The sequence below is a fragment of the Zonotrichia leucophrys genome, chromosome 9, assembly GCF_028769735.1.
Source record: "Zonotrichia leucophrys gambelii isolate GWCS_2022_RI chromosome 9, RI_Zleu_2.0, whole genome shotgun sequence".
Classification (NCBI taxonomy): domain Eukaryota; kingdom Metazoa; phylum Chordata; class Aves; order Passeriformes; family Passerellidae; genus Zonotrichia; species Zonotrichia leucophrys.
Window position 1 is genome coordinate 14649196 of NC_088179.1, and position 105648 is coordinate 14754843.

Here is a 105648-nt window from a genome sequence, read left to right on the forward strand (position 1 = left end):
GTGGGACTTGATCTTTTGGGAGCCTGCCTGCCAGGATGGAGCTTGTTTAGCTGTGTGTATCTACAGCAGACTTAGGTGGGGACAGATCTTCTGCAGTGAGTCAGGCAGTTGTGGCCTCTGGCAGAAACTCACCCAGTAATTGCTCCGATTGCAGCCCAGGAACCAGAAGGTCTGCTCTGCTCCTCGGCAAGGCAGGCTGCACCCTGGGTGGAGCAGGAAGGGGCAGGGGCAAGGCACACTGGCCCTGGCAGGGGAGTGGGAGCTGCAGGAATGGGGAAGGGATGGGACACGGAGCCAAGGTGTTCCCAGGAGAGGTGCTCTGCCTTCAGAGCAGGGAGAGTTCTGCTGACCCATGTGTGACTCCATCTCACTCTCAGGCCCTTCAGGGAGTGTACTGTGCTTCTACTGTGACAGCACAACCTTTCTTGCAGGCGAAGTAGAGAATGGTTCCTGTTGGGCATGGGGTCTTACAACCTGCTCTGATACCTCCCCAAGGCTCTATCCCCCCACTTCTACCTGCCCTGGAAACCTTTTTCTGTTCATCAGGGTTTTGAGTTCATCCCTTTCATATTTTTAAGTACTTGTGATGAGGGGCAAACTGTATTTAAAAATTTTTCTTAAGCTCGGTCAAGGAGCTGGCCTCCTCTAGTCCCTCACTCTCCAAGGGCTGTTTGCTTTTGTGATTACAAACAATAGCAACAAAGCTAATTAGGCCTTGTAAAGCTGGCAGAGCAAAACAGCCAGGCATGTGGCTGGCTGAGTGAGCTTGCAGTGCCTGGAGCAGGCTGGTTGCCTGGCATAGTTTGGGCTCTATGGTCATTCTTATTCCAACCTGTCAATTAGTCAAGGATTTCCATTGAGATTAATTTTTTCCCATGTTTTCATGTTCTCTCCCTCTCCAAGGACTCTTGCAACTTCTACTCTGAGGTTTCCTGGGCAGAAGAAAAGAGGAAAGCAATTCCAGCTCTAAAATGGTCAGTAAGACTTCTCAGCAGCACTGCAGGAGATGCAGCTCTGTGTGTGAGGCTGGCACAGAGGCAGGAGCCAGAGGCTACCTTGTTTGTTTGTTTGCTGTATTTTAACTGGACAAAATTCACAGCCAAACTTTCATTTCCTCTCCCTTTCTGCCATGATCGTGCAATTCTACTTGGCCACGTTTCCTACAACCCTTTGGCCATCTCTGCTGTAGTTTGCATAGGAAAGGAGTTGCATGGGTTGAAAGCTGGGGGAGTTTCTCAGTGGATTTCAGTCTTTGCACGTGACTGACATTCCTGCTGCTAAAGCCATCTTGCAAAGAAATGATGGCATTTGTGTCTGCAGACAATGGGAACTTTGACTGCTTTTTGGCACCTTCTTCCATATTTTATCATATTCACATAGTGCCAGAGCTCTGTACACTATGCAGAGAACTTCACTGTCAGTGGGAATTACATGCTCATTTATATTGCTTAGATATTTTGAAGGAGTAAGAGACCTCAGGATGTTTTTGGAATAGCATCAGCCTATTGGATTTCTTGGCTTCTCCAACTGAATAATTTTAAGAAATCATCCATGCCCAATGCCTTTTTCAGATTCAGTTTCTGATTTGCACATGAGCTTCTTGTAATAAATTTGGCTTTGTTTTATGTATTGCTCTGAACACATAACTAAAGAGTATTAAAGCACTGAAAACTGACAATTAGGATCACAGAAATAGCAAAGTGACCTAGTGACAGCTGTTGACAGCTGTTTGTGAAACACTTATACAAGCTCAGAATGTTTTTAATGTAAGGCAGAAGCAGAAATTATGGCATTACTGAGGGAAAGAAGTTAATGAAGGACTTCTTGAGAGAAAAGCCCAGAAATGTCACTAACCTGAAGCTGCTCAAAAGCAACAGATTTACAAATCTAGAGGAGTAACCAGACTGACAGTGCTTGAGCCTTTGTCCTGAGCATAGAGACATTTGGAGTAACTTTGGGGCAGCCAGTGAAGTGACAGTGATGTGAAATTGTCTCATTCTTTTCACAAAGGATAGCTAAAAGCTGCCAATGGTAGCAGCATCTTCCAGGGTCTTACACCTAAGTCTACCTGAAAAGTTACTTTGTGCTCAGCTCTTTGCACAGTGCCAGCGCTGCAGTCAAATCCCAGAACAGCCTGGCTTGGAAGGGACCTTTCCTCGTCACCTTGTCCATGCCCCTGCAATGGGTGGAGACATTTCAATAAATCCTGCAATGTCACACCTCACCAGTGGCCAAAGCCTGGCAGCTAGCGTGTATCCCATCAGGATTACTAGCCCACAATGTTGTTTGCCCATCACCTTAGCAGCCACCAGCTGGCAGAGGAGATGGCTGGTGTCACACGGAGCAGAGGAGCCACAGGCTCACACAGCCATGTGTTTCAGCCAGGGCTTTGCATCCAACTGGGCTGAGCTTTCCAAACTGGCCTTTGGGTTGCAACACTAACACTATTGCAAGGGTGTCCTCCCCGTCCCCCTTCATTACACTCTTCATTCCTCCACTCCCACTGCCTCTTCAATTTGCCTTGTAGCTGTTTCCCTGCTTCTAGAAGTCCAGCCTGTGACAAGGAGCTTGTTCTTCTATAGCATATTGCTTTTGACCCTTTCTGCAGCTCCTGAAGTCCTGTGCTCAGGCATCTGCATCACTGAGCAGAAAGGGAAAAACACTCCTTTGTTGAGCCTCATGTGCTTGATTGGAAAACATTCCAACTCCTACAGCTTTTCCAGAAAAGCCCTGCCTGGATTCCTAGCATACTGCATCAGGGACTTGGAGTTCCTAGGGTCTCCATTTCCTGCAGGGACCTGCTGTGGATACCAGGAGCCCCTTGAGCCATGGAGCCTGTGGGTGCTCCTGCTGTGCTGCCACAGGGGCCACAAGGAGCCTTCAGCTGGTGGGTCCTGCCTGGGCTGGGGGCCAAGCCCTGGGCAACACCTGGATAACACATCTGCTGGGTTTGCCTTGAGGCACAGAAGCCACCCTCCACTCCAATCTGGTTCATCAGCCAGGCCCAGGAGCAGGTTTTATGTCAGAAACATGAATTGTGATGTTTCCCATATTGTTTGCCTTGCTCTAGAATGATTCTGCTTCCATTGTGTCCTGGTTCACTGTAGTTGCACAGGCTGTCCCTCCTGCTAGGAGAAGGACTGTTTGGAAAAGTGTTTTCATCACCAGGCAGGTCCATCTGACCATCCCAGGCTGTTGCTGGCTGGTACAGCCAGGCTGGGTGGCACATTCTGGGACATTGCACAAGTCCACATTCTTACGATGGTGTTTTTGTACTTCACCTACCCCATCATAAAATTCCACACCTGCCTTTTGTCCAGGAAGGTGAAGGATGTGACTGACATAAAAAACTGCATTTTCACATCAGGGTAGAGGATCCCCACGACTGAGGAGTACAAAGACAGCCTTTGTCAATGTCCTATAGCTTGCAGATGAGTTTTATTGGAGAAAAAAAAAAGGAGGAAGTGAGGGAAGAACAACATGAACTAGCTAGTGCCAAGCTTTCTTACTTCCTAAGCTCCTAGAAAAGTCCCAGCTATGTGAAAGCTGCTCAGTGCTGCACCAGTGTTCTCCCCTGCCACGGATTCACCTCCCACTGCAGCCAAGGGCTTTGACTTTTAGTTTCGAGCCACCCAGCAAGGTTCAGCAGGTGGGAGGTGTGGGATGCTGCTGTTCCCAGCCCAGCACTCCTGGCTGCCCTTGGAGCCAGCTGCCCCAGCAGGACAGCAGCCGTGGAGACTGAAAACAAACTCGGCCAAGGGGAAAAAAAAGCAAGAAATAGCATTCTTATTACAAGGTAAACAGCATTAACTCCGTCTTGGGGGAGTAGGAACATCACGGCGGTGATCGGCTTTTCTGCCCACCAGCCGGGGAGGGGCGGTGGAACGCGCTCCACCCTCCCTTGTGCAACACTCCCCAGGCAGCAGCAGTAAATAATCATTTACCTGTGTCTGCTCCTCTTTCGCGGCTTTTGTCGCCTAGTGCAGCTCCCTGTGGAGGGGTGGCTGCCCTGAGGTGTGCATGGCACAGCCCGAGCCCGGGGCTGGCAGGGCTGTGTCCCACCAGCCCGAGCTGGGAGCCCCGGGCCAGCCCTGCGAGCAAGGCTGCCAGCTGCGCTAAGGGGGATGGGAGAGTGTGGGCTGCTTTTGTTGTTTTTTCAGGGAAAAGAGCTCAACGGTTCCTTTTAATTATTGTTTTCCCAGACCCACAATAACATTTCTCCACACTGCGTTCTCTAGAAAAGTTCTGGTAAAAACACATTGGCCAAAACACATCAGTCAGAGAGCCAGGTCTGCTTGTTTACTTGACTCCTGGATTTCAACACAGGTGCTCTGAAGTCTTCTCTGAACCTTTCCTGACTTTGGGTCCTCAGAAACTCAGGACAGAAAGGGGAAGCCAGCCCCTTCCTATGTGCTTTCCCCTCCAATGAGTAAAAATTCCTCAGAACTGACCCAGACCTACGGGTAGTCGCTTTTGTTGAGATTTACTGGTCACTGTCATATTGTAGCATGACAAGAGCATCCTTTGGGAAGTATGCGTGGGACGGATGCTCTGGGAGCATGAGCAGCAATGTGCCCATGCCCAGGCAGCCCTGTGCACAGAGCAGGGGACATAAGGAGGAATGAAACCCTGGGCTGCTGCCTTCCTTCAGGGAGGGATGTGGCCCTGGCCCAGCGAGCAGAGACTGCACAAGAGGGAGTCTAATTTACAGTGCCCTGTAATTTGCTGATGCTGTAATATGTTTAGCTTGGGGAGAAGGCTGTGTTGATGTTACTGTGTTCACTCACATTGGAGCTGTGGTGTGTTCCATCCACATGGAAAACAATTCCACAAAGGGCTGGGGCTGGGCCATCCCTGTGAAAATAACGGGCAATAGCTCAGCTGGGGCTGAGCTGCTGGGGCTTTCCTGGGTGGGAGCAGCCCCCTGAACCCTCCAGACCCAGGTGGGATGTGACAGCCCCGCGCCTGCTGCAGTGACACTCACTCTTCCTTAAGAGCTACTGCCAAGGTTAATTAGACTTCAGGTGTCAACACAGCACCAGGCAGGATCTCCCTAATGCTTTTGAACTGGCCCCCAATCACTGGCTGCAGAGTCAAAACATAGCTCCATCCCCCTATCTATGACTTTTCCTCTAGCTGGTGCTTTTTTTGAGTCCAGGCAATGAAGGTGAGAATTTTGTTGTCAGTACCAACAGTGATAGCAAAAACAATAAAAATTATCTCAACACACAGACTGGGGTGCCAGGGTGATACTAGACAGACAGACAGCAAATAATTACTGCTCTGATCAAGTCCTGCTTTGGGATACAACATTGTCTTGGCTCAAACACGCCTCTCTCTTTGCCTGGTAGATTTGTTAGCAGTAATTGCTTACACCTGTGCAGGGCTTGAGCTCATGGGACTGCTCCAGGCTGTCTGCTCATCTTTCAGGGTAACACTGCAGGACTGAGCCCTGCAGATATAGGAAACACTTGTTTGAAATTCAAGCTAACTCCAGAGCAAGTACTTCTCTCTGCAAGGCTTACATGGCTCTTTACACCTAAATTCTTCATCATCCTCAGAGCACCCAAGTGAGTTAGGGCAGTGTCTTCACTCTGCTTACAGATGGGCAGCAGGCAAACCATAGCCCTGAACCCTTCATAAATGCCTGAAACCAAGTGAAGTGCTTACAGATCCAGGAGGCTTTGGACTTGAGTTGAACTTGGACCACTCAGTCCTCAAGCTGCCCTGGAAAGGGGGAGGTCTCCCTTGCTCCATCCTTGCCAGCCATGTGTTCTTGAGTCCTTCTTTTTGCCATCTCTGTGCTCTCTTCACCCACACTGAGCTGAGTGAAGAGCTCTCTGCTGGGTTTGCCAGTGGGTGCTCAGGCCAGCAGAAGGCAGGGACTGGGCTGAGAGCCTGCAGCTCAGAGGCAAGGGAGAGAGGCAGAGTGCTGGAGTAGGACCACACTTGTGGCACCAGTGACTCCCTGGGCAAGGCAGGCCAGCAAAGCTCCCAGGCTTGCCACAGAATTCCTCAGAAACTGGAACATTAGGTAAGAGTCTGCCTGGAGTCCTGTGTTTCAGAGGAATGATGAAATTTTCCTTGCACACACCTATTTCTACTGCAGGCAAGAGTTAGTCCTGATTCAGAGCAGCTCTTATCACTGCAAGACAATGTTTTAATAGGAATTTCCTTACAATTTGTTCCCAGAGCCAGGCTCAGGCCAGCTTTGAAAGATGGTGATATAAAGACCGAAGTCCAGAGCAGATGAAAATTGCTCTTACAGAACTGCACTCAGCATGAACCTTTTTCCAAAGAAGACATATCAGGTGTTTTGAAATAAGGTAAAAACATTAATTACAGCCGTAGCAGTAGTTCAGAATGTGACAGGCCTTTTAGAACTTGTTGCCATAGATCACAATGTCAATATTGCAAAAGAGTAGTTTGTTCCCATCATAATCAAGTTGTCTAGCACTGAATAATGGACTACTGGAGGCTGCCTCTTTATCTTGGCATACACAGAGCTCAGCAGTGTGTGTCAACACCAAGAACACTTGAAGGATTGCATTGCTTTATCTGCTTGGACCCAAAAATACAAGAGCTTTGGAGGAGATTCAAAGTTTTGTAAAGTACCTATTCTAAGCCAGCTTACCCCCTTCTAATATGGACAAACTTGCTTATCTATGTCCTGGTGCTCAGAACTTAGCCCTCCCTTTCCTCCTATTATTCACCTGGGTAATGAAATCTGTGCTGTGCAAAAGGGGCACACAGGGCACACGAACTTGCAGAGGTTTCCATTGGTGCACTTCTACCCAAATTATTTCAGTGTTACATAAATGGTGTCAGCCCTCAGCCCCTCTGAGCAGTGGCTTCAGCTAAGCTGTGCCAGGTGCCATACAAACAGCTCAGAGCTTGGAAAAATACATAATAAATTAAGGGTGGGACAGAACCAAATATATACACTTAAATCAACTTGTTCATGCATGACTGGAGTGCAGTAACAGCTCCAGTGAGGCAGCCAGGGTTGAGCTCAGTGTCCCTGAGCCTGCAGCACCTGGACTCCTTTCTGGGCCATAACTTGGCTGTTCCTACTAATTTTAAAGAAGGCATACCTATGGAAATGATAGGACAAATACAGCACAGAGAGTCCCAGAACTCTCCATTGTCTTGTCCCTGTTAGGTTCACTTAATCATTTCTTAAAAAACAGATGGCACATTAAGTGCAGGGCAAGCTCTGCTTCCTTCCTGCTACAGCAGAGATGTGCAAGTAAAGCAGTGGATCTGCTAATCTCTTCCATGATGAGATTTAGATAAAGGCTTGTTTGGGACTCCCCTGTGACATGGGTAATTTTGATTCACATCTCTTGGACAAACGGGAGCTAAAAGAGTGATTACAATATCCATGACTTCCCACAAGAGATTCTTTCAGGACATTTGAGTTTTTATCTTTTTGCAGATCTAATAGAATTTCAGGAAAAAAATGCTGATAAAACCTAAACCCTCACTCTTCCTTCTTTCCATGGAATTCAACTGCAAAACAACTTACAATGTAGCTAATAAAAAATGGAAAATTTCCTATCAGAGTCATAGCTTTTCCTCTCAAGAGCAATTGAGACGATTTCCTATGAAAGCCTGTTTCTGCCCAGTGCCAGTAGCAGTGTTTTTCTTCCCAGGAGAGGCGGCTGCACACATTTGTGGAGACCACCTGTGCACTTGCTGCTGGATGTGCCATCACACCCAGCCTGGGATGGCAGAAGATGTCCCTCCCCACAAGCATGGGTCTGCTTCTGACACCAGTAACTCTGCATCCCCATGATCCTTGGGGCTTCCGTTGGCAGTGTAATCTCTTCCATGTCAGAGATTTATTTTTTCCTGCTGGATGTTTCTCATGTGGCTTTAATTCTGTTTGTGGAGGCAGCTGCTTGCACAGATCAGAGGAACGGGCTGGGCGCAGAGTCAGCTTCCCACAACTTATCTCTGGTTGACTGGGGCAGGTGGGGAAGGGAGGATGTGGGCTCCATCCATCCCAGAACCTGTGGGATGGCTCAGGATTGTTACTGTAGTGATGATATCTTCTTGCAGAGAAGACCAGAAGAATGTGGTGGGTGCAACCTGGGACACATTCCCACACCCGCCTCTGTGTATTTACACTCATTCAGCTCCAACATCCCATTAGGCTTGATGGAAGCAATTAAAAAAAGCAGCAGTAGCTGTTCTTGTTCATTTGTGAAAACCAACTAGTGAGATTCTGTTACAGATGAGCAGTCAAATTTTAAGCTGACTGGTGAAGTTAGGCTCCCAGGGTAATTCTGTCTTTTGGAAAAGTTGTGTGTGTGTGTCAGTGTAACGTAGCCCAGCCCAGTACAGGGAGCCTTCCAGCAGAGCCAAGTTTAACTGCTCAGTAGAGGGGAGAATGGGGATCTGTTCTGACTAGGACCAGCAGGAGAAAAAGTGTGCTTATGCAAGCATGCATGTGTGTAGGTGGCACACACACACACTGGACTGTTTGCAAAGGCCAGTGCCAGAACATTAGATGTGATTCCAGCATCTGCTTGGAAAAGACTTCTAGCGGTATCATAAGAGTAATGAAAGCCTGGAACTGCTGCCATTTGTGGGGTAATTTCTGTTATTTTTGTGGGGGGATCCCACTGGGAAAAGATTAAGTCCATTTGTTTGTTGTAAAAACACAGGAAGGGAAGAGGTTTTCCTTTTATCCTGCTAGAACAGCTACCTTTGGCATCATATCCCTTTTCTCATCTGGTTGAGATCCATATTCAGACCAACAGAGCTTGTCCATGGCTACCATTCAGTAAACAGTAACGAGCTACAGCCAGCTTTTATCTAGATTGAATTAAGCAGGCAGCAGATTGAGGATGTAACATGTTCACCTTTTCTTTTGCTGGAGCAGGAAGGGATGGATTGGACCCCACTGGGAAAGGGCCTCCCTTGATTCTGATCACAGAAGCTTCTGACTGCAGCTGATTGAATAGGAAGCCCTTGAGTTACAATAAAACATTCTAAATGTGGTTGACAAGCCGCTGACAAAACCAGTGGTGAACCCTTGCTTCAATTGGGTGCTCACATCATTCTAATCCAGAAATGATCACAATCTCTGCAGATTTGTACTGTTTGAAAATGCCATCAGATTTTCCGACCTGGAAGTGCCCTGAGGCAATCCTCGGCTATTGACTCTGGACTTCCAGCAGCCACCGAAACTTAAACTGAGTCCTTTCTTCTTTTGGATAAACAATCCACCCTTTGCCTCCCTGTTCCCATCCAACAGAACACTCACTCTTGTAAATGAAAGCAAGCTAATTTACTGATCTCAACCGCTCTTTTCCCAACGTGATATTCAATGCTGTGAGTCACCAGAAAAGGCTCTCCCCTTTTCCATTAAGGTCAGCAGAAGCTTTAGCAGGGAATAGGTGCCTGGTCATAGCTCCAGGCTGAGCTGGCAGCACCAGCAGCAGTGTCCAGGTGGAGAAGGATTTTCTGCATCTGCCTCTGCCACAGATACAGCACCATAATGTCAGAGGAGGTCAGATAAGCAAGATAAGTTGCATTGCCTGAACCTTCTTTTTTAACAACTCTTTTCGGATGCAAATAATTCTGTTTAATACAGGTAGGTGCTGCCCCAGGTCTAAACATAATTTGGGTGACAAATGAGGAATGGCTTAGGGGCAGGGAGCAGTCACCTAACTTTAGAAACAGTTTAATCTCTCAGAGCTGCAACAATGAGGACTTTTCTTTGTGTTTCTGTCCCCAAACAAACTTCCTTTGTTCTGGTGCAGTTTCTCCTTCCTTGGAATTTGCTGTCCCAACTGCCTCACTCCAGTCATGCTCAGGCTTGCTCCAATGCCAGCAGTGTCTCAGAATGAAACCTGAATGATCCCTTCTCCCCTCTCTGCCTGTGTCCAGCCATCCAAACAGAAGCCAGAAGCCATTCCCTGCAGCAGTGTTGGCCCAACACAGTGCATGAGGAGCAGGAACAGAGGGATGGCACTTGCTGGAACCCAGCCTTTGGGTGCAGATACTGAGTCACTCAGATGTCCAGAGTGGTGCTTGACTCACCAGCAGCATGTGAGTTTGTCCTGAGTCCCTGATGAGTGTTTTCACACCCAGACACTCCTCAGCTGGAGTGGAGGACAGGAAGCCACCCAGAGAAGCCACCACCTCAGGGTTAGGGCACTGCCTTGAGGGGACAGGTGCAGCCTCCAAACTGACCAGAGCAGGAACATGAATTCAATCTTCCCACTTTCACATGGATATACCAAAGGTCAGCAGCAGCAAGGCTGCCTTTGTTCAGGGTGGCCCTGGTTTTGGCTTTGAGCCTGTCTAGGGCAGAGGATGGGGAAATGCACATCAGCTCTTCAGGGAGTCCAGCCTGAACTGCTCCCTTTAAGGGGCTCAGCTCTTGGACACCTTGGCACAGCTTAGTGAAAGCTTGGGATCCTGATGGCTACAAGGACACTCCTAAGTGAGCAACTAGAGGCTAGGAGCCCATCCCATTCCCAGCTGAGACCAGTGGATCAGCAGTCTTGGTGCCTGACTCAGCCCAGCTCTCCCATTCGACCTTACTGAGGAGCAGCTTCTAAATCATGGTGTGACTTCAGAGTCAGGTGAATCAGACACTTGATCAAGAGTCACTCTAGAATTTATGGATTTCAGTGCAAGCTTAACAGTGGCCATATGCCAGGGTCATCTTCTAAAGGGCAATGCAAAATGCAAAGTCGGTGAGATGCCTGCTGCAAGAATCCCCTCTATTTCCTTACTGCTCATGGAGCTGTGCAGCCATTTCTTCACACAGAATCAGAGCAGTCTGACATCTCCTGTGTCATCCTTAACCCTTATCAGGTTCCTCTACACATAATTGCAACAGGTAGGATAAGGCTAGAGTGAAAAAGCAGCCCACGTTCAGTGAGGGATTCTCACTGGTAGTGTCCGAGCCAGTGTGAAGTTGGGACCTGGAATCATTGGAGAGAGCCAGGTTTTACCTGGAGAGGCTGTTTCCACCTGCATCTGCCTGTGTGATACCCACCCTGAAGTTGTAAGTGGGGGAGCAGGAAGGGACCCACTCTGTCCCTAATTGAGTCTGTATTTACACCCTCACCTTAGCTTCTTGCTGCATCCTGGTTTGCGTTTTGTCCTGTGCCTTGTGGGAGCAAAACTCAGGTTTCAGGAAGCGTCTCATTAGATTTTCCCTATTTTGAAATGGAGTGAGTCACTGTCACCAAACCAGCCACTGTTTTGTCCTTGCTTTGGGCACTGAGACAAGCACAGGACTCACCCCTGCCCCACGACTGGCCCCAGGATTCTGGAGAATTGGGGGTCCAGGCAGCAGCAAACACTCATCACCTTCCCTCTCAAAAAATGTCCCTCTGTGGCTTTTAGACACAAACATGAACGTACATGAAAGGGCAGTGGGTGGGGGCTTGTGCTGAATAATAAGCAGCAGCCAAACAAGTCGAGCAGGTCTGTGGAAGCAATTCAGGCAAGCCAAAAAGATCGGTAAGGTGAGATGTAATTATAATCCCTCCGAGCTGGGACACAGGAGGAGCCAAGCACCCAGGACACAAACATCAGCCATGCAGCCCTGCTGCACCAGGGGGAACTGGCCTGAGAAACAGCTTGTTTACAACTTCTTATTCGTCCTGGCTCAGCCAGCCGCACAATGATGTAACTCTGAGCACCTTATACCTTGGCCAGGCCAGAATTACTGGGGTGTAAGAGGAGATAGGGAAGAGGCACACAGGTGCTTAGGTCAAATTTTCTTTTTCCTTTCATGTGTCCTACCCTAGAAATATTTAACTGAAGAACAATTTAATCAGGATTTTCCCCATGTTTTCTACTGTGTGTCATGTGTTTTGCTGGCGTGTCAATGATGGAGGAACTGCAGAGCAATAGCTCACATCCAACAACAGTAAAATGAAAGTTCAGAGCCCAAGCAAATGCTCTCCAAACCTCTGTTACCCTGTTAGATAATAAAGAAACCAAAAGGTACCTTGGTTATCACCAGAAAATAGCCTGTGGGAACAACCTGCTCATTCAGCTATCCCTAACTTGTTTTCTTTCTTTAGCTGTATGAGGTTTCCAGGCTCAGCTGTCCAATGGCAACACATGAAAGGGTGAAAGGGTGGCCCTTGGGAGCCAAGTGCCCAACCAGAAGCTGAAAGAAACCAGTTACAGCCAAAGACAAAGCTTAACCTAATGAGCATCATCAACAGAGAAAAATATGAAAGCAGGAGAGTTTCAAATTGTCCTGTCACTTCAGATAAGATCTGACTTTCTACACGTAAAAATGGAAGTAAAATTAAAGGGAGTGGGGGCGAGAAAGAAGCTGGGGAAGTGCTGAAAGCTTTCAGGCTTTGTTCTTTCATCACAAAAAAAGAGGGGCACGTTTTCCCCTTTGTAAGTTTTACTTAACAGCTAGACCCTTCTTCATTTCGAGCCAAGGGAATTTTTGCTTTTGAGTTTGAAAAAAGCAGAATCAGGGTCATGATTTTTAAAAAGCTTAAATCCCAGGCGTGTTTTAGAAACAGATTCAAAAGCACATGCTCACTGCAATTATCTACGCCTGCGGTGTTTTCAGACATGTGGACTTCAGGAAAACAATAGCCAGCCCTGTTATCAGCACAAAGGAGGATCAGTTTGGAATTACCATACCTGTAACGTAGGCAGCCCTCAGCTCTGAGGGCTTCTATTCCCACTGTTGTTCAGCTGTGAATTTACTTACAACATTCCTGGAAAAAAAAAGGGAAAAAAAAATAAAAAAAAGAAGAAAGAAAGAAGGGCATTCCTGACTGAAGTGTGGAGCAATTGAGAGCTGGCACCCTCTAAGAAATAGCTCTCAGCACAGGTCTTGCCTAAAAGCAGGGGGATATTCTGCCACTGGAAACTGATGGTTTTTGAAGCAGGAAAAAAAATCAGAGAGGGAGGATGTCTGAACACAGGGATGCTCCTCTCCAGCGCAGGCACTGCACAAGGGTAAAGAGGTGAGGGATGGAACACTCCCCTGTACAGGAGCTGTGACTCCTTCCATCCATTTAAAACAAAGGACCACGATGAACCATTGCAGCTCCAGAAAATGGTTCAATAGAAAGGTTTGGTGCTGATGGCAAATATCCAGTGTGATCCAGATGCTACCTGGTGTGATCACTGAGGCACACACACCTTGGGTAGCTGGGCTGGGCTGGTGAAAGGCTGTCTCTTGGAAACCCTAAGCTTGTTATTTAGGTTAACTGCACGTGACTTTTTTATGTATTTGAGTTTCAAGCTCCCAGGGATAATATTGTTGAATCTCAGAAAGCTGACTGGGAATCAGGCATGGGCAGTCAAGCCTTAGGACTTGAGCTGGGGAAGAAAAAAAGTGATGGTGAGTTTTAGCAGGTCCTGGCTCCCTTTAGCAGCTCCAGAGGAAGTGGTCCCTGTGTGGTGTTTGCATTGCAAACTACGCTGAGCAGGCAGTGACGCTGCCTAACGAAAGTACCAGAAACATCTTAAAAACATCTCAGAAATCCTGAAATCCTGGCTCTCTGTGTCCGGGGCTACAAATCCTCAGTGGCCTGGGTCTCAGTGCAGCCCAGGGACAGGGGGACAGGACCCACGCCCCGGTATCTGCAGCAGCCATCTCGGCTCCTTCCATAATCCATGGGGAGAAACTGGGAAGAAGGCAGGCGTGATTCACCGCACCTGCCGGCGCTCCGCCCGCTCGCAGCGCTCCTGCCCGGGGTGTGCGGTGTTCGCTGTGCGGCACTGCCCTCCCTGCCACCGCACTGCCACCACCTGAACCCTGCTGTCCCCGCTGTGCTGGCACTGCCCTCCCTGCCACCTCACTGCCACCGGAACCCAGCCATCCTGCCCGGGGAGTGCGGTGTCCGCTGTGCTGGTACTGCCCTGCCTGCCACCGCACTGCCACCACCTGAACCCTGCTGTCCCCGCTGTGCGGCACTGCCCTCCTTGACACCGCACTGCCACCTGTCCCCTGCTGCTGCCCGGGCACAGCGCTGCCATCGCCCTGGGCAGTGCTGTCCCCACTGTGCCAAGCAGTGCTGTACATCAAAGGCGACTCCGACGAAGGGGAGAGAGAATGATGCATCTGACTCCATCATCGGAAGGCTAATTAATTACTTTATTATTCTGTACTAGGTACATTGTATCTAAACTGAATCTGCCCTGCACTCACTCTTGCTCACAGCTGCTCACACCGCACTCATCTCTGATTCTCCCGTGACAGTCCCGACACACACACACACACACACTTCTTGGCCCCGATAGGCCAAGGGAACAAAACATCCTCACTTTGGGTAAACAATCTCCATATTGCATTCTACTTCAGCACAACACAGGCACACCAAGCGAGATAAGAATTGTGGTTTTTCCTTCTTCTCTGCTTGTCTCACAGCTTCTCTCTGTTCAGAGGGCATGTGAATAGCACAGAGCAGCACCCCCAAAAGCAGCACTCCACCTCCTGCACGGGTGATCCCTTGCTGGCACTTGGGAACAGGAGCAAGTTTGTGTCACCCTTATCTGCGAGATCTCAGCTGTGCATTTCATTTCTCTGTGTGCTGAAACCTGCTCCGGGTGTGATTCATGTGCCATTACCATGGGTAAGCCCCGTGGTGGCGATTAGCAATCACTTATATAAACCGTGTTTCCAGGGTACCGAGCACCTGTGAACGATGTTAAACCGTAGGCAGAGGCTCGGGAAGCTTCTGGATCTTTCTGGGCTTTGGCAGGGGCACCCGTGGGCTCCCCCCTGCCCCAGGCTAGCCAAAATTGTGATGCTGCGTGGCGGGGAGCCAAGGCAAGAGCCCTGCCAGAGGGCTTTCCCCAGCGTGGGGAGCAGATACCCAAAGCTCCCTGGCAGGGTTACATGGAGGGAGAAAAAGCCAGCGAGAGACTGGGATGGGGAGGAGGTGGAGCAGGGTGATCCTGGAAGGGAGGGCTGGCTTGGAGAGGGGGAAGTGCTTGGAGGCTTGGCTGGGGAGGAGAGGCTGGTGGAGGTGTGGGGTGAGGAGGTGACAGTGGAATGTGGGGACTCAGAGCTGCCTTGCTGGGGTGATGGGATGGAGCCTGGAGAAAACCAGTGGAGGAAGGGCAATGAGGCAAATTGGTTTCCAGCTTTCTGTTGCAAATGAACAGAGGTGGGGGAGGCTCTGAGGATAGATAGGGAGATTCAGCTAATCTCTATCAAATTAGCCGTTCTTTAAAGACTTGCTGAGCAGGCAGTGCATCCGTGGGGGATACTGGTGCCAGTTCTGATCTTTATCCCCCTGTGCCCATGGAAATGCACTGCTCACCACTAGGGCAGCATGCACAGAGCCTGAGTGAGCCCCAGCTGAGTGCTGAGGGTGCCATGTGCCACCCTCACACCCTCTGGCAGGGCCACACTGAGCCTTTGATGAAGGGATAAAGGGATCTGGGAGAGCTGGTCCTGCAGGGAGCCCAGCAAAGCCCACCTGACATCTTGTGCCCAGCTCTGCCATGCACTGGTTAAAGTCAGCTCCATTCTCAGCCAGAAAAACCCTCTGATCAGTAGTAAGCCAGCCAGCTGCATATTTACCTTCCAAGGCTGGCCAGCACTGACATGCTCTGCAGGGCCAGGCCCAGCTCCAGTGCGAGGGGGAGTGCCCGGGAATGCTGTGTGGGAAGTGGGAGGATTTACAGTGTTTGCCATGGGGGTCGGGGGGGTCACCTGAGCCCAGGGGGCCTCCCAGGTCCTTCTCCTTGCCAAGAAAGACTTTCCTTGCTTGGCCTCCCAGATATCTGGATCGAGCAGCCCCTTCCCGGGGTCACTTTGGAGCAGCTCAGAAATGGAGCCATGGGTAGGGCTGCATCCCAGCAGGAGCAGCATCCTGATGCTGGCACCAGGAGATGGCTCCAAGGGCTGTGGGGAGCTCGACAGAGACATGAACTGTGCATGAACAGACGTTGTTCTGTGTTGCTGGGCATTTTTTTTTCTTTTTTGCCTGCTGACCATCTCTTTGTACACCCCCACCCTTCTGGGCTGCCCTGACACCAAATTACAGCAAAAAATAGATATTTCCCGGGTAAAATGGGGTCAGTGCCTGACCCAGGAGGGGTGCATAGGGATAGACTTTCTTTTCAACGTGCAAAGGCTTAGAGAGACTGCTTTACCAGCCAGCAGAGCGTTCCACAGGGGCTGTAGCACCCCAATGTTCCCCCCACCTCCATGGACATTGTGACATGACAGTGTATTCACCGTATTCACTGTGACCGTATTAGGATGAAGAGACGAGGATCTGACCCCATGTTTCAGAAGGCTTGATTTACTATTTTATGATATATATTATATTAAAACTATACTAAAAGAATAGAAGAAAGGATTTTATCAGAAGGCTAGAAGAATAGAAAATAGAAGGAATGATAACAAAGGCTTGTGGCTCAGAGAGAGAGTCTGAGCCAGCTGACTGTGATTGGCCATTAATTAAAAACAACTGACATGGGCCGATCAAAGATCTACCTGTTGCATTCCACAGCAGCAGATAATATTTGTTTACATTTTGTTCTTGAAGCCTCTCAGCTTCTCAAGAAGAAAAATCCTAAAGAAAAGATTTTTCTGTCTGATTTTTCTGAAATATGTCTGTGACAGGACACAAACGTAGCTACAGCTGAACTCCCCCAGTTCTGCTCATTTGCTGGGTTGTTGGGGCTTTTTTATCTCTGTTACCAAGAATGCAGGAACCTGCTGCTCCTGGATGGCTCTGAGCTGAGTTTCCCTTCCAGCACGGCCGCTTCCCAAGCAGGGCAGAGAGTGCAGCCAGCCGAGCTGCCAGAGAACTGCACAGCCAGGGAGGCACCTGGCACTGAGAGCTCTGCAGAGCCCCTGCAGCTGTCCTGCACAGGGAACGGCCCTGGGGCACCAGGGGGACACGGGCAGGGAGCCCTGTGTGCCCCCTGGGCAAGATACAGCCGGGGGACATTGCTCTGGCCACTGCTCCAGGGGAGACTGAGTGCGAGGAGGGCTCACAGGAACAGCTTTCCACAAAAGTGGTTTGAGTGACAATAGGTGACATGTAGCCTTCTCCTCTGAGAGGAGTTCTGGCAGGAAAAGGCAGAAATCTGAGTAAGGTCTAGCAGGATTTCCTATAGCCAGCCCTGGGGACAGGGTCAGTCTTTCTGGGTCAGTGGATATTTATTGAAAAGCCTGGCAAGGTGAGGGCTGGCTCTGCAGATTCATGGTATGGTAGCCCCATTCCCTGTCTTAAACTGTGCTGAACACCATTATCAGCTTATTTTCCCAGCAAATGCCCTGACAAGGTTTGGGTGCTTCTGCTGTTGCCAGGGCACTTTTGTCCAATCCACATCTCTGAGATTTCTCACCCTGGTTAGGAAACCAGTTGCAGAGCACCAGCGATTCCTCTCAACACGACTATTTCCAGCCTGGTGAGCCTCCACCTTCCTGAGACAACATCTGTGCCAGGTGAGAGCCTCTGTGTCCCTCTCCAGCCCTGCCTGGCCGCCTGCCTCACCCTCCACACACAGGGCTTTGCAGGCAGGGGATGCTGCTGCTGCTGCTGCTCTTGCAGCTCCATCTGCAGGTGCTCACCCAGGCTGTGCCTGCACTGAGCCGCTCCCCGGAGCCTGGATTTCCAACCAGACTGCTTTGCTCACGCTGGGCTTGCACAGTCTGTTGCTGTCTGTCCCTTTGCACCGGGTTCCTGCCCCTGGTTGCGTCATGGGGTGCCACTCCTGCTGGCTGCCCCACTGTCTGTCCCTCCACGCGCTGTGTTCTCATGCCTTGCCTCCAGACTCTTTGAACCAGTCTGTATGATCCTTCTTATCCTCCTCCAGATCTCCCCTGAGATGATTTCTCCAGGACAATGATGGGAAATTCATTGTCTAGCTATGAGGAGAGGAAGGGTGTGGGGAGGAATCTTTATCTCCCATCCCTGCTGGGACATTGGCTCCCGATGTGATGTGACCCATATGCTGAAAACCACATTTTCAAACTGTCCAGCAGTTATTCTGCTCACTGCTGGGTGAGAACACTCTCTGGAGAACAGGATCACACAGCCACAGCAGCAAGTCCTGGGAAGATGGTGCAGGCAGTGTGCAAGGCTCCTGTTCCATCTGCCCACGTCCCTGTGTCACAGGCAGCTGTCCCTGGCAAGGCAGGAAGGGCTGTTTGGCCTCAGTGCAAAGTCCAGCAGCAGCTAAAGCAGAGCCTGTGACAGCATTTCATCATCCCAGTGTCCCTCTGCACTCAGTGCTCCCCAGGGCACACAGGGGACAGTGGCAGCCTGTCCCAGCTTTGGGCAGCCTCTTGCAGCAGTTGTGATGGGAGCTCTGGCACAGCTTTGAAGCCACGGTCACAGAGTTCTGCATCAATCCAGGTGTTGGACAGTCAGGTTAGGATCTACAAGGAGAGGATATGAGGGCTGAGAAGGCCTTACACACAAAGAACATCTCCAGATCAAACTGATACCTCAGGAGCAGTCATGACTGAGGAGGGGCCTTTGGTTTCACATTACTAATAACATAAATCCTGCAAAAGCTAGTGTGGGGTTTGCACAGGAAATTCATGTCCTGTTGGCTGTGCTTTGTGGAAGACGTGCTCTGAGATGTCTGTGGGCAGAGCTTGGCAAACTCTGCACAAGTGGGAATGTTGAGATATTGAAGCAGACTCTGGGTTTACTTTCCAGGAAGAAAAAGGATCTTCTGCCCAGGGCTGACTCACTGTCAAGTAGGAATTCAGGAAGCTGTTGTACAAGATGATAAAATAAAGAGGAACACCAGCCTACAAGGCAGCTGGAGGTGGTCAGTCCCTCAGATTTCCAACTCTGTTTAAGGCAAAGTGTTCAGCCTGGGCTGCTCATGGGATGTGTGTTGTTCCTTTAACCTCAGAAATCATGAGCACAGTCCCTCCTGTCAGCCTGATGGGCACTTTGCATTCTGTCTCTTGTGCCTGCATGCATGGGCCTTGCTCATCCACCTGTCTGGAGAAGATGGCAGCAAGGGCAGGTAGGCTGACCACTGGCCTAGAGTCTGGGAACTGCTGGCTCTCAATTTTGGAATTGGAGAAGTTCTGCTACTTGTGATATATAAAATGGGGGGTAGTGATGCCTCAGCAAAAGTTGCTTAGAGTGGCTGTGGGGATTAACTAGTTAATCCTGCAAAATGCTCTAGGTATCTGAAGTGTGATGGTTATATCACTGCATTTCACACAGGAAACAGTGTTCACTTCACCTGAGAACTTAAAGCAGACTGCTCTCATTCAGACTCCCAGAAGAGTTTTTGCAACCTCTTGTGTATGTGACCTTGTCAGGACTGACACACCAGTCTCTGTGAAATCAGCTGTTGTGATCCCATTCATTTTTCTAGCAGGCAAGTGCAGTTCTTTCATCAGCTCACGTATCTGATGCAGAGACCAACGCCTGGATTGCAGGTCCCTGGACCTGGTGCCTTTTTTGGCACAGTTGGGCTGGTGTTGGACTGGCTTCACCTGCAGGTTTGCAAGCTCTCCATCCTGAGTAAGCTGGCAGGAAGCACATAGAGAGCATCACTCACACATTCCCACATGGTAAATTTCAGCAGCCCTGTCAGGAGCAGAGCCTGCCTGGAGCATTTCAGAGCTAGGAGTGATGCCTTGTGAAGTTGCCTAGAACAGAGGCTAGGTAGAGTTAAAGGAATAAAGTAGGTATTTATGAAAAGGCCCTCAAAGAATACACCTTGGGCAGCACAAGAGCCTGGCCAAGATGAACTCCAAATCATGAGTTTTTGCACTTTTACACGTTCTGATCCATTTCCATATTGGGGTTAAATGTCCAACGACAGCTTCAGGTTATGAAGTCCCATCCTCCCAGTTTGCTCTCCTCAGCTTGCTATTGTTTGTTCTTTTTGAGCCTGAAGCTGCTGAACCAAGTGATATCCTTGGTTCTCAGGCTGGAAAAGGATTGTTTTGTGTAACTGAACTGTGAGGAGATACAAATATGTACATATATGTATATTTACATATACATATATACATACATATATATCCTATAGTGACATATATGTATATTTATATATATATATGTCACTATAGGACATGAAACAACACAAGTGCACACACCACTGTTCTCAAGGTGAAGAAAAAGGAAGTTTATTTTCTGACTCCAACATTTATAGTTTTCCAAAAGTGACAGGGGATTGGAGGGTGAAAGTGCCACTTCTCCCATGACACTGGACAAACCAAGAGTCCATCAAATTTCTCCTCCTCCATAAAAGAATGCAAAGCAATAAGTTATTTACAGAAAGTTTGTGAGAAAGTTTGCTACAAGAATGTAAACATCAGAAGGCTTAGAAAATCTTAAAAAAATCAGAGTGACACATATCTGTTTTTTATGTATAAAAACACATATGTGTCGCCCTGATTTTTTAGCATATAAAGTGCTAACACTTTATATGAAGTTGAAAGTCACATAGAATGCAGTATAGAATGCCTGTGCCTTTATTCTTCTGCCCTTTCTTTTCTGCTACCATATAGGTGCCTAACTGTAAGTGCTGCTGTCTGCAGTACAACTCCTTGGTCTTCTGAAGCATCTCCAAATTTGAGGCACCGACCTATATTCCTTCTGTAGGCTTCCTTGACCTACTGTGGCTGTTCTGTCACTTGAGCTGCTGCATTTGAATCTGATGATCATAAGTAGCATTTGGAAGAGCATGTCTGAGTTTTGAGACTCCTTCCTGAGGAACATAGGCTCCATGTAATACCCCTTTCATGGAAGGGTTTCATGAGATGCTGATCTGGCAGTAGCTCACACATTGCTCACCTGGCTGAATGACTGGCTGCCAGCAGAACAAAGAAATTTTTCTTCCCACTCCTGTCAGAGCCGTCCTACCCAGTGGGCTGTGCAAGTCCCAAAAGAAAAGCAGCAGAAATTCACCCGAGGGATTGTGATAAATTTTGAGGGTAGATGGATACATAAAATTCAAGCACTTTGTTTAAAAATAATAGATAAAAGCAAGTGTCAGTTAACAAGCAAATTTGTTGACGTACAAGGGTATCAGTAGTGTACAGAATCCAATAATAATGCAATACAGGATCTGGAAAACATGAAAGCTAGCACCAAAGGCATCAGGAGAGGGCGGTGAGGAAGCAGAGGGCTGGGGAAGGTGGCGAAGCGAGCGGGATCCCTGCGGATCTGTCCCGCACCCCCGAGAATCCGCGGAGCCTGCAGTGGCGGGAAGCGGCCGGCAGGCGGCGCTGCGGGCCCGGCGCACTGCGGGCCCGAGGAGCGGAGCCCGTGCCGGGATCCCATCCCGAAATCCCGGGATTTCCCCCCAAATCCTGCCCTGCAGCGCACCGTGCCTGCGGCTACAGGGAGCCCAGCACCCCGAAACTGCCCCGCATCGCACCCAGACCCCGTGTGCTGCTCATTTGGGCGGCTGGATAGCGGCGTTTGTCAGCGGGGCTCGGCCGAGGGACCGCGCGGAGGATGGAGGCGGGAGCTCGCCCAGGACGGAGCAAGGGATTTGCCCAGGATGGAGGAAGGGATTTGCCCAGGATGGAGGCAGGAGTTCGCCCAGGATGGAGGAAGGGATTTGCCCAGGATGGAGGCAGGAGTTCGCCCAGAATGGAGGCAGGAGCTCGCCCAGGATGGAGGCGGGAATTCGCCCAGGATGGAGGCAGGAGTTCGCCCAGGATGGAGGAAGGGATTTGCCCAGGATCTCACTGCATCTCACTGCATCCCAAACTTCTTCTGCAATACAAACCCCTTGCTTGCTTGCTACCCCCCCAGCTCCCAAAATACAGCCTGTACAGTCCTGCACTTCAGCACTCCCATACTCTCCTTCTTGCCCTGCCTCCCGTTCCAAGGAGAAAGGGAAGCCGCTCTCACTGTCCCACTTTACAGGGCACTGCATCCTCATTCTCCCCCCTGCACCCATCCTGGCCAAGCAGATGAGGACAAGGGGCTGTGGACAAACACCCAAACTCTGGGGCAGCCATAGAAACCATAACATTGGATAAAACCCTGCCATGAAGCCCAAGCCAAGGGCTGCTCCTTGCACATGCAGCATGCTGAAGCTGGCCTTGATTTCCAGTACACTTGTCAGGCCAAATCCTGATTTATTTATGGCAGTTTTCCAATCAACTGGAGTAGAGCAGGACTCAGGCTGAGACACACATTCTCACTAATGTTTCATAGAACTGTACTTTTTCTTCCAACACGATGGTCTTGTTAGTAGCTGGAAGGCTTCAGAAATGTGCAGAACAGATGCAGGTAATTTGGGATTTCCAGTCTTGGGAATATTTTGTACACACTGAAGTCAGTGGGAAAGCTACCACCACTTGCAGTGGGTGCTGGAATGCCTCTGAGCTATTTGGCAGAATAAATTCGATTGCCTTAATGACTAAAGGAAGGCTTAGGTTTTCCACAGGATAAAACATTCAGCAGCAGTGAGCTCTGGAAATGGCTGTGTTATCACTCAGGTGTCCCATAAAAACAGATCAAACCCAACAACAGCAGCAAAGTCCTGAATAAGGGAAAAAGGAAACATTTTTTCTTAAAAGCTTTGGGAATTTGGAGCGCTGGGAACTGCCTCAGTGGAAGGATCAGTTTGAAAATGAAGATGTTTCTTAACCCCAGTTGGTTGTGGGAATATGCAGCCTGGTATTTCTGTTCTGAGCAAAGATCTTATCTGGCAAATGAGCCAGATTACCCAAAAGGCCTGTGTTTAATCCATTGCCATGACATGGCAAGGGTCAAGTCCCACTCCCAAAGTCACACATCTGTGTGTGCAGCAGAGCTCATTGCAGGAGGACCTTTGAGATGGAGATTCCAGGAGTTCCACAGTGTCCATGGGCTGCTTTTGTCCCACATCATGGGTGTTCCGTGCACTCAGCTCACAAAGGCTGTGTCTCCTCCTTCTCAACCAGCCAGGGAAGGCTGCAAGGTTGAGTGAAAGGCTGAGGTTCAAACCTTTGCTGCACCTCTTCTGGTCTGTGATGCCCTGATTTCCCTTCCTCCAGTAAGGGAAGGTTACTCTTTTCTCTCTGAAAAGGGATTCAGCAGAGGCAAAAAGAGCTCTCCATGCAAGAGCCAAATCTCTTGCATGGTGCAATGATAATTCACAGCCTCTGTCACACTGATAGGTGACTAGAGTGTCACCTGTGTAGTGGGGAGAATATTCCCTGGAGAATATTGGAATCTTGGACTAGATACAGAAGTATCTCTCTATGGAAATTTATGTGGGAACAGGTGATGGAAAATCCTCCTTCCATTATCAAATGCTCATGACTGACCCCAGCCAGGAGAGTGTTTTCCCTATAGTGTATTTTCCCTTCACACTGTGTTATTTCAACAGTTTAAATCCCCTGCTTGTATTTCTTCAGTTCCCAGCTCCAGAAAGCAGCTTCAGCTGTGGCTGTGCTCAGCCAAGCTGATGTGCTGCACGTAGGAGACCCTGAACTGACCCTGCAATGACTTCCCTGGGTGCCTCACAGTAACCTATAGATACTGGTGCTGTAAAAATGCTTTTGTGAGAGGCATAAATACAAACACTGTGAGATCACATATTCCGGGCTGTAACTGAACGCAGACTCTTGGAAGGAAAACAACTCAAAGCCCTCCTGGAAAAAGCTGTCAAGTACAAGCACACTCCATAAATTTTTCCACAGCCCCAAATGTACCATGCAGCAAACAGGCTACTCTTGGGAAGTGGGGCTGTGAGCCCCACAGTGGCTGGGCATTACTTGTGTTGTTTGTGATCTGTGCAGGATGGGAGGAGGAAGGGTTATCTCAAGCCCCTGTTGTGGTGATGTCCTTGGGATCTCCATGGGAACCAGGAGCATCAGGAAGGAGTTGTGTTGCTCTGCAAAGAGAGCCTGGTGGTGCCACACAGCAGCTGCCCCTGCCCAGGGGGTGCCCAGCCTGGCTGCTGCAGGCAGTGCCAGCAGAAAAACCAACCAGGGACTCAGGAGAGCAGCACTGAGAGCCCAGCACTGACACTGGGCAAGGAGGGCACAGACTGTGCAGGAAACTGCTGAACTCTGCCTTGCTGCACTCAATGCCACCAAAGCACCTGAGAGTCAAACATGAACCAGCCCAATACTTTCATTTTTGCTGTCTTTTCTCCTTATTTCTAGGCAGAGCAAAGAGTCCAAGCAGGATTCCTAACAGCTTGCTCTGTGGCCATGACCCTTCAGATTTCCTTGGGGAAGGTTGACCATCCTGGCAGACGCAGTCAGAACAGCAAACATCTGCTGTGCAGGTGATTTAGGAACAGCTTACCTGGCTGTGCAAGGTGCCCTAACAATGACAATTGCAGCATGGCCATAGGGAGCTCAGAGCTCCCCACCTTCCATCTCACACTTGTCTATTAGTGTCTGGCGATGTTGCACAAATGCCAGGAGCACGCAATCAAAAAGAATTATGAGCTTAATTAAAACCCACCATGACCATTTAACTGGGCATAATGAAGCTCTCCAGGCTGGAATTTGCCCAGCACTCAAACACTTGCTATTTCAAATGAGAGAGAGTGGCCAGAAGTGGTTTTGCAGTTCAGGGGAAAACGGCTTGTCCAGTCCTACGGTGCCTCTGCATCCATGCCAAGGGCTCAGGGCAGCACAGTTGTTTGTGCATCTCCCATCGAGCCCTGTCTGGGCACAGAGCCACTCTCACACAGGAGCTTGGCCCAGCTCAGTATGCTGCACACCCCCTTCTGCCACTCTGCATGGTTTTCTCCCTGTTTCCAGCAGTTACTCTCTAATTATTCACTGGAGCAGGGGCTGGATGCTGGGGCAGCAAAGCTTGTGCCACAACCCTGCAGAGTCCCTCCCAGACCAGTAAATAGTTGTTGATGTTGAAAATAATCCCTCTGGGCTTCTGTTCACCCTCAGAGGAGGAGAATGCAGAGGCTGCACCCGGCTCCACTGCCATCTCCTGCTCATGCTGCTTTTAATGAGCCTTAGCCATGCTCCTCAAGGCTCTGTCCCGGCAGCACAGGCACATCTGGCTTGGGAGAGGTGCCAGGGCTTGGCAATGATGCAGGACCCCATCCATCAGCAGGGTTAGCCTGCAGAGCTGTCCCTACAGGCACTGAGCATGGGCTGGGGGCACACCTGCAATTCTGGCTCCCAGACCTTGTCCTGTGTCTCTGTGAGCACTCTGAGCTAAAGGTGTCCCTGTGCTCTGTCCATCTCAGGCATTTCTATGGTTTTGAAATGTTTCAGCTGTAATTGTCCTGTTCTCTGTTGCCAAGATTTGGGACAGATATGCAGTTCTGTGCATTCTTGCCTCTGGTTTGTTGTGAAAACAAAGTGCTGCCCAAGCCTGGAGGTTTGGCAGGGAGTGCCCACTTTGAGTGGGAGCTTTTCTGCTTTGCCCAAACTGGACAAGTCACAGGTGTTGTAGCTCAGTGTGATGGGGCTTGTAGATGCTCACTGATATGGCTGATGTTAATATTAAATTGTGCTCTAGGTAGGACAAATATGCCATACTCTGAAAAATCAGCACATTGATGCCCCAGTAGGCACACCAAAATTTGTTGCTATATTTAATTTTCATTTTGTGTGGATTAATTTTATATAGCTAACATGGAACTAATGGTATTTATTTCTTGCACAAAGAAATTAATGAATGTCAGAGCAGCATTTAGAGACAGCACAAAACAGAGAGAAGCTGAAAGTGAAGTTGTGTCCTCAGAGCAGTATTTAAACACTTGCACTGAAGCTACAAGCTGAAGAGGCGAAAACAAAGGATGAAATTGTTTCATAGGACATGAACACCTACCCTGTGGTGTGAGCAAACCCCAGTGCTGAGGGGGAAAGAGGAAGGAAGAGTGAAAAATGACAATATGCCCTGGAGATCTCCTGAAGAGCACTCAGCTCACAGGAAATCAGCAGAACCTTTTTGAAATAAATAGGTAGCGCTGATACATGACAAAAATACAGCTCAGAACACGTTTAAGGGAGGGATAGCTTGGTCTTTTCTGTCCAAGCTGTTTGGATGAAGGAGTGAAAATGTAGCTAAGACAAAAACAAGCCAACCAGGATGGTTGGAGGCCTGGGGGAGAAGAGGCTGGGCTGCATCCATGGGTGCCTTCCTGGCACTTTCTCCCTGACATGCTGAGAGGAGCTCACAGATGCAAGAATTCATTGTCTGGTGTCACATTGCTGAATGTCACTGAAATGTCCCAGACTTCAGGTTTTCTGTGCTAGGTGCAGAGGAAATCTCCATGGCCAAACCTCTGCAGAGATGAAGCACTGCTGGCATCAGCTGCTTTCTCTTGTATTTGGGGCTAACTCCGGCCACTTCTGTGTTGACCCTGCTCATTGTTCAGGGCAGAAGAAACCCAGCCTTGACACAGCTTTTGGGTTGGACACAGGAAAACCTCAAGTATTGCTTTTTTGAGCACAGAAGCTCATTCTATTCGCACAGGAATGTTTGTGTGCTTGCGAAGCTGGGGGTGCAGCATGGGAAAGAATGAGTTCCTGTGATGTTTTGTGATGAAAAAGTGGACACACAGTTAAAGAAAAAAGGTCCCATTTTATCCCAGCCAAGCCTCATTGGGGAAACTCCAACAAAATCAGTGATGTTTGGCCCAGAGAGCGAGCATGTTGGCATAAGCATAAAATGAAGCATCCAAATGGTCGCAGATGATTTATGAGAATTCCTCATGCCTTTACTGCCATTTCCTCCAGCTGTCCGAGCTCCTTCCACACCATTCTCCCATTGGAGAGCAGGAATTAGCCTCCTTTTTCCTAAATGCTACATTTGGGGAAGACATCTGACTGAGCAGGGCCTCTCTGCACATGGGAATGGCTTGAGATATTCAGGGGTTTCCTTAACATAAACATAAAATGCTGGCTCCAGCTCCCTGGAAAATCAAACACCTCCCTTGGGCTCCCTGGAAAACCAAACACCTCCCTTGGGCTCCTTTAGCAGGCATTGTTCCCCCTGTGGAAAGTGTCCATCCCCCTGTGGGATGGACACAGCATGAATTAGGGAACACCCAGCCCCAGCTGATGGGCAGTTTGGTACCTCCCCAGTTGTTTTACTTTGGGGTCTCTACTTGCTGGTTATTTCTTCCTGTCAAGTTTGTCCCAGAGCTGAATACTGGTTTTACATGAGTCCTTCTCCAGTCTTCAGCTACATCTTCAGGTGTGAGGGCTGGGTCCTCTGGGACCTCTGGGATGTTTGATGTCCTGCAGAGCCCTGCCATGGCTGCTGAGGGAGGAGGAAGGCCACAGACCTTTGGTGTTCCTGTCAACCTGACCACCATGAGCTTGACAAATCTCACTTCCACTGGAGCAGAGTGCTCCTAGCAGGTCTTGCTGATGCCTCATGCCTGGGAGCAATGCTCCAAGCTGGTTTCTTTGCTGCCAGGTGTCCTCTGGCTGGAGCTGTGCCATGCTGAGGACAGGAGCCCAAAGGAATGACAGTGTTAGAGCAGCTGGGGCTTGAGGGAGGGCACCAAAACCACAGCCCTGGGAGGGGCCCAGGATTGCTGCTACCTGTGCTGACCCTGATGTCAATGTTAACCCTCAGCACTGCCATCACAGCTGGAATTTGCTTTCTCCTCTCCTCAGGGTCTGTCTCTGGCTGCTGTGTTGTCCATGAGCCATCCCCTGGCCTGGGGCTGTCCTTCCATCTCCACCAGGATGCTGCTCTTTGGGCAAGGAGGAGCTGGAGGAAAAAGCTGTGGGCACAGCCACTCCAGGTGCCACTGATACACCACAGGACCCTGATTGCAAGCTGCTTTCATGGAGTTGGGGAAAATCCCCTGAAGCCCTAGCAGGTAGGGAAGCTCTGGCCAGTGCAGAGTGAGCTATTCTGCTCAGATGTTACTGCAGAGGGAGAAAGGCTTCCCAGGGATGACTCACAAATTCCTGAATGTGCTGAGGTTTTTCTGGGATGAGGTCAGCTCTCACAGAAGCAGGGCTGCTGCAGAAGGGGGTGAGCTGATGGCTTGGTCTCCATGCTGTGTGTGTTCAAAGGGACACCACAACAGCCCTGGTGCAGGGTCCTGCTCTGGCACACATCCGTCTCCAGCTGCTGAGCAAATACAGGGATCTCTGCCAGCCTCCCCTTTGCCACCTCTCCCTGCTGAATTAATACCTCCAAACTCATCTGGAAGCAGAATATCAGCAGTTCCTTGGGATTTGCTCAGTGCTCATAACCAGCAGTGTAGCAGGCTTAGAGGCAGACACAGAAGCAAAGAGAAACACAAGGAAACAGTGCTAACATCAGACATGCTTTTATTTCAGCTTTCAAGGTGGTTTTCCAGGTCTAATTGTGTTCAGTAGTTAAACAGCACATTCATTTCTTTGTTACCTGCAGCATATTGGGTGTCTCTGTTCTTATGTTTTTTTGGATTTCCAGGTATTTGAGGGTTTAATAAGGTTTTGTGTTTGTTTAAGGAATTATTGCCCACCCAATTGAAAGATAATGGGACGCTGTGGCCTTGCCAAGTGTTTTTATGCTTCAATAAAACAACAAGCAATTTACACAAGGCAATAAAACAGTACCCTGCCTCCTCAATGAAGAAGCACAAAGCCAGGTTTGAAACCAAGTCTAGCTCAGAAAATAAATCCACCCTTACTCAATGCACTCCATAAAATTAACTGGGTACAGAATCCCCGATACACTCTCCTTTTCCCAGAAGTTTGGAAAATCAGCACAAGATGTGTTTGCAAATCCTGTAATGTATCAGCAGGATTTGTCCCAAGACAGGGTGCTGTCTGTGAAACAACAGATTGATTACTCATTAAGGCGTCCAAAGGTTTGATCACATAGCCCACCAACCCCTTATTTCTTTTCTCTCTGGGCTCTGTCACCCTTTGAGCCCTGCCTGGTGGTGTGGAATGCTGGAGAACCCCCTCTGATGTAAGGAATTGCCTCTTTACCCACTCTGCTGCAGGGCTCAAGCATTTGAGGGCATTTTCCACACTGGCATTCAGAGAATTCTGAAGGCTGTGCTGACCTTTTGCCCTCTGAACAGCTCTGGCATCTCTGTTCAAGGGCTGAGAGCATCCTCGAGCCCTCAGGGTGGGCTCCTGTTGCTTTGCCTGCTTCTTCTGTAGTGGCAAAGGAGAATTCAGGAGACTGTGGCAGGGAAGAGCCCTGTTCCCTCAGAAGTGTCTTGCCATGTGTCTTACTTCAGTTTGAGTCTTGAGCTTCAAAGACCTCCTGGCCACAAGGATGCTCTGGCCTCCCTGTTCAGGGGAGGAGATATTTCAAGCTCTGTGGTGACCAAAGTGGCAAGAAGAGGTCTGAGCCCAAAGTGGAGTAGATCCCTCTTCTTGTTCTCACACGGCACTTTAATCATCAGCAGAAAAGGGTTTCTGCTGGCTGTTCCAGTGGGAAATGCCACAACAACACTGAGCTTTAGGTTTTGCTCTATGCAGCAGTTTGTGCTGTGAGTGTTGCTGTTGGTAGTGCAGAGAGGCACCACCTAAAAATAAAGTCTCAATTTTGCCCTTGGAGATGCCAACCAAACTGAGGCCCTGAAGCACAGGATGGCAAAAAGGATGGTGGAGACTCACTCTGGGGCAGCAATACTGCCCTGGATTGCAGCTGGAGCCAGCAAGAACACACTCCCCAGTGCATCCCCTGCTCTAAACCCATCAGCCCAGCAAACCCAAGCATGTGCTGGTTAAAAGCTGGGAGTCAATCACAGCATTATTATCCCTGCTGGTCCCCCCAGAGTGCCCCCAGCTGTGGCCAAGGACAGATATTGAGGGGCTGAGATGCTTTTTAGGCCTGCATCTCCACCCAGCCAAATGCTAATCCTCTGCAAGTGACCTTTGCTTTGGGGTGCCCCTGCAGCAGCTGCTGCCCTGAGTGACCTTCCTGGCTTACAACAATGGAGCTGTTTAAAGGAATAAATACTCACTCTAGCCCATTGCAAAGCCAGGTTCACAGCAATCTCTCCTGACAAGAAAAGGTCAGAATCTCCTTAAATAGAAACACACCCTGGTAGTGAGATTAAAGCTTTCCCATATCTCTTCTGCCATTAAAATCCCACTTCTCATGAGAAACATCTTTTCTCCTTCCATGAAGGATCCAGCTAATTTGAGCCATCAGCTTGTCAAAGCATGATGGATTAAGGCAGCAAAAGGTTGCTGAGGCTTTTAGCTATCCTTCTCTGGACAGATACTTCAAAAACCACTCTTGACCTGGCACACAGAGCAAATTTCACTCCTAGTCCTGCAGGCTTGGTCAGGGGATGCTTGTGAGACCAGATCACTGCTCTCTGCAGAAATGACAGGGGTCAGAGAAGTAACCACAGCCTAATTTCTAACAGCTGAGACCTTCGATGCAAGGAGCTGATACAAAAGCAGCACTGTCTGTGCCTTACTTCTTTTCCATTAAAAGCTGGAACAGAAACCAGAAAATTAAGGAAAACTGAGTCCTTGCTACTGTGTTTAGACATCATCTCCTCTTGGCTACCCTCCAGAATCTTTTTTTGGACAAGTCCCAGAGGTAATGCAATGCAGGAGAGAGGGAGCAAATGCACACTAGGGTCTATTTTTAGTGATTACAGTAAGGCTGAAATCTGTTCCCTCCGCCCAGTCCATCCTCAGCCAAAAAAAGGCCTCAGAGAAACTGCTAAAGCTGTACTGAGCAGGCTGTGCTCTCTGCTGGGCTGCTCACCTGCCAGCAATGGGTGTCCCCTGCAGGGAGCAGGAGAGCTGCTCCTCTGGCCTGGGTGATTTCAGGCTGCTTGCCTCCCTGCCTGGGTGCCCAGCATGTGGTGTGCTGGGAATCTGCTCCCTACAGAGCTTTCTGCTGCTCCCCTCAGAGGAACAGCCTCTAACCAGAGAAACAGCAGCTTTCACACAGTGCTGCACCACAGGGAACACAGAGGCCATTTTTCTACTCTGCAGCTTCTGTAATTACACGGAACACTCCAATGAGACAGGGTGTTTGCTCCTCTCCATTATCACATCTGGATCTGCTGCTCCTGCCATATGTCCCACAGCTGATGTTGCAGCCACCCCCTGCGCCTGCACTGCTGCTGGGCACTTGTTTGCCCTGGAGCCTGGCATCCCTTGGAAGGGCAGAAGAGGGTGGCACAGGGGAGCCTGAGGCAGAGCTGATCTCACAGTGCTGTTCTGGAGCAAGCTGGAGTCACTCCATATCCTTACACTGCTGCTCCACCACATCCCATGGCTTCCATACCCAGTCTTTCTGTAATTTACACCACTGTGAAACCAGAGTGAGTTTGCTGCTGCAGGGGGTTTGTCCAGCTTTAATGAAGCCTAAATGTTATCCATGGGGGAGAGAAGGAAAGAGAGAGAATGAGGGAACATGTCATTGCTTGGATTGGCAGGATCTTTTCCAAACTGAATGTTTTCCACTGGCCTGCAGTAGTTCAGCAAATAATGACATGAATCCAAGTCTCCTTCCTCCATTCACCCCTTCCAGCCCTTTCCCCAGCAGCAATGGTCCTACAGAGTATCTGTGCAGCATCCAGCTCTCCCCAGTTATTGACACAGGCACAGGGGATGGGATGAGAGGAAGAATGGTGCTGCAATCTCCTGCACACCTGAGCTGGCCACAGAACCTCGGCTGCCTCATTCAGCTGGAGCTGCCTGTGAGGAGGTTTCTCATGGACTGAGGGGGGCAGAGGGTACCCCTGGTGCTCTGTGTTCCCAGGCTGGTGCCAAGCATGGCAGTGCAGGTGTTATGGACCCACTGCCCGGGGAATCTGGGCATGGTCCATTGCAGGATCTGAAACCTTTGTGTTTGCTCTCATTGCCCCAGGGCCACACAGTTGGCTCCAGCATTCTGACTCCAGTATTACATTTGTAAAGACTGACCAAGACCCCCCAGAGGACTCCGCATTACACAAAATGTTAAGAATTCCAGTTCTGCTTCCTTTCCCAGGAGTAATTTCCCTTAAGACAGGATTTTGCTGAGATGTCCTGGGTTGGTTATTCCCTTCCCACATCTGGGTGGGAAGCAGTGTGCCAGCAATCTGTCTGCCTAGCAGCTGTAGTGAAGTGAGTTTTATGTGTATAGCATTAGCAGAACATTTTGGGATTCTCTAGGATGAAAACTGTGGCCATATAAACCTAACACCTTGCAGTAAAAACTATTCAGCCAAATGTGCTCTGGAGTGTAGTTTTAATCACCTCTGGGCCTCCCTCTCTGCATGCAGTGTGTCTGTGATCTGCCCCAACAGCAAGCACTTCACCCTCATGAAGGTTTCTGATTTTTAACCAGGGCAGGTCTTTAAGGAGATCAAAAGCTATTCAAATTGATACTTAAGTATACATAATTTCTTCTGTTTTCCCTTGTGCTGCAGCTGATGGGGCTGTAGGTGTTATTTGCACCTCTTGGTCAGCTCAGTCAGAACTGCATTAATGTACAGGAAAGATGGACTGGGAAAGGGGAGCCACAGGGAACCCAGTGCTTGTGAAAGAAGTCAGCTTAATGTCTTTCATGGTCTCTCAGCCCCCCACTTTTTCACTGAATCATAAAATTAAAATTGGGAAAGGCTGAAAACACAGGGGTCCCCCCTACACCTCTGCCATGCCACTGCTGTGAGAGGCTTTGCTGTGTTTGTGAGAGCTGTTTGCTGTGGTCCTGGTGGGGATGGATCTCAGTTATCCCTGCTGGTGATAACCAGGGAGCTCCTCCCTGCTGAGAGTGTCCTGCCATTGCCAGACTGTTTTTTCATTTCCTCAGTGGGCTTTGCCTTCTGGGCTTCCCCTGCTGCTCTCTCCACCCCTCAGGTTTCCCAGGCAGGACGTTGGGTTCCCCCCTGTGAGAGATCTCCATTCTCTCCTCTTGGGCTGCCCTCCTTGTGGGCCTCTTCCCCCTGCCTGACATTTCCTTCTTCCTTCCATAAGTTGGGGTCTGGCTCATGTGGAGGGCTCTGTGGGGAAGACAAATATTTACTCTTGGAGTCACAGTCTCTCATTGCTGGGCAATGCAGGCAGAAAGCTCTCTGAATAAAACCTTGCTGTTTGCAAATTATGTTTTGGATGGGATGCAGCATCTACCTGAGCTGGCTCAGCTGCCCCATGGCTTCTGCATAATCTTATTTTTAAATGTCTTTTGAGTCCTGAATGATATTTTGAAACCAGAAAAGAGCTGGTAAGAGGAATGACAAAACGAAACCAAACCGAACCAAAACCAAAAACCAAAAACCAAAAACCAAAAAGACAAAACAAAACAAAACAAAACACCAAAAAACCCCAAAAAACCCCCCAAAAAAAAAAAAAAAAAAAGAAGAAAAAAAAGAAAAGCATCAAGGTGCTCAGATTATAAATTAATGCATACAAAAAATAAGCATGAGGTCATACAGAAGAAATATATGGCCATACTGGATTAAGGGTAGTTATATTGATTTATTGAGGGTTTATTTACCATTTCTACTAAAAAAACACAGGCTGCTTCAGATAGCTTTTGAGAGGCCCTTGAGTATTTCCCTGTTGTCCCACTTCAATGCCCACATCTGACTTTCACAAACTCTGATTCTTCCACATCACTCAAGTCCTCACTCAGCTGAGGTGAGGCAGCTCAGGCCAGCCCCATTGCAGCCAGCACAAGGAAACCTGGGGATCAAATCCACCTGATGTTTACCCCAAAGGCTTTCAAGGGCGGGATTTTCATGGGAAGCTGGAGGTGAATCTGCAAACGTCCACACCAGCTGCATGTGAGCCTGTGCCTCTCCATCTGCACACACACACATCTCCATAAGCTCATTTTGGGCGAAGAGGAGGTTTGGTCTCTGTGGCCTCTCTGCCATCCCATCTTTCTTCTCCACTCACAGCCCACCACAGAGAGCTGCAGTTGATCAGCCAGAAGTGTCACTGGTGTCTCTACCTCCCTCAAATCCAGCTCAGCAGGCTGTGTCACCCCCAGGCACTGATGCATGAGAGCTCCAGGGCTGAGCCAGGCTCCGGCTGTGCGAGCGCACGCTCTGCACTTGACCCATCCTTTTGGCAATGTCACCCACTTCGGTCCCATTACAGCAGCCATGAATTGCACCCTGTTCACGCTCTGGAACTGCCACAGCTCCCAGCTAAAGTTCAGACAGTTGCACAATGGAGCCATTCACACGTCTCATTAACTCTGGACTATGCATTGAAAATAACTGTGTCATATGAGTCTCCGATTCAATTTTCCCAGTTTATATCATTTATAGGTGCCTTCCTGTTCATAACAGCAACTCCAGCTATGTAAAACTATTTGTCTTTCAGTGGACGAAACCGGTATGTAGAGCACAATGGAATAATTCTTTAGTGTTATTAATTGTTGTCATCCCAAATAAGATAGCCCGTAGAAGTATTTTAAATCCAAGCTCAAATGTGACAGGCATGGAGCCAACTCCTTCAAGACACCAATGTGCCTTTGGTTCTGTATTTTAAACTTCTTGAACTTGTTTTTATCATTTTTTAATTTACAACAGCAGTCAAGTTGAAGTTTCCAAGTAAGAAAAGTGTGAAGGCACTTGGAATTCAATAAGGCTCATACCATTGCCTACACATGGGAAGACACAAGAATCCTCTGCTTATGTGATTTATAGGATTGTATTTCTCTGTCGAGTGCCAACAGCAAGCCTTATGTTGTATCTGTCTGTGCTCTTGTATTAAAGTCTTTATAGCAGATGCAGCACAGGGGCTTCTGTGTATCACATAGTGCGTGCAAACTAAAGCACACATGTCCAAAGCTTCAGGAGGTACAATGGAGGAGTGATTGCAGAGATGGCTTTGGGGAGTTAGTTTGGGTTTGTGCTGCACTGGAGAAGCAATGGCAAATTCTAGAACAGAAAACCCTGTCCCAAACAGGCAGAGGTACAGTAAATCCCATAAAATGCAGCAGAGAGACAGGACAGACAAGGACAGAGAAAAGAACAAGCTGTCAAGGCTGGTATTAATAATGGTGTGCAGCAGAGAGAGAAGGTGACAAGCCTGTGCCAAGGCAACTTTGCTGGATGCTGCAAAGGAAGTTATGAGATGACCTTGACAGTCTGTGTGAGGATACAAGAGCAGGTCAGGCACTTAGAGCAACACTGCAAGCAAAGCTTTGCTGGCAATCATTTTGTGCTTCTGCAGAGGTTATGTCAAGAGGAAGTCATTAAGGAAAACAAGGCTGTCATCAGCAAGATATGAGGTGGCCATGCATTGGAGAAATGTCAGGATAGAGGGCTGCTAGGACAGAGGACATTCCAGGTTCTTGAGGTAGTAGTTCATGAAATAACAACAGCTGGCATTTGATCACAGGTCAGATGTCTGGGAGAAAGTGATAGCTGCTCCCAGGTCCTGAGCCAACAGAAATATTGCTAGAAGGAAGTAAAAGTTAAAATGCTTTGGAATAAAAATTAAAGACCTGTTCACCTGTGCTGACCTCAAGTTATCAGCAACCCATGCAGAGCAATGCACCAGAGACAGGCCCAAACATACAGGGGACAGCTGTGGGGAAGCAGATTTGTGAGCCACCAGCAAAGAAACAACAGGTAGAACCTGGAGCAGATGCAGAGGCATCCCCAGCAGGCACCCTGTGCTCTCTCATCCATGTTCTACAATGTTGCAATGTGCTACATCTTGCTATACCAAGATTTAAAATTTACAGAGATAATTACTCCTTGGTCACTCATCCTTTCACTCTGCCCGAACTCAGACTCGTTTTATACAACTCTGATGATGGATTTTTCCCGGAAGGAGAGTCTCAAAATATGGTGCATGATTAATATTGCATCTTTTCATTTGATATTAATTTCCTGACATTTACTGACATTCACAACCACTGTCACACCTTCTTGAATAAAACAGGTGTTGGGTAGATGGAGGCATTCTATGGACTTCCAGTACAGATTTGGGTCTAAATTGTGAAGTACTTAACTAATGGATTAGTTTTTCAATTTTCAATTAACTTGCCCTTTTGTACATAAGGCAAAAGCCAACACCTTCTAATTAAGGGTATGTTGTACTTTTCCATCTGATTCAAAGCTCTCTATCTCGCTAAGGCACATGGCTGAAGAGGTCATCTGTGTTTGATTTGGAATTATAAAGTTTGTCCATAATAAATATGAAAGCAAGTCTACAAATGAAACAAAGAGAGCTTGAAACCTAGGTCTGCTAGTACAGTGCACGTTGGAAAACCATTTTGAAAGGCATTTTAAGTTTTGCTCTTATCTTCTTGCCAAATCATCAGTGGTTTGACTCACATATCAGAGTTTTCAAGCAAAAAAAAAAAAGCTTCAGATGAACCAATTTACGTAGGAAAGGTTTTTCAAAACAACTGCACAGGGGCCAGGATCAACATCTGAACACGGGCTGAGTTGTTACATTTTTAGAATTATTCCTTTCATTAAAGGCATGAGGGATATCTCATGCATCTTGGGGCCTGATTCAGAGTTGTAACATCCTAAACCAGTAATTGCTGTGCTGGGTGAAACCCTCTCTTTATATTTGTTTTGGAAGCAAAGCCAGTTCCTTTCTAGCTCCGTGGAGGAGAGCCTACCTTGCCTGTGATGCTGATGGCTGCAGCAGCAGCACTGCTGGATGTTATGGTGCAGATCTTCTGCAAGAACAAGACAATAAAGGAACCAGCAAACTTCTTTCCATCTGCTTGCTGCTCTGGCAGTGAGCAGGCTCATAAAACTGAAAGTGGTTGTTCAAGCAACTGCCCTGAATGTCAGAGAGATACACTGGATTGAGAGCCTTGTATGTGCCAACTCTTGTTGAGCTCTTTGCTGCAATTAGCTAACAACAGACCACCACAGTGAGGGAAAGCCAAACGTCTGTGAACAAAGACAGTGTGACTCCAGGCAGGGAGGCTGCCAAGTGGGGTGGTGGCAGTCTGGTGTCTGGCCCTAAAGTGAGTGGGTGCCTACAGGGAAAACCCTGCTAGAAGGGCAGCAGGATGGGTCAGAACAAATAACTTTTTCTTCACTGTTTTAAAAATGACTTTTAATGAAAATAAAGATCTGGACCAGAACATACAGCAGTGTGAAATAAAACATTTTGTTTGACTTCTTTCTCTCTCCAGTCACTTGGGTACTTTCTGCATTGCTTCCTATGCAGGGCCTCAGTTACCACTGCATGTGCAGAGATGTTGCTGACTTGGAAGCCATGTGGAATTGGGTACAGCACTTCTGCAAACAGATCAGCTGAGATGTACCATTCAGAACATTCACCCAGAACATTCCCAGGCATTCTATCCCTGTGATTTGGGGCAGAGCTCTCCCCAGCTCTAAACTTCTGCAGTCACCAGTGGCACCTCTGGAGCCGTTGAGAAGGTTTAAGTAGCCCTCTTATAATGTCACCTCTGCTCCCAGAGGAGTGCTGATAAACTTTCTGTGCAAAAGGCTTTATCTGGACCTGAGACCTTTGTTTTGCACAGGCAAATGGTTACAGCATGTACCCCTTCCACTGCAGATACCCCTTCAGGGCTGGGTTCTCCTGTTGTGATACCCTCCCCAGCATGCCAGCCTGGCAGGCAGAAGGGTGGATGGACACCCAAACCTTTAAAACATTTTGTGCCAATTTGCAAGAAAGCAACAAGGACAATTGTAAAAGAAATCTTTGCCAGATGGGAAAGATCTTCACCAAGAACTCTAGTAATCTCTAGTCATGTGGAAAAAAAACTTCCTTTATGTGAAACCGTGGTAAACTGACTCCATAATCTGATCATTTGCCTGATGAGAGGCTGTTTAGCCCTGTTTCTGATCCAGGACACAGCAGTATAAACAAGGCATGATTTGATCAAAGTCACTGGAGCAGCAGAGGGGGATGCACAGCATGACTGTGAGGAACATCTGGCTTATTGCAGCAACAGAGTCTGGACCAAGTGGATTTCAAGCATCTCCCATTTCCAGCTGTTTTTGTCTATGAGAAGATAGGCAATATCTGTGGAGATATTCCTGAAATGTCTGAAAGAAATAAGGCCACAATGCTTTGTGAAAAACCCTACTGAGAACAGTGCTGTACACACAGCCTTTGGAGCAGCAGAGCCCAGCACATCTTACAGTAAAGCACCTAGCCAAACCCAGGGTTTGGTCACTCCCCCTCACTCAGGAACAGCTGATTTCAGCCAAATTAACTGTGTTAATATGAAATACTTCTTGGTGACAGGTGTTCAACGCTGAGATTATTTAAAATGCCAACTAAGATATTTTTTTCGTGTGTCACCAGTATGCATTGCCAAGCGTCTCGTCACAAGAAAGCATTAAAATTCATGCAAAAAAAAAAAAGTAACATTTTTGGCAGGGCAGGGCATTGCAGCATTGGAAGAAAGAAATCTTGGAGGAATCGAGACAAACACACAGCTGGGACCTGAAAAAGCTTTGCCAGCCACTCACTGTGCCCATCCCAGATTATTTATTTTGCAGAATTCCCGAAGGCAGGAGGGTGCCGGGGTAAGAAAAGGCTAGCGGGGTGGAGAACCCAGCGAAAAACGGCTCCAAGCAGCAGCCTGGCAGGGAGACAACACCAAGCATCCTTTGAATGATGCCGCCCGCGCGGGGATGCGGGGCGGCGGGAGGAGGTGCGGAGCGCGGAGGGAGAAGCGGGAGCAAACTCTGCCTCTGACATCACCGCGGGACGATTCACATTTCCCGACGTCACTGACCAGCCCCTGCGGCCGCGGGGCCGGGGATGCTCGGAGCAGCCCTGGCGGCCGCCGCGCCCCCTGCGCGCCCCCGGCTCGCTGCGGGGGGAGCGGGGCCGGGCCGGGGCCGGGCGGGGCGGGCCGGGCCGGCGGCGCGGGGCCCTTTAAGAGGTGCCGGCGGCGCGGGAGGCGGCACAGGCCGGGCGTGCATGGAGCCGCGGCCCCGCCGCCACCGCAGCCCAGCCCCGCGCACGGCCCCCGGCGCCCGCCGCACCGAGCCGCGCTCCCGCTGACGGACCCCGCGTCCCATTATACCGACATCCATCGCACGGAGCCCGCCGGGCGGACTGCACGGCGCGGACCCCGCATCCCAGCACGCCGGGATCCGCTGCACGGACCGCACTGCCCGGAGCTGCCCTGCGCGGCGGGATCCCTGCACCCTCCGCATCCCGAGCCCCATCGCCCCGCGCTGCCCCCGGCGCGGCGGGCATGGCCCCCGGCAGCCGGCGCGGGGGAGCCCGGCTGCTGCCGCTACTGCTGCCGCTGCTGCTGCTGCCGGCGGCGGGCGGCGGGTGCGCGGCGGAGGGCGGCCCGCTGGAGCCCTTCGATGCGCTCTACGCCAGCGGGGTGGAGGCGTACTACGGCGGCGACTTCGCGGGCGCGGCGCGGTGCCTGGAGCGGGCGCTGCGCAGCCGGCGGGAGCTGCGGGCGGCGCGGCTGCGGTGCCGGCGGCTGTGCCGAGCGCAGGTGCGGCTGGAGGAGCCGGGCCCGGGTGCCGGAGGGGACCTGCGGTTCTTCGGCTCGGTGCTGCGGCGCGCAGAGTGCGTGCGGCGCTGCGAGGAGCCGCGCTTGGGCGCCGTGTCCCGGCACCGCGCCGCCGAGGAGGTGCGCGCCGACTTCCAGCGCAGGGTGCCCTACAGCTACCTGCAGCGTGCGTACATCCAGGTAGGCACCGCCCGAACCGCCCTCTCCGAAGGGTTACCCGCGCTTCCACACTCCCGAGCATCCCAGGTGTGCCCCCTCTGCCAGCTCTCCCGAGCCGTACAGGTCTGGTCCCCCATAACGTTCTCTCTGGTGTGTGCGCACAGTGGTTATGGCCAGTTCCCAAGACAGAGAATCCTGGATGGCAGCGTAGATTCTCTCCAGTTTTGGTTCACCTGTGCTTTTCCTGTCTTGTTTTGGTGTTTTTTTCTATTTGATTTGGGAAAAGGATGTTTTTGTTTTAATGTTACACAGTATAATTCTGAAAATTGCACTCAGTTTGCAGAGAAAACCCCCCAGAAACCCCTCAGTAACCCCCCAACGCCCTCTGCCAGAGGTGTTTCCCTTGCAGACAGCCTGAACTGATTCCATGTTTCTGGAGCTGGAGCTGTGGGTGAAGCTGGAAGGTACATAACCTGCGTTCCAGGGACCTGATGGTCATTGTCCTGATGTGATGTGAAATACTTTGCAGTATTTCTGCAAAGTAACAGTGTGCAGTCAGTGTTTAGCAGCTGCTGACATTCTGAGTATCATCCTCTGATCCCAATAATTTCTGCCTTATAACTGGTGCCTTCCCTCAGAAAAATGGTGTTACTCTTTGAACTTCCTTGCCAAAAAGAAGGAAAAAAACCAGGGAAAAAATCCAACCCCCTTCCACCAACCCACACCATGATAGTGGTATTTTTCTTATTCATTCAAGGCTTGTGCTCTGTCAAGCCAGCTACCTGTAGTAAGGCTTCCTGTTCATGACTAGTAAGGACAAAAACTCTGGGAATTTTGTTTCATGCCAAGCGGAATGTTTAAAGCATTTGTGGAACATCTCCCTGTGGATTTCTGCTTTATTTGAGCACATTCATAACCTTTTAGTTGCTATGGGCAACTTAATAGGTGAAGACCTGCCTAGTGGTGCACAGGGAGGGTGGTTCTGCTGAAACCCATTTCTAGGTGGAGAAGCAAACATCTTTCCTAGGCAGTGCTGGTGCCTGTGATGCAGTTCTTACGCAGCAACATCAAGGAGGCAAACCATCAGCACTTTGAAACCTAGTGGAAAGTCATAGCTACATTGCTTTTTCTATGCTTCCTTTTCTGTCATTGCCTTAATGTCAGTTTCACAAGTCAGGGACTAGAACTCCATTGGCTTAAACTCTAGTGGCCATGTGATGCATAGAGTTCCTGACAGAAATCCTGGGGGAGAACTGGAGCTGTAATTTGGCTTGTGTGCAGTGCCAGTGCAGCTGATGATCCTTACTGTAAAAGATACTCTATGTAGTGTCAGCATCTGTGGGAAGTGATGCAAAATTTGTCATGATAAAAATTAATGATTCCCTTATCTGATTTCAAAGCCTTTTTCAGACTTACTGATGTCAATCTCACTGAAGAACTTTCCTCTAAATTAAATAATAGGGTTTTTGTCTCCCACTTCAGTAAAATTGATATATAAAACCCCAGAAAATTTTGGGGTGTGGGCTGTTCTTGCATGTATGCTTCTCTTGAGACTGAGGTAATTTTCCTAACAGCATCCTAAGCTTATCAAAGCAATGTGTTGAAAACAGCCCTTTTAAAATTTATTTTATGTGTGACTCATCTTAATTTGCTTTTACAACATCTGGGGATTTTATGTTCATGCTAACACTGATTTCACTGCTCTCAGATGGAGTAGTGGATCTTCTTGTTATCTGCATGCCTGTCCAGGTGTCAGGCTTTGGAGCCAAGGGAAGCCACTCTCTGATTAGATTTGTTTGTGTTTTTAATACCTTTTCTTTAATCCTGTCCGATTCTCTTGGGTTTTGTAAGCAGCACTGTGACCAGCCATGCCCCTCAGAGCACCCTGCAGTGATTTATCCGCGTCCTCACCTGGCTGCTGCCTGTACCTGAGCTCTGCTTCCAGGATTGCCCTTTTGCTCTGGCTCAACAAGTCTGTGCACAGGAGGAAATGCCCCACATGGGATTTGCCTGCACTTGCACCAAACACGAGCTCTGCTGTCGTGCACTTGGATGTGAACCATCCCCTCATGCCAAGGCTGAGTGCCAAGGCTTTGGCATGTTCCCTGGGGGTTGGGATGCATCAGCTCCACATCCTCTGGGTTGACTTTGGCTGCAGCAGCTGCTCAGCATTTTGTCTGAAAAAGGGGAGCTTCAAAGTGGGGCTTGTGCAGAGTCCCTGTGCCTTGCTGTGGGTGCACAGACAGGCTGCACAGCTCTGGTCACTTCACCCTCGTGTTTTGCTTCTTGAACCCAAAGAGGAAATGAGATGAGGTGAAACACCCTGCTGTGTACCCTGGGCTGCATCACGGGGCCAGGATGCTGAGCCCTAGGAGGATGGCAGGGTTTGGTGCCATTGGTGGTTTGAGAGAAGAGCAGGAGCCTGGAATGTGCTTCCCACCTCCCACTCTTGCTGACCTCGTGCTTGTTTGTTTCTCAGGAGGGGAGAAACACATCCCGTCAGGAGGGAGTGACAGAGCAAGGAACAGATGAAAAAAAATGGAAGGGTTTGGCTCTTGTGCAGTGCTTTGAAAAACGGTGCTGAATATACATGAAGTAATCCTTGCACCACTCCTGTGGGGTAGGAAAAGCAAAGGATTTCAGTCCTGCTGGACAGATGCACAGCCTAATACTGGCCAACACTGCGTGTGCCTCTGCTGTTCTGGGAGCAGCAGAGCCACCCAGATGCCCTGGGAGCAGGCAGGGCTCCCCACTGCCTTTGGTGCCCTGGGAATTTCAGGTTGGGGTCTCCCTCTGCCTCTGGTCTCACTGCAGAGCAAGCACCAGCACAGCCTGGCCCTGTCGTGATGATGTGAATGAGACTCTGCAGTGAATTGCTGGAAAACTGGTGCCAGATTTGGAAGTTTTGGACTTCTTTTGCTCAGCTTTTTGGGGGCTTTTTGAACTGGACAGTAGCAGCAGCTGCACAGGGCTGCATTGCTCCTGCTTCTGAGCAGATGCTGAAGATACTCCTGCATAGAGGGGCAGGGAGGTGATGATGTGTATAGGTGAAATACTAGTGCTATCCCTCTATAAAAACATGTTCTATCAGCCTTTAATGTGATCATCCCCATCATCTTATCAATTATTTCCTCATTTATCCATATTTTTCTGAAACAGAAACAGTATTCTTCTGAAGACCACTTTTCTATTTCACAGACATTATCTGAGTGTTTCTGGTGACTGGCATGATGTGAGAGGAGGCTGTGGTGCACTGCAGGAATAGCACAGCTTGTGGGTTCAGTGAAGGGTTTCTGTCAGCTCTGGGCTCAGGATCAGGCTCCTGAAGTTGACTGCAGGCTCTACAGACTGCAGACAGATTGCATTGCACAAGCAGCCCAAGTCCACATATGTCTGCAATACTACTCTGTGGCTTCTCAATATGTATTTAAGTAGAAGATTCCTCCTTTTCCTAGGATAGCTGGTGTTTTCAGGTAATTTGGAAATAGAGTGTGTGCATCTGCTTGAGGCAGTTAGGGTGGTGTGGGTTTGAGAAGGTGTGGAAGCAGAGAAGGAGATGAAAACTTGCAATGCACGTAGTGGGCTCTCCAGCCACAGTGAGAAGGTTCCTCAGTGGGTTTCTGCTGCCATGTCCCATGGGCTGGACAATTTGCCAAATGCTAGTGAGTCTCAGCTCTGTGCTGGCTGCTTGGTGTTTGTCAAAGCAATCACCTCTGGGCTTGGCAGGTGGGTGTGGTACGATCTCTTTGCCCTCTTAAATATTTTATTAGTCATGTCCTCCTTGCTTTGTTGCTGTAGTCATCTTGTTCCTGTAAAAACCCAGCCTGCAGGCCATGATGTTCCTAACCCTGCTTTTTGGAGTTTTTCTAGCTCTGAGAGTGAGTGGAGGAGGAAATGCACACAATGTACACTGTGGCAGTGTTTGCTGCTGTGTGCTGCTGACTCAGGAGCTGTGTTGGAGCTTGCCCTGGATGGTGTGCCATGAACCCTGTGACAGAGCATTGCTTCCAGTCCCCAGTCTAACTGCAAGTCCAACTGCAAGTCAGCTTGGTCCAAAAACAACGAGTAACCTGGAAAAGCTGATCACTGTGTCAATTGCAAAACCAAGTCTTGTTTCTCTTCTACCTTACTGACCCTCCCCTTGAGGTCTCTTTCCTTTGTCTCATCCTGTTTCCAGCCACAGCATTCCCTAGCCTGCTGGCTGGGTTGATGGCTACAGCCTGTTTTAGTTTTCTGTGGATATTGGTGTGCTGTTGCTGAGCACTTCCTCGCAGTTTGCAAATCCTGAGTTGCAGTGGTCTTGTCTCCCCACTTTGCTGAATGCCCCGTTGCACATCGGTGAAGCATGGCAGGAATTGTATGTACGTGGTCTGTAACCACCAGCCTTGGATCTAGATGATGAAAAGCTTTTTAGCCTGTGCTTGGGTTTAAAACAATAAATAAAACAAGTCCCCAGCATGTTGGACATTGCTTGTCTCTTAGTAATGCCAGATTGTAGGTGGAGCAGAAGGGGCAAGAGCCTGACTGTGTCTGGCTTATCCTGTCCTTGGCTTGAGCTCCCCTTTGCCATGTCTGAGATGTTTTTCAGTTTTGTTACCATCATGACTTCATGTTTTGCAAGCATAAAACAATAATGTTTAGGTTTTCTGTGGAGAGAAACAGAAAACCTCTCTTGTAGGAGAGACTGTTTATTTGTTCTTTAAGGCTGTTTCTTTTTTTTAAAAAAACAAGGTCTTGTTTGGGGAGAGCTTCCACTTTTATCTGCAGTGCTGGGTTTTCCACAGTGCAGCAGATGGGGCAGTGCTGGAGGCACCACTGGGAACGTGTCCTTGGTCACACTGACTGTCCTGCCCACCCACACCACCAAGATGTCTGAAATGCAGCAGGCACAATAATCACTTGATAAAAGACCACAGGAGAGAAAGAGAAGAGACAAGTGTGAGGCCAGACTTCAGAAACACTTGTGATAAAGATTATTGCTTGACTCCAGTTCTGCCTTTGAAAACTCCCTATTTATGACAATCCAGACCCAAGGGAAGAGAGTTGTGTATGTAAACTTCGGCCTTTACCCTCTGGTTGTTCTGTCTTCTGCTAATGCTTATGTGATCTTTCCACAGCCACATTTGGGTGTCTGGGTGTACCAGCCCTCAGGGTAGTGGTTGTTGAGACACTTGAACCAAATCCTTTCCGCCTCGAGTAACCACTCACTGCCCACCTCTGTGTGTTTCACAGGGCCAGAGACTTCTCTCTCTGTGGCAGGTGTGTGGATCACCTACCTAGGGGTTGTGGAGCAATTGTGGTTTCACACCAATTGTAGCTGCTTAGGGAATTTGGTGTGTTTCACCGAAGGACTGCTGTTTTCCATGAAGGTTTTGCTCAGTTTCCCTTCGTGCCCCAACGCCGCATGGACCTAAGCAGGTCCAGGGGTCCTGTCCTGGGTGAGCCACAGCCTTTGGGGAGATGTGGTTTCATGTGCAGCATCTCATGGGCACTGACACAGGATAATGTGTAAAACTTCTTACTTTAAAGTCTTTGGGGGAGCAGCTGTTTCTCACCACAGGCACCACCTGTCCTGCAAAGTTTGCCTGTGCAGTTGATCTTGTTTTTGCAGGATTTATGTGACATCTCAGATGAAGACCTATAGTAAAACTGTCAGATAATCATTATTACTTGGATTTTTACTATTAGTGGTGTTTATTTATCTTCAATCTTGAGAATTGGTATTACTCAGATACTGGATAAATAAATAGATCTGAGACTTAATCTCTTGGAACGTCTCTTTATTTAGATTTTCTGAGAAAGCATTCCTACTCCTCAGCAGAGGGTAAATGTTAGTGCTCAGAAAGTTAAAATTATTTAGGACAAAAATAAACTCAGTTTATGGGGATGGAAAACTTTGAGTCTTGATGGTTGGGTCAGTGTCCTGGGTTTAGAACAGGATATTTAGTCCTGCCCTAAGCCCGGGACATTGACCCAACTGCCCCTGCTCCTGTTCTTGCTGACCATTTCAAATGAAATGCTTCTAAAATGTTTAGAGTATTGACAGAGAGGGAAAGAGGTGACCCAGTGGTTGAATTCTGCTGCCAGCAAATTCAGGCTAGGTACATCTTTGTCATGAAGGTGTCTCAGTGTCTTCACAGGAGTCTCAGTCTTGACTTTTTGGGCTTGAGGTGTACTAAAAATTTGGGGCTTGTGATATTGTTTTCTTTTTTTTTTTTTTTTTTTTTTCAACAGAGCAAATCCAAAAGCAAAACTAAGGTGTTTGCAGTTTGCCACATCATTTCAACTGGTAGTAAATTAGCACAGCACTGCCCAGCAAATCAGGACACAACCAGTAAACACCTACTGGTCTTAGACCCACTAAGCTAATTTCATACAGCTTAGTAATCATCCATTTGATAGCCAGGGCTGCTCTTTTTGTCTTGCCAAATTCCCCTTTCCCACTTCATGGCTATGCAGTTGTGCCAGGGCTTCAAATTATACTAAGTACTAAATATAGAAAAACATACTAATTATAGACCCAGTGCAGTGGGTCCCAGCCTGCAATATTTTGCAGTCTTTCGGAGAAAACAAGGTAACCCTGAATTCCTCCTTATTTCTTGGCAATCTCTGGTGACGTGGCTTGGATGATGGATGAGGCAGGTGAGACTCACATGGTTTGAGTGGATTTTTTGAGACCTTGATCTAAAGGCCTCCCAGTGCAGGTTAATATCCCAAGTGGAGCAAAACTGGGCACCAACAGTGCAGGAGAGCCCAGGCTCCTGCTGCTGGGATGGGACCCAGGAACCTGCCCCTTCCCTGCTCCTGCATCTCCTTAGCTTCTCGTGGATATTGCACTTTCCCTGCTGGCTGCTCCTTGGCAGAGCCCTGCTGCTGAGCTGCCCTGTCCATGCGCCGTGGTGTGCTGGGATTTGTTAAGTGGCTTTTTGAGCTGCTGTTAAATCTCATCCATACGTCTGAGAGCTCTGCTCTGGCTTCTGCAGGGCCCTTTTGTTGTCCTTGGCCACAGGAATAACAAACGGCAGCTGATGATGGACTGCATGTGAATGAGCAATGCAGTTTAGCCTGCTAGGCAAACTTGTGCCCAGTCCTCCTGAGTTGTGGCTGAGGTTTCAGCAAGGATTATTCCAGTTTCTTGTACAACTGGTGATTTCATTGTGGATGTCACTGGCAGTGGTGAGAAGCCATCCTGTCAGTAGCTGCTGCCTTACTGCCAACCTCCTGAGCACTGCTGGAGCCTTGCTAGCAGGATTCTGGGCTCAAGGCACTGCTGGACGTCTGGAGGAGGGAATTGAGGGGTTATTTGTCTTAGTTTTTTCCTTTGGAGGTGGTATGAATTAGTCATTGTGATTGGGTTCGTTCCCAAGGAGTAGGAACCCCTGTGCTCTGCACAGGGCACATTTCCATGTGTGGAGTCTGGAGTGAGGCCAGGCTGAGCTGGGATAAATGGATGTGAACCCGGAGTGACCTAGCTGAGGGCCCTGGAGTTCCTGGGGAAGCTGAGATCAGGGCTTGGCCGGTGTGTTTCTGCAGTGAGGGATGGCAGGAAGGAGGGCACGAACTTCCCTGCACGCTTTTGTTTCCAGCCAATGTATCAGCAAGGAGGTATTGACATTTTTATTTCTTGGCCCTGAGCGGGTGGTGACTAATGAAGGCAGGGGGTCTGCCTGTGGGTGGGTTCAGGCAGCAAAGAGCTGTTCCTCATCAGCCTGTACCTCCCACCCATCCTTCTCCTTTCCATGACAACTGGTCACTTAAACAGACCCTCCAGGGCTGACGTCAAGGGTCAGGGATTTGGCCACCAAATAATTACAGCAACCAAAATAGCATCACTTCCCCACCCCTTCCTTCCCACACGATCCTGCTGAATATTCCCCAACTCATAAATGTCCTTTTTTTTCTTTCTTGGATGAGAAGCAAAGCCCACATGTATTAGCTGGAACATATGGCAGAGTTTGGCTGCAGCCCATAAGTTGTGAAGGCCAAATATTCACTTGTAGCTTCTTGTTCACTTAAAAAAAAAAAAAAAAAAAGAGGGGAAAAACACGTTCTTTCAGGACTGGATGAAAGGCTGAGTCTGTGCTGGTGCTGGGATGGGAAGCAGATAGGGTGTGGGACAGCACGCTGACCGTGCTGTTGTGACAGGGAACACGTCCCCTCACAGCCATTGAGATCAGTGGCCACTGTCCCCTGCTCCCTGCCCTAATGCTGTTTCTCATGTCAGGCAGGGTTTGCAGACAGAATGTCACCAGCACCAGGGGTGCAGAGCAGTCAGCAGGTTTTACATGTGGATTAGTCATGGATAGAAGAAAATTCTGTCTTTGTAGCTCTAAAGGTTTTATTAAGGATCATGGGAGCATCTAGGAGGGTGCAGAAAATTGTGAAGGAGAGGAAAATGAAGGGACATTGTCAGAAATTGTCTGTCTGCACCACCAGGATGTACCCGGTGTACCCAAACAAAAAAAAAAACCAGAAACATCACAAAAATGCTTGTTAGATGCCAACATGCTGCTTTTCACCATGGCTTTTCCAAAGCAGCTGCAATGGTGGCCTTGATCTCTCTCACACCATATCCCTGCAGAAAGATGAGCCTGAGACTGTGCTGTGTCTCCTGTCTAAGTTAGAGGTGGGAGCACATGAATCCACAGAGCCTTCTGCCTGGAAAAAACGGTGGGTAAATCCTGCTCAGAGTATTGCAAGTAGGGCACTGCCTGCACCCACAGCTCTTTGAGGCCAGGGCTGGGCTCCCGAGGGTGCAGAGGGGAGATGTGCTGAAGTTCATTGCCCAGGGCTGTGAGTGCAGCTGCTTTTGAAGATGGAGCCAGCCATACTTCTTCCCAGGAAAGATCAGTGGTGTACAGAGAGAAAGAGCTTGGAAAATATCCTTCAGAATATTTGCTGAAGGTGTTGCTGTGACTGCCCAGGGACTGAAGCACAGTCTGTTGGTTCCCTTGCTTAGAAAGCTGCTTTTAAAGTGGTTTTTGCTAAGGCACTGCCTGTTCTAAGTTTTATATATATTCTGGGGCATCTGTGACCTGAGTTACTCTGTGTCTTTGGAAGCAGATGAGAAACTGCAAAGTTTTGTTAAGTAGTCTGAAAGGAAGATTTTAGTGAAAGAGAGGAAAATATTGTGTCTTATCTGCATTTTTCCTATTTATGGAGCTGCTGGTCTCTCTGTTGCAGGGGCTGAGAATGGACAGCAGTTTTTCTTACCTGTGGGCAGCACTGATGCTGGGGATGTGCTTGCAGGCTGTTAACCAAGAGCCGTGAGATGCCCTGAGCTCCAGAGGTGGCTGGAGCTGAGGAAAGGCTGTTTTTGTGGAGGGAACTCATGCTGCTTTGGGAGAGGCTTTTATTGCATGGTGATGATCTGTGCTGCTGAGAGCAGCTGCTTGGGGCAGGGTGTGCTGAGTGTATGGTGCATCTTGTGCTCCTAATTACCCTGGTGCACTCAGCACACTGTGTAGGCACTGCAGGGTGCTGTTCTAACTGCAGATCCCATTGTGGGCTGCTGGGGAAGCTGGTCACCACTGCTCCCCTTTGCTTTAAATATCTTTTGAGATATTTTAAATGTCTTTTGGGAGATGGTGGTTCCTTGGTTGGCAGCCCCACTCCATTTTCTTTCTTTTCCTGTGTCTGCCGTCAGCATGACCTTTGCGTGCTCTGCCTTCCTGCTGCTGGATTTGCTCTCCACCACCCAAACTGCAGAATCTTTCTCACTGTACCCTGAGCACTCCTTGCCCAGGCTCACCGCCCTCTAAAGGGGCAGCTCCTACCCATACTCAGTGCTTTAATGCTGAGTTCAGGTCTCATTCCTGTAGCGTTGGTGACTTGGGTGTAACAAAAGCACAACTTGGGACATCAGTGCCTGGTTGTGCAAGCTGTGTGAGAGGAGGCAGCTCTGCAAGGCACTGCTTTGTAGAGGACAAGGCTTGTAGCTCCCTGGTGGCCTGGGATGTGCAGGACAGTTCAGTTTTGGCAGCTGGACTCTGCCCTGTGATAGCTGAAGCTCTGGGAGCTGGAGTAGGCAATGATTCTCTGAATGTTGCCAAACTCAGATCTGAGCTTAACAAAAGAGATTTTCCCATCTTGGGAGACTCATTCCAACCTGATTACTTTTTGGGTTGTTCAGCAAAACAGTCCCTAGAAAATGATTTTTGCACTGTAGCACAAGGCTTCCCACAGTGGCGTTTTTAACTCCAAATCACTGTTTCTTTAATCACTGTGCTTCTGTTTTCCAAATATATTTTTGGATCCTTGCTGGGAAATCTGGCTAGATGACAGACTTGTAAATAAACCATTTTTAGCTTCTAATCCTTTTTGAATCAAACCAAACCAGGTAGAGACCTGAATAGCCATTCATCTGGACTTTCTCTTTGAAAGTTACAGCTCTTAAAGTTGTCACTGAGTTGCCAGCAATCAATACACTTAGCTATGCTGAAAAGCACAGTGTAGAAGCCATAGTGTCCTTCAGGATGCTTTTGAGAAGTATTAGATAGTGAAGGTTTGCATGTTTCAGGCTTATTGTTTACATTCCTGTCCCTCTGCTGCTGTTTTGCATGGTGGATGTGGCAGCTCAGCTCCTAAGTGGTGGAGCCCTGCTCAGAAAGGGTTTCAGTTCCTTTGGGACCTTCTGTGCTGCTCTCTAGGGTTGCTTTGGTATTGCAGCCAGCCTGTGCCGAATAACAAAGCCCTGCTAAGTAGGATTGCCAGCTGAGCTCTTGCCTGCTCTGGGTGTGTGCACAGATGTGCATGGAGCTGGGGAGATGGACAGCAGAACCCTCCTGGTGTTTGCCTACCTGAGATGGGAGGGAGTGCTCAGGTGTAAGAGCCTGCAGTGCTTAGCCCCTGAGTGAGGGATTATTTTATCAGGCTAAGAAAGTACTCAAGCCTAGAAAAGCCTGTGTTTGGGAAGTGATCAGGATTGCTGTGCCCAGTGAGTGCTGCTGTTTCAGTGCTAGTTGGTCAATGGCACAGCTGAGTCAATAGTGCATTATGTCAACCATTTTACTGTCCATCTTATTTAAGCCACTTAATGGCAGCTTTGGAAGTTATTCTCTGCTATTGAGGGAGGAGAGGTAAGACCAGACAGGTGAGAGTTCAACTGTTTTAATTTTGCTGTTTGCTCTTGAGTCCTCGTCTTGGAAAAATAAAAATTGTAGGAAGACAAGGAAGGGAGAATCTGCTTTTCTTTTCATAGTGTTTTCTCTGTGTCAAGAGGATCATCAGGCATTTTGGAGGTTATCCTTGCAGATTCCCCTGTTGCAAAACTGCAGTAGAATTTTGGCTGTGCTGTATTCTCCCTTTTATGTGCCAGCAAGCTTGGCTCTCTGCTCTTATGTACCCTTAGTGCTTTAGCAGTCCTGAGCATGGAAAACTAGATCTGCTTTTGCTTAGCATTATAAGCCAAAAAGCAGCACTCAGCTATCTCTTGTTTCAGAGCCAGGGTGCTGCTGAGTGCAATCAGAGACTTTGTCCAACCAGTGATGGGTGACAACAGAAGGATGTCAGTGCTGGGGAATTTCAGACAGAGATATGTACCAAAGGCTGCTGAAAATAGCAGGGTTTGAAGCCTTCTGAGCTGCACACTTTGATCTTGGTCCATGCTGAGGACAACTGCTCTGACTGATGGACTGCACTGTAAATTGGTGATGGGTTTAGCAGAGTCCTCACAGGTGTCTGGATTTGAGATTTGCTGATATTAGCAGTAAAGCTGTTTAAAATGTCTAAAGGTGTATCTGTCCTTTAATGTGAAAGCAGTGAGATGGAGGATAAATGGAAGGGAGCGTGATGCAGCTTATTCAGAAAGAAAAAGAGCTGAAGTGGTGCCTGTATTTGCTGTGGGCTCACATCTGTTCTAATGACTCAGATTGATGCCTGATGACTTACTAAAGCACAGCTGCACTGTGCATTGAAGTGTGTGTGTTGGCTGCAGCCTGTTGGGTTTTTGTTCTGCACAGAGCTCAGATGAGATCTGGCAGAGCTCGGACTCAGGCACAGCAGCCCCGATTGTCCCAACTGTGCTTGATTTAGGAGCCTGTGACCAGACACCAGCACAGTCCAGGAGGCAGGACAGCAGTGGCTGGGTTTGCTCCAGCTCTGCACTCCCAGCCCTGCTTTGCCCATCTGTGGAATGAGTTTGATGTGCAGTAATTGCACACCAGGCACTCAATGTGTGTGACAGGGCTGACATCACATATTTGGGGAATGTCAGATGCGCTGCGTGGTGTCCGTGCTCCGTGAGGGAGTTCCAGCAGGAACAGCACACACAAACAGTAGCAGATTAATTAAAGATGTCCTGCTCTGCAAAAGGCCAATTATGGAGCAGCTTGCTCAGAGTCAGTAGTGCTGCCTGGCCTATTAGCAGGGTGTGAGCTAAGTGTCCCCTCAGAGGAGAGCAGTCATCCAGCTGTGGCAATGCACTGTCACAACTGTCCTGCACGTCAGAGAGGACACGTGGCTGTCAGCCATGCAGGTCCAGGGCAGGTCAGCTTCCAGCCCTTTGTTAAAGCTGCTCCAAAGGCAGCAGAGCAGGGTCTGTGTTCCACACAGCAGACATTTGCAGCCAGGTGTTCCTTACTACCTTTGCAGAGACTTCAGTATCTTTGGTATGTTTATTCCAGATGTTTCTCCTCAAGCTGCTGCTGCTGCTGTTTAAAGGGCCCTCAAGACCTGATAATATTCATGGGATCTGGGGAAATTGAGCATTTCAGATGAGTGGGAGTCCAAAATCATCATCAGGCTGCGGAATAATGGTTGTCCTTGTTTTAGGCCTTCAAAGCCTGATAGGATCATGGTAAAAAATGTGACTCAAGGGTTTTCTTTGGAGTGGTTCCTGAGTTACAAACATTTTCTGGTTGGGACCTGAACTGAATGTGGAAAGCCAGCTGCCTTGTCCAGGGGCAGCAGCTTTCATTTCACAGGACTCATCTGGCTGAGGATGAAGGGTGAAGTGTCCTAAATGTCCTAATGTCCTCAACGCAATCCCATCCCTCTGTCCCACCACTTTATGGCCCAATGCCATAAATCCTATTCTGTATCTTACCATAAATTACCCTGTGACTCTTTTCTACACACATCCCTGCTTCTTTCTGGTGAACCTCACCAGCAAGACCCCTACAATCAGCATGAACTCCTGCAAGGAGAGCCAGACCCATCAGCCATGGGGCTGAGCAGGGCTGACAGCTCATCCCGTCTCAGCTGCCCTGCTTGAGGAGAGTTGCTGAGAGGGATTCTCCCTTTCCAGCAAGGCTTTATCTATTTTTCATATTGCTTTACTTAAAGCAAACAAAAAAATCATTCTGGAAAAATAGTTATTTCAATATCCACTGAGATTTGTTTTGGAAAGCTGATACTCTGCTTGATTTCAAATTCACGAGGTGAACTGAAATTTCAGCTCTGGAGCAGATTTCACTTTGTCTTCCACCCATGGAGAGCTGAAAAAGAAGAGTAAGCAAGAAAATGGGGCAGGGAAGAGAAGTGGCAAAGAGATTGGGGAAAGGATTCACAGCATCAAATGTGTTTGGCAGATTCCTGTGCCAGACTGGAGGAAGTCATGGGGATGCTGTATTGAGGGGCACTTGCCTGCACCAGGGTTTGAGGAGGATGAGCAGTGATGAGTTTGTTTGTTTTGAAAGGAGGAAGTTGCCAAAAGGTTGGATTTGAACTTTCTCCTGTGGAAAACCAGAGCAAGAGTTCCTGCTGGGGCTGAAGCAGCCAGGCAGGCTCACTGTGGCTGGAAAGGGAGCTGGGGGTCATCCCTCACAGGGTCTCAACCCTGCACAAAGCACACAGCTGCTGTCATGTCTCTCAGCTTGTCACTCTGGAAGGTTTTGAAGGCCTTGTAGCTCTGCTTTCACCTCTAAAGCCTCTGTGCCAGGTGTATGGAAGAGCCAGCACTGTCTCACAGGGGATTTGGTCCTTCCTCAGGAGGGACTCATCCTCCAGGCCAGCTAGGCAAGAGGTTTAACCAGGGTCATTCTCAGGTGGTGTGCATTGGGTTTTCACATTGCTGAAACATGTCCAAAAATTGTTATTACTTTTTCTCCTAGTTCATAGTAGATTTCACATTTACAATAGGACATTGGTCTTCAGCAGCAAGCATAGACACATTTCTTTTCTGAACTACAGAGACAGGGATTGCTGCAGAAGGAAATTCACAATGTTTGGTGTTTTGATGGGCCCCAGGTTAGCAATTGGGAGCATCATAGCCTGTCCATAAACACCTTTTCTGCTATAAAGTGAGGCTTTCCAAGAGCTTTTGGCCTTTGCCTTATCAAAGAGGATACACTTCCCTGGCATGGGATGCAGCACCCCAAACCCTGCTTTACCCCAGACACACACCTTTGTATGCAATTGCACAAGTGTTAGTGTGTTAAACTGCTGTGTGATGTCTTCCACAGAGCTGGGCAGGCAGGTTTGTAAATTTGGGAGATCTGGGAGCTTGCTTGTGCATCCACACTCATGTGCACTCATGAGTGCAGAGCCTTAGGAAGGAGTAGAACAGCTGTACTCCTTGGATCTTTCCTAGCTCCTCAGTAGAAGAAAACTTGCCAAAAATACGGCACCCTGAATTTGTAACTGCTCTCTTTGTTCTCATTTGCTCATATCTCCAGAGGAATGAAGTCATTTATTTGATTTGCCCCACTGCTTCACACTCCTGCTTATGAATGGCTGGGACAAGCCTGGCTGCGTGTGGTTTGGAAAGATGTGTTCACTTGCACGTTGGTATCCAAGCAGAGTAGCTGGCTCTGAAATCCTATCAGTGAGGCTTTTGAGTAACTTGAAACCCTTCTCGTAGATGCTTTGAATTTCTTCCACTCTGACATTGTGTAAGGCCCTGTTGAAGTTTCATTACCTCAGTAAGCACGGAAAAGCAGCCAGGCTTTTCACTGAAACCTTCCCCACAAAGGTCTGGATTCATTCCCTCACCCCCCTTTTTCCTTGAATGCAGAGCACAGCTTATTGTAGTTTAAATAACAGGGGAAAAGGCCAAGTCTGCATATGGATCTGGGTGGCATCCTGCTAAAGAAATGTGTCCTGTCCCCTGGCTGTCTCTGTGCCACTCTGTACTAAGTATGGAAGGTGGCCTGTACAATTTTGAACATAATTAGGATATTCAGTACTTTATTTAGAGTAACTTATAACAGACCAGTCCCAAGCAGCTGCTGTTTCATGGGCCATTCTTGGTATTTTCTGTGCTTTAAATAACTCCAGAGTTTCGTGATGTGCTCTGGGGAGACTTTTCCCTACTTTGTCTCTAAAATTTGTTCCAGAGCCTTGTGTATTGAGTCATCGATTCCCCATTGGTTTAGCAGGGCATTGTGGTGTGAGCAGTCAGAAGATTTCTCTATTGCTCCTTCTCTTAGGGGCAGTGTTCCTGGCAGAGGAACTTCAGCCCTCCCCAGAATGGTACCAATCCTCCTCAGCACAAATATCCCCTTCCCACATTCACTACTGAGCCCCATCCAGGTTGCTTCTAGCCTGACTCCTCCTGCTATTCGTAACATAGATCAGAAGAGTTACCCAGGAATAAAAAAATGTAGTTTTTTGCCAATTTTTCATCTGGTTTCACCCAAGGAGACAACCACAGTGTATGCCACTGCTATGTAGAGAAGCAAAAATATCCTGTTAAAAAAATTGAGACAAACATCTGCCAGCAGCCACTACACAGAGCTGCTGCTGAGTTTTCCTTGCTGTGGAATACTGCTAGAATTTGGGAAAGATTTTAATTTTTGCCTTTTTTTTTTTTTGAGTGACCTAAGCCCAAACTGAAATTGGTGGCAAACTGAACATCAAGTGAAAAGGGGTTTTATTTGAACCCCACACTTACCAGTTTAAATCAAGTCAAGTTCTACTTGCTGATGCTTGGAGAGGAGAAGGAAAGACCTTTTTAGACACCAGACAATGCAATATATGTGCTTCCCCAGACACTCCAATTTTCAGCCTTTTTTATATTCAGACACCTATAAAATTAAGGGATTATTTTGTTTGGCACAAGATCCTGTCTATTTTCAGAAGCACCCAGAGCTGCTCCAAATGCTGCAGTTGCTGCTGCTGGGGGAATTGGTGCCAGGCAGCTGCTTCTCATTTCTAGGGAATTTAAGAAAAGTTCACAGTGCTTAGCTGATGTTTTGTGTTTAGTAAAGCCTTTGTTTTCTCCCTCAAAATTTCATTAATGACATTATTTGTTCCTTAAACAGCAAGGTAGCAATCAGGCAGAAATGATTGATGTTATTTGCTCATATGCAATCCAAAATTGTTGAAGCAAGGAAAGAAGATGAGAAGGCTTCTCGGTTCTGAGAAAGAAAAGCTGTTGCTTCTGGCTGTGCTGTGGGAGATCCAAGGCAAGAAGTTTACCTTAGCTGAGTGAATAAGCACAAAAACCCCATCTAACAGCTTTCCTCTTTCATGGTGGTTATGGCTTTTTTTTTCCCCTCTAACTAATGATTTTTTGATGTGCAATCTGCACAGAGCCAGTGTATGATTCTGCTCTGTGCTGGAGGATGGGATGCTCAGAGCCAGTAACAGGTGTACAAACTTTTGGAGTTCTGTCATCTCATAGAGCCTGGAGTGCTTGCACTGATGTGGTGAATAAATTCCTGGGAGTGTCCATGTTCAGCAAGGTGAAAGCAGGAGGGAGAGTCCCTGCTCTTGGTTTGTGCCTGTGGTCAGAATCTGTTGGGCATCAGGCACCCACCACCCTGGTACAGAGGCACTAAAGTGTGATCATGTGCTTTGCCACAGATCACACCATGGCTTATTAGAATTACTCAATTTAAAAAACTAAAAGAGCCCAGTAAGTTGCCTTCCACAGAAAAAATTAAGAAAAATAAACCAAAAAGCAATGTATGCCAGAAGGGTGGCAGTGGGAAATGGACCAACAGGGCTTCTCTGCCCTGCTCTGGAGAGCATGAACCTCTCCAGAAATCCATCCCTTTCTTGATTTGTTAATTAATTTCAGTGGTGTAGCTATTGAAACTCATGTGCAGGTGGGAGGGTTTGCTCTGCACATGTTCATTGTGAGTAACTGCAGTAGGAAAGAGGCTTCAGCACACCACAAGGGGGGCTGAGCTCTGTGTGTTGGCAGCAGGACAGGAATTATCTCTTCATTAGCAAGCTGTGAATGTTTGCTCTAAACTGTTATTGTGAATTGACTCCTGCAATTCGAGTCCTTCTCATGCCAGATGCTGTCAGGCTCATCAGTAAATCCACTCCAGGCCACCCTGTAATTCTGGTTAGACCTAACCAAACCCACAAGTGGGGTGTGAGGGGAAACAGCTCTTGGTGTGTACACGCTTGTGAATGGGTGAGGTTGAGACACACTCTTGGTCTTTTCTTAATGTTTCCAAGACAGAGGTTTGCCATGTCTTTGGGTGGATGCTGGCTTTGCCCTGGGTCCCTCTCTGGCTGATATGCAGGAAACCATTTTGCCATAAAAGCTGTGGTGCTAGAGCTGCTTCCCTGAGACAGCTGACATTTCACCCTCCTTGCTAAGAAAGCCTGGCTGTAATCTGCTAGATAAGGAAAGTGTTTTTATTTCACCTCCAAATACTGTGCTTGCTCAGAGTCTGGCTGTGCCACAGTTTCTGCAAGGAGAGGGGAGGCTGTTGTTTAGCACAGATGCTGATCTTACCCCCTCACAGCTTGCTGAGTCACACAGATGCAGCCCAGACATGATGTAGGCTGCATCTCAGACTCCCCAGGCTTTCCCACCCTTGCAGATCTCCCGTTGTGATTTCAGCTAAAAATAGAATTGATGGACTTGGTTCATCCCTCAGGAGAAGAGCAGGGGAATGTCCTGGATTTTCATGTCTTTTCCATGCAGGAGTTGGAAGTTCCAAAGGCAAACATTGGTGTTGGCTCCTGGAGAGATGATTGCCTTCCTGCTTCATTCCTGGGGACCTGGGACACTTTCTGACTGTCATGTTTTGGGCTGTGTGCTGGCTCCTGTGGCACTCAGAGATGGGAAGCCTTGCAGGGCTGGGATTTTGCTGTGGTGCTGATTCAGGAAGGCAGATGGGGAGCATGCTGGAAGTTGCCTGTGTTGTGACACGTGACCAGTCTGATTGCAGGAAGAGAGCTGTTGTGCTTCTTTCACAGCTTCAGTGATAAGCAGCCAGCCTGGAGCAGAGCCTGGAAAATGTATAAAGTCATGGGATTTTTCATTCTTGGTTGTGCACAGCTTCTTCATCTTGGCCCTTGAGAAAGAACAGAGCTCTGGTTTATTATTTTCCAGCTCACAGCCAAGGCAGACTAGTCTCATGGAAACTGGATCCTTGGGGGAGGAAAGTTTAGAGGGTGTTGGTTTGTTTCCTTTGCCATTTATCTTGCTTGGGGAGATGAAGGGCTGGGAGTGAGACAGGTATATCACCATCTGAATAATGTGGATTGTCTAGTGTGTTTTGGGATGAATCCCAGTTTCCTTTGGCTGTTTTTATCCTAAAAGGTGTCAAGTGCTTATGTACATTTCATCAAGTGACTTGTTGATGTTTCTCAAGCAATAGATGCCTCAGCTGAATTGAGGCATGTTTCCAGCAGGAGGAAACGATCAGAGGCTCCCGAGTGCCGTGGGTGGGAGCAGTGGATCAGTCTGGAGGTGCCAGCTGAGGAGAAGGCTGATGGAGGCAGTGCCTGCCTGGCCCTGACACACTGATCTTGCTCTACACATTGATTTTCTTCTCTGTTTTCAAGGATGTCCATGATATCAGTCTCCCAGCTCCTTTTCATCTCCTTTCCCATATTTATACCTTTGGGTCCAACTGAATGCCAAGGGGCAGCACAAAATCAGAGGTGCCTGGCCCACACAGGACACCTTTGAATTCTGCTGTCAGGAGGAGGCAGAGTTGGATGAGAAACAGTTTCCTGCCTGGAATTTCCTGTTTGGGTGCTGGGAAGGTTGTTAGGGATTCCAATCTTAATTATGAATTTTCTGTTTCAATTAAGATCCCTATCAGATAAAGTTGAGCCCAATACCAGATGTGTCACAAACTATTGCCTGCTTTTCTGCTTCTTTGAAGCTCCTGGCAATAACAGGCTATGGACATGCAGTGCAGTGCAGAATTTTGCTTTTGGATTTTCTAGTGCATTTGGATTTTCTAGTGAGAAAACCTGTTTGTCCCAGGCTTTTTGTTACTGCTGTTGTTACTCTTAGTAACGTTTGTGTGTACTAGAAAATACATGATTAATGGTATTAGGGAGGAGGAGGTTTAATTTTGGTTTTTGTTCTTATGCAACTGACAGAGAGCAGCTGTATCCAGTTACAACAAAGGTCCCCAAGAATGGCCAGCACTGGGCACTCAAGGAAGGACAGAAAAACATGTTCAGAGCACAAACAGGATGCTTGTTTTCTATATACAAGGCAGTTAGCAATTGCAGTGCTTCATTAAGAACTGGGGCAAATGATCTGGCCTGGCAAATTTTCTGAATTGAAAGTGCTCAGGATCTTTCAGAAATTGTAATTAATTGTCAAAGATCATAGATTCGTGTGAATGCTGCATTGAGAGATACTAAAAACCTTCTGTAGTCCAGTCATCTGCTTGAGATGGGTGCGTGCCAGATGATTATTATTATTGTATGTGTTTTTAAAATCCTCCTGAGGACAATCCTGAATTCCCAAAGGAAAATGACCTTGAAGTTGGGTATTCTTTTTCCTGATACCCAGATAAACATTTTTACATGGTATAAACTAAGCCAGTGGCTGTACTCTGGTTCCTCACCACCTTTCTTTCTATATGCCAGCCTGCATCTGAAGTGTGTTTTCAGCTCCCCTCTGTGTTTTTGATTCTAGCTTGAGAAAGCCAACTGCTTTCAGTCCTGGACCAGACCTTCCAGAGTAATTTTCTCATGCCTCCTGTCCCTGCCCCAGCTCTGCTGGATGTGTGTTTAACTTGGTTCCTCTTTCCCCAAAGCACAGCATTGGCATTTCTGGCTCTGGTGCCCTGCAGTGGGAATGCCAGGGCTGATGCTACTGTGAGATTGGCTGTTTGCAAGGGCAGCCCACATTCCTCAGGTTGTTCTAGCCCTTACCTTTCTGCAGAAATCAGATCACTGCCAGGGCAGGTATGGATTTGGTGTTTGTAGGTCCAAGGCTGAGTTAAAGGGAAGGTGCTTGTAAAAAGGCTCTTCCTTGGCACAGGCCAGGGGGATGTGCCCGCCCCAGAGCACTGACAGCATGTGCAGATGTTTTGGAGACAATGGGATGGACAAAGGCAGCGTTTCCTGTCAGAGAAGGTCCATTTGCTGAGGAAGGTGGTTTCAGGGCCAAAAGAGCAAGAGCAGAAGAGTCCCGTGGGTGGTTTCTTGCAGTGTTTTTCCAGAGGAGATGCTGATTTAATACTTCCTGTTGTTCAGTGGGATTCTGCAGTTCCCAGGGCAGGAGAGTTCATGATGCTGAGCCCTTGTGCAGTGCAGTGGCCACACGTGCTCCCCACATCAGCAGAATTGGGAGATGCTGGGTGCTGCAGCCTGTCAGGCTGGAAAACACTGCCAGGCTCATGAGGAGGGGTCTGGAGGGCAGGGGCAGGACTGCAGGGTGTTGCTCTGGATATTCAGGCATCCTTCTGCCCTGCTGGGAGCTGGTGAACAGGATAAGGCCATAGCAGAGGGTCAGAGCCAGCTCCACAGCAGCTCCATAGCTCCTGAAGCTGCAACTGCTGGTGAAGACAACAGTTCCTCAGTGTTTTACTTATAAGCAAATTCCCCTGCACTGGATTATGAATTATCAGATCCAGACAGAGGAAGTCTCTCATAATTCTCTTCCTCTGAGGTAACTCAGATTCTTTGTGAATTAACTTGTTTTACAAACTAGAAGCACAGGATACAAAAACAGCGGTTAAGAATCTCCTCCAAGTAGTACTCCAGTGGATGGAAAGTTAATGTAGGTCAGACAGCTGTGCCAAATTCCAGCTATCCAAACTGGGTAGCAGACTTTGTGCTTTCCTATATCCCTTCACTTCCTATATGATGTAAGCACCAGTAAGCAGCTTGACACGTGTGTCTGTTCCAATCATGTCAATGGATAAAGCCACACACAATGTGTGCTCCTTGGGCTGAAGTTGTCTTTGGAGAGCTGGAGATGTGTTTTCCACCCCTCCTCCTCACTCTGTTACCTCCAAAGAGAGCTGATAACCTGTCTTCCCTTCCTCCTGGCTTTTTACTTCCCTTAACCTGCTGATAGACAGTAGCAGACCAGTCTGTGATGAGCTGTCACAGAGCAGGGTTATCATCCCATACCACTGCAAAAGTGACAAGTGTTTGATACCATTTGTTTTTTCCTTTTTCCCTTTTCCATTTTCCATCCTATATGAAGTTAAAGTTCCCTTGTTTATGGCTAATCACATTTTGTCAGCCTTGCCAGCAGCAAGCAGTGCTTGGCAGGGTAATGCTGAGAGTGCACGGACCAAAAATTATAAATACCTTGAAATTTAGGTTGCATGCTCCAAATTTCGGTTTTTATAGGGGAAAAAGTGTTGCTTCATGTTACAGAAAGGAAGTGGAAGAAGTGGAGAAAATCAAATGCTTCAAGGAAGGTCTTGTCCAGGAGTAGAGTCCAAACAGATGCTGTCAGCTTGTGGCTCTGCAGGCAGAGGCAGTTTGGGAAGGGGACGTGAGCTCAGCACTGTATTCCTGTGTCCAGGGCTCTGCTGCTGCTGCAGGGTGGGGAGAAGGGCAGGGGAGCTGGAAGATGCTGTTCCCAAAATGAGGGAGCCTCCTTAAAAGCAGGAATTAGATGACAAGCAAGGGCCATTCCCACTGATCAGGTGCAGGAGGAGATGGGCAGGTGTGGGTGCCCTCCTTATGTGACCCTGTGAGCGGTGATGATTAAGGAAAGGAGGGTGTGTGCTGGGGGTCCCATCTGGAAAGAGTTTTCCTGTAAATTCTGGATTGCAGTGAAACCTAGGTGGGAGGGGAGATGTGTGTGTGGGTGACATTATCCTGCAGAGTTTTGGGATGCTCCAAGGTTGTTCTGGAGTGTTGGCTACCTGGATTTGTTGCTTCAGTGTAACCACCAAAGCTCTCACCATGTGCACACCTGTGAAATGAGGCTCCTAGCCATGGATAAATTCATTATATTTGGAAATTTTCATCATACTTACATAATAAAAAAAGGCCAGATACAAACCTGCATAAAATTCTGGGTAAGAACTGTTAGAAAGAAATTTTAGTAGGAGATGAGAAGTGATTTAGGGGAGAGATGATAGTAGGGATTATGGAAGAGTTGAACTGATATGTTTCTGCTTTGTTAATTGAAAAAATATCCCAGGGAGAAAAAAATAACCCCAACACAGTAAATTTCTTTCAGGAGCTGGACACCAGTGTTTAAATACCCACTTTGGTTTTGCCCTGTGGTGTGAGAGAGTAACCCCATTCAGCAATATATTCTGATTACTGTGTCAGTTCCCTTCTCTGGAACACAGAGATCAAAGGTTTTTAGAAAATTCTTCCTTCCCACACAGAGCGCTATTCCTAGTATTATTTTTGGAACTGGGGTTACCAGAAGTTTTCCAGGAAGAAAATTGCAAATCTCAGTACTCTGTGGGCCATCTGCTTAATTTAATTTTTTAATTTTTTTATTTTTTCTGACACATGAGACATTTTGGAGCCTGTACGTAACCAGACAGTCGTGTTGACTGATTCTGGCGTGTCACAGAACGAGCACCTTGTAGCCTGGACCAGATGTGGGGATGCTAATGAGGTGTCTGTAACCTGAGTGTGAAAACCTGAAGCTGCAACAAAAATTTGGAATTTGATACCTCTTGAGGTAATGGAAATTAGTGCTTTAGGCAGAAGAGAAAGTGCAGATTTGGGGTAAAGTGCTATTAAAGGCAATGAAGCAGTACATTAATTAGAAATTAGGGATATTACTTTGAGAGTTGAATGCTGGCTAGAAAGTGAGCTCCCTGGAAAAGCTTTCATGATGCTTCTTTATATTTGGTTATTTTTAACTGCTGAGAAAGCCTGCAAGCATGGAGTTTAAATCCATAGTCCATGTTTACCTGGAGTATGATTTCCTCTCCTGCACTGAGAGCCAGAGCAGTGCTGGTGGGAATTGTGGTCCAGCACAGGGTCTGGGGCTCAGGAGTGGCCACGAGTGGTGACACAGCCACTTCTCCCCACCAATCACATGGGGATGGAGATGGGGGTGTTAAGGAAAGAAACTGTTTTGGAAGCCACCTTGGGATGCTGGATTTTCTTCTGCCCTGGCAGGAGCAAGAAAACTCAAACTTCCAGCTGTGTGCAGTCCCTTCAGACCACTGTCAGTCATTCTGACATGCTTGGACCTTCAGCCCTATAGCTCAGAACTGTTAATGACAGTATTTTTCTCTTCAGCTGACCTCCTGACAGCTCCCTTGGAATGTGAGAGCCTGTTGGGCAGCACAAGTAGCAGGGGCAGAACCAACCACTCTCATCATGCTTGTGCCTGACCTGGGGCTGCTGAACTCCCCTCAGATATATGAAACTGCACTTAAATTTGAGTGCAGAATTTTTGTGGTGTCGTTCTCATAAAGTAGCAGGAGTGTTTTTATCATCTCTTGGAAATAGAAGGAAAATCCAGATAGCTTGGGGTGCAACCCCAGGCATTGCATGTGTTACAACTATCTAGACAGATAGAAATAACTACTTTAAATCATCCTTCTTACTTAGGGCTTTTGCTTTCCTTTGGGAGAGGACTCTTCACTCTCTCACTCATATTCCTTTGAGAAACTTCATATGCTTGGTTTTGTCTTGTCTGTTTGGCATATTGAAGCAAAATGATGTGATTGACCTTTAAGGTTACAGATGAAGCCTGGTTTCCGATTCTCGTTAATTTAGGATAACTGCAGGAAAATCTCAGAAGCACTGAGATAGATATTTCAGATGAAAGCAGAAGCTGAATGGCTTGAAGAGGTTCAGCACTTGGGAAATTTGTAAATATTCAGCTGAGAGGAGCAGAGCATATGTGTGATTTACTGGGTGTGCTTGGCAGCCTTCGCCTGTTTATTGGAACAGCGCAGGAATAGCCATTATTAAAAATAATGGCTAAAAAATTTAGCCTTTTTTATTATTAAAAAATCCCAACAAGCTACCAAAAAAAAGTCCCCCAGGAAATATTTTTAAATTTTGCTTGAGGCTTGACTGAGCACATAGATTTGGTGCTCTTAAGTCCCAGGGAATGCCAAAGGCATGGAGAGGAGGCAGAGAGCACAGCAGTGCAGTTCCCGTGGTGCTTCCCAGTGCATCCCAGCCTTGGCCCTGGATCCCCAGCTCTGCTCACTCTGCAGCTGCTCAGCTTTTTTCTCAGGGATCTTGGAACGTGTTGGCAGCACCACGTGGATCACATGAAGCCAGGTCCAGTTCTCTGTCCCAGGGATGGAAACCTGCCCATTCCTGTTATCTGCTAGAGAGAGAGTAGGGAGCAGCAATATGTGAATTCAGCTCCAAGGGGCTGTGGAAAACCAGCCTCTCTCCCCTACAGTCTGCTGCAATAAACATCAGCCCAGAGCCCCCGGGACAGATGGATAAATCCTCCAGGACTGTGCTCAGGGACCACTCCAGGTCACCATGGCTCTGTCAGTACAACGCTGAATATTCAGCGAGGTTCTTCCTGTCAAGTGTCCTGTGCTTTGGTTTAAGCATCAGACCAAACCCTTTAAGCCAGACTAACCCTGCTTGGTGCAGCACCCTGTGTGCTCGCTCAGCCCCCAGGAAGCCGGGGCTCTAATGGAGTGAAGCAATTCACTGGAAAGCATTGGGGTAATTACTGACAAGGCTGTTTACATATCAAGTTCCCTCGTTGTGATGCACTGATTTGGCTCTTTGTACACAACTGCCGGTTTAATGCTGAAGCCAGCCCTTTCCCAAGCTGGGCTGTGAGAGAACCGCTTAAAAATGTGTTGCCTAATTGCTGTTGCTTAATTAATGCTAGGAGCATGCCAGCTCTGCTCTTGGCTGTGCCAGGGAAGGGAGGCAAGCAGAGCTGGGAGGGGGAAGCTCAGAGGAAGCCTGGAGCACAGTAGGTTTGTGCTGGTCTTAATGATCTGCCAAACACTGCTGAACTTTTTCACTGGGCTGCAAAAAAACGTTAAAAATTTTTCCTTCTCTTGTCCCTTCTTCCCCACAGGGAGCCAAGTCTGAGAGGCAGCAGCTTGGTACAGTATAGGTTGGAAGGGAAGGTGTTAGGCTTAACAAGTCCCAGAATCACAGAATATTCTGAGTTGGAAGGGGCCAACAGGGATCATTGAGTTTAACTCCTATGTAAATGGCCTGTCCTGGAGGTTTGTTTCTGCTACCCCCATGTTTGCTCTGGGTGTGTGGAGCGTGGGTGTCCCATGGTTGCCAGAATGTGGGGTGGCAGTGCAGTCAGTGTGGAGCAGTGCAGCCCCAGCAGAGTTTCCAGAAGGAGCTGGGAGCACTGGGATTGTATTACCTCTCTGCACCCAAGCCTGGTGCTTCACCCATCTCACTCTTCAGCTTTAATGTCACATGTTTTTTTCTTTTAATTTTTATTTTTAGTATTTTACTGTCTTGCACTGCTGGACGTGGGCTTACAGAGGTAAGAAAGGCTTGCATAATCTCTTGCTCTTCCCTGCCTGTGCAGGGGTCCTGTCCTGGTGCGCTGGAGGCTGAGCAGCATTGGCCTGGCTGCCCTTCTGGTGGGAAGTGCCAGCAGGAAGGTGCTGATGTTCAGACTCAGTCGCCAGCTCCCAGCTGCTTTCAGCATTAAATGTCTGCTGCAATGGAAGGGTCACGTTCAAGCAGAATACCCCTCTGTGGGTGTTGGATGTCTGTGGCATGGGTGAGGGTGTGAATGAGTGGGTGTCCTGCAGATGAGCATGTGCAGCTCCTGCCCTTGCAGTTCAGAGAGGAGTTTAGATCCATCTCCAGACGTGCACTGAGCCTCTGCCGTGGTTAAATGGCTGTTCAGACTTGGAAGGAAGGAGTGGAACATAAGATCAAAGGTGGATGGATGAGGCTGTAGGTCTCAGACATCTGCTAAGTGCATTGCAACGGGCTGCGCTGCAACATTAAACTCCCAATGCCTCTTGCAGAGGAGAATTCCCACTGCCTGCATTACATGGCAGCCCAGATTCACAGTCTGTGCTGTGCTGCAGTAGAGTTTAATTATTTTTCCAGACCAGTTTTTAATCCACTTACTCTTCAATAGGCCTATTTGAACATAAATGAATGTAATTAAATGTGTGTTTCCCAATTGAATGAAGGCAAGGTAGAGGAAGGCAGATGGCCTGGAAGGGAACACAAAGGCTTTGGAACAAGCTGCTGTGAGGTGCTCTCATGTGGGTTTTGGAGTTCATGATCATCCAGTGAGGGAGATGCCAGGGAAAACGAGGCTGACACCCATGTGAATTGCCTTGATCAGAATCCTCCTGTTTGTTGCAGAAGTGCGTGGGACTCGTCAAGGGAAGTGGAAAAGAAATGATGTCTTTGGGATCTCTGTTATTGCTCTGTAGGAGTGTGAACATGCTGTGCTGCTGCTGTAGATCTGTTGCAGCTGTGTCATCTGATGAGGTGCTGAGCAAAGAGCTCTCCAGGCCAAGGGGTATTGGTGCCTTTCAGTGCTTCACAGGATTTGGTGCACCAGAGTAACTTAGGAGAGACCTCAGTGTGTGTATGTAAAAAGGAGCATCTGGGTATAAGCACAGGTCAGATTTAATTCTCACACTGCTATGGAGATAATTCTTTATTTCTTGTCCAAGTGTGGAGTCAATTACCTGGACCAGTGAAAATTACCTCAAGTCCTTTGACTGTGGGTCAGCAGAGTTCAATGCCTGCCTGTGATCAGATAAAACCTGAAGCTTGCTACAGTCCTTGGACTGAGGAAAAGGAGTCCCACAAATTTGTCCCTAAGTTGGAGTTGCTTAAAAGGCCCTACTGGAGCTGAATTTTTGGTTTGTTTGCCCATTATTCTGGGAGGTGAAGTGGGATGTAGTTTCAGTGCCTGAGTTCAGTACTTTCAGAACTAGACTGTGAAGATTTTTTGATTACATTTCTCTGCAAGCATTAAAGGGAAAAACCCACAGTTTGCCCTCAAATCTTCTCCCCAGGACAAGGTTCCTGCCAGCAGTGCTCTCAGAATGCTCCCTCTTATGCTGGCACCAGATCAGTTTGACACTGGAGGGGCTCAGGGCACTGCTGGCAGCAGATTGGTGCCAGCCTGTGCCTGGGGAAGGTGGCATTGGCTCAGGGCCAGCTGCTGCAAGGGAAAGGAGCCTGAAGGTTAAGGAATAGTTAAGCTGTTGGTACCCTAGAGCTGTTGGCCACTGCTGGCTGATGGAAGATGCTGCATGTGCCTGAAGCTCTGGATTTCTTTCTCTTTCCATGCAGCCAATGCTGACATTCATGCACACTGAGGAAACAGTGCAAGGATCTCTCAGGCTGCAGAGGACAGGTTTTGTTTCAGCTGCAAGATGCTGAGGTGTGTAGCAAGCATCTCCCATCATGGAACTGGTAGAAGGGGCAGGAGCAATGTTTTTGGGGTTTTGGTGCTGTGAGCTGTGGCTGGCCTGCTCCTTCCCTCCCCAAGGCAGCTGAGTGGGGACAGGGCTGTGCTCAAAGCAGCTTGCTCCCCTCACGGTGACAGTGCCAGCCCAGCAGCAGTGCTGTGTGTGTGTGGAGATGGAGCACAGCAGCTTGGGGAGGGTAGCAGAGGACAGGGCTGCTGCCAGGGCCTCCTCAGGCCCCAGGGCTGCTGCCAGAGCAGGGACAGGGTCAGGGAGGGGTGCAGGGAAGCCAAGGGCCATAAGCTGGGGCAGGGTGACCTCTGAGCTGTCCTGTTCCCTCAGTCAGGGCAGCAAGGCAGGGAGAGGAGGTCAGTGTTTCCAGTCTTGGCTTTTATGCTTTGTTGCTGCTGCTTTCAGCAAACTGGTTTGGCCGGAGGAGTTGTGGGGGCTTGCAGACAATGGCTGCTCACATTTTCCAGCTGTCAGATACTTAATGACATTAACTCCCCAGCCTCCTGGGTTTTTTTTTACTGATTTAATTTTTTTTTTCTTCCTGGCACAGCCAGCTGAAGTGCTTCCACTTCAGATAGCCCCAAATCCTGGCCCCATCAGTGCCCTCCCACTGTGCCAGGCTGCCCCCCAGCAGCAAAAGGGTTTTTGCTTATTGGAACCAAAGTGCCGAACATCTGAGGTGCAGCAGGGACCCCTGGCCTTTCCCTCCCCTGGAGGAGCTGTAAATGTGCATTAACCTGATGGATGTGTAGGAGGGAAGCATCTCCCCCTTGAGAGCAAGGAAATAATTCATTTTGTATATGGAATAGGCATCTGTTCTCTGCACAGAATACTGAAAACAGCAAAAGCCACAGGGTCTGAGCATCCCAGAGAAGGGGAGGGCGCAGGGGTTTGCCAGCTCCATGGCCCTGCTCACACTCAGCTGCCAGTGTCCCTGCCTTGGACCCTTGTGGCCCTTCCTGCCTGTACACTGATTAATAAACTAGAGCACTGACTTTTTGTGACTGCCTACTGCTATAGCATTATAAACAAAGAAAGAAGATAAAAAGGTTTGTTCAATTATTTTTGTCAATTAACAGACCATTTGTATTCAGCTTTTCCTGAAGGAAGGGTGGTCAAGGAGAAGGCAGGACATAATAAAAAACGGAAAAATACCTTTGAACTCTGTCCAGCTGCTTGAATTCTGGAGCTGAGGTGCATCACACCACTTGTAAACTGATAACTGATCCTTTCCACCTAGCTTTGACTTCAGGCATACAGTTTGCCCTTGATATAATATATAATAATTCATAATTTCATATTTCATATTTAATATAATATAATAACATAATTGCGTATAATATAATATATAATATATAATATATAATATATAATATATAATATATAATATATAATATATAATATATAATATATAATGCAGACAGTTGGCATGCTGTCACAATATGCTGCTGCTATGTGTGAGCATGCCTGTGTGTTTAGATGATAAGAGCTGTAATGCTTGAGGAGATTTTGGCCTGGGAACATCCTGAAGATTGACAGTGCCTTTATGCCCCACTTGGAGTGTGCCTGTAGCTATGTGCTCTGGATTTTGCACAGGATCTGCAAAAAAGTATAAATAAATAAAAAAGCTTGTTAGATATTTAGGAACACTCTAGAAGGTTTCAGTAAGTTGCTTCAATTGTTCTTTGGTATTCCTGCTTTTTATCTTTCTTTGTTTATAATGCTATAGCAGTAGGTAGTCACTAAGGCACAGCAGTAAAGTCAGTGCTTTAGTTTATTAATCAGTGTACAGGCTGATTAATAAACTGAACTAAATTAGCAAACTCTCTCTGCCCCAGAGAGCCCAGACTCTGGGCTGTGGGGTGGTGGAGTGTGAGTGACCCAGCATGGGAGAGCCACAGCACCAAAGTCTGGCAAGGTCTAAGCTGTCATTCTGTGTAGCAGCAAGGAGATTTCCTCTGCAGGTTTTGATTTAACAGCTCAGAGCCCATGGGTCAGACTTGTGAGCCAAAATTCATTATTGGAATTAGATGCCAGCAAAAGCATCTTTGCTGCCCTTTGCGCTGCAGAAAGTAAACTTCAGTTGTTCTCAGATGCAGGAGGTGAGGATGTTCTTCCCCAGCCTCAGAGTGGGGCAGTGGGACCATCTGGCTCATGTTTCCCAGGGGTTTGCTTTAGCCTGCAGACACTTGCCAATTCACCAGCAGAGCAAAGGCAGGAGTGTGGGAGGATTCCCATGGGTGGTGAGTAGGAGGTGATAGCTTGTGCCTCACAGACCTCCCGATGTGCAAGAGGAAAACTCAACTATAAAGGGCACTTGAGGGCTGATGTTGCTCCAGACCTGACATTATTCCAGTCCGCTTCACCTGAGGCTTCTCCTTTTTGCACCGTTTCATTTTCTGCTTCGCTGCCAATGAAAGCAATATTCTGTTTTGATATTATTAGTGCTAAAAAGCCTAATCAGCCCTTTTCTCTCCCTGACGATATCTGCCCTGCCTCCCTGAGAGCTGATCCACCCTGCCTAGTCAGTCATGCAGCAGGATTTCCCAAGGGCTGTGGCACAGCATCCTCCTCCCTTTCTTGGTGTTTTTCCTATTTACCAGGCACAGAAGGCTGTGGGAAAGAGTCAGGCTGACTGTGTCATCCTTCTCCCTCTGAACTGACACACACTGAAGTCATTAACTTGACTATCAAATCTCAGCCGTGGGCTGAAACTTGGCAAAGAAGGTTTTGGGGCAAAGTATGTGTGTGGAACAGGATATAGTGGATTTTCCTGTAGGAAGTCACCTGGGTCAGGGACATAAGAGGGGTCATCATGACCATGCCTTCAGTTTTCTTCACAGCAGTGTGATTTATGGGCAGGACACTCATCCTGGTTCAGATGTCTTTCACTGGTATTTGTGGGCTGTAGTTAGTGCTGATCTGCTGTGCCTGACCCCTTCTTGCCAGCTGAACACATAATTGAGTCTTGTTAGGGTCATTCATTACAGTGGTCAAAGTGCAGTCATAGAAATGTGGATTTCCCCCTGGGAGAATTCACAAGTGCCCCTCTCCTCAGCTGCAGATTGGATATTACCATCCAAGAAAGCTGTGAATAAAGTTGTTCAGGAACAGGCAAACCCGGAGCATCTGTTTTTGGGCCACTTTACCTGGGGTTGTATTTTGGTCTCCCCTTAGCAGTAGGAGATTTGCCATTGACTGTCATGGCTTAAGTTTTGATGCAAGCAAGGCGAGCTGAAGAGGATTTTCTTTCATTTTGTTTCACCAGCTTTCTGGTTTGAGTCTGCCTGTCACTTCCTTGCTCCAAACTACTTATTTGGCAGGTCAGGAGTGTGAGTCACAGCCATGGCCCAGGATCCTGCCTCCTGCTTTGGCCAGCAGCACTGCAGCTGGGGCAGAGCAGAGCTGCTGCTGATGCTCCAGTGCCTGCATGCTGCAGGGCATGGGGGCAATCACCTGGAGCAGGGGAGGGGGTAAATTCATAGGTTAATGGGTAAAAGCACTCATTCTGATCTGAGCCCAGACTGTTTTTTAATGTGTTGCTTTCCAAGGAGAACACTGTATACTCTTACTTAGTAACTTCAGCAAACTTCTCCAAGAGGCAGGATCACTTTCAAAAGAAAAAGTCGGTGGGAGATACATCTGCACACAGGCTGTCTCTAATATCATGGGCAGGGAAATGAAACTGGATTCTAAAAGGAGATATTCCCTAGAGATTGAATGGGCTTTGCAGAATTTGTGCTGACTAGGGATAACCTTTCCATGAGCATTGTAGGGAACATGGGTTTTGTTCTCTCTGCTGTCTGACTATGTAACTTGTGCTGGACCCACTGCTGGAAAAAGAAAAGCAGTTCCAGTTGGCAGGACAGTGAGATACAGAGTTTCCTGGAGATATCCCTCCTGGTGTCTGTAATGGCAGGATCATGTGGGCCAGTCCTCAAGGATTCATCTCTTGCTCCCCACTGCTAAAAAAAGCAGAGAAAGTGAATATGCAAATAGAATAGAAAAACTGCCTGGCAATTTTGTTGGTGAAAATGCCAGTGCCTGCTTCTAATAAGAAAGACAGGGAGGGAGGGAGCAATATTTTGTTTCTGGTGTGTAATGTTAAAGCAAACAAAAGCCTTCTTAGGGATAAAGGAGGCTCTCAAAGTGCTGTGGCCTGCTTGAGACATGCAGAACTTTGTTCACAACCTTGAGGACTTGCAGGCCAGCTTCAGGCATCGTGTGTGTTGGCCAGACAACAATGAACCCTTTGAGCACACTTTGGGTCAGGGTACTGTTTTCTTGGAGGGGGAAAGGGAAGGGAGGCTGGTGCTTTGGTCTTGTATCAGCAGCCGTCTGTGGTGAGCCGCAGATGGTTTCAGTGGATGGCAGGGCTGGCTGTGGCTTCTCTGTGCAGGGCTGGCTCCCGAGGCACTGAATGTGCAGCAGCAGAGCCATTGCTGTCTGTGCAAGACTTGAAGTGCCTCTGCCCCAGCTCTGTGGTTTCAAAGAGAGCTTTTAAACTAACGTGGGAGTCTGTGAAATTACCCTGCTGCGTTGTGTCAGCTGTTGACACAGCAACATGACAGTATGTCATCACTTATTTCCTGCTTGAGGGATCATAAAGCCTTTTTGCATGGTTTGGTGCCATCTGTTTTCCAAAAGAGAAACTTTATTGTATTTCTCTTGCTCTCATTGTCCTCCTCCTCCAGACTTGGCCTCTGGTGCCTTTCCTGAACCTTACTCATGAGCTCTGTGGGGTGAGGTGAGAGAAGGAGTTACCCACCTTTCGTACATGTTTGGGGCTGCACTGGCCTTGCTCTGGACTGCTCTCATCTGCTGACAAAGAGGACTATTCTGTGCAGTTCATGGGTACCTAAGTCTGACCTCTTTGCCTGGACAGACTGGGATCAAAAATGCCAGCAGGGCCAGCTGACCTGCTGAGCATGAGACAAAGAAGTGTAATATGGTACTTGGGAAACAGCAATTGTTTTGCTGGTTTGAGCATCTGGGCATGGTGGGAAGCCCTCAGCCCATACCTGAATGTGAGTTTGAATCTCTAGCTGCAGTGGGAAGCCCACCCTGTCCTGGGCAAACCAAGGGCTGCAGCTCCTGAGGCTTTGGTCCTTCTGGTGCTTCACTCAGGACAACTTTTTTTTTCCAGCAGTCGAAACCTGCTACTGTTGATGTTGGTCTGGTGTAAAATCCAGCCCAGAACTGATGGAAAATTGGAGGTGGTTGTCTCTGCTGCCCCATCACAAGACAGAGCTTTTGCTGCTGGTGCTGTCCTGCACAGCAGAGCCTTTCCCCTCAGCGGGGCAGGGGCGTTTCTGTGCAGCTGCAGTCGGACACACGGGCGGTCTCATGGCAAATCCTTCCAAGAGCTGCTGAAGGAGCTCGGCTCAGGTCTCGTGTCAAGCAGGATGAGGGAGGAAAACGCCTCCAGCTTGTTTGTGGTCTGGCAGCCAGAGAACTTTCTGCTGCTGTCACTGGGAGCCAGTGTTCCTTTTTACATTTACGTCGTTCCTGGATTGTTTCTGCTGAGAGTGGCTGTGCCACAGCCCAGCACTGTGAGCTCCAGGGAAGTGCTCCCAGGCAGCCAGAGGAGAGGGATGCTGCTGTCATGGGCAGCATCTGTGAATAATAACCCAGAGAGCTGAATGCAGCACTGATGCTAGCTCTGCAAGTCTGCCCATGCCTCCGTTTGCCAAGTCACCATTTAGGTCATGCAGATTTTATTCTGTGCCCCAGATTTATTTTGGATGGAAAGCCACGTGTTTCCAGTGAAGTTACACCTGCAGGGATTTATGTTTTGAATTAGCTTCAGAAATGACCAAAACACATTTCTCAAAAGTTCTTCAAATTTGCACTTTTTAAAGTACAAATCTTTTTTTTTTTGGTGGTGTTAGAAGGATGCTCAGCATTTTTAACAGTAGTCTGATCTGGGAGCAGATGAATGTTTCTCCAAGAGCTTCTTGAAATGAACAGCTGTTGTTCACTAAGTCAAACGAAGAGTTTTGTGGAAACTAAGTCCAAATTGATTCTCTTAAAAAACAAAACCAAAATTAGATGCGGTATTATGGTTAGGTGCACGTGCCAGAGGCTGAGTAAATTTAACAACAGACTTGTGACTTAGTCTTCACCCTATTTAATCCATCAATAGTTGGCTGTAAATCTCTGTTTAGAGTAGAAATGTTGGAAAGTGCTGCAGCTCCTGCACTCTCACTGGGATGCTGTGAGTTGTTGTTAGAGGTGTGTGGTGGCTGATCCTTCTCACTGATGGGATTTCTTTTTTTGTAAAGAAAAAAAGTTTTTGTAGTTTTCCCTCAGGGGTTTGGGGTGAGTCCCATACAGTGTCATTACATCTTGCCTGCCTGCTGCCCTCTGTGACTTTCTGTCTCTGCCTACCTGTGTTGTCACCCTGGATTGTGTTTAAGCAAGTTAAAGGATCTTTGTGAACCAGATGATGATTAGCATCCTTACCAGAAGTTTGGCTAAAATACTTAGCTGTATTTTCTTTTAAAAATCCCTGTTTCTTTCAGCTTTATCTTTTCTGTGCCAAGGAAAGCCAGACTTGGTACCAGTGAGACAGAGACTGGTTCCTCTGCCTTCATCCATGTCATGTGCTGCCAGGGAGGTGCTTGCAGGTTTTATTTTCTAAATAAATAATTTTTAAGGGTTCCTGAGTTTGCTGATTGGGTTTTCAATAAAATGGAAACATTTGCAGAAAGCAAAAGGGTGAATCAACATCTGGCAACTTCCTCAGCCACTCTATTTTTTGTTCTTTCTTGTGGATAAATGCAAAAAAGAATTCAAGTGAAGTCTTTGTGCACATAAAACCCTCACTGTCCAAGCATGATTGATTAGAGACGCTTGCTGTTTCCCTAATTCTCTTTCTTAATCTTGGCATCATCCACGTTTTCCGTCTTAGCTGTTTCCAGTGGGGATGAAATGTTTGTGGAGGGGCAGGAGCCACCCACCCACCCACGTTGGAGGCTCCTCAGACAAATGGGGCAGTGTTCCCTGCAATCACGGGTGGGAGCAGGGAGCCAGCCCCTGGCCACAGCTCAGGGCAGCAAAGCCATCCAGAGCCTGACCCTGTTTGACTTCTCTTTTCTAGATCTCAGTCTCTATAAACAGCTTTTTCTGGTATTTGCCCTTCAAAGAGGAACCAGGGTGTGGATGGGAACAGTGACAAAGAGCCACTTATAAGGACTGAGTGAGCTCTTACAGGAGTCCACTGCGTAATTTTCAGATCAACAGAAAAATCCTGCAATGTCTTAAGCCCTGCCGTGTCATCTGAGGTTTTTAAGTGCTGTCATTCTGCCTCCCAGCAACCAGGGCCAAAAGGTTTGTGCTCCTGTTTAACAGGGAAACTGAGTCATAGGGATGCTCAGTGCCTGGCAGAAGAATTCCCAGTAAATCAGAACAGAGCCAGCAACTGAAAGCAGAGCCCCAGTGCTTGGAAAACACAGGCTTCTCCCAGGAGCATGACTTCATGTGTCCTCAGCAAGGGCAGGCAGCTCCTCATTTTTGCACAGCTCTGCCCCAGACAGCAGGTCCTGTCTCTCAGGGTGGCATCAGTGCAGGGGCTGCAGCCGGGGCACAGAGCTGCAGGGCTGTGAGTGACAACAGCCTGTGCTCAGGGGGTCCCACAGCATCCCTGTGGGACACACCACTCCCTGGGTGTCCTGCTCATTCCTGTGCAGCTCCCCATGGGCTGTGGATCATCCTGCAGCAGGAGCCATCCTTCCCTGGAGCTGCACCAAGCAGCTGCTTTGTCCATCTCAGGCAGAGCAGTGCAAGCAGAGATGGAATAAACACCTGTGTCCTGCCCCAAGTGACACGTGCATCCTTCAGGATGTTGCTTCCCAGAGCCAGTTGAGAATTGAGGAACTGAGGAACCAGTGCTTGGGTAGGAGCCCAGTGAAGGTCATCCATCACCACAGATGATTTTCAGCCCTTGATGTGAAGCAGGTTGTGGAGGGGTGTGTCTGTACAGGGTTTCCAGCAAGCAGGACCACAAGGGTGTGAGAAGATGGAGCTTTACACTGTGTGTGATTAACTTCATCCAGGCTGTGACCTGCATCCTGCCTGGCTCTATCCACATCTGCCCCCAGTACAGGAATGTGAGCAGTCCAAGTGCCCAGTCCGTGCACTGCTCTTGCCCAGGGTAGTGCTCTGTGTCTTATTTCCAGCTTGAGAGGAAAAAGGGTGAAGGTACACACCCATAGGAGAGCACCCAGAGTCAGAAATGTGGGATGTGCCCATGATCAGCAGAGGGCACATCTCTCTTGGGTGTCCTCAAGGACAGACATGTGCCCTCTTCCCCTGGGGTCACTCACTCCTTTGGCCATGTGTGAACTGGTCAAACTGCTGTTTGGGTGGGAAAAGCTGACACATCCCATCCATGTCATTCTACTAATTCTTGTGAAGGGAAAACTGCACCCCTGGGAGGACCCACTCTGCATTTCTGTAGTTCTTTACCAAGCCAGGAGAATAGAATCAATGAGGATGCCTGGAAGCCTCAGTCAGGGGAAGCACAACCCCTTAGCTCAAATCTCCTTGCCTTTGTTCTCCAAGCAGGTTTGCCATAGGTGTCTCCCATTGGATGGGGATGTTTGGCAGCCCTCCAGATGGGCAGCAGCTCCTGGGCAGCTCACAGGGTAAAAGTGATGCTGCTGCAGCAGCAGATCTTGTGATTTGGTGCTAATGGCTCTATAACTCCATTACTGTGCTTTTGTAGGGGGATTTTTTGTACACTAATTAACCAACAGTTTGATTTGGAGGCGATACTCTGGGCTCTATTACAAGTGGGCAATTGTAACTCAACATCTCAGAGGGGCCCCATGGCACAAAGGAGGGGTTTGAAAGAGCTGCTTTTGGCAAAGGCTCCTTCATCCCACTGGGGATGGAATGTCCTGATAAGGGATGGAGCTGCAGGGCTTGTTTCACTCCTTCGAGGAATGGCATTAGGAGGCAGCCCCAGGTCTGGTTCTGATTTGCTGTGAGACATCAGACTCCTTACCTGCAATTGAGGGAAAATGATACCTCTGTGCAGGGGCCTCGCAGGGTTCAGCTGAGATTAATAGGGGAGGGAGAGGAGATGAAATATCTCTGGCATTTTGTTGTTACTATTAATGATGTAGAGTGAAGCCAGGGCATTTCTGTGAAGGATCACTGCATTTGCCTCTTGAGATCTGACTGTGTTTCTGCCCTCCCCTATCCTCTACTAATCAGAACAGAGTTAAACTGTGTAGTAGAAGGGCTCAGAAAGCAGCATTTCTCAGTGTCTGAAGGAAAAGCAGCACGTTTCCTGGTGTAATTAGGTCCAGGCTCTCAGGAAATGAAGGCTGTCTAGCTGATAAGTGTTTAGTAATGATTACCAAGCCAAGGCTGGGGAAAGCAAGCAAAGTGTTTTCATTTCAGAAGCAGCCAATCCAGCTGAGATTGTGGTGTGTGTCATGTATGGAGACAATTGTCCCAGTGGTATGTGGCCTTGCTCACTGGAGCACGAGCCAAACCTGCCCTGGTGTAAGTCCATAGAAACCTCTGGAGCTGCACCAAGAGCTTGAGCAGCAGAGCACACATCTCCAAACAGTGCCCTGAGCTGGCAGAGCTGCCATTCACCCAGACTGGTGTCACTCTGCTCCCAAAGCCAGCAGTTCCTCTCTCAAATCAGTAACAGTGCTCATCAAAGCTGGGGGGCTGGAGGAGGGCAAGAAGCACGTTTGCAAGGGTAGAGTTACATCCTCTCCAAATGAAATACACGTTTCTGCAGTGGTGCTGGGTAACCTGAATGTAGCAATGCACAAAGTGGGTTCTTCAGAGTGCTGTGTGTCAACCCTTATGACAGGGAGCCTCTCCCCGAAAATTCCAGGGTCAGATTGTGCAGGGAACATGTCTGGAGGTTGATCTGCTTGAAGCAGAGCACAATCCATCCCATGCCAGCATACTCATCCTGTCAACAACCCTTGAGACATGATGTGCTCTCAGTGTTCTGGATGAGAAGGTGCCTTGTGTTCCTCTGCCCTGTTTTGTGTCCCTTCATTTCAGAAGATGCCTTTTGGTGGGAAACCCTATCCCTGTTGTATTCAGATGGGTTTGAGCATTAGAGGAATTGAGGAGTTTTGCATCATTGCTGCAATTCCTCTTGCCTCCCAGATGAGTCAGCCTGTACTTTGCAGCTCCACATTTTCTGAAAACTCTACCATAGCCTAGTGGTAGGTCTTTCTCTCCCCAACGTGTACTCTGGTGGAAATAATATACTCATGTCTTAAAATCTCCCAAATCCCTTATTTATTGCAGCCTGTATAAATGAGTTCCAGAAGGGATTACCCAACTCCCAGGAGGACAGGGCCATCAGTGGCTTTTAAGCACAGTGCTCCAGAGGCAAATCCTGGCTCAGGAGGCCTGTAAGCTGCTGGACATGGCTGACAATGCCCTGTATGTGAGGGTCCCTGTGTACCCACCATGTATTTATGGCTTGCCCACAAGTGTCCACCCCTGGCCACTGCTGGGGGAAGATTCCTGGGATAATCAAACCTTTGGACTGGACTTGGCAGCCCATGCAGGCAGTGTTCCTGGCAGGACCTCTCCTTTGCTTTGCAGACCAACCAAGATTAAATTGCAGAATTGTGGATATATTTTCACTTCTTCCTTGTACTCTCTGCCTTTATCTGCAGACTTTGTTTCCAGTGCAGCACCTTCGTGCTGGCCCAGTAGTGGAGAATCAGCACAAAAATCTCTCTTCAATTATGGCAGTTTTCTTCAAACCCACCTAAGGCATAAGTTGAGTTTGCTTCCCCTTGGTGTCAGTCAGTTCCCCTCATGGTGAGCACAGACCAACCCCAGTCTGTAGATCTTCTACAGACTTTGCAAAATGTTTGGATTAGAATGTGATGGGTTTATTTAATCAGGTCTGCAGTGCCCTAATGTCTGTCACCATCATGATGGCTTCCATGAATTCAGCAGCTGTCAGTCATTATTTGCTGGTTTATGACTTGAGCCCCAGAAAAGGTATTCAGGAAATATTGTGTCTGGAAAAAATGTGAATTAAAACCATTTCCTTGAAGACTGTTAAGGTTTTGGCTGAAGAAACAATGCACAGATATGCTGTGAGCCTGCTTTCTTGTTGAAATTTATGGTTTGTTTGCTTTTCCCTTTGCTGCCCCATCACAGATCAGGGCAGGGAGAGATAACCTTGTCCTCAGATAGCACAATCCTGTTTGCAGCCCACCCTCAGGGCTCTGCACTCTGCTTTTCAAGCTAAAGCTCTGGTGCTAATACCATAAACTGACCATGGTGAATCAGTCTGAATCAGTCAGCACCTTATCCAGGAGAAGACCTTTCTGTGGCTCAAGGGAAAAGGTAGGGAGGCAGTCTTCAGCCTGGCACAGGCCTTAAGCCTGTTGACAAAATTCCATTTACAGCATGAAAGGGCTACAAAAGACAAGTATCATTTATCAGCAGGTCGCTGTGTCTTCCTGGCTCTGGGATGGAGGTGGAAAGCCATGTGTGTTCTGAGAAGGGTGTGTTCTGGGGACACAGGAGCTGTTTGGATGTTGTTAGGTAGCAGCAGACAAGCACATACATCTGCACAGGAAACTTTGGCTCCCAAAGGGCATTCAGCAGCTCATCATGTCTGACTCTTCTAAGAGGTGCTGAGCCATTGCTAAACCATAGAAAGGGAGGAAAGTTTCTGCTGTAGGAATTTTCTGCTTGTCTCAGATTTTTCTGTTGTGTTTTTCTTAAGTGTTTTAGTAATTACTGCCATAGAGATACCAGTGTGGAGACAGCTGGGTTAGGAGTGTGACCCAGTTATCAGTCAGTGCAGCTTGATTAGCTGCAGTGTGGATGCTGGAGAAAATTCACATCTAAACTGCAAAGCTGCTTTTAACTGCCTGCCAAGTTTGTTTTGTTCTGGTTTTCCCCAAAAAGCATGACACCCTTCTCCCTTGATGGCAAAGGCTTCCCTCACTCCTCACCAGTGTGTTGAGTGAGATTCACCTTTCTTCTCCCAGGTATTCCCATGACTTTGGGGAACACCTGCCTCTCAGTTATCAGTCATAATATAAATGAAAGCTTGTTATTTGTCTATCAGGCAGTGGCCTATAGGAGTGCTGGTGGTCCAGGGAGGGGATAGTCACATCCTGCTTGCTCCTAGCTGCTTGATTTCATTAGATTAAAATGCCTGGGTTAATCTTTGATACTTTTCCAGGTGAGCAACAGCTCAGGCTGCCACAGGGATGTTATAACAACAGGAGGAAGGACATGCAAGAAGAAATTCTGCTGTGGAAAGTCTGGCTGGTTTTATGCTGTCCACCTTTTGTTGCCATTAGTGTGTGAGTGTATTGCTTCTCCCATGCTACTCATCTCTGAAGGAACTGGTTAATTACCTGGCCAAGGAAAACTCTGGGGTGCAGGAGCTTCATGGGTAACACCTGCACAGATTCCTGAGAACTGAATACATCCTACCTTTTCCTCATTGAAAATACTGTTTCACACACAACAGAGCTGCTGTCAGGGTTTGTTAGGCAGACTGAATGTCTACGCAGGACAAAATGTGGCTCAGAGTGTATTTCACAGTCAGTCAGATCGAAGGTTCAGTAAACACAAACACATTTCCCACTGCTTGCTCTGCAGATGAATCTGCAGTGCTTCAGTGTGTTGGAGATTTATATGGGAAGGGTCCTTCCCACTGGGAAGTGGTTTTGCTGTGAGTAAATGCCCCGCTCCTTGTGCAGGATTGGTTACACAAGTGTGCACTGGAGCATGTAATGCACAGCCAGAAACGTGTGGAAATCTTCATTCTTACATGCCTGGGAACAGTCCAAGAAGAGCATGTCAGAGACGGAAGGAAGGGAGAATGTGAGGGTCAGTCTGATTTGTTTTTTTAATGCCAAATGGCCCTTTCAGACAGAGTTATCCAGCCAGTCTGCTCAGCATGGACTCATGCACACATGAAATAATGCCAGCGTGGCTCAAGTGAGAGATTCATTAAAAAAAATATTATTTCCATCTTCATTAATTGAAAGAACTTTTTTCCATAGAGAATATTGGAGTGGTGTTTGGTTTTAGATTTCCAAGTATCTCCCACTTTCTGAAGACAAAATTCATCATGTAGTTAGCTCATATGACCACGCAGCTACCAATCCACATATGTTTGTGTCCTGAAAATTGCTTGTTGGAATACCAAAAAACCCCAAGCTGTTTCTAAATTTCCTTTCTCATGAGAGATTTTCCCTGTGTCAGTTCTGCAAATTTGTTCTGTTTTGGATTTGGAGCTACCAGAGTGATTGGTAGGCAGCAGCACACCAGCTGGGATGGTCTGAGAGGAACTGTCCAAAGCAGGCTGGAGATTGTCTTCATTTTGAAAATTAGAAAAACTCTGAAAATTTACATGGAGAGCCTCCATCACAGCAGTAGCAGGGGTAGGAGGCAGGCCTGTTTATCTTGAGTTGGAAGACAAGAAACTGGTGAAAGGTTTGGAGAGCAGGGGATGGTGTGGAACTGAACTTAGAGACGGCCTCACACCTTTGGCTCCTGGTACCTCTTCCCTGCACTCAATGAAGGTCTTTTCCTGCTGTGTGCTTGCCTTGCTCTCTGATTTTGGTGGTTCTGTGCGAACAGTTGGTGCCATAATGGGCTGCAAACACTTCAGCAAATGTGTGACCCATCAGCAGAAGGAAATTTCCTGAATAACTCCTCTGGAGAATTTCATCCTTCTTATTTGCAATAATAAAATAGTTGAGATAAGGTCAGATGCTATTTATAGCCATCTCACCGCTCCTTGCTCTTTCTCTCCTGGGCAGTAAGCTCTGCACAGACACAACAGGATTAATCCTTCATGGCACTGAACCTTTTATTTCCCTTGTTGTGCTTGCAGGCTCCAGAGCCTCCTTCCCCTGCAGAGCCCAGTGCACTGAGCCTTCAATACAGCACAGTAGCACTGGAGCTGTGGAAAAGTTTAGGAAAACATTATCTGTTCAGCAAACCAGGGATTGTCTGTGAGGCTGGAAACTTTGGTTTCTAGGTCAGCTGAATGGTTTGAAATTTTTCATCACAGGCTCCATGCCAGGTTCATACACTCTGCAATTAACTGAGGTTATGTGCAGGTAGGTCCAGTCCTGGCCTGGTGAGAAATGCCAAAGGATCTGACATGTTTTCCAATATATAAACCTTACTTCTGTTCCCCTCAAAAAAAAAAAAGTTTTAATTGAAACTATATTTTATGTGATGAAGAAACCTTAATATAGAAGCAGGTTGGATTAGGACAGTTAGACACAGAATGTGTGACAGCTGCCAATATCTGATATTAAGTTCAATGCAATGGGAACTCAGTATGAAGAACAGTCTAAGGTCTTGGCTATATCATACCTGTGACCTCTTTTCTCAGGGAGTCAGGATCTGTATTGCTTTGGCTACCTTCTTTCTAAAATCCTCTGACTCTTGCACCTCTTTCATCCTTGTTTTTTGCCCTGAAAAGGTCAGGGTGAGCTGGGAGCAGCTGAATACCTGTAGCTGCTGTGGTTACAGCTGCAGAATGTCAGTGCTCAGCACAAGCAGAGAGGTGGTGGGAGGGCAGCCCTGGCTGCATGAGCTGACTGTAAAGCTGTGCAGTGCTTGTCTCACAGGCCTGGCACCCTGCCTGTTCCACTTCCTTACCCCACTGCCAAGCTCCAGAGAGCAAACCTAAAGGATTGTGAGTTTTGGGTCATTGTAGCTGAAGCCATGGTGTTGCAGTGAGCCCTTTTCCCTGGGGAAGGGGACAGGAGTTTGTGCCAGCCTGCTGAGCATCTGGCACCAGAGGGGCTTTGGTCAGAATGCATTTGTCTGCAAGGGGTGAAGGCAAGTGTGAATTCAGAGCATGTGCCTGCCCTGGAGCTGAGACAGTCTGAGGTGTCTGGGGCAGCTGCCAGTGATGGGGTGAATCCTCTGGGTTTCTCTTCAGGGCACCCAGCAGCCAAAGTGGGGGTGAAATCAAGCAGCAGGCCAGACATGTTTCAGTGAGACAGCGTGGTCCTTAAGCCCAACAGGTTGGTGACTGTGGCATCACAAGTACAAATCAGGTTTCTCAGCATGGAGTTTGCTGGCTTAAACATACCTTGACAGGTACCAGAATGGCAATGAATAGTAAGGGTCTGTTAGAATTGTGTTGTGTGTCACCATGCAGATGGAGGCTCCATAAAGGATTTTCTCAATGATTATCAGTGAGAATTGGGTTCAGATGTCTAGTGATGATCAAGATGCCCACTCAGGTCCTTTCTCCAGCCTGTGTTTGTTCCTGCACAGTGCTCTAGCCACAGCAGCCTTCCTTTGCAGGCTGGAAGCCACAACTCCACTGAAGCCCAGGCCAGCACTGTCCCAGCTGGGAGTGAAACTGAGCATTGCAGTTTGCTGAAATTCTTTCATCTGAGGTTCTGCTGCTTAAAATATTTTTTATACGAACCACTCCTAAATCTCATTGAGGAAAATAAACATCTTCCAGCATCAGAACCCCGCAGCACTTACGTGTTGTGTTTTCCCCTTCTCAGCTCTAGGTGTTGGTATGTTAAGATCAAAATGGACAGGACAGGGTGTTCCCAGGGCTCTCTCAGTGCTGATGCTCTGATTTCTTGTGTCTTCTCTGGCTGAAATACACAGGGTTTGGTGCAAAGCTGCAGCAATTGCCCAGCAATCTCATTCCAGTGGGGTGAGCAAGCAGGGCTTAGAGCACATACTGAGGTTGTGAGTGCACATTTGTCATTTTTTCCTTGCTCGTTTTCATTCAGCGGTTGTTGTGCAAAGATCAAAATCTCCTTGTGTTACGTGCTTGCACATGCTTATGGCCCCCAAGTTGCTTGCCATCCAAATAAACAAAATTACTACTCTGTGGGAGAAATGCTATTATTTTTTATTGTTATTAGTTAAAAACAATGGAAAACCAGGCACAAAGAAAACAAAATTATTTTTTTCCAATGACTGCACAGTGAGATTGTGACAGGGCCAGGAACTGAGTCCAGGTGTCCTGAGTCCCAGCCCAGACCTTTAAGCACCAAAATATCCTGCTCCTTGTGAATTCAAAGTGTTTTGGCAAAAGTTTCCCCAGAGTGTTTCATAACTAATGTCAGAGCTAGACACTGAATGTGTCTTACCAGTTAGGAATTTTGCTTTTATACACACTCACTGACTTAAAAACTCTCCCTAACCTTAGCAGCTGTTGGCTTCTTCGTGTTACTTGAATGTTTCTAAGGCAAATATGGAACGTGATAAATTGAAAAGCATTGAGTTGAAATGTTCTGCTTCAAGTCCACTTAGCAAACTCCAAAGGTCATCTCTGCTGTGTAGAGCCAGCAGGACTAGACACAGAGTGAGCCTTGTTTGAAAGGGATTTTCTGTTGTCTAGAAATCAGGCTCATTCTATTTCACAGGGATGGATGTTATCCAGAAGAATTAAGCCCATCCTGAGATCTCTGACTGGTTTTGACAGTTTGCTGAAAAGGATCTAGAACTGAGGGGAAAAAGAACATCCCACAGCAGACTATTGCAGGTTGTGTCTTGAGGGACCATTTCCCCTCCCAAGAGGTCTTTAGTCCCTTTTAAATCTGCACAGGGCACAGGCAGGGTGCTGTTTGTGAATAGAAATCTGTGATGTGGAAGAATGCAATTCCCCCAGGCAGCTCAAATAGTGGCTTCTTACCAGTCCTCTGGATCAGGTCAGCAGCTCACATCTCCAAAAATGTTTTGTTCCATCTTGACTGTCTCTAATTACCAGATGCAGTGGCATTCCCACAGACACTCAGCAGGACCTGAGAATTCCCTTTGTGAGATGCTCTGGTCAGTCCTTTATCCCACATCCAATGGTGTCCAGCTGCAATGAACTTTTCCAGAGTGGGATTATGTTGAAATTATCTATTTCAAAATGGAACTTATGTTTCTGAATAGGAATGTCTCTTAAAAAAACAAAAAACAAACCAACTCAAACTTCTATTCTGGAGGGGTTTTGGTTTTGTATGTGCTGTCCTGGTTAAAAATTTCTTATAGTCATTTTTCATGCCTGCTGGAAAGCCAAGGGATTATTATGGAGAGTGGTGTCCTTTGGAAAACTCCAAATGAAAGACTGGAATAGATGTTGTTTTTGCAGTAAAATCTGGCTCCCCTGCACATGTTGTCAGTCCAGAGATAATCCTTAAAAACCTCTGAAGTTTACACAAGGCAAATATTTTGCGTTTCTGTGGGCACTGCAGCACAGCTGTGCTTTGGTGTGCAGGGGGGTGGGCTGGGATGCTATGGCTCTCACCCTCATTTTGGGGACATTCCTGTGTGTTTCCTGGGCTGGCTGTGCCCTGGAGCCACTCTGCCCTGCTGCAGGGTGCAGGATGTGAAGCTCATGCTTCCCTGCAGGTCTCTGTTCCCATCCTGCCGCTGGGGTTTGTCTGCTGGGTGCCTGTGCAGGTGAGCTGCTGTACCGTGTCCCATGGATGTGCCAGGGCTTGCTGGCTCTGGTGCCTCAGGAGCAGCCTTGCAGCAGTGGCACAGGGCTTGCTGTGGGTTTTGCTGCCAAGGAGAACACTTGGGCCCAGCCTAGCCTGGTCTAGCATTAGCCTGGCCCTGGCTGACAGGCTTGGGTCAGGCTGCTGATGTATCCCAGGGACCTGAGTACAGCTTGCTGGTACCCAGTGGTGTTGGCTTTCTTTCAGAAGCAAATGTTTTAGTGACTTCTCTCTTGCTAGCTCATGCAGAGGTTTCACCTGAACATCTGTTCTGCTCCTGATGCTCCCAGCAGCTGCCATGGATGTGTTTAGCACTAGCAGTTCTGTTTGTTTATGAGGCTTTCTCCAGGGTGAAACTGATGTCTGGTCTCCTTCTGAATCTCTAAACACAAAATAATTTGGTATATCAAAATAAACCTCTCTTTACACCTCTGCCACCATCAGCAGAGCCTGGCCTTTTGCAGCTATACACAGCTGAACTTAATAAATGGCCCTCAGTCCCTGTCTCCAAGCAGAAGCCTCAGCCTGGACAAAGCTCAGCCTCCAAGGCTTGTAGAGAGAGCAGTGTTTGCAGCTGCTTTCCCCTCCTCTCTCCATCTCATATCTCATGAGAGCATCTTTCCACCTGGAACTGTGCAGGGGGTTGGTGTAGCTGAGAGGATGTGCGGCTGGAACACAGGCTGGATCCCATCACCAGCACAAAGGCTGGATCCCATCACCAACAGACCCTGTTGCAGGGACTTGTCTGGGTCTCAGGAGCTCCAGCTCTTCCCATTTCTCATGTATGGGACTTTCGTCTCAATTCAGCTTTTTCCTTTAGCCTCTGCATTCAGGTTTTCCTTGGTTACCCCATCATTTCCCAATCTAGTGGTGTCTAAAGGATGTCAGAGGATGCAGCATAAACTGCTGTGTTCACCTTCTACATCACCAGTCTCACTTGGTGTTTCTCACCTTGTTACAGCTGAACAAGCTGGAGGAGGCAGCAAATGCAGCTCACACCTTCTTCATGGCGAACCCTGAGCACATGGAGATACAGCAGGACCTGGAGAACTACAAGACCACGTCAGGGAAGGCCACCTTGATTGACCAGGAGGCCAGGCAGCACATGGTGAGTCTGAGGCTGAAGAGGTGCCCACCTGAAGTATCAAGAAGTCTGGAGAGGAGAGATTAGGAGGCCAAAAGAGATTAATCTATGAATGGGGAAATTCTTACCAATACAGCAAAACAAACTCTCCCTTTCAGCATTTTCCCTTAAGGCAAGCCTGCTCCTGCCTTCTCTGGGCACTCTGCTCTTTGTTTGATTGCTACATCCCCAGCCTGGTCCCTGTGTTCAGAGTGCTCTGGGGTTCACATGGCTGTGAACACACACCAGCAGGCAGCTTTGATGGAAGCCTCCATGACATCTCAGCACCTGTGTTTCCTCCAGGACAGCTCCTGTGTGTTTCTTTTGACCTGTGTTCTCCCACCTGGGTACATGCACATGGTGGCTGTGGTGGTGAGGGTGCAGAGTGGCAGGCAAGAGTGCCAGCTGCTTCCAGCTCCACAAAGCAAAAGCCCAAGTCAAATGCCAGGGCCACTCCCAACTTCCCAATTTCACAAGACTCAGGGGAGCAGGAGTGGCTGTTGGGTGTAATTAATGGAGGTGCTCATTAGGGGCCATTCTAAAAAATGACCAATCTGTTCTCTTGGCATTTGGTGTTGTTGTTTGGTGGGAGGGTAAAAACAAAAAAGCCCCAAAAAACCAAACCAAACCAAACCAAACCGAAAACAAAAAAACCCCACCCCAAACTTTTTTTTCTTTTTTTTAATATCATGCATAATCTAGGAGTGGCACTGAGGATTCCCTAAGTATGGAGAATTCAGAAGAGCATTTAAGCAGGTTTGTTAGGTTCCACTGGTCCAAAAGTCCATCGATGGTTTAAACATGGTTTGGTGCAAGCGGTTATATCTGATAGATGTCTGCTGAGATTGTCCTGTCTCTGTCCCAGTTCCCTTGTACCTTCCTTTGAGAAGCCCTGCAGGATGCTGTGCTCCAGGCAGCATGGCCTGCTCATGGTTTGTGTTCTGCCTGCCTGCTTTGCAGGAGGACTACAGTGCTGGGGTGAGGCACTATGACAGGGAGGAGTACGAGCTGGCCATTGAGCTCCTGGAGCGTGCCCTGCAAGGATACTACTCTGAGGATGAGGATTGCCAGCTCATGTGCGAAGGACCGCAGAGGTTTGAGGAGCATGAGCACCTGGATTACAAGGCTGGTCTCTACGAAGCTATTGCAGGTGAGATCTTTCTGCATTTTTAGAGTTCTCACCCTTGGCCCTGAAATGTTTTTAGTCATTGACTTTGGGCCTTTGGCTGGATTTGTTGAAGTGTCTTCCCTCCCACCTCTGCTGCTGGTGAGTAATGCTGCAGGAGGCACCTGGAAAACCCAGAAAGTGCAGACTCAGAGCACAGTGAGCTAGAACATCTCATTTTGGTCCTGAACAGAAGCTGGGCTAGAAGAATTGCATTTCCAGATGCGTGGAGCATTTGCAGCTTTCTGGTAGAGCTGGAAGTTGAGGTGCTTTATCTAAACTGCTTCCATTTCCCCTGTACACAGTGTCACACACCTCCCTGGAATCCAGGCATTGCTGGCCTTTGTTTATGTTTTCTGTTTCTGAGAGCACATGAAGAGAGCAGCAGAGTTCTCTTGGCCATGCTCCAGGTGGCCAGGAAAGTTGCCAAAAAAGCTCGTAACGTGGATTTTCTCCCCATCCAAAAGGATGGATTTGTCATTAGTGGAGGCCCACCTAATTATGATCTTGACTGAAATCTCTGGAGAGAATGGAACGTTGCTGTGTAATCTTCAGATTTGCATGTGTGGCTCTGAGCCAGAGAGGATTAAAACAGTTCATTCTCAATGGAAATGAGATTACATTTAATTAGTTGTAAGGGAAGGAAGAGCAATAAATTAACGTTTATTTGGTGACAGAAATCTTATTTATCTGCTTATGGTCTTGGAGTTGCATCAAGCCCCGAAATCTTGCTTCTTATGTGGAAAATACTTCACTCAGATGCAGAATGTTTTTTGGGTTTGCATAATTCTGTTTGTGTCGGGACAGGAAATCTAATTGAAATAACCAAGAGGAGAAACCACCAGCATACCGGATGGGAAGCTGTCCTGGTGGGGTTTGTTTACCATGCAAAAAATAGAAGTGTTGGAAAGGCTGACTTGGTCCCAGTGTGGCTGTCAGCTGATCAGGCCTGCTTTTAGAGCCTTGAGCAGGACTCCCATCAAGAGGGCAGCCTTCAGTGGCAAAGCAGGCCCAGCATCCTTCTCACTGAGAGCTGCTGCTCTTCAGGCAGGACAAACTGTTCCTGTGCTGAGCCAGCTGAGTGCAGCCCCAGTGGGCAGAGGTGTTTCTGTGCTGCCCTTCCTGAGCACGAACAGGGCCATGGTGGTGCTCAGAGCAGGACCTGGGGGGGACAGCAGCCAGAGGGTCCCTGCAAGGGCTGAGGCTTGGCCATGTGTGCCTGGCCATAACTACCCCAAACCCCAGGACATTCTGGCACCCAAAGGAACATGGAGTTGAGGGAGGGAAATAAGATCGTTGGTACAACTGCTCTTCTATAGGAATCGAGGTGGCTCCTTCCAGGACAGCATAATCCAAAGTTCACCCCTGGTCCAAGGCACTCAGGCTCAGACATTTCAGTAGGGAGTGGGAACACATAATACACCAAGAAAAGAGAGTTTAGGTTTCTTCAAAACTCATTTCTCTTTTTAATCCCAAACTGATTTGCTCTGCTGCTGCTTGGGGTTGAAACACTCTCACCTTTTCCCCCCAAGGACAGATACATTTCAGTGAATTAATTACAGTACCAAAAAAAAGCAGTGCTTCTCAGTGATGGATTGATTATTTCAGATCTAGTATGCTTATACAGGTTTTAAATTACAGCAACATGATTTATGTCCTTTCCCTTCTTGCTTTTGCTAATGTAATACACTGGAAATGCATAGTAAGTCAGATAACTACTCAGACTACCTGTCAAGAGCCAAGAGAACATAGGCACTGTTCTGAGTTTCCACTTGGTTTCATTGCAAATTCCTCAGGTGGTTTTTATGGCAGCTCTAAGAAATGCTTTGGTAGCTGAGCACATGATTATTTTCAAGCCTGTGTTTGTTTCTTAAGGTTTTTAATGGTGTGCAGAGACAGAGCAAGCAAATTAGATTCCTAAGTACATTGCAGCAAAGGTTCCAAAATGGAATCAGATGTCAGTGTTGGCTTTGAAATTGTACAGCTGGTACAATGCCTATACTACAGAGTCCCACTAATTAAGAAACTTTGTTAATGGCAAATGTTTGTCATGTGCTTGTGATTCCCTGGGGGGTGCCCCATCTTTGGGAAGCAGCAAACAGGGGGATTTCTGCTGCCCAGATTTGCACCTCGGACCTTTCAGACTGGCCTTGCTTGGCCGTGCTGAGAACCTGCACCAGCCCCTCTTGGCTAAACCTCCCTGTGCCCTCTGGAGCTTTTTGCTGCAGGAAAGGAGAGGATTAAGGATGAGCTGCAGGAAGGGAGTCTGGAGCTGGATTTCATGTGGCAGCACATGTGCCCACCTTGCCTTCACCTCTCTGCTTGCTTTTTCATTTGTCTCTTGGGGCTGAAGTGCTACCTGCCACCTGCAGTCCTTGCATGCCGCAGCTCCTGCCACACCAAAGAGATGCTCAAGCTCCCTCTGCAGTTGAGAGAAGGAGAAAGGCATTTCTTAAAGGAGGCAAAGATATAACTGCAGCTCTGTCCAATTGGCTCTGGGGAGGAGCCTGAGCTGTCGCCACATTTTACAGAGAAGAGCAAGGCACAATCCTTCCCAAGGATTTTTGAGATTCACATTCTCTGAACCTCAGAGAAAGGGAAAACACAATTCTTATCACTTGCTGTGCCTGTGTTGTGCCAAAGTAGAATGCAATATGGAGATTGTTTATCCAAAGTGAGGATGTTTTGTGTCCTTGGCCTGTCAGGGCCAGGTGTGTGTGTGTGTTGGGACTGTTGCTGACAGTCATGGGATTCTGTACAGTGTGAGCAGTTGTGTGCAGAGTGAGTGCTTGGCAGATTCAATTTAGATGAAATGTGTATAGTATAGTATAGTATGATAAAGTAATTAATTAGCCTTTTGACATCCATGGAGTCAGATGCATCGTTCTCTCTCCCTCACCAACGTTGGGGTTGCCTTTGATTTACAATATGAGCTCTTTCCCTCGGTGCACACTGACCTGCCGGGCCAAAGCAGTGTGAGTTGCACATCCCTCAGCTGAGGAGTTTGAACCTCTGTCTGTCCTTGTGTGGGCACTGTTGCCATCCCCTCAGCTCAGAGCAGCTCTCCCTCTTGTCCTGGCAGATCACTACCTGCAGGTGCTGGCCTGCAAGCACGACTGTGTCCGGGAGCTGGCCACGCGCTCGGGCCGCATCTCGCCCATCGAGAACTTCCTGCCCCTCCACTACGACTACCTGCAGTTTGCCTATTACAGAGGTAAAGTCCTGTCCTTCACAGCACTGCTGAGTTCTGCTCATTCTGTCCAAGTTCTTCCATGTGGGAATAAGGCTATTTCCCCCAGTGCCCACACTACAGCGATGCAGAGGCACAGTCTGAAAGAGAAGCAAAGGACATTAAAAATGGTCTCAGGTTGACTGAAATACAATTTTAAGTAGCTTTATGAAGGTGTTTCAGATCATCACTCAGGTTTTAAAAGCCCAACCTTTAGCTTAAACATTACTATTCTTTAAATAAATCATGCTTTTTTAGGGTCCTTTCATTTGTCTTTTAATATTAAAATCCTTGGGATTCATATGTTTCACATTTTCTGAAACGAACTGATACGTTTTCTAAATTAATATATAACAGACATATGACTTAGCTCAAGCTTATCCCAAGATGCCAATTTTTGACAATTACCAAATATTTTAGGATTCGCAGCAAAGTTGCAGGAGTTGACAGCATGGCAAAATGTCAGGGGTTGGCAGTGCTAAAAAATCATGCCAGTTTTGTGGTTCTGTGTGCTATTTTATTATGTTTTCTTACATAAAGGAAAATAGACATCTGCTCTCTCAGGCTTTTGCTAATAACTTTTTACTGAAAAGGGCAGACTGTGCAAGGGTCAAAATTTCTATTAAAAGATAAAGATTCATCATCACAACAGGAAGAAAGCAGGAGAGTCAGTTCATGTGTGGTGTACAGGCTTCTTTATTCCTCTGCCATTTAGAGGTTTGCTGTGGTGGGTGAAAACCCCTGGGCCCTGAGAGATGCTGCACAGATGAGAGGCAGTTTGATGCCAGACAGTATCCACATCCTGACCATCCATTTGGGTGCAATTTGGATACCATCTGGTCTGTGCATGATGGCAGAAAGGTCTTGTTTCTGTGCCTCAGTTTCCTTGCTGGGGAAGTGGAGTTGTTACGACAAAGAGGCATCAAAAGAGCCCCATGAAGTCCTGGGCTGCTGCTTCAGCTGATGGGGAGCTCAGGCTGTGCTTCCCTCCCTGCAGAGTCCCCTCTTGGGCTCTGTGTGAGCCCCCTGTGCCCCCCTGACCACTGTTTGTTCCCCCCAGTTGGTGACTATGTGAAAGCCCTGGAGTGTGCCAAGTCCTACCTGCTGTTCCACCCGGACGATGAAGATGTCCTGGAGAATGCCGGTTATTACGAGGGTCTCTTGGAAGGCACAGTGGATCCAGCCACCATCAAACCCAGAAAGGTGAGACTAAGTGACACCTCAGAGCTCTTGGTGGGAGGCTTTAACAAAAAAACCTGGTGGAAATAAAAGCAGCCTCGCAGCTTTCCCCCAGTGGGACCACTTTGAAAAGAGAAGTAGAAGTGCTGGGCTCGCTGGTGATGCTGAGGTGGTGATTTTCAGGGTGCAAGTTCAGAGTCACTGGACAGGGGGAAAAGCTGGTGGACAGGATTTGCTTTAAATGGGGACTTCAGCCCAGTAAAGCCTGAGCAAGGGCAGGGAGGGCAGTGACCAACAGTGTAAACCATCCTCTTGCCCAGTGCTCCAGCGGACACACAGAGGATGAATGCAATAAAACTCCAAGCAAAGGGCAGCATCTCTTCAGGCAGGGCTGAGAAATATTTCCCAGGGGAGGCTGGGATCTCAGCATTACTCTCAAGTCTCTTAGTTTGGGGTTCAGGGCTCAGCCTGTTGTGCAGACAGTAGCTCTGCTATCACAGGGTTAGGCTGGGGTCAAATAGCCACACAGTGTGTGTTCCATCACCCAGCAGGACAGGCTTCCTCTCCAGTCTGGGCAGCCCTTATCTGCGGCCCTGGGGCTGCATCCCATCCCATCCCATCCCATGCCATCCCAGTCATTCTCCTCGCCCATAAACAGAGTGTTGGCAGGAACTGTTTTTCCATTCCTTTGGGAATTCCTTGCCATCCAGGCAAATCAGGGTGAATTTGATAAAGTACTAAAAAATAAAAGCAAAATTATAAAAAGGCAAACAAGAAAAAATGTTCTTTTCCATCACAAAATGAATCTAGGAAAAAAACCCTGAAGTTGGCAAAAACATTTAATTGTTTAGAGTGTTTTGAAGTTTTCTGTTAAAAAAATGAATTTATTTTTGCTTTGCACAATAGTTTTCTAGGAAAAATACCAGTGTTCGCAGATTTTTCATTCAAAATAAAGCCCTCTGATGGACAATTTCCAGCTGGCTAGGCTTTGGCCCCCATCCAAGCACTCTGAGTGCATCCCAGGGCCAGGCCATGGGCTCCATGGGGGGAACTGAGGCACAGCCCAGCCAGGGTCCCTGCCCCACCAGCCTGAACTTGCCCTCATTCTGCAGCTGGGGTTTCTCTGGCCAGCCTTTTGCCCAGATATTTCGAGGCTCACCAAGGTGATCAGAAATTTCTGCCAGCTTTGGACATGTGTTTTGGGGATTCAGGCTTCCTAAATGAGTTGCTGAACACCTTCTGTCATGTATTGAGTGCCTCAGCCTTGTGCCTCAGTTTGGCCCAAGCATCCCTCAACCTAAAGAAACCAGCAGCATTGCATGGAAACCAAACCCCTGTGAAGCAGAGGGGCATTGCACTGTCCTGCAGAAGCTGGCCATGTGCATCTGCTCCTGTTTTTGTTCTCTTTGCAGGAGGCCAGAGCGCTGCTGCGGCGGCACAAGCTGGAGTCCCACCTCCTGCGGGTGGCGGCGGCCGGGCTGGGATTCGCCTACACGGAGCCGGTAACGCCTGCCTGTGCTGGGCCAGCAGCTCACGGCTCTGGGACAGCTCCCCCTGCCCCTCTCCCGTACATCCAACCCTCTGTGGGTGACTCAGGAGCTGGGTCTTGGCCTGGTTTGTTCCCTGTAGGAAAACAGGGATGGCAAGGCAAAGGAGGCATTCCTGGGGTGAAGGAGAGGCGCATACAGCCTCATGCACATTTTCAATCTGGTGAACTCAGGCCATTGTCCAAAGTTATGTGGGATGGAGCCAGAGAGGCTGGTTGATGTCCCTGGGAGTCAGGCAGAGCAGGTAATGCCCTGGCTTTTGCTGGAGCATTAGATTAAGAAGTTTGTCCTCTCTTTTCCCACAGAACTACTGGAACAGGTACGGCGCCCGCCAGGACGAGCACAGGTGAGCCACAGCTGAGCTGCAGCTTCACCATTCCCCATGGTGGGATCATGGTGGGCTACCAGCCTGCCACTCAGGGGTACTGCCCACTCACCCAGCACACCATCCTGGTTGAATTAGGGCCCTCTGCCCCTTGCCATTGAAAACATTCCCACAAGAACCTTATTTTAACTGAGTGCCTCAAAACCAGCAATGATCTAGAGGGAACTTGATTGCTGAGGCAAGTTGTGCTGGTCAGATTTGTTGGTGTCTGTGCTTTGTTGGTGGAAGCTGTTGCTCTCATTACCAGAACAGCAATGTTTGCCATAGGACAGGGCTTCAGCTTGTATGGCTGTGACATTTGAACAAAGTACTGATTTGCTTGCAGTTTTTGTGTGTTAGTTTCCAAAGGGAGCAAAAGTGCAAGCTGAAGAACTTGTGGCCAAAGTCATGATGTTCCTTTTCTCTTTTGCTCCTCAGTGTCCCATCAAGCATCAGCAGTGAACCCGAGGATGGGCCCCGGCTGTCCCTGACAAAGAAACCCATGCCAAAGCCAGATCGAGAGCTGAAGGAGGGTAAGGCTGTTAAACATGTCTCAACAAAATTGGGATTTTTTTTCCTGTTGCTAGAGACTGCAGACTGCAAAGGCTGGTCACTGGGTAGTGAGGGCTACTCCTATTTAAGGGAGTTCAAGTTTTGTTTAAGAGACAGACAAGTCTTCAGTGCTGCCACAGCATTTCTGGGTCTGTGGATCCCAGGACACTGCTGTGCCCTTGGACTTGTTTTTCCCACCTGCTGGGCTACTCAGTACAGAGCCCTGAGATGTGGAGCTGGGAGGCTGGGTCTTCCCCACCATGGGGAAAGCAAACCAGCAAACAGTAGTTTTCTGTCCAGGTGCTTTTGAGATCAGTGTGTTCCCTGTTGTCCAGGCTGCTGGACAGAGGATGGGTGCTGGGAGCAGCCTCATGCTTTGCTAAATGTGCTGGATCTCACCATACTAGCAACCACTTCTCTTTGCAGACTAAGCTTATGATTTCATGTCTTAGCTCACATGAAATCACTTTGTTTATAAGCCTGTCAGCAGACATTTCATCTGATTTCAGCACATTTTCGGCAGCCACAGAAAATACCATAACATCTACTAAAGATAGGATTTTTTCCCTTAACAATTTTGAAAAACAATATTGTAGCCAAGCACCAAAGCAGAATCCTTGCTGCAAAACAACAGGGTCTCAAGCCAGGAGGTGTCTTATGTCTCTAGTGAGCCAGCTCCACAGCAGCAGGCAATTAAACCTCCCTGTAATGCAATGGGTGGTAGCTCTTCTTGGGGAATTTCACAGCTTTCCCGAACCCAAGTTGTGTCCAGCTGCTCAGTGTTGTGCTCAGAGTGTTGTTATCCCTTCTTTAGCTGTACATAAAATAGACAAATACCACAGGAAGATACCAAAGATCTTGCTTAAGCCAAGAGCTGGTTGAATTATATTTGTTGGCCTGTTTGCTGTTTATAACCCAGTAATTTCAGAGTCCTTCTTTCTGTTTTTATTCCTTTCTATGCTCTTATTCTGGTTTACTTGCAGAATGTTTTTGTTTACAAAGAAAACTGAATCCATCAAAAAGGAACTGGGGATTTTTGTCTGTCAGATATTGCCTTTTTTGGTTGTTTTTTGTTTTCTTTCTCTCTTTTTACTTGGAAAAAGAAAAGGCCAAAAGAGAAATGTCATTCTAATTTTGTACTCTTCTATACTTCTACCCTTCCCCGCTTCCTCCTTTCTGCCAATTCCTTCTCTCCCAAAAGTCCAAAGAATTCCTCAGTTTCTCTGGGGTGTTTTTCGCAGAGCACAGACACAGGTCTGTCTGTGCTGGTGCTCAGAGCAGGCAGAGGCAAGGAAAGCAGGTGGGAGCACACTGTCAGTGTGGGACAAGGGTTCCGTGCCCATGGCACAGAGCTGCCCCATTTGTTCCCTGGGAGGAGCCGGGAGAAATGTTGGAAGTGTTGAGCAATGCCTTCCATGTTCATCCCTCATGTGCTTATGGCTGGGGAAGAACAGCTGAGCTGGAGAACTCAGCCCTGTGTTGGAGCATGCCAGGAGCTTGGATTTGAGAATTCTGATTCTGATCCAGCTGCATTTGCAATAAATGTGATTATCAAGCAACAAAATCAGCACAGTGAACACCAGAAACATCCCATATTTTCCATTTCCAAGAAACTTAACTCTTCAGAAATAAAGCTGTGAGCTAATGACAGGGCTTGTGGGGTTTACGTGTCCTCCATAGGCCAAGGAGACCTGCCAAGAACACAGTTTTGACTCAGTAGACAAGAAAAGTAGAAGTTACAAAAGCATTGTCACAGAGAAGTTTCCATATGCCACATGGTGGGAAGGAACTCTGCAGCTCTGTTTCCTCTATTTTGTTGCTTGTCTGTGACAACAAATAATTTTCTTCACAGTTTAGATGTATTTCATTTTTTTTCCCAGAGAGACATCTGGTTTAGGCTTTTATTGTTACCATTTCTTTCCTTTTCTTTCTTTGAGGAGATGTGTGGAAGAGGCTCAAAAGACGGTGGTTTAGGGGCCTTGCTCTGTTTTTTGGATCAGTCAGATTTGATGGGGATGGAATGAAATCTCTTGTAAAAAGCTTGCAGCAGAGGGGGCAGCTCAGAGGCAGGATGTGAGGGATGGCAGGGACAGCCCTGGCAGCTCCTTTGCCTTGGTGGAGGAGGATTATCCTGAGAGTCCTCTGACTCGCCGACTCCCTGCCCTCCTCTTGGAGGGGAGCAATGCTTGCTGCAAGCTCAGCACCATGTGAGGCTTTCTCTGTGTATGGCAGACAAAAATCACTGAGGACAACTGCAGAGGGTAGCTTTGCATGCCAAGCCAGCAGCATCCACACAGCACAAATGCAATGGGAACCTATTGGTGTCGACATCTGGGCTGGAGAGCCAAGTTAGCCACTGTCCCTGTCTCTCCCTGTGTCCCACTGGGGTTTGGTGTTTCCAGGCTGGGGTCCCTGCATTTGTAAGGCCACTGTTGAGAAGGTAGAAAACGCTGATGCTCCTATATCAAACTGATTTCATCTTCTTGTGTGCCCATTGCTTCTGTTTCTTTTGTGACTGATGGGAGGCCACACTCTCTGGTATTCACATGCCCTCTGAACAGAGAGAAGCTGTGAGACAAGCAGAGAAGAAGGAAAACACAATTCTTATCTCGCTTGGTATGCCTGTGTTGGGCTAAAGTAGAATGCAATATGGAGATTGTTTACCCAAAGTGAGGATGTTTTGTTCCCTTGGCCTATCAGGGCCAAGAAGTGTGTGTGTGTGTGTGTGTGTGTGTGTGTCAGTCAGACTGTCACGGGACAGTCACGGGAGAATGAGAGAGGAGTGCAGTTCTGTGCTGTTGTGAGCAAGAGTGAGTGCATGGCAGATTCAGTTTAGATGAAATGTATGTAGTGTACTATAATAAAGTAATTAATTAGCCTTCTGATGATGGAGTCAGATGCATCATCATTTTCTCTCCCCTTCGTCGGAGTTGTCTTTGATTTACAATAACACTCTGCTCTCTCTCAAAGAGCTGTGGAGCTCTTTGCCTGTCAGCACAGCTGGGTGACATCAGCTGGCCTCCAGGCTCTGTACAAGATGTCCACAAGGCCAGGGCATGTTCAGCAGGATGGTTTTGTGTCTCTCCTCAGGGGGCCCTCTTCTCTACAGCGATGTGAAGTTTGTCTACAACTCTGAGCAGCTGAATGGCACCCAGCGAGTGCTGCTGGATAATGTCATCTCGGAGGAGCAGTGCCGGGAGCTGCACAGGGTGGCCAGTGTGAGTGGGCAATGTCCTTGGGCTGAATGTGACACCTGAATGTGTGATCAGCCCCTGGAGACCATGGGCTCATGCCTTGCTGAGTGTTACAGCTGATGGCAGGGTGCCTGTGGAGAGCAGGTGGATGCTTGTCCCCCGTGCACACCCATAACCGCAGCACAGGAGCTGCTGCTCCATCCTGGGCTGCAGGACACAGCCTGTGCAGAAAGAGCTCCTTCCCCATGTTATAACAACCCAAAGGATGCTCATCCACAAGTCTGGGTGAGCCTTCTCATTCACCATTAACTGAGTTTGGCAAGGCACTGAGGGTGGCTGAACATCCCCAGTTGGGAGGTGGGTGGTTGATATCCTGCATCTGGGCTCACAGAGAGCTGCAGCACCTTTCCACCCCAACTCACCTGGCCCAGTGAATGCAGCCCTGGGGGATTTGGTAAGAGGGTGCCATGTACTTCCATTGCAGATCCCTCTCTCCTGACACACCAGTTCACCCTCCTCTGTATTCCTGTTCTCCAGGGGATCATGTTGGCTGGAGATGGTTACAGAGGCAAAACCTCCCCCCACACCCCGAATGAGAGATTTGAAGGAGCCACTGTCCTCAAAGCCCTCAAGGTACAGCTCCTTCCTCCTTTTCCTCCTCTCCCACGCCCTCCCTCCCAGTCTGCACATGACACTGACCTCCCTTTGGCCCTCTCCTTGCCCAGTATGGCTATGAGGGCCGTGTCCCTCTGAAGAGTGCTCGGCTGTTCTATGACATCAGTGAGAAGGCTCGCAGGATTGTCCAGTCCTACTTCCAGCTCAACTCCACACTCTACTTCTCCTACACACACCTGGTGTGCCGCACCGCCCTCTCCGGTGAGGAGCAGGGAGTTTGGGAGGGCTTCAGCCCTCCATGGGGTCTTCATGAGCTCAGAGCAGCTCTCTTGTGCTTAATGCTTAAATGGGTGGCCAAGGCTGGGCAAAGTCAGCACCCCACAGCAGCAAAAAGTGGGCACTGCTGTCCCCCAGAAAAATAATTTCTGGGATGTCTCTTGGTTTCTGTATCTGCAACTCTGCTATTTTCTCCTTCCTTTTCTCTTGCCTCCTCTTGTCTGTCACATCTCCTTTCCACCTCAGCCCCAGCTCTCCATTTCACTTCCCTGCAGTCAGAAAAAGGCAAAGCTGTGCAGATGTGAGTCCTCAGATGTTGCCTTTTCTCCCCAGCCATTCCTTTCCTTCTCTCACCTGTGAATATCACCTGGAGTGGGGTCAGGATAGGCTCCCACCCCATGATAGGACCCCACAGAGCATGGCATTCCCATCTCATCCATCCCTTCTCCTTCCCCCTTCCTCCACATGGCCCTGTCTAGGCCAGCAGGAGCGCAGGAATGATCTGAGCCATCCCATCCATGCTGACAATTGCCTCTTGGACCCCGAAGCCAACGAGTGCTGGAAGGAGCCTCCTGCCTACACCTTTCGGGATTACAGGTAGGAAGGAAGGGAAGGAATTTGCCCGGAGGCTTCTCTCCCTCTGGCCGTCTCCCACCCATGTCTTCATGGAGCAATGTGGGATCTGTCCAGGAGGTGGGGGTCAGCCTTGAGACCTCCCCAGTTCTCCCCTGACTGGGGCTTCCCACTTGCTTCCCCAGTGCCCTCCTGTACATGAACGCAGATTTTGAAGGTGGCGAGTTCATTTTCACCGAGATGGACGCCAAAACTGTGACAGTGAGTTGGTGCTGTGGGCCAAAAGCTGTTCCTCAGCAGTCCATGCCCAGTGCTCTGGGCTTCCCCAGGCAGCCTGTGGCTCCTACCTTGCAAACAGCCCATACAAAATCCTGCTGCAGAGGTGCACAGACCATCTGCTCCCTCCCTAGAGGCTGTGCCAAGCAGTAAACCTGTGGATTAGGAATTCTCCCCACCCCCAGTGCAGGCAGAGGGATGGCTGGTACTTGTCCCTGGCCTGGAAGATTGCTGAGCTGCCACCCCATCTTGTGGTCAAACATGAGCTGGTGTCTCCACACAGATGCAATGCCTGATCCAGATCTCTTGTTCCAGAGTGGGTCACAGTGGTGGATATCAGACCCTTAGGGGGATGTGGCTCAGGCATGAGCCCTCACCTCTCCGTTTGAGGCCATTAAGGAAGCTGGGCACCCACTTTATGGTTGGACAGAGGTCTGGGCACTATGCTGGGGTCTCTGGAGAAGCTGGAGGGTAGATTGTGTCTACTTAAGTGCCTGAGGGTTGGTTTGGTTGGCAGTTCTCCTCCCAAGGTCCTGCAGGACTCTTGTGGACTCTTGCCAAGAGAAGAAAGAAAGAGGTATTTTGACAGCCATGCCAGGCTTATCCTGGACCTCCCTGGAGTTATGCCATGGCCCCATTGTTCTCCAGGTGGTCACCTGTAGGCTTTCCAGAGACTCCATGCCATTATGTCCTTTCTGGACGATGTCTGCACTGCAGGAGCAAGCTTCACAGCTCCCTATTTACCCCACACATTTTGCCAACCATGCCCAGAGCTCTACATGTCCCCCCAAGCAGCTCACCAGGTCCTGGGGTGATGCAGAGGGCTGCCCAGTAATGTCCCAAGCCCTGGGGCGTGGTGAGCCCAGCCAGGCCAGCGTGTGCAGCCCCTTGCCAGCCTGCTGTGCTGTTTCCCCGCAGGCCTCCATCAAGCCCAAGTGTGGGAGGATGATCAGCTTCTCGTCGGGTGGCGAGAACCCCCACGGGGTGAAGGCGGTCACCAAGGGCCAGCGCTGCGCTGTGGCTCTCTGGTTCACCTTGGACCCTCTCTACAGAGAGCTGGTGAGTCCCTCCATCGTGTGTGAGGGCAGTTGGGGCATACCCAGCGTCCCACAGGAGCCAGGACCATCTTACTTTCTCCAGTCTCAGTACATGTTTTCCTCCCATTACAGCCCCCACAGCAGCCCCCCCCCATGAGAGGAGCTGGCCCCAGGGCAGGTTTTTCCTGCCAGTCCTGGTCCTGGGCACGCATTGCCCTTGGCCCGTGGGGTGCAGTGCTGGGCTGGGGTGCTGAGTGGGGTGTGGAAAGGCCATTTCTGACACCTAGTGGCAGCAGCCTGATGGATGGGGAACTCCTGCAGAGCCATCCACAGCTCAGAGTACTGGGTGAGTCCTGCTGCAAAGTCCTCCCATAAGCACTTCAGCAACTTGAAGTCCATGGCTCTGGACACCACCCAAGATGCCTTGGAAGATCTGGGCTGTGATGCCTTTCACCAGGCACCCTCCACATTCTGTTTTAAAAAGCTGCTGTACCAGCCCCTGCCTCCCTTTGGTAGCAATTCTGCTCTGTAAAAATAAAAGATACAAGACTGAGCAATGCTAAATGCAGGGAGAATGCAAAACCCTCATTCCTTTACCTTGTGATGGAGGTGGGCTGTAAGGTTTGGGGAAAAGCTAATTTTCAGACACATACTTCAGTGTCTCCCAGTTTTTTTTTTCAGCAGAAATTCCTCCAGGTTGGTGCCTGTATGGTGGGAGATCAGCCCTGCCTGAGGATCTGGAAATCAACAAGCAGAGGGGACAGGAGGAGGGTGTGCTGTGGCAATGGCTGCTAGTGAAGTGTGATAAGGGAACTACAGAACATCAGCTCTGCCCCAACCACTGCAGCCCTGCAGGGACGAGGGAATCAGGCATTGAGGTGGAAAGGGATTTGATTAATTTTGCCCAGCAAATCCCCAGGCTCTCCCCCATCCTCTCACCTACACTGCTGGTTCTGGGGTAAAATACTTGCTGTGTGTCCTCCCAGCAGCCTGAGCCTCACTGAATTAGCTGGAGCAGGCACTGAAGCTCTGTGTTACCATTTCTTCCCTTCCCCTCTTGCAGGAACGAATCCAGGCAGACGAAGTGATTGCAATGTTGGACCAGGAACATCTAGGACCCAGTGAAATGAACATCAACCCAAAGGATGAGCTATGAACTAGGCCAAAGACTTTTTCTATTAAATATTTATTTAATATTGTTAATCTTATTAGAACCCTTCTATTTTTGTACAGAGATGCTGTATAAATTAACAGGTTAATATGATTGTGGAGTTTCAGGAATGCCTCCTCTGTGTTTAGAACAGCTTTTGCTGGAACCCTCATCCCTGTGCCAACACCTCCTGGTGGGGCTGCCTCTGCTTCCAGCATTCCCTGTTCTTCTCTAGCACTTCTCAGGACTCATTCAGGCCCACTCTACCCCCTTGGAGAACCTAACCTTTTTTTTTTTTTTTTCTCTCAACCAAAAGTAGCTGCTTCTCTTTAGCATCTGCTAGAGAAAACTCTCAGGTGTCCTAATGCACCAGTCTTCCTGCTTTGCTTCCTACTGGGGGAAACTGGAGCACAAAAACTGGAGTTATGACTGTCTCTCACCATTTGAAATATGCCTTTTATGGAAAAAAAAACAAAGGAAAACCCAAGTCCTAGCAAAATGGAGATTTCTCTGTAGGTATGTGGAGCTGGTGTTTGGGCATTAATTCTGAGCAGAGCTTCTGGAAATCAGCTGCTGAGCAGGGCCATGAGCTGTGCACAGGAGGAAGGGATGTGATTTGCAGCTGACTCTGGTGAAATAGGGTCTGTCACTCATGTTCAGTCCCTTCTCTTGCTGATGGCCTGGGAACTGAAGGATGCTGCTTCACACTGCATCCTTTGAGTTTCCAGCCCAGTCTGCTGCTGGTAGAATGCAGAGTTTGTAGTCACAATTTCTGAGACCCTGTTGGAAAGCAGCTTAGGAAGTTACAGTGCCATGGTGTTGGGTGGTCATGGTGTAACTCTGCACTCTGGATGTCCTGGCTGCATGCTCCCATCCTGGCAGCAGATGTTCATGGTGTGGTGGTATCTGTTTACTCAGAGAAGTTCTGACCCAGCCCGAGGATGTTGCAGTGAAAGCAAGTAGTCAGGTAACTGCTGCTGAGCCAGTAAATAATTCCTCCCCAACCATTAAATTTAGTCCTGTGTGTGGGATCAGAGCAGCTCCTATCTGAGTCAGAACAGGCACTGAGTCACAGGATTTCTGTCCCAGACATAAGGGCAGCTTTTATTTTGACCCAACAGCTGCTTCTGCTGCTGGAACACAGTTCCTGAAAGCCAGGTTTCAGTAATCTTCACTTGAAATTACTGCAAGGCTGCAATCTATCCAGAAAACACTACAGGGACTTTTGCTGGAGTTCACATCCTTGAGCTGCTTTGCTCAGCTCCCTGCTGCATTGGCTCTTTCATCTGTCCTTTTCTACTTCCCTCTGCCAGTTTTGGCATTCCCAGGACTTAAAATCTGCCACAGAGAATTGTCTTTACTGCTGTAGCTTCTGCCTGTTCAAACCTCCCAGGCTCAGAAGCCCCCTCTTCCCATCCAGTCACTGGCTGCAAAGGGTGTAGACAAGGATTGGCTTTCTGCAGAGACCTCCTCAAAAGCTGGTCCTGGGCAAGGTAGAGGTAAACTGCATCTGGAAAAATAAATGCCCAGACTGTGAAGAGGGAACTATTACCACCCAGAAAATGCTGGAAGAGTTATTTGCTGCATCTCCTCCAATGCTGCATCTGCAGAGGAAAAGGCTCTGGCCATTCTTAAGCTACCAGCATTGCTTATTCCTTTCTTGTTATCTCATTTCCCTCATTGATTGTTGAAAAGATTCATCAAGTTGGCTCCCCAAAGAACTGCCCACAGGTTCCTGCCTTTGAAGAGCCTTCCCTGCTTAAGTGCCTCTTCTGTAAATGCTTAACTCCATCCCTCTTTTCAAAACAGCCAGAGGAAAAGCTGGGGAGAAGAAGGGGAGGGCAGCTGTTCACTTTGGAGAGCTGACCCCCATTTCATGGTCTCTCCATGTGCACCATGCTGCTGCATCCAAGGCTTGACTCTGAATGCTGCACCTTCCATGTGGGCCTGGGCTGCCATCCCCCAACTACCACTGCCCAAGTGCATCCTGCAGAGCTGCTCCTGTGCAGCCCCAGCCTTCCCAGAGGTGCCACCAGCTGCTTCTGCTGCAAGGAGAGGTGCAGGGGCTGGCACAGGTCATGGTTTGTTTGTTCCTGTGGTGGTTAGCCAGAGCTGTGTCTAAATCCAGGGAAAATAAACTGAACACATCTGGGCCTGTCTTTGTGTTTCTTCAGTCAAAGAGAAGGAGAGACCGGGGAGTTTGGGGTCTCTCTCATGATGGTACCTGTGCCTTTGGGGTTCCCTGCCTTACACCTGAGAGCACAGCCCCCTCTCCATGCTGGAGCAGTGAGGACTTGTGTGCGCACGCTTTTGGCTGCCTGTCCCTGTGCCTTGCTGTGCATCCAGCTGTGCAGTAACTCCATGCCATGGACCTGCTCCAGGCAGTTTGGTGAGCAGGAGGGACAGTCCCTGTGCCCTGCTGGGTGTTCAGGGTCACCCTGGTGAAACAGCTCTGCTGCAGGGCCAAGGAGCAGCCTCAGGGGGATGCAGCATTGCAGGACTCACTGCAAACATGCCCCAAGAAGGGAGGAGAAGACTCTGGGCTGCCTGGGCCATGCCTTTCACCATGCTGCTCTGCCAGTGAAACCTGCTGGCAGCCTGGGCCATGCTGAAGCCAGGAAATGGCAATGCAGTAAGTCAAAGGCACTTTTCCTGTTTGTTTGTTTTTCCAGCCCTCTGCTCTGGCAAAGTCTAGCTCAGAAGAGGATTTGTATTTCTGCTGCAACAGCAGAAGTGGATGCCAAGTTCATCAGCACTCTGTAACCTCACAGGAGCAAGTTACAGAACTCTGGGGTATGCACCAAAATACAGCTTAGGTTTTTGCATCTGTGGTATCCAAGTAGGATGAGTTGCCACCAAGATGGCTTGGACTGAGAAGTGATTTTAACTCTTGGATTTGAGGTAGGGCCTGGCATCTGTCAGGGTCACATCCAGAGTGCCTGCAGGGCACCTGCATCCCTGCTGAAAGAAAGCTGACAACAGTACTGAGTATATACACTCCTCCTTGGTCAAATATACCCCAGGGACACCTAGTGCACTTATAATTTCGTTTCCTCCTACTTGGGTTCACACTGTTACTCCTCTCCTGACCTGCCAGTCTGGTAATTGCTGTTTCCAAAAGCCCCATCATAAGCAGCTCCCCAGGGAGGCCGAGTCTGCAGTCACAGCACTGAGCTCAAAACTGATGTGCATTTCAGAGCACACCTCATGGCTCCCAGGCCAGCTCCAGGCCTCCCCACCAAAGGGAAGCACAACCCATTTAGGTGTTGGCCGTGTGTTGTACATTCCCCAGTTCTATCACCAGCAAAAGGAGCCTTTTGGATGTGGAGGTGTTTCAACCTTGCCTTAGTTCCTTGTTCACTCAGCTGTGCCCTCCCTAGTAATAATAATAATAATAAATGTAGAGTGGGATTAGCAGGGTTGATTTATGACAGTCCTTGAGGAAAAAAACAACCTACCCATAAAGGAAACATAATGGAATTTAAAAGTATTTAAAACAACAACTCAGATGGTCCTGTGTGTGTGTTTGGGTGTGGATGTGGTTTTGAAAGTGAAGCCTGCATGCTGTTAATCCATGCCAGGGGACCTTTACTCACAAGGAGATCTGTTTTTCTTTCATGTCCAAGGGGGCCCAAGCCAAGTTCACTCAGCGTTTGCACAAAGGTGCTGCAGGTTGTGGGGGCACTGGGGGAGCCTGCTCTGTGCCACAGGCAGGCCCCAGCAAAGGGGAGTCCATCATATTTCAGGACAATGCAGATTAAATGATGCCTTTATTAAGGACAAGATGGCACTTTGCTGTCAGGGATGCAGCAACAGAGTGTGAAGAGCCAGTGACAGCAAAAGCACCAAGGCTTGGGAAGCAGTGGCTGACAGGAGTCATGACAGCTTAGCCAGGCACCTGATGGCTCATGCAGAGGGTAGGAGCATGGAAAACACCTTGTGTAAGTAAAGAACCTCCAAGAAAGGCCAGCAGAAAGCCTAAGGCTGAGCCCCCTTGGGCTGTAAATGCCTTACTCCAAGTGGCTGCTGAAAGCTTCTCTCCAGCCAAAAGTTCACCCCTGAAACCTCACCTGAACATAAGGCTTGGGGCTACTTACAAATTTCTGCATCTATAATCAAGGCTGAAATATATCTAGTGGCTACAGCCTAAAGGAACCTGGAAATTCCATAGGCATTACCCTGAGAGACTTTCTGAGGCATTATTTTAAAACAACTGAACCTTGCCAATGTTCTTGTGGAGGCTTAGAGCCATGTGGACAGTCAGTCTCCAGCAGATTCACTGGATGATGACTAAACCCCATTATTTCCAAGCTTATAAAATATGGTGTGTTTGGTCTTTTTGTATGTCCTCTTTATTTCCCAGGCCCTAGACAGATAGAGGTGCTGTGACCATGGGTGGGAGCAGAGCGAGCCCTGGTTTGTCAGCTTTGCATTGCAGCTCCTCAGTGCCTGGCAGCAGCTCAGCCACAGAAAAGAGTGGCAAAGCAAAGAGATGGAGTTTGCACTGAGCCCTGCTCATCCTTCCTGCTTACACCTGGGCAGAGCCTGGGCACTCACGGGCAGCTGAACATCTTCCCATGAAAAGCTGTCATTAAAAAAAAAAAAGAAAGGTTGTTTCCTCCTGTCCACACCCTTGCCCAGCCTGGGGGATAAAAGAACAAAACAGCTGGCAGTGAGATAAAAATGGGCTAGTCCTGCTTTGGGAAGAATTATATAAAAAGAGGAAAGAAGTATGTATGTCTTTTGTTTCCATAACTGCTCCTTATGTCTACACCCCACTGTAAGAGCCACCTTTTCCTGGGGGAGGTGTTCCTGCTTGTCTGTGCATTGGGCTTTGACCCAGGCCAGGTTCCAAGACACTGTGCTCTTCCCCACATGTGGATGGCCCCACATATGTGTGCTTCCCCTCCCACCACTCCATTTCCAAACCAGCACCCAGATGGATGAACTGCCTTGGTGTCAGTGAGAGCACCAGAACCAACAGAGTGCAGCCTTGCACAGTGAGATCCCGCACTGCTGCTTGCCCCAAGCACAGCCCTGC

At 48.3% G+C, this 105648-nt stretch overlaps 1 protein-coding gene across 3 annotated transcripts; it reads left to right on the forward strand.

Annotated features, from left to right (window-relative positions):
* The first annotated feature begins 38701 nt into the window (after window positions 1-38701).
* P3H2 (prolyl 3-hydroxylase 2) lies at window positions 38702-102760 on the forward strand. Of its 3 annotated transcripts, none has more exons than XM_064721120.1 (15): window positions 38702-39440; window positions 85289-85435; window positions 86411-86600; window positions 89698-89829; window positions 90905-91047; window positions 92436-92525; window positions 92876-92916; window positions 93373-93467; window positions 96577-96704; window positions 97218-97313; window positions 97406-97556; window positions 98051-98168; window positions 98330-98405; window positions 99339-99479; window positions 100521-102760. In XM_064721120.1, exons 1-15 carry the CDS (start codon window positions 38985-38987, stop codon window positions 100611-100613), a joined length of 2097 nt encoding a protein of 698 aa, XP_064577190.1. In that variant the 5' UTR covers window positions 38702-38984; the 3' UTR covers window positions 100614-102760. The 3 variants fall into 3 exon arrangements, 2 of the variants coding, with proteins under 2 accessions (XP_064577190.1, XP_064577191.1); XM_064721121.1 differs by lacking the exon at window positions 97406-97556 and adding an exon at window positions 97818-97872; XR_010441407.1 differs by lacking the exons at window positions 99339-99479; window positions 100521-102760 and adding an exon at window positions 97818-97872.
* Window positions 102761-105648: the final 2888 nt, after the last annotated feature.

What these genes read in the sequence shown, in the direction of transcription:
- P3H2 (XM_064721120.1), top strand. Translation starts at nt 38,985, where the DNA reads ATGGCCCCCGGCAGCCGGCGCGGGGGAGCCCGGCTGCTGCCGCTACTG. An exon ending in TCTCTACGAAGCTATTGCAG is followed by an intron (nt 86,601 to 89,697) that starts GTGAGATCTTTC and finishes TTGTCCTGGCAG; the next exon opens with ATCACTACCTGCAGGTGCTG. An exon ending in GCCCGCCAGGACGAGCACAG is followed by an intron (nt 92,917 to 93,372) that starts GTGAGCCACAGC and finishes TTTGCTCCTCAG; the next exon opens with TGTCCCATCAAGCATCAGCA.